The 123,388-nt window shown below is 32.1% G+C and overlaps 8 protein-coding genes across 15 annotated transcripts; 5 read left to right on the top strand and 3 right to left on the bottom strand.

The window, feature by feature from the left end:
• Positions 1 to 13,808: 13,808 nt before the first annotated feature.
• Positions 13,809 to 30,793, bottom strand: LOC105201371 (peroxisome biogenesis factor 1). The gene is made up of 17 exons (XM_039456445.1): positions 30,660 to 30,793; positions 29,295 to 29,510; positions 29,105 to 29,219; positions 26,562 to 26,816; positions 26,404 to 26,529; positions 25,296 to 25,887; positions 24,980 to 25,194; positions 24,411 to 24,567; positions 23,711 to 23,873; positions 22,878 to 23,064; positions 20,300 to 20,622; positions 19,649 to 19,713; positions 19,473 to 19,532; positions 18,638 to 18,824; positions 18,382 to 18,555; positions 14,369 to 14,481; positions 13,809 to 14,276 (listed from the first exon to the last, which is right to left on the bottom strand). The coding sequence occupies exons 1-17, from the start codon at positions 30,750 to 30,752 to the stop codon at positions 14,204 to 14,206; spliced, it is 3,114 nt and encodes a 1,037-aa protein (XP_039312379.1). The 5' UTR covers positions 30,753 to 30,793; the 3' UTR covers positions 13,809 to 14,203.
• LOC105201372 (G2/mitotic-specific cyclin-B3) lies at positions 30,625 to 40,747 on the top strand. 4 transcript variants are annotated; one of them, XM_026138002.2, is made up of 7 exons: positions 30,625 to 30,836; positions 34,643 to 34,899; positions 35,492 to 35,797; positions 36,547 to 37,002; positions 37,114 to 37,269; positions 37,803 to 38,083; positions 38,343 to 38,767. In XM_026138002.2, the coding sequence occupies exons 2-7, from the start codon at positions 34,687 to 34,689 to the stop codon at positions 38,392 to 38,394; spliced, it is 1,464 nt and encodes a 487-aa protein (XP_025993787.1). In that variant the 5' UTR covers positions 30,625 to 30,836; positions 34,643 to 34,686; the 3' UTR covers positions 38,395 to 38,767. The 4 variants fall into 4 exon arrangements, with proteins under 4 accessions (XP_025993787.1, XP_011167666.1, XP_011167664.1 ...); XM_011169364.3 differs by lacking the exon at positions 30,625 to 30,836 and adding an exon at positions 32,006 to 32,232; XM_011169362.3 differs by lacking the exon at positions 30,625 to 30,836 and adding an exon at positions 32,010 to 32,228 and having other exon boundaries at positions 38,343 to 40,747.
• Positions 40,748 to 43,023: 2,276 nt separating this feature from the next.
• On the bottom strand, positions 43,024 to 52,000 carry LOC105201373 (run domain Beclin-1-interacting and cysteine-rich domain-containing protein). 3 transcript variants are annotated; one of them, XM_011169367.3, is made up of 10 exons: positions 51,797 to 52,000; positions 51,489 to 51,645; positions 50,641 to 50,822; positions 49,855 to 50,006; positions 49,552 to 49,735; positions 47,324 to 48,897; positions 46,276 to 46,458; positions 46,012 to 46,194; positions 45,231 to 45,384; positions 44,731 to 44,931 (listed from the first exon to the last, which is right to left on the bottom strand). In XM_011169367.3, exons 3-10 carry the CDS (start codon positions 50,818 to 50,820, stop codon positions 44,731 to 44,733), a joined length of 2,811 nt encoding a protein of 936 aa, XP_011167669.2. In that variant the 5' UTR covers positions 50,821 to 50,822; positions 51,489 to 51,645; positions 51,797 to 52,000. The 3 variants fall into 3 exon arrangements, with proteins under 3 accessions (XP_039312294.1, XP_011167669.2, XP_011167668.2); XM_011169366.3 differs by having other exon boundaries at positions 51,801 to 52,000; XM_039456360.1 differs by lacking the exons at positions 51,489 to 51,645; positions 51,797 to 52,000 and having other exon boundaries at positions 43,024 to 44,931; positions 50,641 to 50,820.
• Positions 52,001 to 52,198: 198 nt separating this feature from the next.
• Positions 52,199 to 61,719, top strand: LOC105192831 (cytochrome P450 9e2). 2 transcript variants are annotated; one of them, XM_039456363.1, is made up of 2 exons: positions 52,199 to 52,364; positions 59,516 to 61,719. In XM_039456363.1, the coding sequence occupies exon 2, from the start codon at positions 59,676 to 59,678 to the stop codon at positions 61,230 to 61,232; it is 1,557 nt and encodes a 518-aa protein (XP_039312297.1). In that variant the 5' UTR covers positions 52,199 to 52,364; positions 59,516 to 59,675; the 3' UTR covers positions 61,233 to 61,719. The 2 variants fall into 2 exon arrangements, with proteins under 2 accessions (XP_039312297.1, XP_039312296.1); XM_039456362.1 differs by having other exon boundaries at positions 59,157 to 61,719.
• LOC105192830 (cytochrome P450 9e2) lies at positions 54,696 to 56,857 on the top strand. Its single transcript, XM_011157083.3, has one exon. The coding sequence runs from the start codon at positions 54,764 to 54,766 to the stop codon at positions 56,315 to 56,317; it is 1,554 nt and encodes a 517-aa protein (XP_011155385.2). The 5' UTR covers positions 54,696 to 54,763; the 3' UTR covers positions 56,318 to 56,857.
• A 1,886-nt stretch (positions 61,720 to 63,605) lies between the features above and the next one.
• Positions 63,606 to 72,143, top strand: LOC105201374 (trifunctional enzyme subunit alpha, mitochondrial). Of its 2 annotated transcripts, none has more exons than XM_011169368.3 (11): positions 63,606 to 63,681; positions 65,157 to 65,266; positions 65,394 to 65,666; positions 65,774 to 66,024; positions 66,580 to 66,963; positions 67,192 to 67,362; positions 67,430 to 67,652; positions 69,406 to 69,615; positions 69,804 to 69,999; positions 70,394 to 70,596; positions 70,912 to 72,143. In XM_011169368.3, the coding sequence occupies exons 1-11, from the start codon at positions 63,606 to 63,608 to the stop codon at positions 71,113 to 71,115; spliced, it is 2,301 nt and encodes a 766-aa protein (XP_011167670.1). In that variant the 3' UTR covers positions 71,116 to 72,143. The 2 variants fall into 2 exon arrangements, with proteins under 2 accessions (XP_011167670.1, XP_039312295.1); XM_039456361.1 differs by lacking the exon at positions 63,606 to 63,681 and adding an exon at positions 63,715 to 64,106 and having other exon boundaries at positions 70,912 to 71,115.
• Positions 72,144 to 81,666: 9,523 nt separating this feature from the next.
• Positions 81,667 to 87,146, bottom strand: LOC105201375 (myc-associated zinc finger protein). The gene is made up of 3 exons (XM_011169370.3): positions 86,873 to 87,146; positions 84,896 to 85,090; positions 81,667 to 83,987 (listed from the first exon to the last, which is right to left on the bottom strand). Exons 1-3 carry the CDS (start codon positions 86,924 to 86,926, stop codon positions 83,064 to 83,066), a joined length of 1,173 nt encoding a protein of 390 aa, XP_011167672.1. The 5' UTR covers positions 86,927 to 87,146; the 3' UTR covers positions 81,667 to 83,063.
• Positions 87,147 to 104,579: 17,433 nt separating this feature from the next.
• Positions 104,580 to 109,870, top strand: LOC120359404. The gene is made up of 6 exons (XM_039456783.1): positions 104,580 to 105,195; positions 106,618 to 106,775; positions 108,134 to 108,368; positions 108,596 to 108,952; positions 109,036 to 109,166; positions 109,389 to 109,870. The coding sequence occupies exons 3-6, from the start codon at positions 108,281 to 108,283 to the stop codon at positions 109,743 to 109,745; spliced, it is 933 nt and encodes a 310-aa protein (XP_039312717.1). The 5' UTR covers positions 104,580 to 105,195; positions 106,618 to 106,775; positions 108,134 to 108,280; the 3' UTR covers positions 109,746 to 109,870.
• The last annotated feature ends 13,518 nt before the right edge of the window (positions 109,871 to 123,388 follow it).

The raw sequence follows: 123,388 nt of genomic DNA, 5'->3' as shown, positions 1-123,388 counted from the left end.
TAAATTCTAAAACTTTTACAAGAAATTCAGTCAATTGTTGTATACGTATAATGAGTTTTATATCTTTTCTATTTTTTAATCTTGATTTTTATTTGCATATTAATTCCAATCCAAAGAGAAACATTTTTGTCAGATTAAATTATTTCAAAAACTTTTATTTTTAAGAAATAAAGATATTAGAATATTATTCTTACACTCTAAACTGTTTTTCTTAATAGTGATGTTATTTAAAAATTATTTGAATAAAAACGTATAATTTTATCTTTCATCTAGATAAATTAAAATGAAATTATCGAAGATATATTACATGTAATTTATTTTATCTTTAACTAGATAACTTAAAGTTCTAAGCGCGACACTAGATATATCAAGCATTTCAGACAAAGAGAATAAAAGAACAAATTTCATGAAAATGTAAATGTTTACAGTGCTCTGCATTTTAATTTTATTGTGAATATCTTAGCGCATGAAAAGAATTTCTTCTTTTTTAGAATTTGCCCTTAAAATCATGATAATCGTGAGACTTCAAAAAATTTTACTAAACTTTTGGTAAAATTTAGTAAAATTTTTGTAAAGAGTAGATTGTTTATATTATAGAATAGCTTTGTTAAATTTGTACTAAAATTTAATTAAATTTCAGTACAAATTTATCTAAATTATTTTGTAATATATATAATAAAATAATACAATATGTAATATAATATATAACATATAAACGTAACGTAATATATAATAAATATATGTATACACTATAAAATAATGTATGTAATAAGATTAAATCAAATTTTAGTACGAATTTAACTAAACCATTCTGTAATATAAAAGTTTGATAAAAATTCGATAAAATTTTAATGAATCAGTAATTCTTTGCAACCAATGTTGTCCCACGCTATGAAATGAGAGTAAATCGTAAGAAAAAGTTCTCTATCTTTAATATTATTAAACGTTGGATGGAATTGAACCATGAGTACTACGACATCGTTGTCTGTCTGAATCTGAACTCGCGAACGATTAGCGTCTTTGGATAATAGATACTTTAAACACGCGATGGCTGATGCCATCGTCCCGTCGCGGGAACGGCCATGAGCGACGCGTAATTATGCATTAGGGGAAGGGGATCGTCAAGTCCGACCAAAGTTGGCGAACTTGGTTAATTAGGAACGGTAGTCAGACGCTGCCTGCCATTGTCCGGCGCTGTTGACTTCCGGCCTTCACGCCCGTCTGTCTCACCTCTCCGGCCCCTACCGTTCCTCCCCCAACGCCCCTTTCCCGCCCCCATTCCCCTGTTCCCGTTACAGAGGGGCCGAGGGCTGATTGTTTCATTGTTTCCGACCCCACTGTCAAATGCCACCGGCCTGAATGGGGTTATTGTTGTTTCAGGCCGCGCCGCAGACAATTCTCGGGGTTTTCAGGGTGCACGCCTAAGGCCGACATCCGAAGAGCGCAACTTTCACCACCACCGCCCTTTCGCCTTCCCTCTCCGCCGTCTACGCGCGATATTTTCATTAGGGACGATACGTATAGTTATTATTTTTTCGTGGTTTTCTTAGGACGGGATTGAATGGCAGTCGAGAGCCTGGAAATGTATCTCTGTGGCATCCACTGGCAAATGGAACTTTTTGCCTTACTAATTTCTATTATTCGTACAAAAAACTGTGAATAACAACATAACTGTGCATCGACAGATTTAATCAGTGAGTAATTTTTGTCGAAACGATCACATCGAGAAGAATACTTAATTAATTTGAAATTTATAAAACGTGTCTTTTTTTTAGAAAGTCAAGTGATGGATATATAATATATCGACGTGACTTCTTCACGTTCTTCATTTTGAACTTTTAATAAACTTTCCATAAGAATTTTAACGTAAACTCTGAATGTAAACGGTTATTCGGGCAAACTCACTCACCTCTGCATCATTGCTGAACCTAATAACGGGAATAGTTTCGAGACGTAAGCGAAAGTTCCGGCCAGCATTTTAAAATGCGAGTCCGCTGCACTCTGCGCGAGAATAAACATACGACGAATGCATCGGGACGGCTGTTCGTCTTCGGCCGGCATTCCCGTGCGTCGTTTCGCCCCGTTGCCGCACTTTTACCCCCGAAAGGAGAGCGGGACCGGTAAAATACTGACCGGGGCAACATTTCACGGACGGATCGCGTCCGTGACCGGCGCGCGATACGATCGTCGCATTTCCCGTGGACGCTCATATATAAGGCGAACTTATGCCGAGCGTAAATTCCCGGGGCCACGAAGGCGCTATCTTATCGCGGCCGCGGTTTGCAAGGCGCCGATAGAGACCATGCCCCAGACATTATGCGAGATTGAAAAACCTGAGAGGCTTCTTTCGACCGTTCGTCGGACTTCCGGTCAACCGGCGGACCGGTGAACGGCGAACGGCGCTCCTCGATCTCTCGAGGGTCGTCTCCACGAGATCGAATTCGCGGATAAGTCATCTCGCGGAGGGCAAGTCAGGGGAGATCGGTGAGATCACTACTTTTGCGTAGAGGAATCTTTCCTCTTCACGCTTTCCCAGTTCTGTCGAAAAATATAAATTTCTTTATGTTAAGTCAGATCGCGTATTGGTAGAAAGGTTCACATCGAAGTTTTAAATGGAAAAGGGGTTTAAAGTTAGCTAATGTTTGGAAAATGTGTTACACGATAAAATTATGTAGATGATAATAAATAATATAATGTTTATGGAATATGGCTTATAAAATTACCATCTCTATATTTAGAGTACAATTCAAAATTATAAAAAACTATGTATCGGTCATTTCGACCGTGAGAATTTTAAAGGAGCCCCACTCAAAAATTTCAAATAGACGCCTTTCTTCCATGTTGTTGTATATCATTTGAAAGGACGTAAAAACAGAAAATCTTTAGCTCATAACGGAGGTTGATACGTTGACCCATTAGAGTTTAGGATCAAAGTTTAAAAAAAGCCAGTTTTCAAAAAATTGTTACTCCCATTCGGAAAATCTTAAAAAAAAAACATTTGAGGTGTGCAGATGTTTTTTGTTTTAAATTCCTTCCTCTGCGTATAAAATAGTACGGTTTTTTATAAGTTTGAGCTGTTTTCAAAATTAGGAATAGAAGCAATTTTTATAAACACTCTATATAGGAATAATACGGATACAATATACGTATGATATTGTACATGATACACAAAATAATATATAGAAATAAATATAGAAATTAATATGATTTAATAAAGATGAAAATAGTGTATCATTGAAATACAAAAACGATATACATATGAAAGTGAATATGTTGATTCATATTGATCTTAATCATTAGAAAATAGAAGAATTTTTCTATTTTTTAAATCTTATAGCTTCTTCTTGAATAAGATTTATTATAATTTATTGTATTTCTTGGCTCAAAACATGGCACTTTCAGTATCATTATAGTGACTTCTTATTTTGTAAAAATTAATGAAGATTTTGAAATAAAAGTAAAAAAAGAGAACCAGTTGCCAAGAATTGTATGTATCAAACACCAAGAATCATCTCGGTTGTCTTCGAGACAAATCCTTCAACATCTTCGTCACAAAGTAGGATCACAAGTTAGGATCAAGAGTAGCTACGATCGCAAGTAAAAAAGAAAGACAGCGAAAGAGAGAGAGAGGAGGAAGAGAGATAAGAAAAAGAAAGCGAAGAGCGGTCCATTCTCAAGACACTTCATCACGATTTAACGCTATAAAAGTCGAATAAGGTCCGAGATGCCGGCGTGATGCCCCGACGCCTCTTCCCCGCGGATAGGAAACAAAATGTCGTAAAATATCGAGAAAACGCGACGTCGCGTCGCTGCCGCCTCCTTTCTACCACGTTCCGGGTGACCGGGGGAAGGCAGAGAACGTCCCGGTAAATACAAATAAAAATGGAAAGCCGGCCGTAATGGCCGGTGGAAAGCATGACGCATACCTACAGCCGCGGCTGTTTCAAATTGATATTTCGAAAGTGCTTCTCCATACACATCTCCTACCCCTCGTATCGCAAGCACTCGCAGAGACACCCACACACGTACATACTTTATCGCGATTGTCCGCCTTCTCGCGCTTTCGTATCGTTCAACGATTCTAGAACACCATCTCCTTCTCTTCTTCGTAGTGTTTCCCAGACTCGGATACTTTTTTCTTCTTATTCTTCGCTCTCTTTTCTTCTTATCCATTTTCTACGGCTTCTTCTTCTATCGCTTCTTCTCATACTCTTTTCCTTCACTTTTTCTACTTTTTCCTCATATTTTTTCTTTTTCTAGTCTTTGTTAAATATTTCTTTTCTCTTTAACTTCAATCTTTCGAGTATTATTTTCGTTTTCATGTATCTTCTCTTTATCGTTTTCTTCAGTGCATTTCTTCTTTTCGTTTTTCCACACATCATTTTTCTTTAATTCTTCTGTCTTTTACGTTTCATTTCCTTGTTACCTTATTATATCTTCTTTTTCTTTTAATTTTCCTCAACATGCTTTCTTCATTTTTCTATCTTCTTTCTTCCCTCATATTTTTTTCTTCTCCTTTTTTCTCTTAATTTTTTTCTCTTTGACTTTTTGATAATGTTTGTATATTGTTTTCTCATTTTTCATATTCCTTGTCTTTCCGTTCCCTTTTTCTTCTTTCTAAAGCATCTATCGAGATCTACGGCTTGACCGAGCCTAATATGGAAACGATTTTATTTCCTTTCGCCTCCCCACTTTTCCGAGTTTATCGCGTCGGCTCGGAACCGGATGGGCAATTTCTTCGACCGTCCAGAAATATTGGACTACTGTTCTTTAAAATTTTACACAAGCGTCAATGACGATTTCACGCGGCGACTACTCAAGAATCTAAAAATTTCGAACCTTCGCGACGCGTGTCTCCTCACAAGCCACACCTTTCACGCACGTGTCGTTTCACGCATACGACACGCAGTGCACAATTATGCACGTGTATGTGTATGTATTTTCCTATATTATATGGCATGTGGGCGCATTGATACCCGCGCGCGTGTAAATTATTTTTCACGTAACAGCGAACCCCGATACAGGCTTAGGAATCCATGCGCCACCGGATATGCATCCGAAGTAAATATAATGCACTTCTTCTACCCCACCCATTCCTATTTTCCCCTCATTCTCCTCCCTTTTCCCCGTTCCTTTTTTTTCTCTGTTCTCGCCATTTTCGAGCGCGACAAAGGGAGGATTTGTCGCGAGGCGAAGCTCGACAAAACCTTACACCCCCACCCTCCTCGCCACCGGGCGACGCCTCGGCGAGCTTTCAGAATGTTATAAACGCGTGCGTGCACGTGCGATTCGTCAACGGTGTAACGCCGCGCCGCGCCGTGCTGTTCCGCGAGCGCCATTGTCGTCGTGGCGGATTTCGTGTTTCGTCGATTTTGTGTCATCGATCCGCCCGAGGCGCGAAAGAAAATTCAAGAGGGACGTATCCGCAATTAATGCCCTGACGTGCGGTCCGTTTATTTCCATTTTTGTCGAAATAAAATTTATCGAAACGAAAATTTGCAATGTTCCTTACGTGTCGATATATAAATAGAACACAATATAGCGGTTTTATTATGCCGCTTGAAGCACAGTGCTGCATTATGATCGGTCGAGAGTCGAGCGTTTCAGCATCGTCGCCGCCGTCGTTGTCGTCATCGTCGAGAAGAAGCGTCGTCTACTAAGCTGATTCGCGGCAATTAATCTGCCTGCAAACGAGAGCATTTTCATTTTCGCTGATGCCCGCCCTCGCAGACCAGCAGAATAATAATCCATCTTAAATAACCCGCGGGCTGAAGAAGAGACGCTCGAGAGGCAGCGCCGCCTCGTCTCTAAACGCCAGGCGGACGCCTGGAGTAATCTCGACGAAGGATTCAATTACCGGGTGCGAGAGCGGACGAGATTTAAAAACAGAAATTATGCTCGCCGTGACTCGTATTAGCGCGCGATCTCGCGTTCTTTCGCGAAAGGAGGCTGTTTCACCAGCTCCAGCGGGGTCTTCTGCGAATCTTTCCCGAAATCGTTCCTGAAGAACGTCGTTAAGTACCTTCGCGAGAATCAAGCAAGTCTTATCTAGGTATTTCGTGATTTCTATTGGACACTTCATAATCTCGATCTACTTTTTAAGATTTTCTTCAGCTCGAGTTTTTATCTGTAACGTAACCCCTTCTCGACCAACAAATTTACTTGGTTCTTAATTGTCTAAGATTGTTAATTCATCATATCTTATCCGGGCCTAGATCACATGCAATTAACGACTCACCGCCACCCAAACTATGTCAGATAGTTTGCAAAGTTAAAGCAACGTGATTCACGTGTATATATATATATATATATGTATTGTGTGTGTGTTTGTGTGTGTGTGTCGGAAGATAATAATGCACGTGATCTCATGAAGTCTGCTGGATTCATTTATTAAATTCCTTAAACATTCAGTCTTATTAACATTTAAGACTGAACACATTTACTGATCAGTTTCATTATTTAACATAGATAAATTTTTTACGTTACATTAAAGATTTACTCGAATACCATTTTGTAGGTCATATGTATTTTTTATCACACTTCTACTAAATTGAGATTGTTTTAATGAGAAACTCTTAAACAACTTTGTGAATAATTTTTCTTCGACGGAAATATTTATTGCACATTACTTTTACTCTAAGATTCAAAAACTTCAGACCTCAACTCTATTACATTTAACTTTATCTTCGTCCACGCCAACTCATTAACCTATTTTCCTGTGCTCCTTTCTCTCGTCTTATTCTTATCCGCCGAGGGACAGGAAACTAAGAGCCGATAGTTGTTTTCTGACACAATAGCCATGTCTAATTATTTCGGGATACTCGCCAACAATTGGCGGCGCGTTACACAATTATTTCTATCATTCCCAACGCTGGGAATGTAAAAGGGGCGCTTATCAGCGTAGAGAAGCACGCGCAATCGGGACGTGCAAAATGCGAGGACGAGGTCCGGAGTGGTTTGAATACAAATAAAGCGGCGGGGTGGAAGTGTTTCTCCCGATATGGGTGCAGGCGGCGGTAGCGGTGGTGGTGGTGGTGGTGGTAGAACGCGAAGTATAACCGGGGAGAAGTTGATATACCTTTGAAGAAGGGGACACGGGACCTTTGAGGGGCTTATCCGCACGTCTGCCTCCGAATAGCACTCGCGGATCCGAATCACATCGCCCGTGCCCGCGTCCTCTTAGACCCGGTCGGACGTGCGAGCTGGGCAGGCAAATCATTTTCCGTGCGGGGGAAAAAAAGGGACGCGCTTAATCCGAATGGAAATCCCCTCCCCCCCTTCTCCCACCCATATCCGTGTCCTTTCGATGCTTTCTCGAACTAATAATTCTATCGTTTCATCGCGCTCTGTCTTTATCGGACGCGAAATTTTCGAATCCTCTTGTTCGCCAGTCGCTTACGAAAAAAAATCTTGGGAAGAGTTTGAAAATTGGGTCAACACCTTGATCCTCATACGTTGAGTTGTAAATTCAAAAAGACAGTGCCACTGTCGTCGGGTCTTTATGTTTTGAAGATTTTAATACTTGGACAATCTTGGAAGATGGTCTCGCGTTTTCGTTACAACCGGTCTCCTGCCGAACTACTGATGTAGAATTTTATTACGGCTGAATGCAGAGCGAAGTAAGAGGGTGTTAATGAAAATGATGTACGTGTCGTACAAAATTAAACTCAACGATTGTAATTCTTTTGAATGCATAGATCGGATCTGCTCCTCTAGAGCCAAGCTCGGGGCTTCTATCGTTAAGTCCCCCGGAGCTCCGCTATATTGGACTCCCGCGCCATCGAGATCGGTAGACAGAGGCGTGGGGATTCCCAGCCTCGGCTTGGGAATGAGATAGGACTGAAGCGTAAAGAGGCCGTTATTGTGGGCGCTGGCGCGCGTCATTTGATCTGACACAGTAAGAGGAAGAGCCGCGGTTATGCATGCACCATTTCCCGGTGGAGCGGTGGTGACGGCGAACGTCACCGTCCCTCTCTCCCTGACCTCACCTAGAGCACCACGAGACGCCACGCCGCGTCGACGGGAAGGGGTGGGAGGGAGCGTCGAAGTTGCGCAATCCTCCACCGCCAGGCAGGCTGGAATTTACCCCGCAGGCCGGCCAACCTAATGGAAACAAGAAATTGCGGCAAACTGCGTTACCCACGCCTCGACGCTTTGGAAATATCGCACCAACGACGCCGGCTTTGGGATGAGGGGTTCGCCGCCAACGGCACGGGGCGCCTTGCCTCGTCTCTTCTCGGAGTTTTCAGAGACGCCTCGATGGGTACCTCAGCGGGTCACGCCGAGGGTCGCCAAGGGTCGTCGAGGGTCGCCCTAAGTGACGCAAATTGTTTGTGCAGCAATTGCCCGCGCGTTACGCCCTTAGTCTTGAAACTGCAGTATTTCGGGGTGTCCCGGGTACACATCCAATAGAGATACTAACAGTGAAAAATGTTTAGAGTTGATATCAGATAAGTTAGATATAATGGGAAACTAAAACTCATGTATCTCGGAGTTTACACTAAACATTATCGAGCGGAATATCGTCGAATTATCGTGAGGAAATAGAGGGAAAGAGCAACGTTGGGACGCTTTGTGAAACGTCGCAAGATATCTAAACGTAGAAACGGGTCAGCCCCAGGAATAGGAAGAGCATAGCAATCGCGCGTGTTTATTTAGCATCTCTGATAATCGAGTTATCGTTCACTCGGCGCTGCTTTCTTTCCATTCGATTCGACGATTGTGGAGAAACGCGCGGCGATACTTTCGAGAGACCGAGCACTCCTGGTGCAATTTATCGCAGCGGCACTCGGAGGAATTCCGCGTGTTTGCGAACGTCGTTTCGCTCGGTAACTAACGAGTTTAACTCCCAGTCGACGTGTCGATGTATCCGAGAATGTAATCACGAGCGTAATTGATATATTATTTTCTCTGGATACAATGAACGAACAGAGAGAAGCAACTGTCACAGGAAGTTGTTCAAATTTATTCGTAATAGTCTATCGAAATAGAATAATTTTTGCAGATTAAAATTTAGACGCACAAATACATAAACAAATTCTAACTTTGCTTTAAGAGTAGAATTTCTTGTTTAAAAAGTTCTATCTTTTTTTTTAATAGAGCTTATTTAATAGATTTTTTATTGTTACGTTTAAGGGGTTACACCACAGTAGAAATTTCAAAAAATCGATTTTTTTTTATTGGCTTAAAAAATCCTTTAAACCCTCTAGAATAAGAGACAAACGGTTTTGTATCTGCCAGAAATCGTTTTCATTGAAATTTTGAGCTCTTTCTCGACCCCTCCCGACTGCTTCAAAACGACTACTTGCGGTAAATACGACACCTGCTTGTCGGGTACAGTATTGTCTTACCATTTGATTTTTAACTTCTCTAATACACTAATAGATGTTGTTAGAAATATTTTCAAGCATTTTAAACACAAAGTACGTTAGTACTTTGATGTTGAGAGAAGACGTAAATTTTGCGTGGAAGTTATTCGAAATCACGATTTTCTTTTGCAGTGCTAATTTTTCACACGTTATTTGTAGCCTTGCTGTATTCAGAAACATTAGAGATATTATTTTATACTTATTCTTTAAAGGATAAAATGTTTTTAAATGCAGGAAAATTCTAAACGATGGAAAATACAAAATATAAAATTTTACAACCAAATATTGTTTGTTTTTTAAACCAAATCATTTTTTTAAATTTATTTTGGGGCTAGCCATATTACTATCACTTTTCTTCTTCCATCAATTATGCAGTGCGTCACATTTTTATAAATCACGTGCTAAATAATAAATATTTCATTACTTTGAGTCTAGAATCTGTTAAACAACACTTTAACAAATATAATCGTTCAAGTTTCAATATAAAATATTGATTATTAACAAAGTTATTCAATAAAATAAAAATTGGTGCCATATTATCTCCTTCTCTTTTATTGGAAATGCGCGTTCCAGATATGTATTGAACTCAATGGGTCAACTTTCTTTTTACGACTTACTAATGGCAAGAAGTTATAACTGTTGTATATGAAGTTTTATCTCGTTTTACGCTTTCTTCATAAAATTTATACAATTTAAGTTCCAAATAAATTAAGATAAATGAATATAATGTTACATTATTCTCTACTCGACATATAAGCAATAATGGATCCAATTGTAGATGATTCTTACTCGATATCGACATACAATTTATCGTAGAACAGGCTTTAGGCCGACAATCTCATCCACAATTATGAAGTTTGTTTCGCCCGACCAAAACCCGCCGCAGGAGCGGCAAGGCCGGAGGAAAATCGGCGGGGCCGAAGCAGAACAAGGAGGCAAAATCCATCTGGTGATTTCACAGGCAATTATGCCGCGTCGTCGTGGACGGGCGCGGATGGCTTACTCTTATTTAACGCCAATGTGGGCGCGCGACGCACGCCTCGCCGACCACCGGCGCCAATCGCTCGCTCGCCCGACCGCCATCCCATTTGCGCGAAATTGTCAATGATAGAATGGCACGAGAGATCGAAAACCCCTGCATTCAGCGCTTCCCCTCTCCCTGCGGCATTCTTCTTTTTCCTCCTCTTTCTCCCTTTCTCTCTCCTCCTTTCTTCGTTCTTTTCCGTTTCAAAAACCAACCGCGCGATGAATTTCTTCTTTTATCAGTTTAACCGCTACAATAAATATTCGCATACAAATCACTCGTTTTCCGATTTCGAAGAGCCTCGTATGTGACATTTAAAGTTATAGAGTAAAATAATTGCGACGTTCTTTGGTTTCAAAAGATATTTGGAGTTGTAGGACTAAACCATCTTATAAAAAATAATGTTTACCCAATAATATGTCGAAACCATCGAAGATTTCTTTCTCTTTTCGTTTTCAATATTGTTGTGTAAGTAAAACCATGTATCTTAAATCATAAAACTTTAATTATTCGATCATCCGACTGATTTTACAACTGTTTAACGACTAGATATCTCCACACGAAGACGTCTATCTTTTCCAAGTCGATGTACATTTGGAAAAGACAGACGGACGGAACCGTGGAAATGTTCTTCATCGGAGAGACAATTTCTGTTTGTCCTATTTTGAAAATTTACAATCGGGATTCGTCGCAACAACTTGCGACAACTCTCGGATTTAATATCAACGCGCTCGGCGTTATGAGATTACGTCGTGGCGGAATCGCAATGCGTTTCTTGTCAAGTCTTCGTAATTTCGCGTACGAGTTGTCGCTGCCTGTCGTTATAACGCCGCGGAATTGCGCCTAAGGTAATCGCAGCAGCAGCAGCAGCCCCGAAGAAGCTGTCGCGCTCCTTCTTTCACCGTCGCGCAGAACTTCTTTGCGTAGTGTGTACTTCTTCGCACCCAAAGGGCCCAAAGCGAAGGACGCAGACAAACTTATCCCCTCCTCTCTTTCTTTCTCTTTCCCTTCTCCCCCCCCCTCCCCGCCCCCACGATTATTCTCGAAAGAATTGGCCCGGAAATCACGGCGGTATTGTAGCGATTTCTTTCAAACGAATTTTCTTTCGCACAAGAAGAATCTCATTTTCCTTACCGAGAACTGTCGAAGGTTGCCAATATTATCCTACTAATCGGACCTCCAAATGCTGTTATTACTCAGACCTTAAACAATGGTTTGAATAAGTTATCCCGGTTGATCTAATTTATAGAATTGTCAAAATGTCTATCCTTGCCTAAAGTTTCAAATTTTTTTGAGCAATCGCACTTTACACTTCCGTCCAGCGCTGCATTCTTGGTGAAGCTGTAATAGAAGAAGAATGCCGATTCTCAAGATCTCCATCCGTTTTTTCAATATCGGCTAGCCTATTTCGCCCGAGGTCCCCTCTTCTTGCCTAAATAACAGTCTATTTCCTTTATATCGCTGCGCCAATGTACACAAGCCCTCCCCCTTACTAGCCCCGGATTCTTCCTTCCTTCCTTCCTTCCTTCGTCCTTTTTCGAGGACGGCAATTTGTTGCCGGGCGCGAAGTCGAGTTTTCCCGAATGTCGCCAGCGCGAATGGGATTAGCGCGGCGAGAAGCGGTAATCAGGAATAAAAATGCGTCAACCGGCGGCATTTACGCTAACTAATCTCCTTCGGCGGGCGGAGAGGCGCTAACGGAGTTAGCAGGCTTCGTCGCCCAACGGCTCTCTCTCTCTCTCTCTCTCCCCTCTCTCTCTTCGCGTTGCTCGACCGTCGCTTGTTAGTCGGGTAATTGGCCATTTTTATGCTAAGCAGAGCCTCCTCTCCTCGTCGTCGTCTTCGCCGTCGTCGTCGTTGTCGTCGTTGTCGTCACTGCCGTCGTCGTCGTCGTCGTCGTCGTTGCGAGCATCTCCTCGCGCCGCTCGTCTTTCTTCCGCCATTTCACGGCTTAATCCTGCGAATGGTGCTATCCAGAGGCCCCTTTCGGCCATGTTCATCATGCAAAAGAGCACGTCCTTTGGCCGCGGATACAAAAGGCCATCGCGCGAAATTGACAAAACGTGCAGCACCCGGCGTGATTTCATGGCGATGACAATATGGCGACGTTGCACGTTCTATATTTTCGTGTTAACACTAGCAAACTCATTATCTGTCGGCGCGCGATGTGCTCATAGCCTCGGTTGACGTCCACGTTTCCTCCCTCTCCCAACCGAGCGTAAGCGCGAAGCGTAATCCGGATGCTCGCGCGGCCTCCCTCCGGCCACCCCCGCGAAACTGCGCCGCGACTCTCCTCGTGCTCGTCGACTTAGCGCCAGCAACTTTTCGTATTAATAATCGGTATAATAATTAGTATTTTCACGCGCGACTTAGCAGGAAGGACGCGCCGGCGTCGACGTCGGCGTCTCTCACGGGGCGAAGGGGTAAGGGGGCTGGGAAGTTCGTCTAAGATCTTGATTTTAAGTTCGCCGGGGCGAAGGAGGCGCATATTTCACCGCGCTAATGTCCCGCCAGATAAACTACAATATTAGCTGCCTTCGCCCGTGATTTAATTTAACTTTGCCCCGGCGCGACATCCGCCTCCTCGAGCTTGCGCCCCCGCGAGCTGCCGTCGTGGTTCGCCACCGCGGGTTTACCCGGTAAAATCTCTAACCGTGAGTTACGTTCGAACGAATGTGGATTCTCATTCGAGATCGATTTCTCGAAGCCGAAGAATGCGCGGCAAAAGGGAGACACGACTATCGAAACGCGTCTGATGTCTCGTTTAATCATCGTCCCAACTGTTTATGAATATTTTACCGCGTCGTATCTATCTCAAGCGATTTGCAATTAAAATATCTGAAAGAAAAGAAAACAATTTTTGGTGTAAATTTATTATTTTATTATATTGTTTTAATACCAAATATATTTTTGCAATTTTCTTCAATCCCTGTGAGACAAGATTTCTTTTATTTATACACGGCCCAATTACTTTATTTTACTTTGAATTATATTGATCGTTATAACGACCAATTGAAAGAATGGTTAACTCTGAAACACAGTACATAGATCTAGGAAACTCACACAATATTTCGATTGCTTGCTGTATAAAAAAGAAATGAGTAAGAAAGTTTAGGGAGGAGGTAGAAATCTTCACGGCAGTAAAATTTTTTTGTCATCACATATTTTCCTCGTTACATAATAATATTTTTAAAAGGAATAACATTGCCATAATTTTTTTCCTAAAAATATCATTTTTTAACGATATTATAAAATCCTTAAATATGTTCTTTGTTGCAAAAATGTGATTTAATTAAAGAAATGGAATTTTTTTTAATTTTTTATTTTTGCTTGGTTTTCGCCTTAATAATTTCACAATAGATCAATTTGCGGCAATGTCGTTTATTCGGTCACATTTCTGAGACTCTGAACTTGCATTTTTTTTTTTGTTTGTTTGGAAAATATTGATTAGGACCAAAGTTGTGTTCTCAAAATTGTCTGAACCTCTCAGATCCATGTGTTTAAGGGTTTTGACCTAATCAGACAGATTGTGAATTTCTAATGTTACTGAGGTTTATCAATTTTTGTTTAACATAATTATGTAACAAGATTTCTAATCTATTGCGGTTAAAACGATGATTAGAACAATGTTTAAAGTATAATGGCACACCAATGATGACCTAATAAGATCGTTTATTAAGTATTATATTATGTATTGTTGATCGTTATAAGTAATACTTGATACTTTTAATACCAACTTGGTTTTATATTTTTTTTCTTCTTCTTGAAAAATTTGAGCTTGATTTAACAATTAAAAATAAAAAGATTCCAATCAAGCCAGAGTTATCTTCTGGTTCTTTAGCACATCCTCCACGAAGTCGCCCTCCTTAGAAAACCGAGCGTAACTATAATAATACAACGGCATGAATTATAATAAGCAATGTAATAAGCTAAATTTCTTATTACTATAATTTTTTTCATGCATGTCTATACTTACATCTTGGTGTATTTCAATTTTTCGGCAGTGGACAAGGACGGTCTTGTCGACTTGACAGACTCCACGAGTAGTGTTTGCGTAACTTTAATGGCAGTTGCATTGACTTTACCGTCCTATCATCAATAAATGGAAAAGCAAAGATATTAGAGAAAAATCTCATATACGAAATATGTATTACATTTAATTTTAGGACACTCTGTATATACTATATATATAAATTAATATTGATACACTTTTATGTTGCTACTTTAGTTGTGTATTCGAAACGACTGCTTATGATCATTGTTCTAATCTCGTGAAAAAATATTGCCAAGTTTGTCTGAAAATACTGCAAGAGCTTAATGTTGTGTGTTAACAGCAGCGCGATTTGAATTAATTATTGGAGTTAAGTACAATCTGCACCGCTTCGGAAGACACCCTCCCATGTTCCTATCCGCATAATCACTTATCACAGCAAGGCGCCTCTCTCTATCTCTACATCTTTCTGTCGCTCTCTCGGGATGCGTCGCACTCTCCGGAAACTCACTCGCTAATTAGACGCACAGTTCGGATACTCGCGTTCTTCCGGGAGGTAAGTGCCGCCGTATAACTTCGTTTTCTCCGATGCGTATTAATTAATAGCTTCCCCTGAGCCGCGCCACTCGTTCCTCGTATACCTCGAAGACGCTCCCGACCTTTTAACGCAGGCCCGATTAATTCGGATTAATTCGATCGGCTGCGCACGCACGCACCAGTGAATGACCGCTGAATTTACGTTCATCTTCGTAATTGTATGAAATTATGCACTCTTAACGCTTCTTCGCCCGTTTTATCTTCTTAAATAAAAAAAGTTAGAGAATTAGAGTTGGTAAACATCAAGAAATTCAATCGATCTTTGATTGCTTTAAAAAATATTAGTTATAATAAATTAATAATTTCAAGAGAATTTGACACATGTATAAATAACGACAAATAACAAATAAATATTTTATTGTTTAATCCTTATAAGCGCTATAATACTATTTAATATTAAATAATATTTCCGAAATATTAATAAAAAATGGTAATATGTCCACTCCAGATGATATACGAATATTATATGGAAAAATAAATATTATTTGCTTTAACATTCTAAATTATCAAGAATAACTTTTGAATGTAATAATTATAAAGTTTATGCATAATAATTCACATTAATTTTTGACAATAATAATATTCATATTATGAACATTTTTATAATGTTCCATTGAATTGTATATTGAAGTAATATATGATAAATATTATGTAAAAACGAACATATAACATTAACAAAATATTCGCATAATATTAAAATAATATTAAAAACATTGAATAAGATTCTCGAAATATTATTTTAATATTATTATAATTTTTAATAATATTTGTATAATATTCTAAGAATATTGTATACATATAAAAGTACATCTGTATTAACAAAAGATGACAAACATTTTTATATCTTTTTAGTAAGAAAAATGACTAAATGGACAAATAAACAAATAAAATTGTTAAAATTAATTTAATAGATAAACTAAAAGCTTAATAAATAAACAAATAAACAAACGACTGAAGGGTTGACGATAGACACGTCGAAGACGTCTGAGAGACTAACGAGCGCCATAACTAGCGGAATGGCTGTCTGGCTTTCGATCTTGCACGACCGCTGCAGGCCCTAAACCGTGTATCATTATAACGCATAAGATAATAACCCCCTCGACGTTCAGTGAGGCGTGGGGAGAAGCGAGAGGGATGAAGCGAAGCGCCAAAGGGGGTGGCCCCGGCGCTCTCGGCACCGTGTGCTAATAAACCTGGTCTACGTTTCCTCGGTTATATCGCGGCACCTACAGCCCCCTCTCTGCCTTCGATCTCACCCCTATCCTCAGCCAGCGCCCGGGCACCCTCCCCCCTTCGATATATACGCACACCATAGAGTGCACACCTAACGATATTATCGTCATTACGCACTATCTTACTTCGGAAGCTACCCTACAAATGATTCTCGGGAGTCGTGCGAGAAGCGCTTTTCATTACGGCGCTACGCAGATACTACCACGACAACGGCAACAACAACAAAACGGTTCGGCCATTAGCGATGCGATCTGCTATTCCGCGAGAGAGTCCGAATCAACGTGGCGACTTGAAAGATCGATCACGAGAGCTGACAACTGAAATTCCAACTCTGCACGGAAAGAACGTTTTTGCTAAAGTGTCTAAAAATTTAGTTGGTTATACAGGTCTAAGAGTAATTATTGTTAGACCATCCAATAATTGTCTAGGTTATTACTAGAATGTTGAAACTTTTTACAGTATTATTCGTCATACTTAAATGTCCTTTATAATTATTTTGATGGTCTAACAAAATTATTTTCAGATCGTACTTAGAAAATTTGTACCTTCTTTAGTTTGTTCGAAAATGGGTTTACTTTATTAGCAGTGAAAATAATCCAGTTGACACAAGTGAAAATTACTGGCATTGCGTTTCGTTTCTTCTACCAATAAAACTAGTAGACGATCCTAAATAATCCGAAACGTCATAAAGATTTTTAGATTGAAAATTACGGACATTTCAACATTACTGCAAGCTTGCAGTAATATTACAGAAATCTTTTGTAACTTCCATATAATATTACAATATTTTAATGTAAGGTTTATGCAATGTTTCTTTAATTTTTCAATACTGAATTATGATTCTAACTTTCGCTCTCCTATTTTCTTTTCTTTTTATTCATTATTTTAAATTTTTTGTTGTTTTTCTTTTTTAAAATTTTTGTCTTTTATAAGCTTTAAACTATTCTTATACAAATAAATTTTTAACTTTTTTAAAAAGATAATAAATTAAAGTTTATATATTTAAAAAATAACTGGTTAAAGTTAACAATTAAATTATTAAAAATTAACTAAAGTAAGTTAAAAGTTATTAACTTTATTATTTAACTCTTAATTTTTTAATTACCTAATCCCGCAAATAAGTTACAAAGATTTGTAACGCAGTGCGATGCAAAAAGATCTCTCTAAAAGTTGTTGCGGTAGTCTCGCGTAGCGAGAGAGACTCCGTCTACCGAAAGCGCGCGCGCGCGCACGCCGATTGATGCTTCCCCACTCGGGTCGTTGACCGCACGCGGCCCCGGCAGACAGGCGCACGTGCTTGCCGTCTGGGCCGCCTCCCCACTCTGCGTCGGCCGCCGGAGAGTGGGGAGGCGGCCCAGACGGCAAGCACGTGCGCCTGTCTGCCGGGGCCGCGTGCGGTCAACGACCCGAGTGGGGAGGCATTAATCGGCGTGCACGCGCGCTTTCATTGAGCAGAGTCTCTCTCGCTGCGCGAGACTACCGCAACGACTTTTAGGGAGATCTTTTTGCATCGCACTGCGTTACATATTTTCGTAACTCATTTGCGGGATGGGTAATTAAAAAAGTAAAAGTTAAATATTAAAGTTAATAACTTTTTACTTAATTTAGTTAATTTTGAATAATATAATTTTTAATTTTAACTAGTTATTTTTGAAACGCATTAACTTTAATTTCTTGACTTTTTATCAAAGTTAAAAATTTATTTGCATAAAAAAAAGATTATAAAAAAAAATTTTTAAAGAAAAAAAACAAAGAAAAGAAAGAGTGAGTTTGAAATGAAGAATAAAAAAAAAGGAAAATAGAAGAACAAATATACACCAAAGAATAATATACGTTTTTAATAACCGCTGAATTAGATGTAATGTTTTGAAATTTTTATATAAAAATAAAAATTTATTTAATAAAATATTATTTTCTTTTCTGTCTTTCAGGAAAAATCACATGTAATAAACGGAAACAAAGAGTCCTTCAGTAAAACCGTTCTTTCTGTGCGGTTACATTCATACATGTTTGAATATCTTTCCCATTTGAGAAAAGAGTTTAGTTAATCCCAAAAGACCGTTCAGAGAGAAACTGTTATAGTGGCGTTTCATAAAAAAAAAAAAATAGGTTAGTGAGAAATCACTATAATGTGAGTAATCAAAAGATTAATATACAAACGCACTCACCGTCGCAATCGCTAAGGCGTCTTCAAACGCTGATAGTCTCGCCGAAGTAATCGCCGCGTTGATATCAGCCCCGGTAAAGCCATCAGAGAGTTCGGCTAGTACCTTCAGGTCCAGCTCGGATACGTCTACATTTTGGGAACCACATGAAACTGCGAAGATTGCCTCTCTTTCCAACTAAAACAAAAAGTAAATATTATTAGTGAATAATTAACACGAGCCGCGTCGTTGTTGGAAAAGTTATCAAAAATATGTTTACCTTATTCGGTAAAGGGCAATGCAAACACTTGTCAAGGCGCCCCGGTCTCAAAAGAGCTGGGTCCAATAAATCGGGCCTTGAGGACGCTGCCACGACTGCCACCCCCTCGCGATCTTCGACTCCGTCAAGCTGCGTTAACAATTGATTCACCACACGATCGGTGGCTCCGGTGTTGTCGTTACCGCGTCTTAAAAGAAAAAAATTAATATATATTTTTTTCCTAATATATAGTATATTTTTTGAAAATACAATGGAAGAAAAATTGAAACAAAATATAACGGGATAAGTTCAGTAACTATGTATGTATGCATTTGTAACAACTATGAATATATTTGTTTACTTAATTATCTATTTATTTTATCTCTTAACTTAAATTTATTATTTAACTTGGCATATTTTATGAAGACATGCTTTGTCCAAATTACGATTACGATTATAATAACACGAGATAACTGCAATATTTATAGAATATTTATAGAATTTATAATTTATAGAATATTTTGCCAATTATAATGTTATTATATGTTGCACTTGCGGCGCACACTCGTCCAAAAAATACTCGGAAGAACTTTGAACGAGAACTTTATTGTAAGAAAAGTAAAAATAGAGGATCTCAAAATCAGTCGCCGTTCGCTGTTCGAGATCGACAACAAATCATCGAAATAACAATCCTTCGCTGTCAAACTTTTTGCTCGACCGGACTCACTCTTCAATCGACGCAGTTTGCATCATCGAAACGCAAGAGCACAATAAAATGTTATAGGAAACATGTCAGGAAGAAAGCAGATAAAAAAATGAAATTAATAAACTATCTACAGTCATACGTATTACTCACCTCGATGCAAGACTGTCGAATTCATCAAAGAATAAAACGCACGGCTTAGCACGACGAGCTCTATAACACAAGAAATAAATATAATAATAAAAAAAACTTTTAAGAATCTATAGGTGAAGGGATGTATAAAGCCCGATATTAAGAGAAAGGAGAAAAATCTAAAGAAATCGTTATACCTTTCAAATACATCTCTCACGGACTCCTCACTGACGCCTATGTACTTTGACAGCAATTCTGGACCCTGAAATAAAGCTCCTCATTATTCAGAAAATAAAGAATCGCATTATATTGCCATTTAATTACAATTAAATTATTATTTTAATTAAGAATTGTATGAAATTGATGCGTGAAATAAGAAGTTGTGATGAAAATATTATTAAATCTGAAATGCCATATTTTTCTTACATTAACACTACTCTAAGTGAAAATTCATTTTAAATATCTTTTTATGTTAATGTCTAGCATCTTGCAACAGGTTATAAGATATTAGAATAACTATTAGAATAACTAAACTAACAATGTTAAAAAAACTTATCAAATATTATTTTAAGCTATTAATTTTCATAACAGAGAACTCCTAAATTTAAATTAGCACTTGAGTGAAAACGTACTTGCAGTAGGATTTCCATTTATGCTTGATTAAAAATTGCCAAGCTAGGTTTTTTAAAAGGTAGCTTCATTTGTCGAAAATTTGTTGCGTGATTATACATAAAATTATTTCCTACTTTCTACCAGCAGATCCGAAAATCGAAACTCAATTCTTTTACATCTAATTAAAAAATTTTGACTCAATACTTTTACATGTAATTAAAAAGTTTTGACTCCACCTTGATGCTGATCAGATTCACCCCGCACTCGCCAGCGATCGCTTTGGCCAGCATCGTTTTCCCGGTGCCCGGCATACCGTACAACAGAACGCCGCTTTGGAGCTTTATCGGAGCGTTCTTGAAGATCTCCGGGTACTTGAGCGGCCACTGCAGAATTTCCGTGAGGCAGCTCTTCGTGTCCGCTAGTCCACCGATATCGGACCAAGAATGGCTGCCACTCTTGTACAACTGTACACCCTGCAGAGACATCGGCGTGCAACCCTTCAGTGCGGTGTTAACGTCCTCCTCAGTTATGATAATTGGCGCTTTCAATTTTTCTGCCGCTTTGAGTAGAAAGAAATGCATAAACATAACGCGCTGCAAACAGCAATTCCCGTAAAAGCAATCAAGTTAAAAATAATTCAATTTCTCTAAACTTATAAGAAAATACTATAAAAGAGAATTATCTATACAAAATTTATCCTTAAAATCATGATAGTCATGGAACAACACAAATTTTGAACAATTTTATTATATTTTTAGTAAAATTTTAGCTAAAAGTATAGTAAAACTCCTCAAAATTCATGTTGTTTTACCGTCTATCATGATTTTGATTTATTTTACTAAAAATTATTTTAATTATTATACTGCTATTAAGTGCAGCATTGACAACGTTTTACTTCACAAAAGTAACATGTGGTCGTTATCGTTACTTTTTGGCAATGCTAAAAAATAGGATATTAATTTTTTAAATTATATTATTAGTAACAATGAAAGTAACGAATTTATTGTTGTTGCTAAACAAAATGTAAAAACTTTATCATTATAAACAGAAAAAAGTAGCGACCGTTATTAAAAAAATTAACAGTAACGATATTACAAGTAATTCCCAACCATGTGTGATTAAGGGGTTACACCACAGTAGAAATTTCAAAAAATCAATTTTTTTTATTGGCTTAAAAAATCCTTTGAACCCTCTAGAATAAGAAACAAACGGTTTTATATCTGCCAGAAATCGTTTTCATTGAAATTTTGAGCTCTTTCTCGACCCCTCCCGACTGCTCCGAAACAACTACCTGCGGTAAATACGACACCTGTGTGTCAGGTACAGTATTATGTCTTACCATTTGATTTTTAACTTCTCTAATACACTAATAGATGTTGTTAGAAACATTTTCAAACATTTTAAACACAAAGTACTTTAGTACTTTGATGTTGAGAGAAGACGTAAATTTTGCGTGGAAGTTATCGAAATCACGATTTTCTTATGCAGTGCTAATTTTTTACACGTTATTTGTAGCCTTGACATTTATGTGAGTTACAATGAGTGAAAAGAAAGTGTATGCAAGCCATATCCACAGCACGACAAATGCTCAGAATCTTGGTGCGAATGGAAGAAGGCGCAAGCAACGGGTTCCTTAGACTCCTTTCATCATAAGCCGGCACTAGCGAACGAAGTTTTTGAAGCCATCAGACCAATCTACGAGGATTTGAGCCGTGACGAGTTGCTGAATCGTTGCTTGGGAGGCTATACGCAGAACAGCAACAAAAGTTTTAATTCTACAGCCTGACACTTGGTTCCTAAAAATTATTCAAGCGGAAAGAAAATATTACAAATAGCAAGTGACATTGCTGTTTGTAATTTTAATGATGAACTGATAAACGTTTTAAGAATAATGAAAGTGATGGACATGAATATTGGACCACAATCCTACAACTTTTGCTTAGAGGCGGACGCTGCTCGAATACAACGCGCGGAGCGCTCTTTGACGGACGCAGCGAAAGAGGCTCGCTCCAGCATAAAAGCGTCCAGGAAAGAAAACGAGGAAGAGTTTAGCAACCTGGAAGATCAGCTTTACGGTGCTGGAATAGCAGATTAAAGGTAAAATATTTTTAATAATCAAATTTTTTATTTTATCATGTTTAAAACACGAGTCAAAACTTTAAACGCATTTTTCTCGAAACACGTTTTTTCAAATCGGCACGCAGCATAACTCAAACAATTTTCTATTTTTTCACTCCAAATTAATATTACATTTTTAAAACAACATTCCGCATAGAAATACGTAGCCGATTTTCGATGAGTTAATATTTCGATTTTTTAGGTACAAATAAGTGCCCGTTTTATTGTAGTAAAATGAACTTTTTTTTTCAAATGCTCGCCGATTTAACACAAATGAATATTTTTAAAATCCCTTACGTATTTCGATAGCTACACTAATGTAGTTTAATAAAAAAATTTTTATTTTGTTCCAGATTAATTTTTGCTGCACTTCTACTGCGTGCCGCGGAGCCCCTCCAAAAAAACCGTTCCGCAGAAACGGCTGTTGGGCAGCCATTTTGTAATATTTTTGTATATTTTTGTAATATTTTTTAATAAACAAAATTTTTTTAAAACTTCAAAACATGCTTAACAACATTCTTAAAAAGAATTACCCTTTTACTTTTCCTTCCACTTAAAAAAAAATCGCAAAGAAACGTTAAATTTTCGCTCTCTACTGCGATGTAACCCCTTAAGTATTCGTTTTTACTGATGTCCGCTACTTTTTTTCTTTCGCTCAACTTCTTTATTTAAAATTACTGCAATATTCATTGATACTTTTATAATCATTCGCTATCTTGTTGCTGTGACGCTTCCACGCGACGAATCGTGCCTTCTCCGCGAGGTCGACGAGATCCTGGGGCATCCAGCCCTCGGTCTTGTTTCCATAGTAATTCCAATTCATGTCTCCGGGCACGCACAACTTGTCCTCGAGCGTTAATCGCAAAATATCGATTCTATCCACCTGGTTAGCCACGACACGAGTTAGTGTTACGCAGAAATCAACGGGAGAACGTTCCAACTTACACAGGGATAGGGGGACCTTAATTAAGAAGGTGCGGAAACACGAAGGCGCGTTAATCGAGAAATGCATCGACAAACAAGATACCAATGGTACAAAGGAAGATAGTTGGAATACGTGCAAAATAATAAATATTACTGAAGCATTTTGTGAGAGTGTGGAAGGAAGAGAGGAAAATGCGGCGGAAACGGAGGTCCGGAGAATGAGTGTGGATGTATGGGTGGATAAGTGATCTTTCTCTCTCTCTCATGTGTTGTATAGGATGCGAGGAATAAAATGTTTAAATTTTGTAAGCGGAGCGGAGGTCCGCAGTGTACTCCGCAAGGAATAAAGTACCTTATATATACTGAAGCATTTTGTATTTTTCTCTCCGTTTCTCTTTTCGAACGAACGCTTAAATCTTACCGATCGTGTTTCGTAAAGATAACACGAATCAAAAATCAAATCTTGCGGTATTTAAATTTGACACGACATACGATATAGATATAGTTTACGATAAGCTTCTAAATTTCCTGTTAATTTACATAAAACAAAAGATCGGTCTTTCTTTTCGGAATAATTCAAAATAACTTGAAATTGATTGTACTACCTTTTCAAGATTCGGGATTTGCAAGACTGTCCTAAAGAATTGCACTCCTCTTGCCGGCCGTAATCCCAAGCCGATTTTACTCACGCTGGCACAAGTGGCGACGACAGAGATGTAATGAGAATCTTGATATTGCGTGACGGTATTGATCAACAGATCGGTAATTCTAAAATTAGTTTCAAAGCAGCTAAGTAAGGGATGCCGTCGATCAGGAAGATCATCGGGCGTTTCGCGTTAGAGAATAAATCGGACAGTGACTTTTCTGGTCTGGTAAGACCTACATAGAAAAAATAATAATATCAAATTAACAATTCGTTGTTTCATATATAAACAACGAATATAAAATTTTTCTAGTAGAATTTATAATCTTAAACAGACCTAATTTGCTTACACAAAAAAAAAGAATTTTCTTCATGTAAGCAAAATTATGTCTGTTTAAGATTATAAATTCTTCCAAGAAGATTTTATATTCTTGCTTATATATGAAACAATAAATTGTTGATTTAATAATAATTTTTTTCTGTGTATGTTTGTGAAATAATATCTATTGACTGTACCTTCTTCCTATGATTAACATTAACAATCACGAGCATCGATTTGCAAATCACGCGATTACTAAGACTATCCTGAAATTTGTGTCTCCTTTCAACTGAATTAATAATTGCTATTTGACTTAAATTAATCGACAAATGCAGCTGTTTACCTGGAATCGTTCATCGCGTCTATCGTATTTTTCTCGTCACTTAATGACGCATTGGTAATGCACTCCAAATCGTCCAAAAACAGTATGGACGGCTGATAATACACGCATTTGCCCATGGCGGACGTAATGATCTCGTGCAATGTCTCTGCCTTTTTGCCTAATTAATAATACTGGTATTTGATAAAATTGTCAAATCTGTACTGTAAGATGTAATAAAAACTTAAAATTTCTATTTAGATTCTATTCTGATTATAATGTAAATATAAAATTTAAAAAATTTTAATCAAATTTAACTTTGGGGAAGTATAGATAAAGCACAATTTCAATAAATTGTGCTAAAGCAGACTCCAATACTTATAAATTACAATAATTTTTCTTAAATCGTAATAAATTGAAATAATTTAATCAAAATAGATTATCAATTACTTGTAGTAATTTATTACAATTAAAAAAAAATAATTTACTAAGTATACCACAAGAAAAATGATAAGCGTTTAAACTTTTAATTCTCTGATAGAAAATTCGCCGCGATATATCGCAGTTAATTGCGCAAAAAGTCAGCATATTACCTTTCAACAATCTGCACTCGATCACATGCGTGTATACAAAATACGGCGCCTCGCGATAACGCTCGAGTAACTTTTTGCAAATCGTCGTTTTGCCGGAACCGACGTCACCGCAAATCAAAATGTTCTCTCGATCGTAACGGAAGTTCACCACTCTCCGTAAACTTAAGCCGAGATCGAGCGCGATCTCGCAGTCTTTGAGAATATCTTCCATACATCTGCAATTTTTTTAATCATCGAGTTTTGGCGTATAAAGTTTAACTTAAAAAGTTTCATCAATATACCAATTATAAATGCTATAATACACTCATCCCGTTACCTAGTGGAAATTTTCTCCGCCTTCGAACTTTCCTCGGGACAGTTTTCCAAAATTTTCCCATTACTCAAATCCGACGCAGACGGGACAAAGTTGAGCAAAACTTCCGTATCCTCCCCAATCGTTGCGTAATTGCAATCCTCGGGCGACATTTGTACCACGCACTGTTTACCGTCGTCAAGTAAAAGCATGGCAAACGAATTGAGCAGCAGCGGCTCGTGCCTCGAATGGAGTTTCACGTAATTGTTAAAAACCTCCGACGTTATCGATTGATCGTTGGAAAAAACTTTCATCGACGATAACTTCGGCCGCTTGTCCCCTTTGATCATTTGCACGATCACTCTGCTTCCAATTTCCAATCCCAGAGAGATCCTTAAACTCGCCGACACGTACGCGCAGGAGTGGATCGAGTTCAAGTCGAAATATTTTCTGTCTAATGACGCGGAACACTTATCCAAAATGTCTTCGAGAACGTAAACTCTTGCGACGAATTCTTTCGGAGATTCGAAGTTCGTTGTTTCTTTCGAAGGATCGTTATTTTTCACGCTGGTGACGTTACCGTGCTGCTGATATTCCGGCACTTTTCTGACTTGACCTGTGAATGAATTGATTGTTTCCCTGGTAAAAATGTTCAATAAAAAACGATTCACATTTGTGAATTCACGTACCAAAATCCATATTCAAAACGATAGGATTTTTGGTATCGGAAATTTTTACCAAGGTTTGGCTCCACACTGAGAGAAAAAATAATCAGAGTTGAGAAGTAACGCGTTACTTGTATTTTTTTTCGGGTAATATCGTTATTTTTCTCGTAACAGTAATGAGAACAAATTTAAGTTATTTCCATCACTACTTTTTGCATTGAGTCTATTTCTGACAATTTTTGTATATTCAATCTCTAGTTTTTCGACTAATATTCATAGATCGGTAGGATTAAACAGTATAGATAACATAATAAGAAATGTAATTTGAAAAGAGTTTATAACCATAATTATATAATTTACCATGCAATTATGATTATAAATATCAAACATTTTCCTCTCAGTGCAGTAAAATATAAAATTAAGCATGCGAATTTTAAACAAAATATTCTTCTATGTTAGAAATTTACACATCATCATTTCACTTGTTCGTGCGTTTTTCGGAAAATAGCTTCTCGGAATCAAAATATGATAGGGACATCGCAGAATCATGTCGTGAGAATTCATCTGGTCGTAATCATGTCGTGAGAATTCATCTGGTCGTAGGATGGAAAGTCCGGCAGAGGACACACCCGGAACACTCGAGGCACGATTCTACTGCGGAAAATCTGCAATAACGCATAATTTGCGGCATGGTCCTTCAAATTGCGATGATCTTTTTCTTTGGCAAAGTAAGGCAGTATCTTGGCTAAAGGACTGACTGTCTTCGAAGCATCCTCCTCAACAACTGCATCCTTTATCGTCGTATTCGCGATCGCATTGAGCACATGAATCTCCGTAAGTTCTTCAAGCAACCCATACTCCAATTTTGGTTCTAAATCCTCTATAAAGATTATATACAAGAATTTTTTTAATATAATTAACAATAAAATTGTCAAAATATATCTAAATATTTATACTTATAATATATTTAATTTTAAAAAAATTTAATGAAATTATTTGGTATTATTATGATACTAATTACGATATATATTATTCATATTATTACGTGTGTGCGAAGCTGGCATATCATTTGGTGGAAACTCACTAAACATTGACAGTTCTGGGCTTATTTTCAATAGTTCTACAGTTCCTGATAGACAAAAGAAATGGTTCTGGCTTTTAAAGCGAAAAAAACCAGCACCTCACCTATATATGCGGAAAATCAATTTTTTCGGAAGTTATTAATTTTTTGTTGATTAACTAATATCGGAATCGACCGCAACTCTTCGGAAGACGCTTTAATATGTTGAGAACTGTAGGAAAAATATTTTTTTGTACACAGAACTCTTCGAAAAAGACCAGCATCTCACCTATATACGGAAAATCGGTGTTTTCGGAAATTATTAATTTTTTGTTGATTAACTAATATCGGAATCGACCGCAACTCTTCGGAAGACGCTTTAATATGTTGAGAACTGTAGGAAAATCATTTTTTCGTACACAGAACTCTTCGAAAAAGACCAGCATCTCACCTACGTGAGCGCAAAATCGGCTTTTTCCAAAGTTATTAATTTTTTGTTAATTAACTAATATCGAAATCGACCGCAACTCTTCGGAAGACGCTTGAATATGTTGAGAACTGTAGGAAAATCATTTTATCGTACACAGAACTCTTCGAAAAAGACCAGCATCTCACCTATATATGTGGAAAATCGGCTTTTTCGGAAGTTATTAATTTTTTGTTGATTAACTAATATCGGAATCGACCGCAACTCTTTGCAAGACGCTTGCATATGTTGAAAACTGTAGGAAAAATATTTTTTCATACACAGAACTCTTCGAAAAAGACCAGCATCTCACCTATATACGGAAAATCGGTGTTTTCGGAAATTATTAATTTTTTGTTGTTTAACTAATATCGGAATCGACCGCAACACTTCGGAAGGCGTCTTAATATGTTGAGAACTGTAGAAAAATCATTTTTTCGTACACAGATCTCTGGAATATACACCAGCGTCTAACCCATATGCGCGAATATACGCCTTTCGCGGAAGATAATAATTTTTTTCTTATTAATAAGTAATTGAATCAACCGGAACTCTTCGGAAAGCGTTTAAATACGTTTAGAACTAGAGGAAAAAATTTTTTTGTACACGGAACTTTATTATGTAGTATTATAAAATAAATATTTTATAATAATTTTTTTTAAATTAAATAAACTATGTTAAACGCTAGAACTCTTTCTAGAACTCATCTAGAACTACAGATCTTTTAAAATCTTCTAAGAATTGTGTTTGAAAAATGACGCAGGACAAACTGAGATGCTGCGTCTCACTACTGAGGCCTGGCGTTTCACTTTGTCTTATGCGTTTTTTTTCGCTTTAAAGGCCAGAACTATTTGTTTTATCTATCAGGAACTGTAGAACTATTGAAAATAACCCCAGACCTGTCAATGTTTAGTGAGTTTCCACCAAATGATATGCCAGCTTCACCCACACTATTATTACTCATAGTATTCTGTATATCTCATATTTTAATAATGCCAAATAATTTCACAAATTCTTCGATTATCTCTTTTTCATAGATCAACAATTTTCTGATAATCATAATAATATTAAACCTATATATTAATGTTTGTTTATTTTGTTTAATAATATTAAAACTGTTATTTGTCAAAAATGCATTTCAACCTTGCTCTTACATTTACTATTATAAAAAATTGTATTGTATTATCAAATGGTTAATATAAACAAATAAATAATAACAGCGTTACTAGTAATTTCATTCTAATTCGTAGTATAATTTTATAATTTTTTAAAAAATTTCTTAGGTTTTTTATTTGAATTGAAACACTTTTCAAAATACCGAAAAAGGCATTTTATATTTTTATTAGAATCATTTATGAGAATTCTGTAAAATATTTCAAAACTTTATGATTTCCAATTCTATAATTTTCAAAGAAAAGCTATAAAATCTAAAATGATTTATTAAATTATTTTTTCAGATACCTTCATAAATGTCAAATGTGAAAACTTTTTAAATATCATAAGATATACTATATATCAAAACTGTTTTCTTTAGCATGTAATAAAAATGGAGTAATCCAGCATTTACGTGATCAAGAATAATAGTCCTATTACTTGAATAATTTTATATATTGAAATATCATAAAAAGAACAAGCGACTTGCCCACGCTGAAAGTCACGGAGGAAAACTTTGAGATCCACGCCACAATTGGCTGTCCTTTCGCGACGATTCTCACTTGGCTCAAAAGACTCGATTGTATCCTTTCCATTTGCAATTCCTACCACCGAATTCGGATAATCAGTTTGATTAATTTATCTTTAGCATAAATCGACGTTTGAAAATATTACCGTACCAGAAGCTCACGATCGTTTGCCGTACGTGGAACAACCTGAACGCTGCTTAGCGTGGAAACGCTTTTCACAGAGGACGCGAACACTTCGTCTCCGTCTTGGATGTTCAAACATCTCGCGAATGTTGCCCCGATACATAATGTTTCATCATTATTAACGCGAGCGACGCAAGAAAGATAGTACGTCTTTCCGTTGTGCGATATTTCGATCGCATTCTCCTGTAATTAAGTCATCACATAACATTAAATCAAAAGAATTGCATTTAAATTTTAAGATTATTTTATAATTTATTTTACAGTCATACGGTTACTCGTAACTATAAATAACATCATTATTTTATATATAATTATTATTAATAATTTAATAATCCTGCATTATAATTGCTTTTCAAAGTTTAGCAAAAAAACGAAAAAGACGTATAAATTTTTACACTTATCCTATTCGTGTTGTTATCTTATCTTCAAGTGGTTGTCTTAGCATTGATTTTTATTATAAAGAAGGAGGTGGTACTTTGTTACTCAATATTTTAAATTGAAGACGTAATGATTATATTCATCAAACTATTCTTCAATAAATTCTAGACTCAAATTTATGACATATTTGTTATATTGAATTCATTTAAATTTATTTTTATTTGCTGAGAAGGAAGTTTATACATATAATTAAGCGTTAAAATGTGCCTTGAAAATAGAAATTATACGAGTAGCCCTAATACCATCTCCTTTACTAATAATACTAATTTTAATTAAAACTGAAAAAAAAGTTTTTTAATCTCTTAAAATCTTATAAATTAATTAATTAATATTTATATTGATATCAGTCGCGCTTATTCAGTTATACATTTATATCCATTTTTAATGTTAATTAACTAATTTATAAGTTTCTAAAAAAATCAAGTTTTTCTTAATTTTTTTGTATAAATCTAAATTTAAACTTTTTATGCTTTATTTTTAAAATTATTTTTATAAATCATATTTATAATAATTTAAAAATTTATATATATGCAATAATTATAATGAAATATAGCAAAAAGCATAAAACAACACATTCTCTGAATTTTTAATTTAGCGCGTTTAGCGGCACAATTTATCCTCTTGAAATAGAATTGCTTTTTTATTGAAGATTGCGTTTTTATCGATCATCGAGTTGATCATTACTATCGACCGTCGGCTTTATCATATTGTCCTCAGATGGCGCTTTGCCCGTTGAGATTTCTCGCTGAAGTTTTCTGTCTATCAATTATGTCCGCAGCAAGCGCCACTGTAGCCATTATGGTAAAATGCTTGCAATCCTTGCAATCTTCACTTGTTTTGCCGATAAAGATGTTGGTGACAGAAATCGCCGTATTACATAAAACAGAATCTAACCTTAGTATCCAAACGACGCAGCCAGGTAGCCGACAGATGTGCAAAGCAATTGTTCGTTGTAATGTACTTCACGATGAAATGTTCGCGTTGCATTTCGATGTGAACGGCACAGCCACGAATAATGTACGCAGTCCGTCGTGCTCCCTCGCGAAGGAAACTCGATGAACTTTGCACTAGGTAGCTACCATAATTTTTATATAGCAACTGAGCGAATAGGAGCTTTACACTGTTTACGATTGGATCGATAATTTACATTTTTCCTTGGATATAGTGGTTAAGCAAATTGCTTGTAAAGTAAAATATTTGCATGCGATTTTAATTTAATTAAGATTAAAAAATGTAAACATATTAAAAAATTAAATTCAGTACATAATGCGTACATAAAACTTATAATGGACACTGCGATGAATATAATAAAACTTAACGTTTTGAGATAAAAAATATAATATTCCACAAAAATAGCAGAACAAAAAAAGTATCAATAGTAAATATAAAAATCCTATAAGAAGTCTTATAAAAAATGTTCCTTTTAATAAGCACGACGATATACTATTAAAGATCGTCGACTTTGGATAAATTTTTGACTTCCAAAGAACTCTTGGGACAATGATGGGAGAATTGGGAGATAGCAAGTTCCTCTCTAGAAACGGCAAGATTTATTCGCGCACGCGCATTGAGCAAACGTCACAATATACAGCCTCACCGACGTATATTTTATATTATGATATCGTGTACATACAATACATACACTGAAATATAATAATACTGGAACACACACACACACGGATGTTGGGGCCATGAGGCATAGAAAAACTTAAGGATATATGCTTGTGTCATCAGTTTTACCGATGAACTCTATTTACACATGTATGATTTACAATATATTAAATATATACGTACGATTTACGAAACATCAACAGATTAAAATGCATTATTATATAAAAAATATTATTTCTTTGCTATTTCACAAACTTGATTAACAAATAAAATATTAAATTTACTTGATGTTCTGTGTTATAATAAATTACGACTTTTTCATTTAATATAAATAATGCCTTGCTAAATTAACTATTCGTTTTATTTAATTTAATCTTAACATTTAACTTTTAAAATGTGAATCTTTTATAAACTATTGAATATTGTTTATTACATACGCATAATGTAGATTATATTATACGCATAAATGTCTTATTTGAAAAATTTGCACAGATTTGATGATTTTTAATACTATCTCGTCGATGACTACGCGTTCTATTTTTGATTTGACCGCGCGAACGGCGTTCTACACGCAGTTTCACGCATCTCCGCGAGATGGCGTCCGCGGCGACATCAGCGGCTGGATTGGTCGACTGGCACGCGACACTGACCAATCACCATGCGGAGAGTGGTCGTAACCGTGCGTTTGAACCAACGTCAACTCAGTCAATCATAGAGGAGGTGACGCGGGTGTTGAAAGCTTGAGAGCCGAAACGCGACGTTCACGGCCTTACAACGCGTGGCATGCGAGAACCTTGTAAACAAGCGACCTTTCGCCCGCTCACTCACGAGTACACGAGGATCCCGAGTCACGTAGGTAACATGAAATACCCACCCACGTTTCTGATACATGCCTGACGGAACCGCGCTCTCCAGACACCCACCGCGAAAGCGGCTCCACCATGTTTGCTTGCGTATATTTCGAATAAATATTTTGCTCGCGACCTTTCCGTGCCTTCTCGGGGCTGCTCTCGACGACCGCGACCGTTCCCAGTCGCCTCCGTGACCATTGAAGAGTATGAAATAACGATCTCTCGCAACGGATACGGTACGGAGTAGAACTCGTTCCTGCTGATTCCCGCGTTTTCTGCCCCAAGCTCATCGTTCGTGAAAACCAATAACTCGTAAAATCGTGGGATTCATCACTGAGAGTCACGCGAATTCTCATGTCGGCGAAAGGCGAGACAATTCCACCTCATTTCGACGACGAATCCGGCGATCTTTTCGGTATGGCTTGTACAAGAAACGCGTGTCGAATCGGTTACGATCAAGTTCTGTATACACTTGTGAGACGAAGATTGCACGTTATCCTTCGATTGTATTCTGCATCAAAAGCATCTCGAAAGTATCTTAGGAAATTGTTGAACGTTCCCATAACTTTGTTGTATTCCTTCCATTACATTTAATCTAGGAAAAGTCATTTAATTTTGTGTTTATAAATGATAACCTGAATTGTTTTTTGCATGCCAATTAAGTCATATTATTAATATTATATGTTATTGATCGTATCTTACAATTTGTTATTGAGGTTATATATTTTTTTCTGAAGTAGAAATAAACAAACTTGATATAAATTCTCAATTAAAAAAACTATTATAACTAAACTCAATTTCTTGCTTTCTATTGAGATGCAAAAACTACTTCAGATAATTATTCCCAGATTATTAACAATTTCTTTATTGTTTTAAAAGTCAAATTAAACTAATTTAGAATTGTTTTTACTTCAGCAAAAACATGTAAAAAATATCACTTTTAAAGCATTTATCAATTTATAAACAATTGTTTTTTTTCTAATATTTACATGTATAATGTTTATATATATATATATATGTGTGTGTGTATATATATATATATATATATAAAATCTTTTAAAAACAAATAGCAAATTTAATTACTTAATCATCTGCATGAATACTAACTAAAGGCTACTGTATAGTTTCCTTATAACTTATTGTATAATTGCTGTGTAGTTTCTTACATATGTACAATGAAACTCTTATTATAATATATAATAATAATAAAGCATATGACATAAAGTATTATGTAATGATTAAAATTGTCTTTCAATATTTACTGCCAATATTAAAAATCTGTAAAATATAATATATATATACTTTATAAAAAGTAGATTATCAATACTGATACAATGAAATATTCTCATAAATTCAAAACATATGCTTATAGTAAATTTTCTTAGCTATTTGTATTTATTAAAATTTTATGTTAATTGATATTTATTTTTTGTAAGCATTTTTAAAAATTTTCATAACACTGATCAGTGAGCCATGCAAAATTTAGCAAAGTTGATCAGAAAAGTTTAAGTGGATAAAAAAAGTACAATTTTTACTGTTTAGGATTTTATCCAATGAACTAAAGTGGCAAGAACTATAAAAATAATTAACACATTATGCTAAATTATATTCATATAACTTTGTACATAAAAAAATACTTTTGTTGTAATTAGCATATCATATGGTTTGAAGAAAAATAAAATTAAATAATAGTAACAAAACGTTATAATAATAAAGTATTTTTCAATTCAAATTAATATGTGAAATACTTATGAAACCAAAACTTTAAAGATGTAAATGTTCTTAATTTTTATTACATATTTTTATTAATATATATCTAGTTTATGTTTATTATTCAACATCTTGCAAAAAAAAGTTTATACTGATTAGCTAATATACTAGAGATTTTATTTTAAATAAAACTTAAATTAGAAAATGCTTAATTGACAACATTAACTCATTATTTTCTATTTATTTTAATAGAAAATTTTTTTTTATAGAAAATAGCAGTTATTAGTTTTATTTCTTTTTCCCCTTCTTCCTTTAATGCATTTCTTTATCATTTTTGTCTTATTTCCTAAAGTTTGTTATCTGGTATCTATTCATTCTTTATTCTTATTGCAGCTAGCGCTTTCTCTCTTTCTCTCTCTCTCTCTCTCTCTTCTCTCTCTCTCTCTCTCTCTCTCTCTCGTGTGTTTCTTCTTTTTATCCACTTATATCTTTACTTGTTATTTGCCTTTAAATTCAATATTTTCTTTTTTTCTTTTTTTTAATCTTTTGATATTAATTTATATAATCCTTTTCTATATTTACTGTGAGTAAAATATGCTCCTAAAATTTGATTATCTATTTCTGAGATACCCTGTATTATACATTATATGCTATAATATTAAATTAATATATAAATTAATTACATGTATTTGTGAATTACAACAGTTAGGTAAGGAACAGAAGCACCAAAATTTTATCATATCCTCAAAATGGCACCTCCCAAAGTATTACTTGGACAAAACAGACAAAACGGCACTGCAACTTTGAGGAAAGGAATAACAACCAGAAGTCAAAATTCCTTATTGAATAATGTATTAAAACCATCCAATGCTGGCAGAGAAACTCGTGCTAAGCGAAAAGCAGAAGTTTCCCCATCTAAAGAAAAAACACACAAAAGATATGCTTTTGCCAACATCACCAATGTACGTACTCTACAAAATTATTATATCTATTGTATCAATTAATATATCAAAATATTAAGATATACTTTAATTCAGTGATTGGATTCAAATACAACTTTCTGTTTGATTTTTTTGATCCTTGTTAACATTCATTTTTTTCTTCTTGCTACTCTTGATAATAAATTACCGAACATATAACTAAGCCACATGCGTCACTATGTCTCTAAAATGTTATCAGAAATATGATAAGAGACTCAAAAAGAATGAAAAATTTTCATTGATATGTCAGAAAGCACAAACCTATCACTTGTAGGGTAACATTCTTGAATCATTAGTCAAAGCGTCACCTTAATTACATAAATCCAAACGTTGTCAAACCGCGAGGAAAAGAAACAAGAAGAAGATAATAAGCATTGACACAAAAATTGGATAAGTGATTTAAATTCGATCACTGCTTTAATTTATTCAAATCATCATCCAAATCAGTGTTTCATATATAATGTATACATTGATTCTTTTTATGCATGTGTTATACGTGGTATTATATTTTATTTTATTTTACTATTTATATTATTATTTATTTGTTTTCTCTTATTTTATGTATTTTTAATAGGCTATTACTACATCGCTAGGAGCACAAATTCATCCATTAAAAAAGGCGAATGTACAAACCAAACCAGTTGAAAATAACAATGGTTTAGAGAAACCTGTAGATGTTACGTCAAAAGTTGCATTGGCAAAAGCAAAACCAGTGCCTCGTATTAAGCCTATTCTCAAAAAAGATGATAAAACGGAAATTGTTAATAGCAAAATTGTAAATAGCAGATTGAGTGTGGGTTCAGAGGATAATTCATTGTATGTCAGTGCTTTAGAAGATGTTAATGATAGCATGAAGAAGACTCGTAGGAGCAATAATAAGGTAAATAACATTTTCTGCAATATACAGTATTATAACATATATCTTAAAATTTCTTGTAGTTTCTTTCAATTTTAGTTATTTGTAAAAATTTATCAAAAAACTTGGGGATTAAAATTTGTTATTTTGAACAATTTTTATCTAACTCCTTTAAAAATCTAAGAAATTATAGAGAATATTGCCCAGTTTGGACCATGAGTGAACAAACAGGAGTCATATATTAATGAATTAATTAATAAGAGAGCACTCACAAAGTACGAAAAGGTTTTAATTGTTAAATTGAAGTCTATCGAACATATGGATTTTGGTGCAAATGCTCCCTTTGTTACCCTCATCCCTTGAAAGGACCAATAATTTTTCGTAATTATACCAGGAAATATTCATTTGACAAAAAAAGTTAAACAAAACATGAAACTCATGCAATTCTGTACAAATAAGGACCTAAACATATTTTACCTAATTTCAATATTTTAATTGTTATAACCGAAAAATAGTACATTCATAGCGAACATTGGACTGCTCCAACACTTAGGGAACTCATTTTACAAGTTGCGCCTATAAAACTTTTTAATCCTCTTGTGATACCCTATAAATCTAGCCATGTCTTAAGCTAATTGTTGTTCAACAATTGCTCAAAATCCATAAGAAACTAGGCAATGTATTTTATATCTTAAATCTGGGTTTCTCAAAGTTGAAAAGCTAAAATTTTAATAATTTGTTTAATTAAATATATTATTTGATTATGTATATAGATCGATGAAATAACAAACGAGAAACCAACGGAGACAGATGAAAAAGGAGAACCCACGCCCCCTGTGAGTGAAACTAAAGTTACGGCCGCCTCTTTGGTGAACGCCATTCCTGTAAAACAATTACCTGAAGGCATCCAGTGGGATTTTGATGTCGAGAATTGGCTAGATCCATATCAAGTATCACACTATGTAATGGATATTTTTGAGTATCTGAAGGAACGAGAACGCCTATTTCCTATCGGTGATTACATGGATCGGCAAGTATGTCTTTCGCAATGGATGAGAGCGTTGTTGGTTGACTGGATGGTCGAGGTTCAGGAATCATTTGAGTTGAATCACGAAACCCTGTATTTGGCTGTGAAACTGGTTGACTTATACTTGACAAAGATGACGGTCGGAAAAGAGACTTTACAACTGCTCGGCGCTGCGAGTCTTTTCATAGCAAGCAAATTTGACGTAAATTTTACAAATTATATCTTTATCATGCAAAAATTTTTATGTCATAATAAAATTGCACTTGTGTTAAACAATAAACTCCCGATAATAAAAACTCAATTTTGACTTTAGGAAAGAATACCACCAATGGTGGAAGATTTTTTATATATATGTGACGGCGCTTACACGCAAAGAGAACTGATCAAAATGGAAATGAATGTTTTAAAAGTAGTCAATTTCGACCTGGGAATACCTCTTTCTTATAGATTTCTGCGGCGTTATGCCAGGGTAAGCAATACACTCAAAAAATTACGAACTCTTATAGGTGATATCTTTGAAATAATTCAATTCCAGGATTTTTAAATGAATATATTAATTGATATATAGGAAGTTCAGCAACAAGTAAAGAAAAATTTAGAGAATGATTCTAGATGAGTAAAAAAAATTAAGAGTAATAAAATTTTGATTAAAGCTTCATTTTTTTAATCATAAATATTTAGACATTTACATGCTTTAAGTTTATTAAGTGAATGTTTAAATATTCAGAATTACGAAATAAAGAAAATCAAAATAAAATTTTAGTGGAAATTATATTAATTTTTTGTAACTTTTTATATGAGATTTATACTAGAAAGAACTCGGAATTACTTTCAATATCAAATCGTAAAACCTAACTATAGTCTTCTGTTGAAAATTAGATATTTTAATTGTCTTAATTTAGTCTATGATAGAATACTTATTTCCAAAATTTTATAGAATATCTTGTTCAAATGGAATCTATATAAATATACACTAACTCGATCATTACTATCCGTAAATAGTGCGCCAAGGTGTCTATGCCCACATTAACTCTGGCTCGGTACATATTGGAGCATTCCTTGATGGATTATTCGATGATCAGGTTTAGCGATAGCAAAATGGCAGCAGCAGCATTGCTATTAGCGTTATTAATGAAAGACTTGGGAGGATGGAATCCAACATTAGAATACTATAGCAGTTATAAACTTGACGACATAAGAGATATTTGCAATCTGTTGAATAAAAGTTTGCACAAAAAGCATAAAGAAACATTAAAGACTGTCCACAGCAAATACAGCCACAAGTAAGTATTTTCTTATATTTTATATATTTACTTACATTTATTTTTTATGTATTTCATGTTAGGTTAGAACCAAAGTTCATAGCGGCATATATGGTAACATTAAATAAATTTATGTACAAATATTTAAATATTATCTTTAAATTTCACTTATAAGCGCTAGGAATTTCTGTTCCAACCTAACATTATTTTTTTTATTTTTTATTTTATTTTTGTAAACCTTTTTAGCGAGATATCAATATTTATTTTATTTGTATTTTAGGATATTTTTTGAAGTAGCAAAGCTGCCCTTAAAAGAGACTTTAGACATATAAAAGTACAATTAAAAATAACTGAAGTAACTTGTAAGTCAAAGAAATGCCTCAATATCAGTAGAAGTACAGACAAAGATTGAATCGTCTTCATAGCACGGAATAGGTGTTAAGACTAGTCGTATCAACAATTGTTGGACAGTTGAATGTTAATTAAGTGATTGTTAGCACGTAAATAGCGATGCTGCATTCTAAATTGTATAATGCATGAAACGGGCGTAAAAAATCGCGAAGCATACCGAAAAATTTTGCCGCTAAACTTCATTGAATTTTTTACGGGTACATTGGATAGCATCTATATTGATTTATCTTTATTATTATTATTTATATACACATATATGATGCGGTAATCTCTATAGAACTTTACAGTTTTTACTATTTGTATAAGTCATTTTACTAATTCTTTGTCTTTTTTTATTAAAAATTTATTTTAGCGCCACGCTTTTATACTTTGCGAAATGAATTTTCAATCCGAGATTTGATGTCGGGTTTTTTTTCAATACACGAAAATAGAATGCTGAAAAGTAATGCACGTATGGTCGAATTGATTCAAACGAAAGGTGTATATTTTCAAAATTTAAAGAAAAGAATAAAATTTATCTTTTTTTTATACTTAATCATATAATCTAATAAATTCTTCCCAATGGAAATTTATTTTTATGTCTATTCGCTTAGCTTCACCAACTCTGGAAAAATATGAAGAAATGCAAAACGCCAAACCTGAATTGAATGTTATACGTTTGTTGCGGCAACCATTGCTGCGATATTTATACATAATTTTGGAGCAATCGAATTCACACATTTACGAAATTTTATTGTTTATCATGCTTCGAGCAACAGTGTCCTAAATAGTTTTTTAAACAATGATTGAATTTTGTTATATTCTACATACTAGATCTAATTAGCATAATATACTTGACTTATTTCAACGATTGTTCAAGAATTGTTTACTTGAACAAACTTTTGCATATTAGAAAAACAACACTATTCCCATCTCGTTTCTCAGAGTAATTGACCGTATGCGTTGCTTTTCAGCTTATCTCCTCATGATTAACTATAATCTTTTAATGACGAAAAATATTTTTTAATATACTCCCGATCACCAACTGATAATGCAAATACGATTACAAGCAGAGATAATCGTGTGACAACTCTTACCGAAGATACCATCATATAAAGGATGTGGCGCGTTGTTATGTATCATTGTTGTATTTACAGTTGGGCTTCCGTATTCTTCGTCAGGATCAAGCTGGCTTTTTTCTTGTCTTTTCCCTCCAATCTCCACATATTCCAATATTGAATAATCATTAGGTCTAATCATTAGAATATGATTGGAAACTGAAGAGTAGGAGAAAGAACATGGAGAAACTAACTCAATCCTCGTAAGGAAGTGCAACGGAAGTTCGACTGTATGTAGACTGAATGAAGCTTATTGTTGTTTGAGAAACTCGAATTTCTGTTTACAGTCATGAATAAGAAAACAAAATGTTTATCGCAGATAATGATGAGAAAATTCAACATTGAAAATAGAATATCCCATCCGTCTGATCTTAGAATATATATAGCAATTTAATGTAGCTATATTTCCATATTATGACAATTCTGTTAGGTATGATTTGAACTCTTGTTTTGTGTACATTTTTAGCGAAATAAGATTTCTCCTTCATTGAAACTCGTAATTACCCGAGTGAGTGGCAAATATTGATCATTTTTGCTGCAAATTTATGCAACATCTATAAAAAAAAAAATTAAGCTATCGTTAATTTATTATAAAAATATACCTACTTAGTTCCCTATTGTAAGGATTAAAAGAGTTGATTTGTACATTCTTGCATGCCAAGAGAGAAAATTATAAATTTCAAAGACTCGCAATTCATAAATTCGACGTTTCGAAACTTTTAGCAGTGCTGCGTAATACACTCCTCTTTCCAAAAAATTCAGGTGAGCATCAATAAAAAACGAAAAAAACCATCTGTGATATCAACATTCGCTCATGTCACAAAACCGAAACGATGAGTGCGTGTGCGTTATGCATTTTTCTCTCCCAAAATGCAGGGTGGCCACGAAATTCTTCAGTGTGAAGAATTACAGTTTTTCTCTACAAAAATGAAATAAGTTTGTATTTGGATATTTTATTTTAAATATGACTTTATATCTGAAATGGACCTATCGCATTCTTGCGTTCGACAGGAAGATGTTTATCATTTGGCACTTTTACAGTACATATTCAATTTGTATAATAGTATTTATTTTGAACGTTAAGAAGTACAAAATGTAAAAAAAATAATATAAAAATCTTTAAGTGTGTATAATAAATATGCTCAAAAATAAATACATATATATTTTTTCATATATATATTTTTGCGTTATATATATGCATATATATACATATATAATTACCTCCTAGATATCAGTACGTTCTCAATTATTTTCATAACCCAATTCTTTGTGTAACATCCTTACTTCTTATTTGAATAATAAAAAAAGCAAATACTCAGTAAAGATTTCATATTTGATACAAATAATTTATACAAAATGAAACAAAGGAATTTTATGGCTACCCGGTATAATACATGCAGTAATTACTTGAATTATGATATTTATATGACTTTTCAAACAAAAATATGATAATATGTAACGCGCACCTTACAAGCATTGATCCTCGTCAGATTTCTTAGTTACCTAAAAAAAAGCAGATATATAAATATAAATTACATAAACTGTACATATATAAATTAATCGCAGATTTTCATCTGTATATAAATCGTACCTATGATTAATTAGAATTAAATTTGGGAAAATTGATATAACAAATATATGTATGAAAGGTACGTACGCGATCGCGTAAGATTTCTAAATTAGACTAGTGTGTATATAATTAATATATTTTTCTACTCAATAAATTAATGTTTATTATATCGAGATAAAAAAATGTGTGCATATACATTATAAGCGAGATGTAATTTAATAAAATTGTGAGAATACTTATTAGTTTATCGTTCATTATTTTACCTGAAAATATTTATCGAGAAAAAATCTTTCATTATTAATCATAAAACGCTATCAAATTTGATATGTGCAGCCCACAGATTGAATTTCATAGTATGCTTTTATTCTTTTTTTCTTAAGTTAATTTTTAGTTAATTTCATAAACTAAGGTAGACGGAGCTTATATTGTAGATAGGGTAGGAGGGGCGCTGAGATTAGCGGTAAGGGGGGACTACCAGCACATCGGTTTAATTCGGGATTGTTCGGAAATCATTCGACTCTTAGCTGTCACTTCAATTCAAACTGCGGACAGTTTTGTTGCATTTTATTTTTCAATTATACAATTATACATTTTCGTACTTTTTTGAATATTTTACAATGAGTTATTGCATTGTATCTCTGGGTACAGTGATCGAAATAACTGCAAAAGAAAAAATTGGGAGCAGCGAGAAAAAGAAAAAGAAACAGGAAACTTTTCATTTTATTTGTAAGTAGAATATATCTATTTGTTAGTTTTTTAAGTTTGCAAGAAATTTATTATTTAATAAAAAAATTATGTTTATACGTATTTAAATAATTCGTATTTAAAATAATTATGTATTTATTTATTTATATTTTATTCGTATTTAAATAATTCGTATTCAAAATTCGAGAAACGAGGCCACGGAGAAGATGCGAAACACGATTGAACGCGACCTCGCATCATTCATCGTATCTGACGACGTTGGTACAAACGCCCGACATTTCACTTCACGGCATTCTCGAAACGCAGCAAAAAAACACGCTCGGGACGACGAGGATGCGAGTTGAAATGCACCACAACATGTCGCCGTCCCGCATTGCGTACTGCGTGCTAGCGGCGTAGGTGGCGCAGGCGCGGCACGCACCGCTACGCAGTACAGCGACGGTGGTCGGTCTCAGTCGGTCAGAAAGGACGGCGCGATGTCTCAACGCATTCAACTCGCATCCTCGTCGTCCCGTACGAGTTTTTGATGCGAGCGAGTATTTCGAGACTGCCGTGGAGTGTCGAAAGTGAAGTGAAATATCGGGCGTTCGTGTCGACGTCCGTCGTCAGTCAGATACGATGCATGATGCGAAGTCGTGTCGCGTTTAATCGTGTTTTGCATCTTCTCCGTTGTCTTGTATCTCGAGTTTCACACGCGTGTATCAGAAGTGTTTCGAGAGTGCCGAAAACAAAGAGCCAAGTACGAATCAAAATGAATCGTTGCGAGGAAGGTCTTGGATCTCGAATGTTCGGCAGCTGTGACCGAGACGGAGCTGGACGGTGCGACCAGCGGCGATCGGTGAGTCAATTTGTACTTGTATTCGGTATTCGCACCTCGTCCCCATTGCGTTTACGTAAATGATCATCGGTACAGTGCGACGAGACGAACGAATCGGTCGCATGAAAACGATTAAGAACGATTTGAAGTTGACATCCGTGTACGCCCACTCGGTTTTTTTTTGTGTTTATAGAGATTTAAGATTTTGTTATAAATACTTTATAAATATTTCTCAGTGGCAATAGCATTCTACAGTTAATCAAATAGAGCAATTATTGAAACAGCCATGCATATCACAGAGATCAATATTGACGAATCAATCTGTTTTAAAAGTAAATTGTAATTTTTCATACATTAATCGTAATCATTTGAATCTCAATTTTATTTACATGTTTTACATAGTTTTTTTTATAAATGTTTCGTTATAATTGTTATATCAAGAGTCGTAATAGAGTTACATCGCAAGAGAGAATATAACAGAAATGTCAAAATCTCTTTCTGAAAATTTACTATAATTTTGCACGCTTTTTAACGCTCTCCATAAATAAACAATAAATATACATATTTTGAGTTTAATAAAAATCAGGTACGTACTTACTATTACTAGATTCGATTTTTACATAATAATTTTATGTTATTTGTATTGATCGATAACATTGACTTAAGAATCTTATTACAAAATAATTGCAGAGAATTAATACTTTTTGTTCGTGCTCGCTATGCTCGAATAGATATGCATAAATATTGTTAAAATCTCTATATCCAAGTCTATCAAAAAGGATAATTATATATACGAATGTATAATATTGTAGATTATTTGAACAATATTTATTATGTGTGTATGGATTCGCGCGCGTATATATAAATTATACATTACATTTTTAAGAAATTTACTATAACAATTTATTGTGAAATACAATATCTTAACTTGTTTGATAAATTGTATTGTGTGTTTGTGCTTTTTTAATATAAATTTAATTTGCATATTTTCTAAAATCTTTCATAGATGATACATATTTATTAATCCAAAGATTGTCTAAAAGACATCCTGTGGACGTTAGTATTAAGAAAGCTCCAAAGAAAATTGAAATTCAACGTGTATATATCACAATGCTTCAGTCTTCATATAATACGGCTATAATACGTCTCGTTCGTTCAATATTCTTTCTTCGAGACTGAGGCACAAGTATTTTTCAGTGTGAAGCAGAGAACAGAGAAAAAAATCTGAACTTCTATGGGTTCTTGTTCTTAGGTCATACGTTTTTACCCAATTTAATTTACAGTCTAATGTCCACCTTTAATTAATCTTGCAGCTGTCTACGTCGAATATGTCAGAAGTTATAATTAAGCTCGAATAAATTGACTTTCATTTTATAATATCTAACAAATTGTCTATCTAACAAATCATGTATTCAAGAATCTTATTATTTTCTTGAATACAGTGTTGTTCAATATACAGAAGATCCCAAATTTAAATCAAAATTTTGGAAATGTGTGGAGGATCAACAAACTAAAAACAGTCTTTTAATAATTTGTTTTTGTTTCGTTTTGGAAAAAAATGGTAAAAACCATTTTCATTTTTTCATTAATTTATCTATACTTTAATTGTGGAAAAAAATTTATAATTTTATGTAATCAATAAAAAAATTTCGTATCTAAAAATAATAATTTAACCTGTAAAACGAATTTATCGTCAACATCCCCTTAACTAAAGAAATTATCATGTAAATAATAAATAAATGAAAAAAATAATTGTGATTTTCTCTAAAATGAAACAAAAACGAGCAATTCACTAAAGGACTTTTTTTCTTAATTTGTCCATCTCCTAAACACTCCCAAGAATTTTTTACATTTAAGTTGGAAAATTCTATATTTTACATAAATTAGTAATAATATCTCAGACAACATTAAAGTCCAAAAGACATCTATAAAACCTAAATCTGTGTTGGAATTTTTGACTGTCTGAGATAAGTCTGATAAGACATCTTCTAGACTTGAATGGTTTATCGCATGCTTAATGTACATATTTCATTTTGAATAGCGCAATAAAAAACGCTCTCTTCATTCGTCAGGGCTTCTCATCCCTTGAGATTCGTCTTGCGTTTAACCTCGTGCATCGAGGACATTCGAGTTTGTTGGAACTATGCTTACAATCGATGTGGAAGCACGCACCACATTTTTCACATCGTATTACTTTTGACAGATCCCATGGAAATATCACATCCTTGGAATAGCATAGCTCGCAGACAAATCCTCTGGCTTGGCACAACTGAAAATAAATAGTATAAAATTCTACGCGTAACAATTAAAGATTATTCAGTATTTAAAGATGAATAATTTCAATGTAAAATAAAGAAAATAAGAAATTCGAAACTTTATTGCCTTATTAAATGTTGCGAGTTCTTCCACGTTAAGAAATTTTATTTAAAACTTAAATTTTATTAATTTAACATCTAAAATTTGTTCATTTTATTAGTCTTCTATACTCTATTTGTTACTTTTTATATTTTACATATATTTTAAAATAAAAATTAAATTTTGAATCATGCAATTAATTAGTCACTATACCTCGCAATCTACTATATGCGCACAACAAATTTGAACTAGCTCTTGCAACTTGACGTACAGCACTCCGAGCTTAACGTTTATTAGATCTTGAATTGAGTACACATGCGGCTCATTTATTATGTAATTTGGTTCTTTCTTCAACCCATCTTGAAGACTGTAATAGAAATGGATGTCATCGAATTATTTGTAATCACTTATTTTTCCAGGATTAAATCAGTAACTAATTAAAAAGTTAAATAATAAAGTTAAGAGATTAATTACTTAATTTAATTAAGTTTAAATAAATTAGTTTGTAACTTTAATCATTTAATTACTTTTTAAATTTTAACTTATTGACTTTATTCCAACATTAAAAGTTTCTTTTACAGTAAAAGAAAAAAATGATAAAAGGAAAAATGTATAAAAAACATCTCTTTGATATTTTATAGATGAAACTTAATTTTCAAATAAAATATATAAATATATTATATTTTATTATTAAGAATTAGAGTAATTGTCTAAATTAACAAAAAAAGAATAATTTCTTATTAAATTTCCAATTTAATATAAACAATTCAAATTTCTAATTTAATATAAATATTTTTTTAATTAACTTTTAATTTTACCTTAAGTAAAATCTTAACACAACTGAGTTGTTTGTAATTTTATGCAATTTCAATGTAATTAAGTTAATTTTACAGACCATTGACTTCAACTTTATTTAATTAAAAAAATATATTGACTTCTCCAATTCTACTTATCTTTTATATTATGACAATGTAGAAAATATTCTGAGATTTACCTGGTCGCAAATCGACACGCGTATAAGAAATCCTTGAGAAAAAATAATTTTGTACGCAGGAGTCTTGTTTTGTCCAATTGCTTTATTCGCCTGTATAGTAGCGGATTCAAATCGTTCACTTGGAATAGCGGATCTGACATCATCTGATCCAGTAATCGATATGAGAAATTCGATACAGGATATCTGTAGAGTGTCAAAAATCATTAAAGAAATGTCGAAAATCCTTTAACATTTAGTTCTGACAATTTTTTAAAGGGACCTTACCGATTGAAATCCCATTTCGATAGAATTTTCCCTGGTATAAATGCCACTTGGTTCGTGTGACACCCCGTGCAGAAGTATCGACCTAGATATTCGCAGTAACGAAATCGGTTGGCATACTTCACAGCAACCTTCATACCGCAACCCGCACACCTATAATTCTGCTTCGCTATTAGCATCCGTCTTCTAAAAGAAAAATTAATGAAGTGTAAAAATTGTCAAATTGAGATGCCGCGAAGAGGACAAATACAAATGTTCAAAGTAAAGAAAAAATAAACAAATAAGTCACTGTAGTAGAGTCACTGTATCAATCAATGAACAAATAAAATTTAATATAGGCTGCTTTCCAACAAGGTACACAGATAACATTGTGTACAATGCAAAATGTTCCAACTATGACAGTGTCACACTGCTCGACACTGTAAAAAGCTAAATACGAGTGTATAAAATGTCAACTTTCCAAAATATGTTATGTTTAACATACAGTAATTATGTTCATTTATAATATAAACGTAACCTAAGTTGTATAGAGGAAAAAGATTATTGTTCAGTCACTAGTGTACTAAAAATGAAGTCTAGAACTCTAATTATGTTTCAACAAAAACTTTATGCGGTGAAAACAGTATGCGGAAACAACATGCAGTATAACATCAATGTGTTTTAGCAGAAAAACAGCCATAATTACATTTTAAAGTAAAAATAATATTTTGATCAAACCTGTATGAAAATTAGATCTAAAAAATATGAATTAATTCGCAATTTATTATTTTGAAGTCTTACTAATATTTTTCTTAAACAATCATCTACTAATGATTGTTCAACAACTAGTGCAAATGAGCTCTACTTTGATTAATATATTTGATTTACATTGTTACTTATAGAATTTATATATATTTTAAATATATTATTTGTGCAAGCCTTATGTACTGATCAGTGTAACATAAAAATAGCGATACAACAATATTCTCTATATTATCCAAAAATAATAATAATAAGTAACATTAAGAGATTTACAAAAATTACCGTATCATTATTTTTTCGTTGCACTTACACTGGTGGTGGATGAGGTGTGAAGATGATCTGCGGACGCGGCGGAGCCCATTCGACTGTCCCTCTCAGCGGAATAGTCCGCGCGTCTTCAATTTCAACCTCGTCAGGACTGACTGGCCAACTCTTTGGCATCGGTAGCAAGCGTTGCGGCGCATCCTTTTCCGAGACTAGCCATTGCAATTCACTCGCCCTCGGCAGCTGTTTCTCACTGAAACGACTGATGAGGGACAGAGCTACCCCCTCAGCGGACACGCTGCTCTCGCTCACATTGGAGTCCGTGGCAAACCTCGCCACACGCGATTCCACATCCGAGAACGACGCAGTCGACGCGGACATGCCACCGTTTCTCAACCTCCGCTCGTCATCCAGCTCAGAGTCCTCTGTGGACACGTTGTCCGAGGAACTACCCGAGGACGTGGACAAGGGGCTGACGCTCTGATCGGTGGTCGTGGTCGTGTCAGTCCTGCCGTCGCTCAACAGATCACCGCGACTCCAACCTTTACCTCTACACTTCTCCTCCTGGCGTTGCCGACGACGCAGCCGGATTCGTTGCTTCAGCCGGTTTATCTCCTCGTCACTCTCGTCGTCAACCGCGTCGTCCAACAGATGTTGCTGCAACCGGTTGCACTTGACTTGCTCAATGGCAGCAATCATCGCCTCGCAGACGCTGAAGTGCGCGTTTTCGCGATCCAGCTCAGCATCATGAGCGCGCGAGAATCGCGCTGAAGATAGAAAGCTGGTCAAACTCTGGCCTTCGGCTGGACGTGGGAAGTAACCGGTCGCCATTGGCTGCACGCTACTACCGCCGTCTTCCATGAAACTCTTTCGCGGCGTACGAATGTCTTTTTGACCCTCCACTTCCGAGCTCCAGGAACCCGTAAACTCGGGTGCCGAGCCCACCAAAAAAGACGTCTTTTTGCGCGTCGTCCATTGATTCAACGTATTCATCTCCGTCGATTCTGCGATTGTGATTGGCTGTGTTTCCTCAACTACATTCCTGTCTCTCTCGTGAACGTTCGAGAAAACTTCCGGATTTTCAGAGACTTTTTTATTTCGATTATGTCTAGATTTCGTCCGATTTCTCGTCTTCCTAATGGGTGTTTTTGGCTTTGCTATGAGCTTATCCATATTGGAATCAACGGGTTGTTTCGAATCCGAGTAATTGATATTGATGATCTCCGCCAATTCAATGGTACGAGATCGGTTACTGCTATTGTTGCTTTCTTGAATTGTCGACGACATCGTGGCTGAATTCTCTACGACTGCGCCGTTGTGATTTTTGGCCAAAGCGGGCAAACTATTCCACGTTTTAAGTGGTACGTCATCAATCTTGGAATCCCTTTGTGCATTATCAGCGATAATTTGTATGGACTTTGATATCTGATTCTCAGTACTATCAATGTCATGCGACACAGACTGTGTCGAAGCCTTCAGTTTTTCCAATTGACATCTGCTAAGGACACTCGTGCTCTTGTCTCGTAAGATGTGACTAACACCAGAAAAATTTACCGGATACGAGGACGAGCGACGATGTCGCTTGGGGCTCGCTTTAGGAGATATCCACGTTGGCAAAAACTGCAAATTAAAATATAATTAAAAATAAAAAAAAAGATTTAATTCATTAAAACCCGCCAACAGTATTATTATTACATATTTAAACAAAATTTCTGAATTCTAAAATCGTAAGATGATAAATTTTCAAATTCAAAATTAAAATTTTTATTATAATATAAAAAGATTAAGAAGAAATTAATGAAATAGAAAAATATGATTTAATTCATTAAAATTCATTATTAGTATCGTCATATATTTAAACAAATTTCTAAATTCCAATATCCTGAAGTTTTAAATTTTAAAAATGTTTTATTGTAATACGAAGATTAATTAAGAAAAAAATAGATAAAATAGAAAAATTAAAAAATTAAAATAAATAAAAAAATAATTAAATCCTTTTTTATTAAAGTCTTTGAAATCCACAAATATGTATATCGTATTATATAAATATTTAATTAAACAAATTTATATACAGATTTCAAAATTATCCTGAGATCTTAAATTTTGGAATTCAAAATTCAAAATTTTGTATTATTATGCAAAAAGATTAATTAAGAAAAAATTGATACAGAATTTATAACTATATGTATATGTACTTACATTACAGAATTTACAACTATATATGTATTTAAATTTTATATAAAACGAGAAGATAACATTTAAGACGCTACTTACCAAGCAGGGATCAATTTCCGCGAGTAGCACAGGCTGATTCCTCTCGACCGCTCTTAGGTATAAAAGCGTCGCTTCCGCCAAGTTTTCTTGACAGAGAAAGGCCCATGATTCCAGACAAGAAAGCAAATGTTCCTTATCTGATAGAAGCCACGATAATTTGTGTGATAGGGAGTGACCCTCTAAACTATAAATTAGTGTTTTTAGTGTTCGTCCATCGCAATAATAAAGCTTCTTGAGATTAGACACAAGACATATTTATTTATTTTACTGCATATATTATATATTTATTAAAGGAAAAATTACCTTTTGTACAGCCACAACATATCTTTCTTAGATGTTATCCTAACTGGCAAATTGCATAAATAATCTTCATTTTCCGACAATATTGGCGACGTCGCCAGAGATGGTTGAAGCCAATTCAGTCCTTGAATAAATATCCAGCAATCTGGCTCACCCTTATAAAAATTTGTTACAACATGAGCTTTATGTGGCAAGATTTCTTTTAAGTGAAAAGCAATTTGTAATAACTCTCTTTTATCATATATAAAAACTTTTTGATACTAGAACATGATTATTTAACAAGAAATATTAAATTCAAATTGACAATACTGAAATGCGATAGGAATAATTTATAAAAAAATAACTATAATTAAATCATAATAATAATTATAACAATGGACTGGCCATAACTTCAAAACTGATCGTGTTATTAAACATAAAAATAGAGACATATTCTTTCATATTGACCTAATTTAAGATTTAAAATGTATAACAAGTCCTCAAAGATAACACTTATATTTGATTTCAATCAATTATCAGCAAAACGGCACATGTGAGACTCATAGAAAAATGTTGTAGAACTTTTATGATTTTTTTTTAATGTAACAGATTTATCAAAACATTCTTATCACCTACAGTTTTAAGACATTTCAGTCCATAAATTTCAAATTGAGCCAATATGAAAAAATATCTCTCAGATTTAACATATTTCAAAGAGAATCGAATTGGTTTCTGTAACCCATTGTAACTAGTGCCTTGTAAAATAATATTTTCAATAAGGAAGTTTTGACAGTGACAAACTCAACTAACATTGGGATCAAATATACGACAGCCATGCTTGAATATCAGTTCCATTATACTGTGCAGTCGATTTAGGCCACCATAAACATTCCATACATTGGAAACCCCATCGATCAGCAGACCCTCCACAGTTGATCGAAGACTATGGAGAAGCTGCCACCGCTCCTTACTGTGAGTATTCTCAGACATCTCTGCCAATAGCAAAATTATTAATATTTTTCGTCTACAAAGGCAATTTCTTTTTAGGGCCACTCTGACCAACTCTAACTTTAATAAACAAGTAACTGTCGCCCAGTTAACAAACTAATGTTACTTACAACTATTTTGGTTTATCAAAATATCAAAAATATTAATGTGACATTAGTTTGTTATCTGGCTTCAATTCATCATTGATTAAAATTAATTGATAAGGTGAAAACTTTGCTTTGAATTTTTTATATAATTCTCTTTTTAGAATTTCTATGTAAATTTCAGAATTTTTCAAAATTTCTATATAATTTTATAATTTGATAGAAAATTTTTTAGATTTTCTTCATACAAATTGAAAGACGTTTCAGAAATGTTGAACAAATCTACATCTTTTCTAAAAATCTTCATATATATGAAGTTTGATATATTCTAAAAGTTTTCATTTTGTAATTTGATGATTCCTGGTGAAATCTTAAAATCTGAAAAAGCAAATATTTTTTTAAAAATTATAAATTGAGAAAGAGACGTAAAAAAAGAAATAGACTTTCTCAGTAATTCTGAAATTCTGTGAAAAAGTTTCATCATGATTTGGTCAAAGTGATCTTTAAATTTTGTTTGCCTTGAATCACCTGACAATGATAGATTTAAGAGATAAAGAGAAGTCTTACTGTAAGGGCGATAGCCTGCTGTAAGCTTGCGATGTAAGATGATCCTTGCTTATGATTCTTGCATCCTCTTGAAAGACACGACGACGCTCTTTATAAATCAATTAACACATCCTAATTGTGCGAGTATAAATTAACGAAGGGCAGAATTGAGATTTAGCTGAAACGGGTAGGTGTTCAATCACATTAGAATAATGAGCGAAAGTTGCTGTCACGGTAACTTATTCTGTTAACAGAGCGTTCACTGTCATTCTCTCATCATGTCGGAGTCCGACATCGTATACTTCACAATAGTATAGTGGATTACGCACTTACACGCGTCAGCTGCACACCATAATCGAGAACACGCGATAAGTCGGCAACGAGTGGGCAACTCCCGCCGTACTCGATCATAAATAATCACAACAAGCTATTCCATGTCATATGTGATTCGGAATTGCTATTTATGCCAGTTTATACAGGTAACTATAGATGTAGGTAGAGTGTACCAGCGTAGAGCCCTACATAATCAAAGAATCGTAATGCAGAATTTACACTGTACATACCTAACCTCAATTTCTGTGGATTGGTCAAATTGCCTACAGTTTTTCATTACTACCAACATTTTCCAGTCTAGTTTTATAGAAATCGTCGAGTAATCGACAAAAGTACTATATATTCCCCTAACTCTCTGTGATTGTTGTTGCGCAGCATTTAATATAATTTTTGGTAATGCTTGATTTTAAGTAGTTATCCGGAATTACACTGTATTTCTTATGTGCTATTAGATATATAACTAAAGGAATTCAGACTGAACTCATGAAATAATCTAATGGAGATTATAGATATACTTTTTATCAGTATCCAGTATTCAGAAACGGAGGGTTCAAAGAATTAAAGGTATAATGTTTCTTTTTTACTATTGTATATTTTTTAATTTGTTACATTATTTTTATATTTAATTTTACTGGAAAGACATTTCGAATTATTTTTACGTTTTATATTAGATTTTAGATTTACGAGATACACATGCCAAAGATAGTGATGTCATTATTTTATGTTTTATAACATGCGAAACATTAAAGCATGGATCGCAGGTTAAACAATTCGTTAAAACCGTTTTTTTACTAACCAAATGTTATTATAAATTTTTCATGTCACCAATTTTTGAATTGCATATACATATTTAAAAATCTTTACAATTGAAGAATAAACAAGAACGCACATGTAGAGAATTACAACAATTTTAAAAGGAAAATGAAAAAATATTGAAAAATTTGTTGGGTGTTTAATTTTGCCCAGAAAGTGTCTCGATATACAAAGTATACTTAATGTAGAAAATATATTTTCTTTCTTTGTTCACCTTTATAATTATTTTTTTTGTAAATTAACAATTTATTATTGTTAAAAAATTGATGTCAATAGTATTTTCTAAAAATTATATTTTTATGAACAAAAAATATTTATTCTTACATAGTTATAATTTTTTAAATAGAACGCTCACGCACAATGTAGGGAGGTTCAAATCCTGAAATGTTATTTTTTTCCAAGAAATTTTGTTGTTTTTCAGAGAGGTGGGATATATGTAGAATGTTCCTTAATATTAACATTACATATTCCAATTTTATACAATAACTATGTTTCAAGTCTGAATGCAATGCACAGATCGAATAAGCTGAGGATTGTAAAAATTATTGTCAGTTCATTAATTAAGATACTATTACAACTAACATAAATCTGTAAACTTAATATTTTTCACATTTTTGTCAGTCTAAACTGACCTATTGTTCATAACTTTTTAATTAAAAAAATTTACACAAATATAAATAAAATGGATGATACAATTTATCACTACAGCCCTGAATTTCATGGTTTAAGAGTGAAGAGGAAATGAATAAACACGTCACTTAGAACCTTGAATCTCACTCTATTGCAAAATACGAAGTTCCAGTGTATATGTCAGCTGGAAGCTTTATTTCAGTCTATGAGTAATGCACAGATGAAGATCAAATTTTCGTTAGCAGATAACTATATATATTCATTCAATTAGTATATTATGAGTTTTTTTAGTTAATCAAGTAATGTTTCTTATTTTGTAGCGAATTTGATTAAAATTTATTACCAAAACGTTACTTTGATAAGATATTTTAATTTAACTGATATTTATTATAAGTACTTTGTGTGTATGAATATATATGTTATATCAACAAAGGTTTCTAATGAATAAGCAAAAGTAAATATATGTAATAAAATATTATATATAATATATATTTATATATGTATATTATACATAATTATATAAAAACATAAAAAATTATATACAATCATGTATGATTATCTACAATTATATACAATATACATTATGTACATTACATATATATATATATATATATATATATATATATATATATAATGAATATACTTGATAATTAAGTATATGTATATGAAAATTTTTTTCCGAGTTTAGACAGACTTACATATTTCGTTTTCACTTTACGTTTTCTTTTTCTCCAAAACTATTCAACGTAGAGATTGAAGCAAGACAATAAAATTTTTTATACTTATTTGACGTTTTTATATTATGCACTTGTTATTTCTATCTCGTAATAGCTTGTGATATTAAATCCACTATACAAAGTGCAAAGGCACATGATGAATCTAATGATATAATTATATAATTATCAGAAACTATTTTCCTGTCGACAACAACGCCAATTTTTATTGAAATGTGAAATTACTTTCTAAAATTAAATTATTATAATGTAATGATTGACTGTTGATACAAGTCAAGATATTCAAAAAATTGTCGAACACAAAGCGATTTAAATCGATTAACATATCTCGCGCAATACTGACATGATCCCAAACAAAATACAATATTTATAATAAATATTTATAAATATTACTATTTTTTAACATTATATAAATATTTTTTTTATATTTTATATATCTGAAGAGAAAAAAATCACAAGAACTTTATTCAAAATATTTTTAAAATGCAGACTACATATTTTATACATATCTTACAAATCTTTTTATGTGATCAGTTTAATCTAAAATCGAAAATGTTTATGAAGTATTATTATAAATATTTATAAAATATTAAAATAATCATTATAAATGTTTTACAAATCTCTTATAAACATTGTGTGCTGCCTGGAACATGTACTGATATCAAGAAACGTTCTCCCCTCCCATCTTCAACTTCTTCGTGACGCATACTACATTCTACATATCAATTTATAACGTTCTACGCCGCGTACGACGAAGCATCTCGTTTGTTATTCTGTCAGATCGCGATGGAATCATTGATTTCGTTGCCCTTTGTGCTATTATTAATTACTCTGGTCGCCATTGGCGTTTTGAAAATTGTCACTGTGCTACATGATGCATATTTTCATTGGAAGAATAAGGGCATACCTTACATGCCAAATTCGTTATCATCTTTTATAGCGAGTTGGAAATTGTTTTTCGGTTACACCACTTTGCCCGAACATTGCCAATATGTGTACAATTACTTCCCAGACGCTAAATATTTTGGAACAGTGGATTTTTTCACGCCTTTTCCGATCGTGATCGTGCGAGATCCAGAGCTGATTAAAAACATCGCAGTGAAAGATTTTGAACATTTCACGGATCATCGCTCTTTCATTGACGAAACTGTGGAACCGTTATTTGGCAAGAACATCTTCTCCTTACGCGGAGATCGTTGGAAAGAAATGAGGAATATACTGAGCCCCTCTTTCACCGCCAGCAAAATGAAGTTTATGTTCGAACTGATATCGAAATGTTCTCACAATTTTGTCAATTATTTGGTCGACCATCCGGAACTCTGTCGTGAAATGGAAACGAAGGGAGCCTTTCGACGATACACGAACGATGTAATTGCTACGGCAGCCTTTGGTATAAGCGTGAATTCTATGAAAGATCGAGATAATGAGTTTTATACAAGAGGAGTGGAGGCTACCACATTTGCTACTGGAATACTAGCGATTGCCAAGATTACATTTTTACGCGCGTGTCCAAGGCTTGCGAAATTAATGGGTGTGTCTTTTTTCCCGCCGAATACGTTAAAGTTTTTCAGGAGGATCGTAGGAGAAACCGTTAAAGCGCGAGAAGAGCAAGATATTATCCGACCGGATATGATCCACTTGCTAATGCAGGCTCGGGACAAGGAAAGTGCTAGTGCACCAAAAATGACATTGGACGATATTGTTTCGCAAGCTTTCATTTTTTTCTTCGCTGGTTTCGAAACTACTTCAATCATGATGTGTTTCGCTGCTCATGAACTGGCAGTTAATCAAGATGTTCAGGATCGTTTACGCGAAGAGGTACAACAGTATCTTATCGAAGGAAACGGTGAGATATCTTACGAGTCGTTATCGAAGATGACTTACATGGACATGGTGATTTCGGAGACTCTCAGAAAATATCCACCAGTCGTCATGACCGATAGACTTTGCACTAAGAAATACGAACTGCCTCCGTCACTACCTGGCTTCAAGAATGTAATCATCGAACGTGAAGATCAAGTGCTATTTCCTGTTTATGCTTTACATCATGATCCGAAGTATTTTCCAAATCCTAATAAATTCGATCCTGAAAGATTCAACGATGAAAATAAAGACAGCATTGTACCATACACTTATCTACCATTCGGTCTTGGACCCAGAATGTGTGTCGGCAATCGATTTGCTCTTATGGAGACTAAAATTCTAATAGCTCAACTTTTACAAAAGTTTACTTTAAAAACTACAGAGAAAACCGTCGAACCAGTTGTATTCAGTAGAAAGGACTTTAATATACAACCTGTTGGCGGATTCTGGATTCATTTGGAAAAGAGAGAAACATGAAAATTTTGTACAAAGAAACTTTATTTTCTAAGAAAAAACAATATTACATTTTTAATTTTTAAAATATTTAACGCTTTTAAAAGTAAAAAAAGTATACAAAAGATTTATTTGCGATGAATAATAAATAATTATTCAAGACAAATAATAAAAATTTTAAGTCAAATAATACAATTGTATTTAATGAGAAATAGAAAATATGAAATGTTAAACATTGTGAGTAGCTTAAACTCTTGACTCTATCTAATTATGCTTGGTAATGCTTGATTATATTTTAATGACTTACGTTTTTCCATTTAGTTGTTTAATAGCTTAGTAGAGATGAAATAATATCTTCATCTTACTTTTTTAAAAGCGAATATTTTTATTGCGCAAACGTTTATTATATAATATTTTTCTACTTGTAAGATAATTTAAATTTGAATTACTCTTATTAGTTCAGATTTCCTTGCTGTAATTTGTTATAAAATTAAACATTCTACGTTACCACCTTTTGAAAAAATGTAATAACGTTATTGACAATACACAGTTAATGCAATATATTATGCTATTACGTACTTTTTATATCATATGTCTTTTCATAGTTTAATTATAACATCTATAATATCTTTAAAATTACAATTTCAATTTAATATAACAATATAAAATTACAATTTAATATAACACTTTTATAAAAGTAATAATAAACTAAAAAATTATTATTTTGATAATATTGCTATATTATATAAAATCTCATTCTTCTAAAGAAAACTTCATAAAATGCAGCCACATACATAGACAATATTTAAAAGTGGATTTATAATTTAATTAAAAAACTAACTATTTAAAAATAGATGTGAAATTAATCTAATCAACCAAGTATTTTTAAGACAAATCTAAATAAAAAAGAACATATTTTAAGATACTTATGTTTAAATAATAAAATTTTATTTTATTCTTTTATATTTTTCTGTGATTTATACGCAATTTATGTGTACTATCCAGCAAACAAAAATAAGTCGAAATGGATAGAAGTGAATTCATTTTGACATTTTTGAATTTGCACTTTTGATTTGTCGAATCTATTTGAATTAAAAAATAATATAATACGGATATGAATACATCCGAATTCAACATGATAAATAGTAATTTTGTATTTCAATTCTTTAAATCCAAAAATAATATAATGGAACATGAATTTATCCGAATTCAAAATAATGAATAGCGCATTTAGTATTTCAATCTATTTGAGTCCATTTAAATACAAAAATACTTACCCCCCCCCCAAATGCGAATTTGAATAAATTAAAATAAATTGCAATTTTTAATTTATTTAATTTTATTTTTATCTGCTGCAAGTACAATTTATCATTTTTAAAAAATTCGGTAAATTAATATATATTTAACTAAATTTAATTAATAATTGAATAGAATTTCAATACAATTCCTATTAAGATTAATTTCGTGAAATTGCAAAATAATAATTTATTTTAGCTGCTCATTATTGGCCAAACGTATTAATTCTGACAAGTACTGTCAGGAATTTAACAATTTAAAGATAAAAATCCAAAAGAAACATATATCATACATAATTATGTATAATTATATATAATGGTTACATAAAATTATGTGCAATTATTATATATAATTATAAATAATTTTATATAAAAATTATGCATATTTATATATAATTATACATAATTATATATATTTTAATATACATGGACATATTTAATACACAATTATGTATCATTATATAATAATATATAACTATATAATAATTATATATGAAAAAATTTTGACTAAGTACTCACTATCCATCATATAAGTATAAAGTAGAAAATAATACAATTTCAAAAATTAGTTTTGTGTAAGTATATCTCGAAAACTATACAAAATCGCCGATTAATTTATAAGGAAAAGTTGGTCACTATAACCTTCACCTATATAACATATGTCAAGATCAAGATCATCATCAATTGGTGTTCCTTAATGTAAATATTTATTTGCTTGTTATTAGCACTCATTAGCAAGATTATAAAACAAATATTGTGTTTATTCGATATTTATTCATTGATGTACAATCTGTCACGAGAATGACATCGACAAATTATAAGTCGGGCTCAAAGTCCTCGAAATCCGATACCCACGCACGTGCGCGCTAAATACATTTGAGAGTGTCGATATTCAATTGGTATATTATCGATGAAAAGTATAATTTAAAAATTTTTTCTTTTTTAATTACAAATAATATAATTTGCCCTATAATAAATATAAGAAATAAAGCATCTTTCATCGTCAGAAGCAAAAGTAAAAGTTATTTATTTAATGAATTTAATGAATAAATTTAACAAAATTGTTAGCATTCTACGAATCCTCCTGCTATCTCTCAAACGTATTTCTTTTTCCCTCTTCAGTAAACCGTAAATTACGTTTATTCTATATACTTGATGAAATTACTATCTATAGGATAGATAGTATACAGCTCTATACAGCTAACAAACTGGTGCTGATAAAAATGGTGTCGCGTTAATATACTTACATAAAACCTTTGATGCAAAAAATAAAAATAAAAGCCAAGTTACACGTTAATTCTTATTACAATTTAAGTGAAGACAGCTTCAATTTTTTTCAAAATATGTCACAAAATTGAATTAACTTATTCAACCTAAGTGATATAAAGAATTAAAAAGATAATTGTATAAACTTAAATTTAAAAAATCATATTAAAACGCTTGAAATTGCTGCAAAATTTGATTGTAATAAACTATTATTATAAATCTTAATTAGATTAAATTCGTAATTACACTTAAATTTTTATTATTTTTTTTATTCTGTCTAACAGAACTATTTTTATCGGCAGTGTCGTAAAATGGATGTGCTAAGTAGTACCAATGTCAAAAATGTATCTATTGGCGGTAGTGTACGGAAGGATTCATCGGTTGCACCTAAAACACTGGAATACGATGAAATTCCAGATTCAGAACCTTACGTCGCAATATTTCAACTGATAAAGCATACAAAGGAAAAATAACATCATTATTATGTAATTCGCACAAAGCTATCGATTAAGCCAACTCAGAACCTGATAAAAGTTCAGCCGTTATCAAGATCCGATAATCTCGAGTGCTCCCAAGTCGCTGGCTTGCGTAAAGGGATTTGGCTGTCCCGATCTACACTGGCAGTGCTAAAAATTTATAGTTCACGCTACGTATACTATAGATTTTCAGGTGACTGGAAGGGAAGACTGACGGCGAATTTCGACACGCAACCACGGTCCGTCTCGCGACGCTTTACATCTCGCAAGATACTATACTGTGTCCCATAATACGTTCTACGCCGCAAGCGAAGCATCGATCATCTGTTATTCTATCAAATTGTGATGGATTCATCAATCCTTTTATCGACCTTTGTGCTATTATTAACTACTCTGGTCGTCATTGGTATCTTGAAAATTGCCACTGTGCTGTACTATGCATATTTTCACTGGAAGAATAAGGGCATACCTTACGTGCCAAATTCGCTATCGTCTCTTATAATGAGTTGGAAAATGCTTTTGGGTCAAGCCACTTTTCCCGATTATTGCCAATATTTGTATTATTACTTCCCAGACGTTAAATATTTTGGAACAGTGGATTTTTTCATGCCTTGGCCGATCATGATTGTGCGAGATCCTGAACTGATTAAAAACATAACAGTGAAGGATTTTGAACATTTCACGGATCATCGCACTTACATTGACGAAAACGTGGAACCGTTGTTCGGCAAGAACGTCCTCTCCTTGCGCGGAGAACGTTGGAAGGAAATGAGAAATATACTGAGCCCCTCTTTCACCGCCAACAAAATGAAGTTTATGTTCGAACTGATATTGAAGTGTTCTCACGATTTTGTCGATTACTTGGCCGACCATCCGGAACTCTGTCATGAAATCGAAGCAAAGGAAGCCTTCCGACGATACACGAACGATGTAATTGCTACGGCAGCCTTTGGCATAAGCATGAATTCTATGAAAGATCGAGACAATGAGTTCTATACAAGAGGAGTGGAGGCTACCAAATTTGCTACTGGACTGTTAGCGATGGCCAAGCTCATATTTATAAGTTCGTGTCCAGGGCTTGCTAAATTAATGGGCGTGAGTATATTTTCGTCAGACACGTTAAAATTTTTCGAGAAGATCGTAGAAGAAAATATTAAAGCGCGAGAAAAGCAAGATGTCATCCGACCGGACATGATCCATTTGCTAATGCAGGCTCGGGACAAGGAAAATGCTAGTGGACACAAAATGACATTGGGCGACATTGTTTCGCAAGCTTTCATTTTTTTCTTCGCTGGTTTCGACACTTCTTCGATGTTGATGTGTTACGTTGCTCATGAACTGGCAGTTAATCAAGATATTCAGGATCGTTTGCGCGAAGAGATACAGCAGTATCTTCTCGAAGGAAACGGTGAGATATCTTACGAGTCGTTATCGAAGATGCCTTACATGGACATGGTGATTTCGGAGACTCTCAGAAAGCATCCACCAGCCGTCATTTCTGATAGAGTTTGCACTAAAAAATACGAACTGCCTCCATCACAACCAGGTTGCAAGAATGTAATCATCGAAGCTGGTAGTCATGTGATATTGCCTGTTTTTGCGTTACATCGTGACCCGAAATATTTTCCAAATCCGAACAAATTCGATCCTGAAAGATTCAACAATGAGAATAAAGACAACATTTTACCATGCACTTATTTACCATTCGGTTTTGGACCGAGGATGTGTATCGGCAATCGATTTGCTCTTATGGAGACTAAAATTCTAATAGTTCAGCTTTTACAAAAGTTTATTTTGAAGACTACAGATAAAACCGTCGAACCAGTTGTATTCAGTAAAAAGGAGTTTGCGCTACAACCTGTTGACGGATTTTGGATTGCTTTGGAGAAGAGAGAGACATGAAAATTTTATACGAAATTATTTTATGATATATATACTTGTGTTCGGAACAATATTACTGCATTTTTAACTTTTAAAATATTTAATATTTTTATAAATAAAAATATACAAAAAATTTATTTGCAATGTATTACGTGATGATAAATAACAATTCAAGACGAATAATCAAATCTTATGTCAGATATACAATCAAATTATTTCTAATATGAAATGGAAAATATTAAATATTAAACATTGTGACTTGCTTAGACTTTTGATCTAATTATATTCGAACATTTTTACATTTTTCCATTTGATTACTTAACAGCTCATCAGTATAGATGATTGAGATAACGTCTTCGTCGTATTTTTTTTAAAGCGAATATTTATCATCTTAAAGACTCTTAGAATTAGATAAGTTAATATATTTTTTTTAACTAAATTAATGGAATTAATAATTGAATAATTGTTACATTTCTATTAAGAATATACTACTTTCTGTTTAATGGAATTACAAAGCAATAATTTATTTTTGCTGCTCCTCATTGTTGGCCAAATGAATTAATTTTGATAAGTACTGTCAAAAAAATTTCTTAAATAAAAATAATACACTATGAAACACGAAAATACGCATACTCCCAATAAAAAAATCTTTCGATGCATTTAATGCTTTTTCATATTAATTACAATACATTTCACACACATATATATATATATATATATATATATATATATGTCTCAAAAAATATACAGACATAAATGGGACGTTTAAATATTTACAGACAAAATACGTATTTAAACGTAAATACAGACGAAAATACGTATTTTCATGTTCCGTAGTTTGTTATCTTTATTCAAGGAATTCTTCCTTATCGATTCTTTGTTTGCGTTGTTCTATCAGCAAAGTTTTTTAACAAAACTACGAAATGTTAAAACGCGCATAATCGAAAAGAAATATTAATATTTTTTTATTTCTTTTGCGATATACATATACCATATATCTATAAAATGTAATTAATATGAAAATATTTTTGAAAGCATCTCGGAAGATACTTTTTAACTAAGAGAATCAATAACGTATTCTTCATGTCAAATATACATATACATATATATATATAATACATATACATATATATATATATATATATATATATATATAATTATTATTGTTATCCCTTTAGAAATGCGTGAGCACGCTTTTATCGTTATCAATTTAGCATCGGTAAGTCAAACCATTTACTATGATCTCGCGAATTATTGCACGACACTGTACAATAGAGGAATATTAGGTATTAGGAATTGGAATTAAATATTAAATATTAGGAATAGAAATTTTAGAATCAGTTTTCTCAATAAAGACGTAGATGTAGATAAATAATATAAGTTATGTTATATCTTGTATGATACATTTATATCTTACATTTTATTTTTGTATCCATTGTGCATTACGTTTTTAATATTCATTGAGAGAAATAATTCTAAAATTTTAATTCCTATTTTTAAATAATATCTAATATTGCTCTATTGTGCGCAGGGCCTTAATTAAAAAAAAAAAAGATACCCTACCACCCCCTTTCTTCCTCTAGCTACTCTAATAGTAAAGCATGTAAAGGAAGGGCCCTATAAGCATATAATATTTCTAAATGTACGAATATTATAAAAAATAAAAATAATATTAAAATAATATTCCAAGAATATTATTCCGAGAATATATTTTTTAATTACAGAAATATTATAATAATCTTATATGTCCGCTTTATAATATTCGTGATATATTATTTTAATATCCGTGAAATATGAAAATGTTATACAAATATTATTTTTGTTCAAAAATTAACGTGAATTATTATGCATAAAATATTCCTAAACTTTATAATTATTATATTTAAGATATAATATTCCCGATAATTTAAAATATTGAAATAAATAATATTATTCACTTCTAATATAATATTCATATAATATTCAAATAATATTGTAAAAAGTGGACATATAATTACTTTTTATTAATACTAAATAACATTTCAGGATATTATTTAATATTTAAATATTATGCGTTTGTAGGGGAAAAATTTGCCCCAGGCATCATCTTTTCTCACTACGCCCCTGTTTAAACTCGCGAGAATCGCGATTCCTTGTTTACCAATCGAGTCTGATCGAATCTCTATCATGAATGCGCGTTCTCTCCGTTGTGCGCTCCGACCTGTTCCTCTCTTGTCCCCCCTCCGCGGGAGCTACACGCAAGCGATACCCACCGTTTCATCCCATTTCATCCGCAGCAAAACGACGAGACACGACCGAGTGTCGCTCGCACGCGGTGTCGCGCGTAACTCGTGAATTTTTCGTTCCTTTTTATGAGAGTGAGTGCCCGTCCGTCATTTCTAATTGACTGAGATTATGGCGAGCTGCAGGCTGTTTGGCACCCTTGCGCGCTACACCCGCGCCAACGCGAATTTCACTTCGAAATGCACAGGTGATTACGTGTTTGCTATGAAGGAATGCACTTGTAGATCGCACGTCTCGAAGAAATTTTCATTATGTCGCGAGATAATCGCGCTTTTCTGCGTTTGACGTCTGATTCGCGCCGAGTACCGTCTGGGGCAAGCGAGAGGTCGAGCACCGAAAGTAAAGAGGTTGAACAACCTCTGATCGGCAACAATCTGGTGCAAAACTGATTCGTAATCGCGAACGGCAATGGCGAACGATTTACGCCGGCTCCAAGACGCGAATTACTTGTTAGGGATCGTCGTTGAACCAAGAAAAGTCGACGTCGCCAGCTGATTATCTTCCTGATACCGGATATATGTCGATACGTCAGACCAGTGCTGCATCGGGCAAGATGCCGATAGGTGCGCCGGGCGGCATGCGTTCGACCTTTGCTCTCCCACAATCGGAGAGGTAAGGTCGATTGACGCTAACTTCGTGTCGTCGAGATCGACTGGCACCGGTGACTGAAAGTTACGTTATTTTGAGGAATAACCTGGCTATATTTGCACAAGGGCAGATCCGAGCAAATGTTACGTGATCGCGCTGTACTTTGGTACTTTGGACTTGCAAGTCCAAAGTACAGACGTTCGAGCTTCGAGCGATGAAAAGATTCGAACGAACTGCTCGAAACGAGGACTCGATCGTTTAAATCGAAAAAGAATTCCCATAGATGGCATTTATTACAGAAATAACTGACTTTTGTTTGTTATGATACATTGCCCGACTTCACTTCGCTATTTTACTTGAATTAAGGTTCGAATTAATCGTAATTGTTGATTCGAATGATTGAAATTTACGTTCAGGCCTAAAACTTTTTTAATGCTCGAATCGATTTTGATCATTAAAAAATTTCGAAAGTTTATTCAAGAGTATCTTGACTTCAAATAAAATAAATACACTCAGATACAAATGAAGAGATAAAATGTATAAAAGTATATTGCGATGTAAGATGTAAATATTGAAAAAATTAATTTGTTTTTGTTTTTCTTTAGTAGTATCTTGCATTATGAAATAACGTGAATATAGTTTTAAAGAACAAATAGAAGAAACTATTTAAAAATATGTGAAATGCAAAAAATATAGTAATAATAAAATTAAATAGAAAATATAGATCTGTCTTGAAAAGTTTGGGTCACTGCACTAGTCTTTAAATCATTAATATATAACTAAGGAGAATATTGGAATAATAAGGCTTTGAAATAATAAAATGCAATATAATTGAGTCTAATTTTTATAGAGATTTGATTAAAATATTTTTTATTTGAAGCTGTAATTATATTAAATAAAAATAATAATAAATAATGATTAAGAAAAGGGAATAACACAATAAATACATTTAGTAATACAATTAGGGGACAAATACTGTTGTATTTTTGTGTATTTTTATGTGTATATACTGTGTATTCTTGTATGTATAGTTGCTATTTTATTTTATTACTCATTTTTTAATTGTATGTCTAGGTGTGCAACAATCAATGAGAGCACTAACATCCGAAGCAAATAGGAAATACTTTAAATACAAAACTGTTGGCGATGTAGCAGTAATCACCATAGATTCTCCAAATGCCAAAGTAGGTATAGTGATATAAAAGTATAAATACAATTATGTGTGCATATGTGTTTGTGCACGTATAATGAAATTATTTTAAAATAAAAAATAGACTCAAAGTTTGTTAACACACATCTCTATTGAAATAGGTAAACACCTTAAACAAGGAACTAATGGCGGAGATAGAAGGATTACTCAAGGAAATTCAAACAAATTCTCTTGTAAACTCAGCAGTTATTATTAGTGGAAAACCAGACAACTTTATAGTTGGTGCGGACATCACTATGTTACAATCTCTTCCGGATGCAGAAGCTGGTTATCAACTAGCGAAGGATGGTCACAGAATTATGGATCTAATAGCAAACAGTACAAAGCCAATTATTGCTGCTATTAATGGGTCATGTCTTGGTGGAGGATTAGAGGTAACGTATTAACAATTAAAATAAAGTAAAAGATGTACGTGTAGCTAAAACAGGAAAACAGAAAGGTATCAAAAAGGTAAAATTATTAATTACATTGATTGTTGCAGGTCGCGTTAGCGTGCCATTACAGACTCGCTGTTAACAACAAGCAAACCAATTTAGGATTGCCGGAAGTAAGGCTTGGACTCCTTCCTGGCGGCGGTGGTACTCAGCGCCTGCCTCAGTTGGTTCCCCTTGCCACCGCTCTGGATATGGTTCTCACTGGTAAAAATCTTAAGCCTGACAAAGCGAAGAAAGTTGGACTAGTGGATATCGTTGTCAATCGCCTTGGACCAGGAGTTGCATTACCTGAAGAAAAGTAAAAATATAAATAGTACATTTCCTAAATAGATACGCTCAAATTTTTCACACTAATTTCTTTTTAAGAAATTTTGATACTTAACGCACACCTTGAGACATTTATGTTCCTGCGCATTTCTTTCTTTGAAATACTTTGTCAACTATAATTACTTATAACATTTACAATTTTTTTAATACATGATCATACAAATACTTTCTAAAAATGTTAAAATATATATAAAAGTCACTGAATAATTTATATGTCTCGTAAAAATGAAAAAAACTGATGACGAATGATTCATGGCGTATTGAATAAAAATTAACGGGTTAAAAATGTTAATTTTGGTTATTTATGTAATATTTAAATAATTATATTTTGTAAATATTTAAATAACAATAATTTGTTCGCTTGTAACTTGTACAATTTATCTCTCATACATCTATTTACTGAGAAAATATTTGTTCTACCTTTCATTAATTGTACACACAACGTCTCTTTTTTTAAAGTGAAGCTTTAATATTACTATACATTGAAACTGTATTGCATACCTAAAAATCAAATCATATTTTTTAGCACAATAAGATATCTGGAGGAAACTGCAATAAAAACAGCACAGGACATTGCCAACGGAAGACTGAAGATAGCGCGCGGTCCAAAATCTCTCATGGATAAGATAACGCAACAGGTTTTATCCATCAACTACGTCAAGGATCAGGTGTTCAAGAAAGCAAAAGCCCAAGTGATGAAAATGACGAATGGTTTGTATCCAGCTCCGCTTAAAATTCTAGAGGTGGTGAGAGTCGGTCTGGACAAAGGTCCCGTTGCTGGATTTGATGCCGAGGCCAAGGGATTCGGTCAGTTGGCAGCTACACCAGAGTGTAAAGGTCTTACCAATTTATTTTTCGGCCAGACAGCTTGCAAGAAGAATCGTTTTGGTGCGCCCAAGAGTACAGTCAAGTACGTCTTTTAGTAACTTTTCAAATAACTGAATTTATGTACTATAAAAATGTTATATTTTCATTATAGACAGAAAAAGTAACGATATTATCGAAAAAAAATAATGATAATGGTAATAACTTTGCCAAGTAGCGCGTTATCTCTCACAATCCTGAAAACATCTATTAACAGTTACTCTGTCCAAATTTTTTGTTGATTAGTATTAACAATATTATTCAATGTGCACAGAAAAATTGCTGTACTTGGCGCCGGTCTGATGGGCGCGGGCATCGTTCAAGTCAGTATTGACAAAGGTTTTGACGTCATTATGAAGGACACCAACGAAGCTGGACTATATCGCGGTGTAAACCAGATACAAAAGGGTCTGGACACCGCTGTGAAACGTAAACGAATCTCCAGGTTTGTATTTTTTATTTTTAAAAAATGTATAAAAAGATAGATTTTTTAATGAAAATTTTTTATACAGTATCGTAAAAGATAAATATTTGTCCCATCTCGACGCGACATTGAAATACGACTCCTTCAAAGACGTAGACATAGTAATCGAAGCCGTCTTCGAAGACATCGGCATCAAACACAAGGTCTTGAAGGAGATTGAAGCCGTAGTACCAAATCACTGCATCATCGCGACCAATACGTCCGCTATTCCTATCACAAAAATTGCTGCTGGTAGCAGCCGTCCTGACAAAGTAAAGTATATGTATTAATTAAATTTTAATCTCAAACTATAATATTTGATAATAATTATTTTAACGTAAAATAATTATGATTATTATCATAAAATTTACATTTTTTTTTAATTAAATTATAATTAAAAAAAATATGTCATTAAATATTATTTAATTTATCAATTATTTAATTAATTATTAGGAGTATAAATAAGTTTCCGCCGTTTTTTTTATCAAAAATTGGGCATTTATTGTGAAAGAACGGTACCTAATGTTTTATTCGAAATATTGTCCATCGCTAGCCACTACTTTTTCCCATCTTTCTGGCAGCATACGGATACCGCGTCGGAAGAATGCTTCATCTTTTGAAGCTATCCACAAATCGACCCAATTTTTTGTATCTTCATATGATGTGAAGTGTTGCTCAGACAGGTCATGTGTCATCGATCGAAACAGGTAGTAATCAGAAGGAGCAATGTCTGGTGAATACGGCGGGTGGGGTAAAACTTCCCAATTAAGTGTTTCCAGATAGGTTTTGACCGGCGCCGCAACATGTGGACGAGCATTATCATGCAGAAGAATAACTTTGTCATGTCTAGAGTAGTAGTGGGCACGTTTTTCCCTGAGTACTCGGCTCAATCTCATCAATTGTGTTCGGTAGAGAGCCCCAGTAATGGTTTCATTCGGTTTGAGCAACTCATAATACACGACACCAAACTGATCCCACCAAATACACAACATGAGCTTTTTTCCATGAATGTTCGGCTTGGCTGTCGATGTTGAAGCATGGCCAGGTGATCCCCATGATTTCTTCTTTGGGTTATCGTAGTGGATCCATTTTTCATCACCAGTGACTATACGATGCAAAAAACCCTTTCGTTTATGCCTGGCAAGCAGCATTTCACATGTGAAAAATCGGCGTTCAACGTTTCTCGGCTTCAGTTCATATGGAACCCAATTTCCTTGTTTTTGAATCATTCCCAATGATTTTAAGCGATGTGAAATTGCTGGTTGAGTCACTCCTAATATAAGTGCAAGTGCTTCTTGCGTTTGGTACGAATCTTCATCTAATAATGTTTCCAATTCCGCGTCTTCGTACACTTTCGGCCTTCCGCTACGTTCTTTGTCTTCGACGTCAAATTCACCGTTCTTAAACTTGTGAAACCACTCACGGCAACTTCTCTCACTTAAGGCAGCCTCACCATATGCTTCTACAAGCAATCGATGCGCCTCGGCTGCAGATTTCTTCAAATTAAAGAAGTAAATCAAAAGCTCCCGCAAATGACGCTTATTCGGCTCAAAACTCGACATTTTCGCACGAAAAAAGATATATGATGCTGATACAAAATCGCTAATATTTTAAGGTTATGTTGTTGTCAGATGTTCAACCGGTTCAACCTTACGATATAACGTTTTACAACAGACAATTTCAACAATAACATACTAGTGGCGCCATTTTTTGTAAAACGGCGGAAACTTATTTATACTCCTAATACATATATATTTTCTTTAATTATAATTTTATTTAAAAATTAAATACAATTATATTTAATCACAGTTAAAAAATTAAATTGTATTTATATTTGTTATTATTTAATAATAATTATTAATTATTAATTTATTATTGGTATATAAATAAAAATTATTTATGTTTAATTTTTCTATTAAATATATTTTTAATTATAATTAAATATACTATTTAATTTTTAATTATAATATATTTAGTTATAAATATATAAATATATGTTGAGCTTTTCATGACATTTTTTTACAGTTGATTGGTATGCACTACTTTTCTCCCGTCGATAAAATGGAGCTACTAGAAATTATAACTCACAAAGGAACATCTGAAGAAACAATCAAGTCTGCTATAGACGTTGGCTTGAAACAGGGCAAGACTGTTATCACAGTTGGTGATTGTCCTGGATTTTATACCACAAGAATACTTTCTACCATGTTGTCGGAAGCGATTAGGCTATTACAGGTAAACTATTGGAATCATCTTTTACAGAAGCTACGAAAAAAGTAAACATCTCTCTTAAGTATCTAAATATTCAGGAACAGAGTTGATTATCATAGTTATTAAAGTGACCGATTTTATTTTACAATAATGTCACAACAATGTTTAGCATTGATTGCTTTGATTTCAAATGCGATATTATCTGTTTACAGGAAGGCGTGGATCCAATGCATCTGGATAAACTAACAAAGACATTTGGCTTTCCTGTCGGCGCAGCCACTTTATCTGACGAAGTCGGCATTGATGTAGGTGCTCACATTAGCGTCGACCTCGCAAAAGCTTACGGTGAACGCTTTAAGGGAGGAGACGTAAATATTCTCTCCGATATGGTCAAGGCTGGTTTTCTCGGTAAGGTTTTGTTATAACGTAAAGAAAGCTTTTTTCGAGGAATGTATTAGATAAACTATTTTGCAGATATTCTTTAAAAAAAATTCATATAATTGATGATCGTTGATAGGATAACACTTATTAAATTATACAACGAAATCTTGCATTAAAATTGTAATTTTTTTATAGTTTTTGCAAATATAAGATTATTCGTTACATCATTAAAATTTTGCTGAAATATTGTTTCGAAATTAATTGCGTAAACTGCTATCAATATTTTATAAAAAGTCAATTTTTATACAAGCTTATATGTCATATAATTTTATAAACGTTGTCCTATCGCAGGAGATATTTACCGACAAACCATAAAAGTCAAGTCACTCTAAAATTAGATTTTGCACTTTGCGAATTTTAGGACGTAAATCCGGCAAAGGTATATTCGTGTATGAAACTAGCTCCAAGAACAGAGATGTAAATATGGGCGCGTTGGACATTATGAAAAAGTATAAACTCGAGCCTAAGGGTAGCACGTCCGACGAGGACCGTCAGATGAGATTGGTCTCGCGGTTCGTCAACGAAGCGGTGCTGTGCTTAGAAGAAAATATTCTAGCTAATCCTGTAAGTTAACGCTTTACGGTATTTTTAACAAATTATTGAACAATATATAATAAGGATGACAAAATGTGTGATATATATCAAATTACTATCTGTAAATTAGATACAATTCAAGATTATTTAATTTTATACCAAAATTCTATCTCAAGAAACAATATAATGATTGTTTGAGACGACAATCTAAGTAGCAATATATGTATAATAATATTCACTCAATTCGTACAAACAACGGAGGTTTAGATAAACAATTTTCGAACTTAATTGTTATTCTTAGATCTTTACCTTACATTATTTGATAAATATATTATTTAATTTTAGTTGGAGGGAGATGTAGGAGCTGTATTTGGTTTGGGCTTCCCGCCGTTCTCGGGTGGTCCATTCCGTTGGGTCGATGCGTATGGAGCTCATCGACTTATTAAAAAGATGGAAGAGTTCCAGAATCATTACGGCGAAACTTTCACGCCATGCCAATTACTGCGCGAACACGCAGCCGATTCTACACGCAAATTCTACCCGAAATAAGAGTTTCATAGCAATCCATTATCGGCATATCTTCACGTTGATTAATGTTCATCCGAGAGCTGTATTATATTTGTTTACTTCAGGCTCAGAGAAACAAAGGAAGCATCTCGAAAGGTACGAAAATTAACCCTTTACTGTCCTGCAACTCAATTTGGAGTTTGCTATTATTATATCTCGTGTGTGCTCATTCGTTAAAAGGCTCCAAAAATTGGAAGAATGTTTATCATGTTCTTCTAATCATGAACACTTTTTTTCATTGTGACAAAATAAATATAAATTTGTTGAATTTTAACCATAGGACTACACGCTATATTTTTGTAAACGCAATACTGAATCTAAATCTTTCAAACTTAGCTATTGTCAATTTCGGTAAGAAATACATATATTTCAACAAATTCTTTTCTAGTAGAATGCCAAATAACACATTATCAGAATACGATTATAAAATCGATTCCAATTTATTAGTAAAATTGTAACATATAAAGATTTTAGCTAGAAGAAATTTTTAAGAACATTAATACCATGAACTTTTCATTGGATTTCACATCCATGTGCCTAGTCCTAAGGTTAATAGATTTAATTCTTTTATAATCTTATTTCTGATCAATATATCAATGTAGAAAAGATACATTATCAGAAAAAAAACGTTAAAAGAAATACAGCTTGGACTATATTTAAAACAACTTTATTCACGCGAGATATACATTACGACGCGATTCCACGTGTGCAGGTCAAATGGGAGGGGCTATAATGCGTGCCACGCATAACGCACCGCGAGGCTGTCGCAACTTCTAGAGTACTATATATTTTTGGATTTAGTCTTTACACATCCCACGCCCATCCGCGAACGCATTGTAGATATATTCGTGCATTTATTAATTTCGAGAATTTTATATGCCACAAATATTTGATACCTTTACAAATATCTTTAGAACACCTTTACAACATTGTAAATTAAGTGAAACCATAACAGTTGTAAATCTATTTTTGCAAAATTTATTAGAAATAAAGAATTTATATATTGAGTATGCCTCTGCTTCCGAACTATATAATCAGTAAATATTTTTTTTAATACTTAAAAAATATTTTTAAAAATGTGTTAAAAATAATAGGTTAAGATTTGATTTTTATTTAAAAGTTTATTTTAATGTTTAAAAAACATTTTTTAATAATATATAGACGAAATAAGACTCTAGATATTATATTGTTATTAAATTAATATAGAAAATGTACATGTGTTGAGAATTATGAAATAACATATTTAATTTTGCTTGTTCTTGGCTCGTAAGATATTTATTGCATTTTTAATGTTTAAAAAATGTTTTGAAAAAGTTTTATTTGAAAAATATGACAAAAACATTTTTAAAAACATTAATATTGGATTAGGTTCCCTTTTTTTATTAAAAAAATGTTTATTTTAACATTTAAATGAAAGAAATGTTTTTCTGACATTTGATAAATGTTTGAAAAACATTTAAGATTAATCTGCAATGTGCTCTTTACTTTTTTTTTGGTCTTTTGCCTTTTGGTACACTTTTATCGAAATTGGCGAGATAAAAGTTAATACGAATTGTAAAAAAAGACAAAGACAATTGGTGATAAAATAGTATGCAAAGGAATAAAAAGTAAGAAATAGAAAGTAAAAAGTACATTATAGATTAGCTTTTATATAAGATTTAAAAAAAATAATTGTTTCATATTTGATACGTTTTTTTTTTTTAATGTTTAAAAACAAACATTATTACATTTTCCATGTTTATATACATTTTTCAATTCTATGAACTGCGCATTAACAATTTTGTCGATCGTGAAACGCAATTCTAAACTAAAATTAAAAACAGAATTGTATAATGTCATGAATTAAATTGATAAATAATTTAACAAAATGTATATAAATTCACAGAAAATATTAACCACTAAATTTAATTGATTGAGAAAAGGCTTATTTCCTACTTATTTACATATTAGTCTAATTTCACTTTTATTATTACTCATAATTATGATTCATATTTGAAATCCCATCTATTAATTCGCAATTTTAATTGCGTTGAAATGTTTTTTTTATTTCGTTATGACTATATGACATGCAAAAGAAGCTGCGTGATGATCGTTCAATTGCCCCGATTTCAATAAAAAAAAATCTAATAAATCAGTCCAATAATTAATATTATCCTGCGAAATTACGCATGCAGGCGCAATATAGAAATGGAAATATTTAGCTTGATGCAACAGTCAAGAGATGTTGCACTCTTGTTTACGTCGATATCATTTCTTCCAGTCGATTCTGGAGCAACATAAATTAGATATACGAGTTTTACATCTGTATCAATTTTCTTGTTATTTCCTCTGATGGATTTCCACAATTCTTTACGCTATACAAGGAACTCATAACACCACTATATATAGATAGCATTTTCAAATATTAACACTGTAATTTTCGTAAATCATCTAGAATTTAATTCATGAAACAAATTAAACTCCATTAGATAGATTTGTTATTATAATTACATAAAACGGGGCACTTAGCTTGCACATCTTAATAACTTCTAAAATTATGTGTTTAAAAAATTTTTATACGCAAGAGATTTCCTATAACTCGATTATTTTGAATATTTCTGTTGTTTTTAATTATATGAAGAAATACCAAAGGGACAAATTATTCGATTCAAATGTTATGATAGGCAGCATTTTTATCACATGTTATTAACCATTAAAAACATATCTTTTCGTTATTGTTAAATCTTATTCTTGCTTTACTTGCTGTAATAATTATCTACAAACTGATTTATAACTTTCAGTTTAGAATTAATTGAACAACCTAGCATTGACGAATGTAAACGTTAAATTTTCAATTAAAATTATTGATTATTAATACAGTTATTGTACAAAATAAGAGACTATAGTACTGCCTTCTTCTCTGTGTAGTAAAAAAGTAATTAGTAATTGTTAATTACTTAAAATGTTCAATTTTTTGTCATTTTTTTATGCAAAATATTCTCAGAGATTTACATAAAAGTTGATTTATACAAACGAATTCTTATTTTTAAAACTATTACGTTTTTTAGTTTTCTCAACAAAGAAAAGTTCTCTCGAGAAAATAATATTTACGGAATCATTCTAATTTCTTCTGTACTATTATTTTTATTCATAAATATAATTATTAATTTATTTACAATTATAAATAAATTATTAATATTATATGTAACTAAAAGATATATATTATTTAGTTTTATATAATTATATATAACTAAGAAATATAGTAAAGTAAATATGAAAATTTGTTGAAAAATAATATACTTTTAAATACGTACATGTATACATATATTTAAAAGAATGCAATACTTAATATATAATGATATATTTTAAATATGTTTTTAAAAGTATATTACTTTTTAATAATTTATCTGGCGTCTATAATAACGCAATGTAATACGTGTCGGTTACACGAGGTTCACGTTGGACGGCAACTTTGTTCAAAAAGTTGCTTCGCAAAAATTCGCGATTCCGTGTGTTTGCGTTCCGTCTCGCGGGAATTGGAATTGTCGCGTGTACGCGCCAACTTCTCATCGCCAGACGAATTTCAATAAAATCGAACGCAAAGGGTAATCACGAGGATATTTTGCGTCATCTACCGGTCCCAACACACCTGTTTGTAACATTAAAGTCGCTCAATGAGACTGAGTCCTTGGCTGATGCAAGAAAATCGGACATTTCGCGAGAGCTGTTACGCGAGATGACGGCGTTGTTTTTGCTCGTCCTGTTTCTGGCACACCTGGCCCGGAAAAGTGTACGAGATAGACGGCTAGAGAACGCCTTCCAAATGGAATGCTAAATACAGCAATATTTTCTATGACAGTTCTACTTATAGCCCGTATTTTCCTCACGCCCCGACGTCTGCAGTTATCATACGTTTCAACAATTATCTGCGATAAGAAACGTCTCGACGGTACGTGTGCGAAATATGCGTTTTAGATGACACATGTGATAAAAAAAGTCTCAACGCCAATAACGTTCGTCTGGCAGAAATTCGGTGAATGTAGCTAAACATACGTTAATCGTAACACGAGTTCGAAAAGCAGCTTGTTGAAATGTATGAAAATTGGGCCAGATACATATATTTGAAGTTTTATTTTTTTTATGTTATACATCAAAATAATTATGTAAGACGTCTAAACATGATATAAATAGTTTTAGTAATTAGCTTGAGCATTTAATATACTACTTTTAGATTATCTCTGCTGAACAAATTCTTATAACATCTCATAACATTTCTAAGAATTCTTTATACCTTAAATTTATGAAGATTTCTAAAAAAAAATTGAACTGCAAATGTTATAACTTTTCTTCGGAAATTTATAAAATGAGAAATCTTAAAATATTTCAAAATTCAAGAATTATATATTAAGAATTTTAGAAAAAAATTAAACTTTCCTAGAATTTCCAAAAAATGATCCAATATAACAAACTAAAAAAAATTTTTTAATTTATATATAAATTTTGAAAAAAATGTAAAATATTTTAAAGAAATTTTTGACTCTAATAAAAACATTTTCATAATATTTGATAAAATATTTAAAAATTTATAATTTCTAAAAAGATACTTTAAATTTCTTCAATTTTATAAGGTTTCTTCTGAAATTGTAGAACGAGAAATAGAATATTTCAGAATTCACATACATTATTTTAGAAAAGTGTAAACTCTAAAGGATTCTGAAATTTATATGAAAGTCTCAAAAAATTATATGAAAAATACTAAAAAAATTTTCAACAATAGTGTCTGGTTCAATATGATTCAACAAAAACATTTTTTTTATAAGAAAATGTCCTTGACTTTATTTTTACATTTCCAGGGTGTGTCTTCGCTATCCCGTAATTCTATTTAAACGCAGAGAATTTCAGAATAGAACATGTGAGAGAATAAGAAAATGTGACAAGAACGGGAATGTTACGTTTTAAACTCTAGAAAAGTTTTAAAATAGTATCGCTTCATTTCTGAGGAATGTTAAAATGTATAATTAGATAAACTATTTTTTTTCTTTATAGAGTTCTTGTGTGCAACTACATAATTATATACTTTTGCCATTGATTATTGAAAGCATACTTGGAGGCCATTTTGTGAAAGCCATTTCAGTTCTAGCTACTATTATAGAGCCTAGCGTCGTGTTCTGAATAAAGTTAGTCATTCCAGTTTTGAAAAATTTATTCAAGATGTTTTAAGAAGTTATTCGAAGTCCAAAATTTCCACTTTTTTTACTTTTTCAATTCAAATAAAGTATGTTTTATAGTATTTTTAGATTATTAATATATTCCACTATAAGAATTATTTATTTGGAAAGACAAAAATATTATTTTGAGACAAATATTTTTGTAAATATTTGTTTCTGCGTTTCCTTAAAATAAATTATTTCTTCTTTTTTTTTAATCTTTTTCAAAGTGACATTTGAAAGTATGTTATACTTCCATCAATAATTTAATTTAATTTTTGTAGACCTTTTGATAAGTAACGTCAAATTATTTAAAAGATTTTGAAGAACAAAATTCATGTTTATTAATTTAATTCGATAAAAAATATACTAATCACTTCATTATTGTTTATCATCTTGAAATCAATATTTTAATTTTATTTTGAATACACTTATCAGATCTCATCTAATATAAACAAAGTAATTATTTATCGAATGATAACTAATATAGTCATTAATATATTAATGCGAAAACATTGCTTCGGCCTAAGGCTCTACGCACAATGGAGGAATATTATAGCGAATTTGATTGAATATACAAGTACGCACTAATGCACATTATAAAGTCATCGTATATAAATCGGCATGTATTTAGTATATAAATATATGTATATATGAACCTCTCAAAATTCATAATATGCTTTATTGTACAGTATGGTAAAATGTGTACTTTATCATTCGAGATATGTATATTTCATTTTTATACTTACGTTAGATCGGTGTAAAACAGATTTAATGCACAACTAATATAGTCGCTATTAGATATTAGGAATAAAAATTAGAATTTTAGAATCACTTCTCAGTGAACATTAAACGCACAATTAGATATATATATAAATATGCAGAAGACACAACATAATTCATTATTTATCTCTAATATTCATTAAAGAAACTGATTCTAATATAATTTTATTATTTAACATTCTTTCATTGTGCAAAAGGCTTAAATCATTAAATTCAAAATACAGGAAAGCTCCGTGCTTTATAAGATAAAACGCTTTTATTTTTTATTTTTCAAGTATCATTGGATGATTCGGTTTGCTATTTTTAGAACTACACAAGTATTTGTTTGCATCAATGCGAAAAACCAATCCTCCTTCGTCAATAACATTTTTCACCTGCGACAGTTGGATTCTTATCGATGTCGGCGAACTCGTGAAATACGTCTGGCAAACTGCGATAATACACGTGGGATTATGCAAATAAGATTTTGCGATCTTTACGTCAACTTCTAACACATGCCCTCGTGACTCCTATTTCATAGCTTTATTACATAATAACGTCAACAGCAAGATTTTACGAAATATATTTCTAGATTCTAATATTAATCAAATATCAAATGCTCCCGTTAAATTTAGACAGATATTGTGAAATATAATATTAAAAATATGTAATTTATATATATATATATATATATATATTTATATAATTAATAAAATATTAATTAATCAGTTTTAAAAAATACGTAAATCTCGTATATATAAAATAAAAATTGCAAGAGAGTCATTTAAAAAATCAGTATTTAATGTCAATATTTTTGCAGATTTAATATAATAAATCTGTCTTTGAAAAATATATTTATATAATTAGCTCATGTATTAATAAATATAAATTATATATTAAATTATATTTTCCATCATTTCCATATAATCTCTATAGTTCTTCTTATCATATTGCCAACGACAATATGATAAGAAGAACTATAGAGATTATAAAATTAAAATGAAACTATTATATCAATGTGTCTTACGAGAATTTCCTAATATGAATCAGCATATTGGCAACGTATATGATAACGCGATTAATTGATTCTTATCACTAAAAGAAACGATATCTCAAATGTCTAAGGCGCAAATGTCTAAAGCAGCCACGCGCGTTCACGTGATGGAAATTTTCTGTGGGGAAATAAACCCAATTATCCAACGGAAATTACACCACGTAAAATGTAGAATATCACATTATTATTATGATGCAACTTTATATCAAAGAGCAATTTACATTTTACACTTTATTCAAATTCAGCAAGTCATGTCTCTTGCCAATAAAAAAAGATCCGCATAAATTAACATAAGATGCAGGAATTAATTAATTTATTTATTTCTCTGTAATTTCCTCTTTTACGTCATGACTGATGCAAATTTTAGAATCTTTCTTAACGTAGAAAACTATAGTAGCAAAGCTACGTTTTGTTAATTCTCATTACTGCTATTTTGTAATAATAATATTAGAATTCAAATTATCAAAAAAATGTAAAATAATTTTCCATGCATTTAATGGCGTACTTACGAATCTACTCATTGCTATTATTGTATATTATTAACTCGTTAAGCATCGGCTATTTTTATTCACATTTTATCTTTAATGCCAGCTCAGAGCGTCGTCCAGTATTCCAATTTACTGCATCAATAACTAAAAATCATATGTGTAAAACAATTATTTATTTCATTACTCCTACATTAATATATTCAGTTTATTTCAAATATTTTCAATAATAATCATTTAATGTGCATTTTAAAATATCCACATGTTTGAATTAATCTTTGAAATTGTCGGAGGAGCAAAACTGTTGAGCTATCCGTTGTTTCACGGGAGTGAAACTACAGCTGCACGCCTTATCAGCTCAGCAAACCTGTATCGAGCATCGCGCGTTCACGTGGACTTGCTGTGTGTCCCTGTGTGTCCCTGAGAGCTGCACGCGCCTCTCGAGACTCTAGAGAGCGACGTAACAAGCCCCTCAAGAGAGCGGCGCGACGCGCCTCTCGCGATCGGCACGATGCAACGCGACACGACGTCATAGAATCTCTCGTATCACACGCGGCTTATTTCCTCCCCATCGTTATCACTTAGCCATCTCGAGCCGCGACCTTCCTCATGCGGCTTCCGTATGCCCACCACCATAAAAACAAAAAAAAAAGGTAATAAACCGTTCTCTCATTGAGAAACAATCACGCAGCCTTTCTCTTAAAATTCTCGAAGTTCCCAAATTATAAGTCTACAATTAATATTGTAAGCCTTAAGCCGTAAGAAATTGACCGACCATGGTCGATTATTCTCCTCATATTCAACTATGATCAATTTCTTACGCCTTAAGGCTTACTACATCTATTGTCCCAGCAAACACCACGTTACATGTAACGTAAATGTTAGTTGTAATTTCCCACTCAACAATGTAACTGTTATATAACACACTCGTTATATCTTTAAGATATAATAGACAAAATTTAAGCAAAAGTTATAATTTGCTATTTTGAAATATTTTCTTTATAATATTGATAAATATTAATTGCAAAAAATTGAAAAAAAATTCTACTTATAAAAAAGAATTATAACAATGATTTAAATCTAGTAAATGCGGAGATGCCATATTTTTGCTAGTTTAAGTTAACGTTGAGTTTAAAATAATTTTTTTATTTATAAACATTTTATATTTTTACACAAATGGTAACATTATTTTTTTAACACAAAACAAAGTTGATCGTTTTTTAGTTTCTCAAACTATGCATATTCATCGGTCTTAAAACACAGCTCTTAAATTTTCGGATTTTATAGATTCTTGTTAGCGTCACTATTATTAAATTGATGATTATTAATGCAGTTATTTAATATTGTGACATTACTTTTCTGGTTCACTTTAAAAGCTGCATTTCAAGACCGACATTTTTTCGCCAAAGTAAACTACTTAAAAATGTGTAGAATGTTGTAATTCGTTGTAGTTTGACATAATTTGACCGAGAAATTCATAAAAATCACAGAAACGACGCACTACAAAAATTTAAAACGTGTTTGAATTCTAGTATTTTCATATAAATTTTTATAGCATTTTTTAAATTTGTAGAATTTTATGAATTTTTTTATATTGATAAAACAACTCATCACGGCCTGTTCCAAGTCAGGAAAAATCACGATACAAAGATTTGACAAATAAGGATTTTATTGAGACAGAGGCACATTAAATGACATACGTACAATAGAATAGACATAGAATTATTCCGAAGCATTATTTTCTCCCATCAAACCGGATGACGGATCTTTGCGTTAACTAGGGCCCTCTTGACATCCTTCTTGACCGTCATAACTGCATCTGCGAATCAGAAAGAGCTCTCCAATTTTCTTTACTGGCGAGAATGATGCTAATAATATTATTCAATTCGAAATTCACCCAATTATGTATGAAAGATTATTTTTTACCCAAATCCAAGCATAACATTATTGAATCGTATGACCGGCTTGTCAATCGTCACTCTACAGTGAGAACACTAAGGATAAAGCATCTTCCCTATTCTATACAAAAATTTCTTTGAAACAGTCATGTCCACTGAAAAATTGAATAGTATGGAAGAAAAGACACCCATATCTCCTCCTAAACCAGTCATTAACACGATGGTTTAATACCGCCCTCACCCTAATACCTGCGAGCATTGGTTTCTGTATCCTTGCCTCCCATTTCATGATAATAATATAACTCTGTCCAATTTCATATCAAGAAATCTCTAGCACAAAGGATTAAGACTGACTCTCTGACCCTTTTTTGATCGTTCAATATAAATTTGAGAGCCTATTCGTTCTGGTGTCAAAAGCATTAAGCCTGCCAAAAGAATGAACGCATTATACGAAATTATACGGTAACCGCACACCATCTTGTTGGCGAGCATTCTGAGTACTCTTCTCATGTTCCGAGTTATATATAAATTATCTACCATCATATAAAATCACCTAAGAAGTTATTATTTGAGCACTAAGATTTGCTTTAATTGTTGGCTATTACTTAATTTAAATTTTGTCATACACTTCACGATTTTATAAGTATATTAATGACTATTTATTTTTTAATTACAAAATGTTTTTTAAACTTTATTCTTTCGTATAATATACGTTATTTATAATTAAATTACTTAAAATTCTTCTTATAAAACTCAAAGTTATTTTGGAAAGTTATTATTTTAAGTTATTTTAAATTTAACAAATTATTAACAATCAAAAAACTTGAAAAAATTCAGGAATGCCTGTACATTAATAATGAACTTATTTTCAACATTTAATTAAGTTTTTATATTATATGAAAAGGTTGCGGAATCTTTTTAAGCATTTGTATAAATAGGGAGGGGAAAGTAACTTCTAAACGAAATAATAGTATAAACTTTGAAAATTTAAGAAAAATGTTTAATTTTAGCCCCATCTCATTAAGTTATTGATATTAACTAATACATTAATTAATTTATACTGTATAATTAATTAAATAATGCAATTTAGATATCGGTTTGAAGGAATTGCGGGAAGAAAGGATAGTTGAATAATATACTCATAATGATTTACGAAAGTACATAATTTATTTTATTGTAGAAAAACTTTTATACAGTTTAACGATACAATGAAGTCTTATGCCGCCAAGTGAAGTTTCTTCACCTGACTATTAACAAATACATATATCTACATATATACATGCTGCGGTCGCAGGAGCGAATGCAATATTTTAAGTTACAACAATGATGACCATAAAACATAAATAAACTCTAGAAAAAGAAAATAATATTTCAATATTAGCTAGAGAAAATGTAAAATAAAAACGGCAATAATAATTTTTAAAAATCAACAGACTCGATAACATTTTTATTGCATCCTGAGGCATTATTATTGCATCCGCTCCTACATTATCCATATTCAATATGTACAACTAGTCTTGTTAATGCGTTCATAAATCTTAGAATCCTGCATATAACCGTTATATACATAAATCAATAATGTCTCGTCTCATAAATAAATATTTTTTTTTTCTTTCTGTCTCTCGGTCAACGCGCTCAACCTCGATGCTGGAAAACTCCATTTACCGAGAGCGGCTATATCCATAGTAAGCTAAACAATAGATAAACCGAAAATGAATTGAAAAAATATTGGAGAAAATATCGGATATAATGTCTCAAATATTTTTTATATTTTTGTATTGCCTGCGAAGAATCTCCGACCAGCGAAGAATCAAACGATTTTTTTATCGTACCCTTACAAATTTTTAATTTGTTCTCATGTTCCATTCATATGCAGCGTTAAATGCAACTGTTCGATATGTTTAACGCGAACTGAAAAGGCGTGCTGCCGTATTGAGGGCTGAATTCGCTGCCAATGCGAATCTGACTCTTCGCAAGTGATTCGTGAGATAGCAGAACTCTCAAGTGAACGACACACTAATCTTCACAGATCACAGACACATTTAGGTACTTAGTTTGTGGACGATGATGAAATCCCCGATGAACCAATCATCGCCTCTTGTCTTCGCTCCACTCCTTTAACAGCTCGCTAGAGTCTTCCTCCTCGCTCAATTTGTTCTATTTTCTTCCTAGTAATCCCATCTTAAAATATCCAAGTTTTCTTCATCACATATGCTTCCAATTGATCAGATTAATGTCAATAGATCGATGTCCACTGTCATGTTTTTGTTTCCATTGATATTCTATCGGGATGGATCAAACTTTTCATTTTTCATATCTTAGATACAAGTTTTATTGTAAAAATGTTAGGTACTTCACTTTTTGTATTTAACATTTTTCCAAATTATTGAATCAACCCAGTTTTCTTTTTACACTAGCATTCCTTATGTCCATATGTTAGAAACAAAATCCAATCCAATTCGATCTTGTTTCCTGATTAAGGCACACGTGTTCGAAGCGCAAAATACAACTCGCAACGCGATTTTAACAATTGCGAGTGCATCCTTTAAGCAGCCAATTGAGGCGGTATCAGATGTTGAACGGGTCGCGTCAGTCGCGGTGCCAGCACCGGCAGCACCACCCTCAGGGGCGTCGGGGCCATCTGAGAGGCGGCGATCTGACCATTCGAGGAAGTTGACGTGGAAGACTTGTCCCTAGTGTGTCGTTTCACGTGCTTCGCCAAATGGTCGCTCCTCATGAACCGCCTCTGACAGACGGCACATGCAAACTTCTTCTCGCCAGTGTGGGTGCGCTTGTGCCGCGACAGTTCGTCACTGCGCGAGAAGCGGCGGCTACAATCCTTGTACGGGCACGGAAACGGTCGCTCACCGGTATGGGTGCGAGTATGAGCCTTTAAGTGCGACGACTTGAAATAGTTCTTGCCACAGCCTGGGTGCTCACATTCGTAAACGCGTCGCCTCGTCTCTGCCACGCTCGTGCTCGTTGTGGTGGTCGTTGCAGTGGTCATTGTCGGTGTCGCGCTGGCGACCAACAAAAGAGGCGTACGTGGTAAGACCAGTGGCGAGCCCAATAAGCTTGCTACCACAATCGATGTGGGTTTAGGCGCTAGGGGTTGCAATCTTGGTAATTGTTGCTGTTGCTGTTGATATTGCTGCTGTTGTTGATATTGCTGCTGTTGGCAGATTTCACGATCGGTATTCTTGCTATTCACAATGATCTCCTCCTTACGCAAGCTCATCTTGAACTTCAGGCTACGTAGCACGTTCTCCACCGGTCCCGTTACGTTCGCTTGCACGTTCGCTCGTGGACTGGACGACTGTCGCGCGAATGAATCACGTGGTACCAGTTGGCCGGTTGCGGGGCACCCAGCGAGATTGGCCGGACTACAGGTACCATCTCGATTGGCGCGCATTATTACTGAAACCCGAGTTGGCTCTGGGCTCGGCGGCGGCGTACCGTCTAGCAGCAACTGAAACGATAAGAAGCTGCTCTGTATTCGAAAAGTTTATTTAAATTTCTCTTAGTATTTAAGTTTTCCTCGTATAGATAAGAATTCTGTATAGACGCTGTCAAAAGAACTTTTAATGATCTTCAATAGTGTTTATTTGAAGCTATACTACGTCTGTTTCGTTTACATATTTAGCTTAATTCTTATAGTAAGTGATGGTAGTCAAAGGCACACGTTTATGTTATTTATTAATTTTACATAATTTGCGAGCTATAAAACACTTTGTAGCTAGATTACGTTGTAATTACAGTTAGTTTTACTTGCAAATTATGCAAAATTAATAAATAAATAAAATAATAAAACATAAACCTATTGCCTTTTGTTACCAGAGGCCAAGACGTACCCCTGTATTTTCTTTTGTACTCGTTAACAATACTCGAGAAATTTGAAGAAAATTATGAACATTATTTTATTCTGAACTATATGAGGACTATTTCTTCACGCTGATAAAGGAATAAAAAATCATGCTTTAATCGCAAGAATATATAAATATTGTGTATCTTACGAACTAATTTAGAAATAGTATATGTGAGATATCCCATAATGCATTAAACAATAAACAATAAGAAATAACTTGAAGCTATTGAAGAATACTATATATTCGCAACAATATCGTAAGCCATTTATCAATTGAAGATATAGCAGTCAGCATTTTAGAAAGTATCGCCAGAAGGTACGTCTACTCGAAGGATAAAAAGGTAAAAATATGAAACTGTGCGCACTTAAACAGAGTCATATCGCAACAGCTCTTCATTCCAGTCAATTAAAACAAAATGATAAATTAAAGAGAAAAGAAAAGGCAAAAGAAAGAGGAAGAAAGATATCGCAAAATGCAACTGTCTGCTGATAAGGCTATCAGTTTTATTTACCTTGGCTAGCTCGCATTGCTCGACACACCGCCGCTTTCGGGGTGGCTCATCCTCCTCCGAGTCGGAGGGCTGAGGGGTAGGCGGTAGAACAGGACCTGCGTCCTCTTCGTCTTTCCGCCTGGATCTTGCCGATTGGTTTGTAAGCTTCTCACCCAGCAGAGCCGCAACACTGAACGATAATTGCAGCGGTTCTATCTGCAAAACAAAAGGAGTGGATAAACACACAATTTCGCCGAAGGAATTTACCACATAAATGTCTAACGAATAAAATTATCTAGTCCAAGACATAATGAGATTTTCAAATAAATTATACAAAATAAAAAATAAAAAATGTATTTCTCAATAACAGTTACAAAGTAAATACGAAAAATAGAATAAATAGCCAATTCTTTTTTGTTCTATTTTTTCTTTTTTTTTTAAATAATTGAATTATAAAAAATTGTGTATAAGCATGTATTTATTTGCTTCTTATATTTTTACATCATTTATTAATGATCATATTCTTGTATTTTACTTGTTCTTTGTATTTTAAATCTTATAGAATTATATCATTCTTTCGTTTCTAAGGAAGAATATTGACAATCTTGTCACCAACCAAATCCAAAAATAAAGTTTATTCTTCAGACTTTAAATAGATTTTCACAAAATTTTAATTTAAAAATTAATAAATAGACTAAATTAAAAATGCCGCTATCCAGTGAGAAATGATAATGAAACATAATAAAATCGATGTCGATTTCGATCAAATCAATATCGAATCGATTCAATGTATCGTTTCTCACTTGGCTAAGAGCCAACACAAGATAATCGTATGTACATAAATTTTTAAAAAATAAATGTTTTAACCCTTAATTCATTCGCGTTCCCATTATATTATTTTTTAATTCAAATAAATTGAAATGAGCTATTCATGTTGAAAAAAGATGTATTCATATTATTTTTGATTTCAAATGAATTCGAAAAATCTGAAGCACGAATTCAAAAGTGTCGAAATAAATTTATTTCTATTTATTTCTATTTATTTTTGTTTCTGAGTGGTTTTTGTATAATCTATTTAAACTTATTTAATGTTAATTGATATCTTCCCTGATACTGAAGAGGGCTCAAAACTAAAGTTGGAACATTTATCTTTGTCATGTGTTTTGCTATGATAAATTTGTTATGATATAATTTGTTATGCTATGATAAGACTATCATATGTTAACTTTTAGCATTTTTAATTTCATGACTTTAAGCTTCATGTCTTTACAGCTTTGTTTCTATAAACACAATATTCCTAGAATATTATACGAATTTAAAATTTAAAATAATATTACTATTAATATTCCGAGAATACTACATAATATTTTAATATTATTGAAATATTCTGTTAATGTTACATGTTCGTTTTATATATTTTTTGAATTACTTTAATATTTGTGGAATATTATAAAGATTTGTATAACTTTATATAATTCTGAGATTTAAAGGAATAAAAATTTCTTGAAATATATTATAAAATCATTAATAATAAATGGCACGTTTAAACTCTATTTCTTACGTGAACTTTAATAAAAAAAACATTAATATTTCAAAAATCTTATTTAATATTTTATTATATTAGAATATTACATTAATATTCAAAAAATATACCTAAAATATCACTTAATATTAAATGTTACACGCTTATAGGGTTTGTAGTTAATCAATAAATATAAATAATTAGAAATTAATAAAAGTAAAAATTTAAAATCAAATTTATATAACTGAAAAGTAGGGAATATGAAATATGAAAATATAAAATTTTTAATTTTATAAGTAATTGTCTTTGATATTGTAAATGAAAAATTATAATGAAAAATTATTTGCTACAAGTATGATAAGTCACTATCATCAAAAAGACAACAAAACTAACACTTCGTAGAAGCGAGGGCATTCGAGTTTCGCGGGCGACAGTAGACGATGTTATGGCGGTATATTTAATTCACTGCCACTTACATGTTTCAACTGGGGCGAGGCTGGCGGAGAAAGAGGCGCCTGATTTGTATCCATATTCACGCAGAACGATGAACACGGGCGACTCAAAATAAAAAAGAGAACTTGGAGAGTGAGACACTGTTCTCCAAGATCAAAACAAAATAAGAATAAAAACAAGAAAAGAATGTGCGCGCGCGTTTACGCGCGTCGAGTCCTCGAGACAAAACTGGAGTAATGAACGGTGCGCGTGTAAACGTGCGGGAGTCTCGCGGCGCAATGAAGCTCTTTCAGGTCGGCGCGCCTGGCTATGGGGACGCGCCGACCCGCGTCCTTGCATGTGTGCGTGCGTGATCACGCAGCGCGCGCGGGTGCGACCAATCGCGGCGAGGGGCTCGCCGACAGCCGGCCAATCGGCGCTGTCCGGTCAGCTCGTGGCCGCGTGATCGCGGGCGTGCTGTTCACGTGCTCCCGGTCTGACTCGGACCGTGATCGTGACGTCAGCGCGCGTGGCGAACACGGTCGATACGTCATGGCGTCATGGCGCGCCCCGCAAGCGTCATGCCTCTTTGCCCCTCCACCCAACCCACCATTCTAATGTTGTGTACGTCGATTTCGCTCTGTCGGGAGTGTCGGGTCGTCTCCGCGAGAGACTCGTCTCTTTCTCTCTTCGTTCGCGTACCGTGAACGACCTCGTCTCCTCGCTTCTGTGAATCTCTTCGTCCTTCGTTGCAAACTCATGTCTCTTTCTCTCCTGCAGTCTTGCTTTATCCCTTCTTCTATCTCTTCGTTTCTCTCGTTATTTCTTATTTTATGTGAACGCAACGACCTGCGTCCTAAACAACAAAGATCTGCGTATTTTTTCACGAATCTTCTCATTATAGCTTTTTTATCTTTTTTTTTTTGTAAAATTACATAATTTTATCAAATTTATTTGGCATGATTGATGTTTGTTTCTTAATTATAGAAGACACTTTCAAAGCTCAGCAAACCAAAATAGATTCAAATAAATCAAAAATTGCAATTTATTTTCGAGTTCGCGCTTTAGAGTACCAGAGTAATTTGAATTTATTTGAACTCAAATGAATTGAAATACGAAATGAGTCATGTTGGATATGAATTCGGATGGATTCATATCCATATTATATTATATTATTTTTGGATTCAAATAGATCCGAAAAATTTAAGGCGAGAATTCGAAAATGTCTAAATATATTTATTTCTATCCATTTCGATTCATTGTTGTTTGCTGGGATAATAATAGAGGCAAATTTAAAACAAAGTCACTATAAGCAGCATAAGTTAAGCCGTATGCAAGTGTTAAATATTATTTATAATAATTAACAATACATATTCTCAAACACGAATAACTTTGTTATTGGATTATCATCAATGTGCTGTGGTATTTTAACAATTAAACTGTAATAAATTATAAATCCACGTGTTTTAGATATTAAATTAAATAAAAATAAAAATTACAAACCTTAGTATACATAATACAATTCGCACATATAATTTTGTTCGATTACTTCGGCAATACTGAACATTAAGACTTGATTGGAACGACAGTACGACGAACACTGACCAATTGGAAGAATGATCCGTCTGACTAGACGGATTGTGAATTTTGTACTGAGGCTTATAATTTTAATTTTTATTTAACTTGACATCTGAAAAAATGCAGATTATAATTGTATAATTTATAATTTATTGCAGTTTGAATATACGTACTGTTGATTATTATGTATAACATTTAGCATGCACACTCTGTTTGCATGTTAAATGTATAAATATTATATGCTTCTTATACATTGACTATTTTAAAAATATAATATAGTTTTTATTTAATAAATGAAATTAAAAATACCATTAAAAATTAATTATAACATTAATTATGTATTTATTTTTATGTTGTATAATTTTTTTTTATTCTTAATCAGCAGATTTTTAAATATTTTTTAAAATATTTATTTATCGTTAATTATATATTGTACAATTCATTTGCAAAAATTATACTTATTAAATTTTTATTAAATATTTATTTTGCATCAATTATTCATTTAAAATAATTTAGAAAAAATATTTATTTAACATTTATGTATTAATATTGATTTAATATTTATGTTACATCAGTATTTAATTACAATAATCACTTGAAAAAAACATTTTTATTTAACATTTATTCAATATTATTTTAATATTTATTTTATATTAATTATTTATTTAAAATAACGATTAGAAATAATTTTATAAAATATTTTTTACATATAATTTAATTATCATATTATATTATATAAGCTTTTATATCTTTCCAGTCATGCTTTTCTTTTTCAAACGAGTAACAGAAAAGTTATTGCAGATATTATTCCGCGTATATGAAAATCAGTAAAAATTATATTTATTTAAATAAAAAAAATATATTTTACTTTTTATCTTTTTGACAACATCTATTAAATTGATTTGTCACTGTCATATTCATTAATTTAAGGTATTTATGGATCATCATATATGTTTAGTTTCCATGCCATCGCAGAAGATAAGCAACCGTTGTTGACGGTCTTGGTTTGCATGAGTGATCGTTTCGGAATTTAAAAAAAAAATTCTTGAGAAAGATATATGAAAACAATTTCTCTGACTACTTTTTTTATTATAATGTTTTTCAGGTGTATTTTGAAATACGATACTAAAAATAAAATTTATTTTAGCAACATATTTATTCTTTAAAATATTAAAAAACATATATTTAATATTAAAAAATACATTTCTTCAAATGTCAAACCAAATACTTTTTTAACATTAAAAAATGTTTTTCAATCATTAAAATAAACAGATTTTTTTTTTAAAGAAAAGGAAAATTTTATCTATTATTTTTAACGTTTTTAAAAATATGTTTAAAAATATTTTTCAAAATATTAAAAATTATTTTACTGTTGATTGGATCGTTTAATTAAATTTTCTTTTTCCCCGCATGGCAAATTATTTCAAAGCCTCTTACATCACTAAGATACTTATACCGTGACCTGATCATCGCGACAAACCCGCATCCGGAGTTGTAATCAGTTGCAACAAGCGCCGGAAGAAACCCGCACCAAGCCTCTTCAGATTGTCGATTTATAGATGCAGCCGATAACTTAAAACAAACACTTTGTTCTGTACCAGTCGCATATAACGATTCAAACAATGACGCACCGGGAAATCGTATGCAGAAATATATGCCTCGCATTCGAAATGCTGTTGCGAAAATCTTACGAGCGACCTTTTGAACATTATCCAAATAGATAACAAATTTGACAAATAATAAATATTCGAAAGAAAAAATCTATAATGTATTGTTATTTCCACACATCTTTCGATATCGTGAGGATTACTAGCCAATTTATTCTTGGCAAAGCAAAAATGGAAATCCGCGAGAGATAGCGAGACCAGTAGGCAAACGATGAAATACGTAACAACCATGAGATAAATCGCTTCGCCGGTTGATGTTATCTTCGTCCTTCCTTTAGCGATAACAATTTCGATGAACACGTCGTTGATTACACTGGATGTGCTCAACAATTGGCAGTGTAATTTTTCATTGTCGAGTAAGTTGGAAAAACAGGTACATTTCTTTTTGAAAATTGCAATTTCTCTTGAAATTATTTATACCCATATTTCATTGATTCTTCGCTAAAGTCGACGTGTATAAATATAAGTAAGTTTTATAATTGTATACAAATTCGCTTTATTACACACATTTATAATAAAGCGAATTTGTGTTTTTTTTTGCAATTTTCTTTTTTCTTATTACTCATAAAATACAAAATAAGATCGGGATTCTCAGTTACGAGGAAGTAACGAGGAATGCTCGTTGACTACGACTGTGTTAAATATATCGGCCGCCCACTTTGCAGAACAGTTAATTCCATTCTCTTGCCCTGTCAGGCTTGTTTTCAATCCGTACGCCGAACGCAAATGAATCCGAATGTGATTTACTAAGACAGAATAGATTAGATAGCGTTCAAAAAACATTGCTAAATTAGACAAATATCCATCATCATTGTGGCCACGTTAGTTATATGGACGTTACTAATATAATTTTTCATCATTTATAGAATTCCACAGAAATTGTCCAGGTGTTTCGGTAGAAACCTTGTTCGTCTGTTATTTCGAACGAGTTTTAAACTGCGCAGGCAATTGCCACAAATTACGAGGTATATCGAGTGCACTTCGGACGCAACGCAAACGGTTGATTGGTGTTTTCGCCAGAAGGGTGATAGCTTCTGATGGGAAAAAATTACCGATTGATAAAGAGAATTTTCTCTTAGAATTTACCCTCATAATCATGATAATCGTGAGATATAACATAAACTTTGAAGAATTTTACTATAGTTTTAGTAACCCTTACTAAAATTTAATTAAGCTATTTTATAATCCTATTTAAAAATTGGCATGTTATCTAATTTGAAGCTTATTTTCCACAGTTGCAATTGGTTGTAAATTTATTAATTTAATAATTGTTTAATATAAATGTAATAATCGCATACTTAGTTAATTATTATAATTATTAAATAAAATAATTGTATAATTGATTAATTATTATAAATATTTATTAAAGTAGAAAAATTGCTTTTGAAAAATAAGCGTAGCGCGCGCTGTTATGTACTAGTATAATTAAAATTTGCATTTAAAATTTTATATTATAGAATAATTTAAATAAAATTTATCAAATCTTAATAAATATTATAGTAAAATTTTTCGTCTACATTTAGTTCGTCGATGATTATGATTTTTAGGCTAAATTTTAAGAAAAAATTCTCTCATCCTTTTATAGACTCGTGTCCTACTCCAAATTGAGCCGTTCATTTATTTCTGATCCAGAAACCTATATATCTCGTTAATGTTTATCGTTACTTCTCTCAACGCGTGACAGTCGCAAATCAGCCATCGTGCTCGTGATCGACGATCGCGTGGCGGAGACCTCGGCTATCTACGAATTAAAATCGTCGGCGGCGCGCAAAAGTGTCGTTGATCTTGTTTTGAAGGCGCATAAGGGTATCGGGTAGCGTGAGGAATCACACGATCGATCCTCACGATATGCCGAAATTATTGTGAAATCTTAGTGGACGATCACTTATTGATACTCATGCGAGGGCAAAGATCAAACGTCAGAAAAATTGGTACGCAAAAAAATTCCACGCCGATCGTTATGTCGGTTGTCACAATAATACAATATTTATCGCTGTAAGTAGATGAAACGATCGTAAAAAAATTTGCCCCTTTCGCGCGAATGCGAAATTAAAATTTAAACCAGTAAACAAGTTACGAAGATGTTATAACAAGTTATAAAGATGTTAGTAATAATTTCCCACACAACAATATAACGGTTATACAATGTGCATTATGTAAGTTACATTATTGAGTGGAAAATTATAATTGTTATATAACAAATTTGTTATATAACAGTTACATTGTTAAATGGAAAATTATAACAATTATATAACTGTAATTTAGTGTTTGCTGAAAAAACTCGAGAAAAACAAAGTAGCGAGATCGACGTCCTTTTTTCTAATTATTGATGATTATTCACAGCAAAGAGAATCCAAAAAAATGCTTTTTTTCTTAAGAAAAAATAGTCTAATAAATTGCTTACTGTATCAATAACTAATGCATCAGTTTATACTGATGCAATATTACTAGTATGTATTGATACAGCTAATCACTTTATTGAAACACTTTTTCTTAAGGATTGAATTTTCGAATTCTGAAATAAATTCTTTTTCCTACCTCTATTTCTATTTCTTAAAAATACGAGTGTAAAAAAAATTTATTTTATAGCATCAATTCTGAATGTATTTTTTTTAAATACAAAAAAAAATACTTTTATAATGTATATAAATTTATAATGAAAAGAATTTTTTTAAATTTATTTTTAACAGATTACGTTAATTCGTAAAAAAATTTTATTAAATAATATCTTTTTAAGTTTGAAATCACCTGCATTATTTAAGAACGGACGGGAATTCGGCTTTGAACGCTAAAAATCCGGTACATTCTATTGAGAAGCGTCCGTGCAGCCACGCGCGTTTCCGTTGACATGGTGTCGCAATAAATAATTCACGAGATGATTAACGCTCTTTAGATGCAATGTCTGTTTGCGACCTGCAAGTCGAGACGCAATCGACGGCTTCGCCCGACGCCGGGGCGAAGGTGGATTGCGTGCGTCAGGATGATTTTTAGGATGGCTTTGATGAGGCCAAGAGGAAAGGAGGGGAATCAATGGCTGGTCCATAGATAAACATATATGTTAGTAGATTAGTATAACGAAACTTACATGTACATAATACATGAAACTTAAAATCGCGTTGTGAAGAAATATTCAAAAATAAAATGAATTATTACTTAGCAAACGAAAATAAATTCAAATAAATCGAAAATTGTAATTTATTTTAATTTATCCAAATTCATGCTTTAAAGTCTTCGAATTTTTTTTGGATTCAAATGGACTCAAATGAATTGAAGTACGAAATGCGCTATTTGTCATTTTAATTCGAATGGATTCGTGTCCTCATTGCCTCACTTTTGGATTTAAATGAATTGAAATACAATACGAGTTATTCATCATGTTGAATTTATATTATTTTTGAATTCAAATTGATTCGAAAAATCTGGAGCGCGAAAATGTCAAAATAAATTCATTTTCATCCACTTTAATTTATTTTTTATTACTGGGTAGTATTGGCAACTTTCTTCTAATAAAAGAATATAATATTAAGTTTTCTTTAGACTAAAATCTTCACAATTTCTATGCTTAAAAGTTCTACGAGCCATATTGTTTATAACATATCTATTATAATGTTACGGAATGAGTGTGATGATATATGAGTGTGGGTGTCATGGTGAAGAAAAGATTATTTAATCTACTTTCTCGATTGTGTGGTTGTTGGTTTGAGAAGAAATTACAAGAAAATTGACAGGAGTTAAGAATTAAGGGAAAATAAGGATGGTTACATAGAGAGATAGATTGGCGTCTTATCATGAGTGCGGTAATTACTAATAAGTGTATTTCGGGATCAACTCCGTCAAGTAAGGTATAATAATAATTAAAAACGAATATTTTTTGGAAACTGAACAATAAGAGATTCAAGGAACTCAAGGAACATGACTGTTGACCATGATAATAATAATAATAATAATAATAATAATAATAATAATAATAATGGAAGTAAAGAGGAAGGACGAGAGCTTCCTTCCAGAATTGAAGGCAGAGCTTGCGAGAAGAGGAAAAGAGGTTTAATTTCTTCCAGAAAAATAGACAGAGGAATAAGACCGGTTAGTAATGCGGGAGAAAGAGAGGACGAATCGAAATGTCTCTGTGTTAAATAGAAAATTATTGAATGCGTAGATGAGATGCCCTAAGTGGATCCCATTTAACTTATTTCAAAAAGAGATTCTCCACTAGCTCAATTAACTTTGTCCAAACTTTTCAATTTTATTACTTTTAAACTTTGGTTCGGAAATCCCGAGTTATGATTAAATGACGTTTATGATTTTAAAACGCGAAAAAGGTAGGACTGCTTCGTAGATTTCAATGCATTTGTTTTGTCTGTAAGTCTCGAGCGAGGGGATAATCACTTAACGTAATCGTAGAACAGAGTCGTTGAAATCATTACGAAATCTTCATGTAATCATTTTGCAATCAGATGTAATCATGAAACGTAATCAGCAGAAATCATTTTGGATTTTTGTGTAATCATTGGAAATCTTGTGTAATCATTATGAAATCAGTACGAACTTTTAGCTCTTGTAATCAATTTTCAATGAAAAACAGATCACACTATGTTGTTTTTAAACAAAGGTCATTAAAAGTTTTTGATGTTCTTTTTAGAAAATTTTTGTATCAGCCGTAATGAATTCCAATAAAATCTTAAAGTCAGTAGTCAAGTGTATCTCTATTTTCTGAGTGGTTATCCCTTATTTGATTTTATTTGAAAGAAATTAGCAATCAGTAATGGTATTTCTAATCAAATAAAATCACAAAAAATCTGATAATTATATATGCAACCATGAAAAATCATTATGTAATCAGATAGAATCTTTTGCAATCAGATGTAATCTTGAAATCAGATAAAATCACCAGAAATCATATGAAATCATGTAATCTGTGAGACAACATTTTAGCTGGTGCTTACCCCTTCGGTCTCAAGTATGGTTCCCATCTGGTTCTCAGTGTTCAAATCTCAAGAGCCTGTGAGGATATACAGATCTCCATGAAAGCAAAGATGCGAGTCATGGAATCTATAAGACGCAACATAATCATATTATCATTATATATATGATCAACTAAAAAAAATGTAATAGAAATGAAGTACATAACTTATCATAGATCGAAATCTAAATGAATTACGTGAAGTTGTTTTGTTAATAATACTTAATTTTTTAACAAATTTCACCTGGAAAATCTAAATTTACAATTGAAAATATAGATAATCAGTTCAATTTCAGAAAAATTTCAACCAGTTGCTCAGAAAGTTTTTTAAACATCTTACTTCACCTTCTATAATTTAAATAGTCACATATAGAAACGATTTTCACTATTTACTTCACAAAGATCACTTAAATCTTAACGTAACTTTCAACTAGTTTTTGTTCATGTAACTTTTAACGTAACTAAATTAATGTTATCTTAATTAGTTTAATTAAAAAATATATTAACTTATCTAATGTACAAAAGAATCGCATTAAAGTGAAACTAGTAAGTAATTTTACATAAATAAATTTTTCTACTCACAAAAAAATTCTTAATTCAATAACAGTGTTAATGAAACATTGTGTATTGTTTCAATAAAATATTCGTTCAAAAAATATTGTTATTGATGAGATATTAATAAGATTATGTTCAATTAGATTAACATTAGTTAAGATTGCTGTTAGGATCATATTTTCCGTGTAGAGTCATTAAAGGCATTTATATGCACTATGCATGAAGTTACGTGCTTATCAAAACGCGTATGCATTTTTTCGATAAACGCCTAATTTACGTATAAAAATATTAATAGCCTCGCGTGTATATACGTCGTCGCTTTGCGATATGCAATTTGTTTTCCCGCGGCAATGCAAGACACGTGCATGTCTCAACAAAGAATTCCATATCGCTGTACCGCCCGCTCACAATGTGGAGCAAGGGGCATGCATGGGCAATGGGCACTCGCGTTACACCATTCACCGTTTCGCGAACGCCTCGAACGCCAATGACGAAATGAACCGCCGGATCCCTTCATATGAACGATGTCGGATAATGAAACGACAGTGTCTCTAATCGACCGATTTTCAAACGTGAATATTTAGAATGATCATACTAATCTTTTCGGATTAAATAGAGGAGAGACGGAGATTGTAAGATGTGTGGATGGTAAAACCATATGATATCTTGTGTAATTTGCATTGAATTCTAAGTATTACTTTGTTACACACTATAAACATTGTAGGATGCAATGATTACTGGCCATTAGTGTTTAATGCGTTTTCATAAAAATTGAATTTCAATTTTATGTGTATTAATAGCGATTTTTATAGTTGTATACTTTCTATCAGGATTAGCAACCAGTTAAAATGTTAAAAATTAAGTAATAAAATTAGTAATAATAACTTTTAACTTAATTAGTTAAAAGTAGTTAATTTTAAATAATTTAATTTCAACTATTTATGGAACACATAAACTTTAATTTATTCTTTTTTCCTAAATTTAAAAATTTATCTTTGTAAAAGAAAAATTTATAAAAGAAATAATACATTCCCACAACAAAAACAATATTTCTTTGTTATTTACATAAACCTAATTTGCAAATAAAATATTGAATTTGTTTGATGATTCAAGCATGTTATAACTGTTTTGAGAACTCTGTCAAATATTTATTCTTAATTTTAGCCTAGCCTTAATTAAAGGCCTTAAATGTAACTTTCAAATAATGTAATTGAATTTAATGTGTGCCGTAATGTGTTTATGAATTCGGTGTATAAAGTTATAAAGTTATTAAAATAAGAGAAGTCGTGAGAGTTATGAGCATTTGAATTACAAGCATAACACCGTTCTTGCAACTTTTCAATCTCATAGCGGATGTTGCATAATGCTTTCTAGCAACAAAAAATTATTTTAAAAAGTTATTCTTTAAATCAAAGAAATTATTTAAAAAAAATTGTTTTTCAAATAAAATATATTTTATAAAATGTTTATAAAACCTTGTTTGTGACACTTATTAGTATGTAAAGTCTACAAAGGATCATTAATTTTTGATCTTTTATAATTAAAACTGTCTTTTTTGTTATTTATAGTCCCCCTCTCCCTCCTTGCTATTTCACAAATGCATCTTTTTTTCCATCTTCAGTAAATCATAAATTACGTTCGTTTTGCATATCCTATGAGCTTCTACCTTATACATATAATTAAGATAGTAGAAAAACCTCTATAGTTAACAAATTAATGTTGATAAGAATTGTGTCATATTAATATTTATTGGGTTATTTTAAAAAACCAAATGGTATTCTACCATCCCCTTTTTTCCTCTACCTTCATTATATATAGCTTCTTCGCTCGAAGTCTCTTCTATAAACGAATTTGTAAGTACATATTTTTGGATACAAAAATATACGTATTTTTAAAAAAGAAAGGAGAAGAATATTGAATTTTACTTTCAATTTACAATTTTTAACTACAAAACACTGAAATCTACGAAATAAAACAAAATCATATATATTTAGTATTTATATTTAGCGTTTGAGCTAATTACAACAATGTGATTTCTTCGTACCGATACTTAAATACTTGTTAAATTATATGTGTTTGCGAATTGATAGACCACGAAGCGCCATCTCGTAGAGACTCGAGGATCCTATATTAAATTGCTTTATTAAAGACTGCTGATAAAGTCCTGTAGTTAGCATTTCATTACGGACTGTTGGTGAGTCTAGAGATAATTTAGAAAAGGTGAGTTTTATTTTATTTAAAAGCAAACTTTTATTTTATTTTATTTAAATTTGCATGTTTTTATTCAAACGATTTGTGGCATATTTGTATATAATTAAAATTCTGAGCGCCCTTTTAATAAATTTTCTCAACAAATACATTAAGTTATATGTAATACAAATGTTAGTTATAATTTCTCATTCAACAATGTAACTTACAACGAACATTTGTATTACATATAACTTGGTGTTTGTTGGGTTATTATATAAAGATTTAGAAACAAAGTTTTAAAATTCAATGATAACGCATTAACTTTCTGAAACAAGTTTCTTTTTCTACTTTCTCAAAAATTCATTACAAGTATATTTATCTCCTTTTATACCACACAAATTTTATCTGAAATATTTTTCCAAAAAATGCTTTTTTCAAAATAATTGACTGTCTCACTTAAAATGAAACACCCTATATATTAATTTTTTTTTCTTTGTATAGATTATTTTGTAACATGATTCTGCATATTTCATAAATATAATAAAACATTTCTAGACTTTGGACCTTTCAAAGCTCAATGCTGAAATCAACTTGGCAGTCATCATGTACATATTTTGCTATATATTACACTGATTGGGAAATACGCTTTATAAATTTATATGTGTACATATATGTATAAAAAAATATATATCTTTTTAATATTAACCTTTTGAATCAAGATTTTATGATTTCTTTCTTTTGGGTATATGAAATACCTACAATTAAAATATTTATATGTATATATAATATATTGAAAAGTAAACAGTAATAAATATTTATAAATATTATAGTGCTGTCTGGACAATTCCAATAAAAAAATCAGCCGATTTTAAGTTAATTCGGAAGTTGTGAAATTAGTTCTTACAATATTATAGCAAGAAATAAGCTCTAAAAAAAAATTAGGTAAAAAATTTATATGTATGAAAATTTTCACTCCAAACAGTAATTTTAGTATATGTTCCAAAATTCGTGATTCAAAAGCAAAAAAGTTCACAAAAAATGAAGTAAAATAATTATATTATTTTTAATAATATAATAAATTATATTATTTTTAGATTCAAATTTTCGAGAGAAAAATCTGAAGCGTAATTAATTCGAAAATGTCGACATGAATTCATTTCTATCCATTTCAATTCGTTTTTGTTTGCTCGAGTTAACCGGAGGGTTGTAAAACTAGCTCTGATCAGTGTTGTTAGACGGGCCCGGTTTTTCGCGCATGCGCGTCAAATAAGGCTTCAGTAAAGTATATCTTAGTGACAGAAAGGAGAGCTTTGGTAGCCCATACAAATTTTGAAATTCTCCAAACTGACGTTTTTTGATTGCTTTTTTTGTCTCTGAATTTTATAAATCTGTATTAAAAAAAATAGGTTTGTTTGCATTAAAATCTTTAAAAATTCTTGTACTTAAAATAAAATGAATATATATTTAAGCAAATAAAAGAGATATATAGAAGAGATATATAGGAGAGGGAGACAATAAAGATATTGAGTGCGAAAAAAAAGATATTGAGTGCAAGCAACGTGAACAAACCGATGTATATTTACCTTAACTTGTCCTAATCATATGACGAGCCCATTTCTCGGTACAGCGGTTACAGCGCTGACTGTAGCCACGCATGCGCGAAAAACCGGGCCCGTCTAACAACACTGGCTCTGATTAGAGTCCTATATAAAGAGAGAAGCGACATTGATGTCCGAAGCTCTGATTGGTAATCTGATTGATACTTGATTGGCTAAGCGAGCAGCCATATTGTGAACACAGCTGTTGCAGAATAATACGAATGGTGTTTGATGACGTTAGAGCGGTCCCAAAATGGCGGTGGAGGACTCAATTGGATACTGAAGGTTGTGGTGGGGGTTCGATGTCGCTTCTCTCTTTATATAGGACTCTAGCTCTGATAAGTCTCAACTTTCAGGACATCCTGCATGTATAAGCAGAGAGGAACCTGAGAGCGGCCACGGCGGCCTTTTTTCTATAACGCTTCGAAACTCCCGTACACTAGTGACGCACATCTATTCTGGCCAGAATGGGAACTACGTGTCACATCCATTTTGCAACCCGCCGTTAAAAACAGTGTGGATGTTAGCACGGACAACAACCTACATCCATTTCTCGAGAGATGGATGTGGGTTGTTGTCCGTGCTAACATCCATTTTGCTGTAAATAAAATCTGACGCGTATCGCGTGTGTTGCATCCAGAACAGGGGTCGAGAATGTGCACAAATGATTAATTACGTCTACTTTCGCGTAATTTTTTATTTATTATAGTCTGAATTATTTACATTAACATTGATATTAATACATATCCCCTAGTAGCACAGTACATTGGCTTTACATTGGTTAACATTGGTGAAACATTGGTTATATTGGAAGTACATTGGCCAATATTTCCCAATAAAGAGCCAATATTGGTCATAGAATCAATTGCACATGTACTTGTAATATTGCTCGCCAATTAATAAACAATATTGCATTTACATTGGAGATGCATTGGCCAAGATTTGCCAATGTAAAGCGAATATTGTTTATTAAAGAAATGACAATGTTTTGCCAATATTACGAGTCAACAATTTTACAATATTGCTCTTACATTGGAGGTGCATTGGCCAAGATTTGCCAATGTAAAGCGAATATTGTTTATTAAAGAAATAGTAATGTACTGCCAATATTACAAGTCAACAATTTTATAATATTGCTCTTACATTGGAGGTGCATTGGCCAAGATTTGCCAATGTAAAGAGAATATTGTTTATTGAAGAAACGGTAATGTACTGCCAATATTACGAGTCAACAATTGTATAATATTGCACTTACATTGGAGGTGCATTGGCCAAGATTTGCCAATGTAAAGCGAATATTGTTTATTGAAGAAACGGTAATGTACTGCCAATATTACGAGTCAATAATTGTACAATATTGCACTTACATTAGAAGTGCATTGGCCAATATTTGCCAATCAAAAGCGAATATTGTTTTTTAAAGAAACGGTAATGTGCTGCCAATGTTACGAGTTAACAATAGTACAATATTGCACTTATATTGGAAGCGCATTATTGGTCAAGATTTCCAAATCTAAAGCGAATATTGGTTATAAAAGAAATATTAATGTGCTGCCAATGTTACGAGTCAATAATTGTATTATAAATATTATCAATAAACGAAATAGGTCCATAAATGAAGAAACCTCAATCTACATTCCAATAAGCAAACAATATTTTTCAATTGTTTAAAAATTTTTTTTTTAATTTTTTATAAAAATTTTTTATATTTAATTTGTATTATATTGACATATATTTTCTAATTACATTCTTACTCAAACAAATAACAGAAAAGTTATTCCAGATACTATTCCGCATTTGTGAAATTAGTAAGAAAACTATAATTTTATATTTGTTTATGTAAATAATGTGCTTTAATTATATATATTCCATTTTTTTGATAACGTATATTGATCTGATCTACCAGTTATATACAAGTATCAGCACAAAGCTTTCACAGGTCATCACGAAGGATGTTCGCAGCGATCACACAGGTCAAACAACGTTCACCGGAGTCGCGACTTGGATGGGTGACCGCTTGGGTTAAAAAAAAAATTAGACTAATATTGGTTAAAGTGTCAACCTTCTAATATTGGACCAATGTTGAAAACCCAATGCACAACCAATACAATATATAATATTGTATTTATTTTTTTTTTAATATTGGTTAAATAAGGGTCGATATCATACTTTGCAATATTGGACCAATACTGAAAATCAATTCACACCCAATATAGAATATTGGGTTTACATTATTTCCCAATATTGAACCAATATTTTGTGCTACTAGGGTCAATACGTTTATGCCCATATTTTGCACAATCATATTTTTACTTAAAAAAGATGTTTAATAGTAACAGAGAGAATTTGGTTCTTTAATAAAGAAACATTCATTTTACGCAGTACTTAAAAAATAATTGTAATTAACATCGCATCATATGATGAAGAAGAAATAAATGTCTTTCCACGAATAAATATACCATCTTTTTATTTTTACATAATTCTTTATTATTTAAATGTCTTCAAATTATGCTTTTGAAAAAATTAGCTTCTTTAATTTTTTTAAATCTTGACGCAACTCTCTCTCTCTCTCACTCTTTCTCTCTTTCTCTTTTAACGTGATTGTCCTTTAATTGTTTAGGCCTTCAGTTAGAGAGAGAAAGCATCGCGGTGATAGACATGGAGCAAGCGGCGATGTTATCTCTATGGATACCCTCCTCTTCATTCTCCTCTCGACCCATCACGTTTTCCGTGCTATGTTTAGGCCGTAAAATTCAGAAAGAGGATTTCGGATGATTTCTGCGCAGGGACGTAGAGAGACTAGAAAGCGCCCACTCTTTTTTTATTATGTTACAAATATTATTTACAAATGACAATACGCGCGATTAATATGGCACAATAAATAATAATAATAATAATCATAATAATAATAATGTAATAAAAATCAATGAAATATATGGATACTTGAGTATTATTTTTATTCTCTAACTTACAAACGTGAAGATTATTGATCTGATTTTAATACAACCTTTCAACAGTTTTTATGAAATATCACGTAAAGATTAATCAAAACTTTACAAAAAAAAATTAATAAAGAATTATATAATAATATACGATATAAGGTATTAAAGTGTTAATCAGTAAAGTAACGGATTGTAATCAAATTCTTCTCGATATTAATCGATGGCAATTGTGGAAATGATGAAAATGGGATGACAATGATGGCAACGATGGCAATAATGACAATGATGGAAAAGATGAAAAGTAGGCCATCCCATTGGATGGCAATGATGGAAAGAATGCAATTATGGAATGCAATTATCGATTCCTGAATGACATGAGCTTGCTGCTGTATTTGGTCTGTAGCCATATAATATTTCCATTTCATCATAGAATGGACAACGTTTAGTTGCAGCTTCACTAACATTATTATCTCTTTAGCATTTAAAGTATGCAAGTTTTAAATTTTTTAATTTTAGCTTTATCTGCTCTGCAGTTTTATTGTAACCTCGTTGTTCCATTTCTGAAACAAGTAGCCGGAAAATTTCAACATGTTTATGTCTTTTTCCATCCATTATTGATAATATTTGTTTTTCTGTGCATAATTCTAAAAAAACACGCGTCTTCTCTTCTTCCCAATTTTGTCTTTTTTTACACATTATATTAATTATCGCAGATTTATTCTCACAAGACGAAAACATTATTAACTATTAACTGAAGAAAACTTGAGAAAACCTAAATCGCCTATTACATAATACGGAAATGTTTACACCGTTACATGTGTGCTGAAAATGCGTACTATTTTGATACGATACGTCTGTTTGATTTGTATCGTACCAGACTATACGTCATCGTTTACACCATCGAATTAAATTAATTTAGTACGTATATTGTACTTAGTACGCGTATCAAACAACCGGTGTAAACTAAGCCATTGCCATCAATGCCATCATTGCCACGATTGCCGTCATTATCACAATTGCCATCATTGCTATCATTGTCACAAATGCCACCATTTCTGCTACTGCTATCATTGCCATCTTTTTGATAACGTTACCAAGCATTTATTCCATAATGTGTCATTCCATTTCCATATTGCCATTTCATTGCCATCATTAAAATTATCGAGAACATTGCCCTAAGATTGTCAGGCTATAGGCTGACTAATGGCACTGATGTCATGTGCATTGTTGAAATGTTGAAATGAATGCAATGATGGCAATGGGATGGTAATGTTGAAATGAATGCAATGATGGCAATGGGATGGCGACGATGGCAAAGATGTCAATGATGGCAATAATGGGAATGATGGCAATTGTAGAAATGATGGAAATGGGATGAAAATAATGGAATGAATGTTATGATGGCAATGATGAAAATGATGGCAATAATGGGAATGATGGCAATAGTGGTAATGATGGCAATAATGGGAATGCTGTGAATGAGAGACTATCTCACATATTCCAAGCAGAACAGGGAGTCACCACTACATCAAAATAATATCAAAATGATCATTAAAAGTCACTTTTCGATCAATTAAGATTTGATGTCATTTTCACTTACTGTTCTGCTTGGGATTAATCTTTAGCGGACAAATGGTGAGAAAATCGACCAGAGACCTTTAGTCGATTTTTTGACAAAAACTTGACGAAAAATGATGAATTTTTTCAAAATAAAAAAAAAACTTGGAAAAAATTAACTTCTGACATTTCGTATACGACAGGCGAAAGGGCTATTAAAACGCGGAATGGTCCATAAAATTTCGGTAACAATTTTGCCGTAATGCTTTGAGCCACGGACGATAGGACGTGGTATCTCTTCAAAACGAGCTCCCACTACAAAAACTGTACCACGCCGACGCTGATTATAATACATAACTTGTTTTTGGTAGGCTTGCTCGAGATTTTCCGATACCCATTCAACGCTCGTAAGTCTTGCATACGTCGTGACCGATATTTTGCCACTATAATGACATGAATAATCTTTAGCGGAAAAACGGTGAGAGATAGTCCAACTTTGGTCAATTTTTTGACAAGAATAGATGTCAGAAGTGAATCCTTTTTCAAATTCTTTTTAATTTTGCAGAAATTCAGTGGACTATCACTAACGCCACAATTGCCATCATTCCCACTATTGTTATCATTTCTATCATTGCCATTTCCATTGCCGTCATAATAGTGACAATACGATTGCCCGATCATCATCGCCATCATCGCCTTCATCGTCATCATCGCCATCGTCGCCATCATCATTGCCATCATCGCCATCATCGCCATTATCGCCATCATCATCGCCATCATCGCCATCATCGCCCAATAAAAAACCGTCAATTGAAATTCATTGAACAAAAATCCATTGCAGTAAATATTTCGTTGAATCAAGAAAATCAGATCTCGTATCAAAATATTTATTTGTTACATTTAATAAATAATATCTCTAAAAAATTAAGTATTTACTTGGTTCAAGTGATTGCCTTACATGTTATATTGATTGAATCGATTAAATTTTTTGTCCAGTGTAAGCTACATCTCCGTCGCAAATTAAATTTGCACAATTGTCGAATATTACGTATTCGCCAGTGATATAAAAACGCCAAGCGAACGAGTGATGAGCGATTTGGGTACCTACATTTCGGCGTATGTCTCCACACATGTATAATCTTCAGACGCTTTTGTATATAGGAATATTCACCACTTTATGTAAAATATTTAACAGTACGACCAGTAATTCTTGCTGTGCAGGCATTTGCCTGCAAACTGAAATTTTCGTCATGGCTGACGAACAAATAAAAAATATATTGCAAGAACTGAATCTGGCTCATCTGGTGGAAACTTTTGAAAGTAAGTTTTATTTGTTACTTTGTATTTGACTAAAGTTGGTGGTCGATTAGATAAAATAGAATTTAAGTGAAAAAATATGAAGAATTAAGATGTACAATGTTTTTTGATTTAGTTTTCATTAAATAAACATTAATACGAATCGACCACTAACTTGCATTATTACAATTGATTGAAAAATATGTTTTATTCTATTGAACCTTTATTACACGGAAAAAATAATGTAATAATATCAACAAAAATGTACTTAATTGAAATTAATTATTTTAATCAATAGTCTCAATGAAAGTATTTGAATCAAGATATGTAGCTTCTTTTAAATAAATATTTATCTAAACCAAGGAAATATTTAGTTCAGTTAAAATATTTATTTTGTTTAGATTAGTGTATAAACTAAACGAAATATTGTATTTCCTCAAAAATATACATTAAAAATAAAAAAATATTTACTAAAAATAGATAAATATTTCTTCGGAAATAAAAACCACGAATTGAAATTTATTTAATAATGAATCCATTACAGTTAATATTTGGTTGAAACAGGAAAATCTCGTTTCAAAATATTCATTTTTTACATCTAATAAATAATAACACTAAAAAATTAAATATTTACTTAAATCAAATGATTAGATTTCATGTTATATTTGATTAAATCGAATAAATTTTTTGTCAGTGTAAGCTGCATCTCCAGCGCAAATTAAATTCGCATTAGATCGAAAATTTGATAAACCAAGACAGTTTGAATTTTTTAGTATCGCGCACTTATTGTTTATTTAAAAATTATTAATAATTAGTAGTCAGATTGTCTACAAGTTACACGAATGGTGATAGAGTTTTAGAAAAAATTCTAAAATAAAATGTGCGGCATAAGGAAAGCAAAAAACTTTTCACTTTTAGTATTGCGCACTCATTGTTTATTTAAAAATTATTAGCAATTAACGGCTAAATCGTATACGAGTCACACGCATGGTGGTAGAGTTTCAGAAATAATTATGAAGTAATGTGGGACATAAGGAAACTAAAAATTTAAATTTTTCAGTATCGCGCACTCATTGTTTAAATTTTTTTTAATTAAACAATGAATACGCGATACTAAAAAGTGCAAAGTTTTTCGGTTTCTTACGCCCCACACTACATTTTTGAATTTTTTCTAAAATTCTACCACCATGCGTGTGACTTGTGCACGATCTGGCTGCTAATTGTTAATAATATAAATTATGAAATCCAATCACTTGAATCAAGTAAAAATTTATGTTTTTGAATTAATATTTATTTCATCTAACAAATGACTCTCAAACCGAGATCTGACTTTTTTGCTACAACGAAATTTTACTGCAATGGATTCATTATTCTGGCTTTGCAAATATGGACACTAGAAGTGACCGCTAGCTTCAGCATCATCAAAAATATTTAATTTTTTTTTAGGAAATAATATTACCATGGATATTTTAAAAATAATGACAGAAGCATTAATAGGTGATCTTATACCTATTATTGGTGATAGAGCCATTTTCCTTAGTTATTGGCATAAACATTTGTGCATAGATGAATCAAATAATAATCATCATGCAAATAATAAAAGAGTAAGTTGCAGTTTAAAAAAATACAATGTTTAAACCAAAATTACGGGTTAAAGTAAATAATTTTTAATTTCTGTACAAAATTTTTATAATCCTATGTGATAGTATACAACTACTGCTTTAAATAAAGAAACAAGTTTTATAAAAACAAAAAGAAATTTGAATTTAACAAGTAAAATTTTGTACGATAAAATATGACTCCAACGATCTATTCGTGTTTAAATCATAAAATTCATATTTTTTTGGCACAATTTTTTATTTCAATTTTTGCCCAATTCGCTTAAAATATTATACATGAACTCCATTATAATAAATAAGAAATAGTTACAATTCTGTTCTTCCAAAAGCTATGCAATAAATGCAATGTTTTATTTGAAATGTGTATAACGCAATATTAGAACAATATTAACTTCAATTATTACATACTATTTTTATTTTAACCTGCTCACTCTAATATGTAAAAATCGGCGGGTCCCGATAGCGCACATCCCGATAGCAACAAACCACTCACAATGGCAGATGCCTAGAGATTTTCCGTAGGTTGGGTTAGATAAGTCAAGATGATTGGTTGGTGGACTATTGGGATGTGCGCTATCGGAACCCTCCCTGTAAAAATCATTGTCATTGAAATACTAAATTTTTTTCGAAAAATTTGTGTGTATAGAATAGAGATGATAATTCTGTAATACCCAAAAGTCAGATGAATAAAGCTAAAAAAGCAAAAGAAAAAGAAAATTCATCCAGTTCTGCGAATGTTTCATATATTAATGATAAACAATCACTGAAACCTCTAAAGGATCTACTCATGGAATCTATGTTAGGAAAAGAGATTTTAACCTCGTTTGAAGAGAATGAGGTTATTCCAGACAAATATAGGAATAAATTATATAACATTATCATAACAGATTTGGAAAATAGATCTATAAGGAAAATACTTGAAAAAAGTGTGTACTAAATTTAAGATGATGTTAGGCAAAAATGAATTATTTGTAAACTTTTTTTAATATTTAGAATTTAAAACATATTTTAAGAGCTATAAAAATTCTAAAAATTAATAAAGTTACAGTTGATCAAATAAAAAAAATTTTTTTTTGAACAATTTTAGTTTTTTAACAAAATTTTTTTTATATTTCTCGAAAACAAAATAATGACTGAATGAGAATTACAAATGTAGCAAATCTTTTTGACATGTAAAATATTAAAAGACTTTATACTGACATTTAAAAGATGTATAGATTTAAAACAATTAATAGATAAAATTGTTTTAAAATATTGATTTTATATTGTTTAATAGTTTTATCTGAAAATTTTTAGATTAATTCCATAGATTTTTATTTTTACTTGTATTTTTTATTTCATAGATTAGATAACGCGCTAGCAAACACGATTGTTAAAATGATCGTCGATATATTCCCATCTGAAGCAGCAAATACGTATTTTATGTCATCAATAAAAAAAAAAATTCTCTCTGTAATAAATCCATTCTTGCTCGTGGAAAGTTAATTAGTATGTGGCGAAACTGTCAGTGTCAATATAAAAAATTGCATAGAAGGATAATAGATGAGGAAAAAACAAACGATCGAAGTATAGAGCCCGGTAAGGTAACTTTTTTGTGAACAAGATAAAAAATAAACTTTGAATTAAAATTAAAAATATATTTTATTTTTAACAAATAATATTTGAGAAGCACAAAGGTGCATCATATTCTCATAAAAATTGATTTATATCTTTCTATATTATATAATTTGTTACCTTGCACATTAAAAACTTTCATTATCATTTTTTTATAATAACATAATTCGTATACATATTACATCTTATAGAAACAATACAAGATGATATTCAAGAGGCGTTAGACTGGCTAGACAAAAATCAAGCTCCTTGGGACATGGTTTTAGACCATTGGAGAAAAACTTCTGCTCATCGAACCAAAGCTTTAAAAGAATCAAGTAACACTAATTTGGTGGATATATTTGAAAAATGGAAACTCTATAAGCACCCTAGTGGACATGAATTAATTGATACTGATTTTCAATGCCTAAATTTATCCAAAGTAAATTTGGATAAAGATGTTTGGTTTAATTTTTTTGATACTTTGCTAAAGCACGCCTCTCTTAGCTCCAAAGACGAAACAGCAAAGATGCTTCTGGAATCTATGAAATCTAAAGATGTTTCAGACAGTAAATACATGCAGTTTATTTCTAAAAATGTATGGAAGTTTCTAATTTTTTATTAAGTTTCAAGTCATTAATTTATATTACAGATGCATTAGTCGCCATGAGTGTAAGTTTACTCCCTCACTTGTATCCGCCAAAACATATGAAAAGAATACGGAATAAGAGTTTCAAGCCTTCTATTGGACTTGCAAAAGAGACTATATTAAAATTTGCAAATGTTAGTATGTATCTATTTATAACAAATTATTTACTATTGGATTTATTTTAATTTAATAATGTTGAGAATTTAGATTTAAAAATATTTTAAAGTATTATAAATTTATGTAAAGTATGTAAGCAATTAACTGTATTAATAACCGTGTATTTCAATGCATATTTTTCAATATAATTATTTTTTTATGTATTATGTATTTACACGTATTTATAAATTATGTAATAGATTCTTGGTGACATGGTAAGACTAAGGCAAGAAGCAAAATCGAGGGCGACAGATCTTAAACTTCCAATCCAACCCTTTTTAATCATCGTGGGATCTATTGAAGACCTACAAGATGTTTATGTCTGTGTTGACAACGAGCTATACAAAGTTCAAGGACTTCTACAAGGTCTAAATATTTGTTTCAAGACATTTCATGTATTCAATCTGCAATATCCTTTGGCCAGTGAACACATATGGATATTAATTCAAAAGGGAATCTATAAAATCAATTTGCCCTGTGATAAGCATATCATATCTATTGAACATGCAGTAAAACAGCTAACTAAGGGAAATACCGAAGAGGAACAAATGGAATGAGTACAAAGAATTATTTTAATATAAAATGCACGAAAGAAAATATTTTCTTGTTTTTTTATTACAATATTTAGTCTTGCGATAAGTCACAAAATATATAATAATATACTGTAAACTGAAAGCGCCCGATATAATATCGATATAATATCATTTATTATGTTTATTTTATCTTGTATTTATGTAGATTTTAAGTTTATGTTAAATTGCGTTTCATAGAAAATGTTTTCTTGCTTTTTCTGCTCCCATTTATTCTTTAAAACATAAAGCATTTATGAATTATGAGGTGCAATGTAATATTACAGATTGCTTTTACAAATTTGCTTGTGTTTATTCATTAATGAAACATATAAAAAATGAACATTCTGTACAAAAATGGTCTTGTGAAATAACTGAAATATCAAATAACGCGAATAAAGATGTTGTACATTTAATTAAAGAAACAAATACAATAGAACAACATAAAACTATTCTGACTGAACCATTGAAAGATCTATCGGAAACGTTATACAATAACGAAGAATTCAGTATTGATTATTTTAAAAGTAAGGTTTTCAATTTTGCTCTTTGCTTGGTAACGCAACTGTATGCCTATGGAAGTTTAAACAGAAAAGTAATCCATAAAATTATTATTGATATATGTACAACGTATATTAATAATTGTTTAGATTTTTTGAAATGTAAATTTCAAAATAGTGAATTACATGATATGTTAGATGTAATGAAAAATGGTTTTAACATATTTAGAACAGAACATTTGACATTAAAATTTTTGAGTAAAATAAATTGTTTTTTCCCGCCAAAGAAAGTCATTATTAGATCTTTTCTAAAATATGGTAAATTAAAAAGTAAAACATATTTCGTAATCCGTAAAAGAACATTGAGCATAATACCTATAAAATTAGTATTAAAAAAATTTTTAGAGATGCCAATGGTTTTTTCTGCAATAATGAAGTTTGTAGACAAATGTAACAGAAGTTTGGTCATTAATTCGGTAATTAAAGGTGATTTTTGGAAAAAAATCGTAGCTAGTCAAACTGATAAAATTATTTTTCCTTTAGTTTTGTATTTTGATGACATAGAAATTAATAATTCTTTAGGGACGCATAGAACCGTCAACAAGATTGGCGCAGTGTACTGTTCTATTCCAATTTTACCCACGGAATACGTTAATAAATTGGAAAATATTTTTTTATATCAATTACATAATTCTCAGGATCACAACGTTTTAGGGAATAAAAACATTTTTCATCTCATCATAAAGCAAATCATTGATCTTCAAAATAATGGAATTATTATCAACATCGATGGAGAGGAAAAGAAAATTTTTTTTGTTTTAACTTATATAGTAGGTGACAACTTAGGACTGAATACAATTCTTGGTTTTTCGAAAAGTTAATTCCTCATACTGTTGTCGAGTTTGTACGCTTTCTAAAGATGAAATGGTAAAACAAAAAAAAGAAAAACCAGAAAAGTTAAGAACAAGAGAAAATTATTTTACACATTGCGGTGAAAAAACTTTTGGAATTAAAAAAAATTGTGTATTTCATGTAATATGAAATTATCATGTAACTCAAAATTTTTCAGTGGACCCAATGCACGATTTATTCGAAGGGATATGCAGATACGATTTGGCTATAATTTTGAATAATTTTATTAATAAAGAAAACTTTTTTACCTTGGATGTTTTGAACGAACAAATTAACTGTTTCAATCATACTGCCGACTCTAATGTTCTACCACCTATACAATCAGATTCCATTAAAAAAGAACTAATTATATTATCAGCATCTGAAATGCATTATCTAATAAAAAATCTCGGTCTGTTCGTTGGTGATTTAATTAAAAGTAATAATAAATATTGGCAATTATATTTAATAATGCGTAAAATTGTGTGCATAGCAATAGCAGATGCTATTAACGAAGAAATTATTGAAATTTTTGAAAAATTAGTTTTCTAATATTTAACATCCTATAAATAATTATTTAAATGCAACTTTAAATTTAAGCATCATATTCTCCTGCATTATCCTCGAATTATGCGTTTATTTGGTCCACTCAAAAATATGTCCAGTATACGTTACGAAGCCAAGCACAAGCAAATAAAAGAAACTAGTAAAATTATCACCAGTCGTAAAAACCCTTCATATAGTTTAGCAATAAAACATCAATTACAATTTTCTCATAGAATAGTTCGTAATATTGGATTTTCTGATGATCTTTCTTATGGTCTTTCTTTTGGAAAACTGAGATTAACAAGTCAATTTGAAAAATTTAAAGAATATTTACCTTCAAATGATTTTATAAATTTTAATTGCTACTCTTGGATAAGGATAAATGGGACGCGTTATGAAGTAAATAATGTTATTAATTATAATACAAACAACTTTGACGTTTCTCTCGGTAAAATAAAATTTATAATAGTCAGTTTTGTAAAAGAAATTTTTTTTTTGTATTGCACAATTCAAATTGTAGAAAACTGTTTTCATTTAAACGCTTTTGAAATCACAGAGACAGAAGAGTGGGGATTTGTGAACTATAAAAATCTTTCTGATAATAGAGTACAAAATATACATACAATGTTCGATCTTAAACTTTATGTACCTTCTAATTGTTTATGGTGAAATTGTTTAAATGATTGAAGACAAATAAAAAAACATTTATAATATTTTAAGCTGTTTTCATTTATAAACCTTTTATTGCGACACATATATACTTAATTATAGTCAATCATTTGTTTACTTTAGAAAATTACATTTTGTTTTAAGATGTGTTTTTAATAGATGTAAATAATTTTTTGTTTGATAAGATAAAAATTTGTTTGAAAATATAAAATTATTTTATTACTAAATTTAAATTTAGTAATTTATTATTTGTTTTAAGTTTACATCTTTTCATTGATCAAATAAATTTTTACGTAAACAAAATAATTAAATTGATAATACATACACATACTTAATTATAGTAAATTCGTTATATACATATAATATCAATTTAATTATTTTGTTTACATAAAAATTAATATGATCAATGAAATTTATATATTGGAGCAAAATGTTTTTCTTCAATAAAAAGATGTAAACTTAAAACAAGTAATTATTTACTGAATTTAAATTTACTAATGAAATGATTTTATATTTTCAAACAAATTTTTATCTTATCAAACAAAATATTATTTACATCTAAGACAAACACATCTTAAAACAAGATCTGATTATCTAAAATAAACAAATAATTGACTATAATCAAGTATACATTAATTTAATTTAATTTATTAATCGTAATAAGTGAGCATTCTCAAGTAAATATACATTGTTTAAACGTATTTTGTATTAAATCTAAGAAATACATTCCTTGAAGTAAGATCTAATTTCCAAAATGAAGTAATGAAGCATTACAATTAAGTGCACATGTATTTAATTTTATTCATCATTTGTTATAATTGCACATTTTTAAGTAAATATCTACTATTTTTAAGTTATTACTTAGTACATTTAAGAAATTCATTCTTTAAAGCAAGATCTGATTTTTAGAAATGAACGAATAATTCACCATAATTAAGTATATATTCGTTACATTTTACTTCATCAATTGAAATAAGTGTGCATTCTTAAGTAAATACGTTTTTTTTCAAGTTATTATTTATTAAATCTAAGAAATTCATTCTTTAAGACAAAATCTGATTTTTTGAAAATAAAGAATGATTCACTATAATTAAGTATATATTTATTACATTTTAATTCATCAATCGGAATGATTGTTTACGCTCAAGAATATATTGCTTTTTTTTAAGTTATTATTTATTTGATCTTAGAAATGCATATCTTGAAACAAGATCCGAGTTTCTTGCATGAACGAAATATTCACTGTCATTAAATACATATTCATTAAATTTTAATTAATCACTCGGAACGATTGTGCATTCTCAAGTAAATATTTATTATTTTTAAGTTTTTATTTATTTGACCTTAAAAATGTATATCTTGAAACAAGACCTGATTTTCTTGATCAAACAAAATGTTTACTGCAGTGAATTCAGTATTCAGTGAACTTCAATACACGATCTTTTATTTCGTTACAAATATTTATCTATTCTAAGTAAATATTTATTCAATTTAAATATACATTTTTTTGAGGCAAAGCAATATTTATTTCATTTGGAATAATATATATTTTCCTTGAAATATATATTTCCTTGGTTTAAGTAAATATTCCATTGCTCCACAGAAGCTGCATATCTTCATTCTAATAAATTCTTTCGTTGCGACTGTTCAACGAAATCATTTACTTTGATCAAGTAATTTTTTGTTGATATTAATAAATTTTTTTTTCAGTGTAGAAAAAGGAAAGAAGGAAGGAGAAAGTATCGAAGGAGTGTAGAATGGAAATAAAATTGAAAGAAGAAAGTAATTGTTCTTGTTTTTTAAGTAATTGTTCTTGTTTTTTCAAAAGAGCTAAAATGACATTGCCGAGATTTGCTAACGATTTATTGATGTATTTTGTTTCTGGTGTGGCAGCATCTTAATAATTTTCTCGTTATAAATTTCTATGTAGCTTGCTTCTATTTCGCACTTATAATTCATAGCTTCCAAATCCTTTTTTGCTTGAAATATGACGTATCGTTCTAGGTATCATGCCTTCGGTCTCACATCCACATTCTTCTTCCGTAGTGTACGTTTTTCCAGAACCAGTTTGGCCATAAGAAAACACGCAAATGTTATATCCATTAAATGCTGATTGCACTAAAAGAGATAATTCTTCAAATACATTCGCTTGTGACGCGTTGGGTGTAAACACTTTATCAAATGAAAATTCTTGCTTTATCCCTCGCGGCGTATCACTGCAGCTAATTGCATCTGATCTATCCGATTTACTCACTTAAATAGTTATCTATAAAACTTATAGAACACAGGCTGTAACAAAAAATATAAATAGTAACAATTAGGTTTTGTATAGAAATTATTCAATTTTTCTCATTGTTTTTCCTATCTAGCAGCGCCATGTTTTTGTGCATTAACAATTTTTTGAAAATACAAATACTACCACTTGGGTTTTGTAGAAAAAGTATATTCTCTTTATAACAGGCGCACTTTAAAGATTTCATACATTTTTTCGAACAAACGCATATTATTTTTAATAGATTACACAATTTCAAGATATTTATTTTAAGTAAATACCACTTAGGTTTGAATAAAAGATTTTGTAAAAAATATTAATACATACCATTTTGATTAAAAAAATTAAGACTTTTAGACGCGTGCACACAAAAACAGGCGCCTTTTTTTACCTTTTTTTTGAAAAGGTAAATTTTGTACTGATATCACGCCTTTTTGTAATGTTCAGCAATATATTTATTTTTTGTGATAAGTCATGATTTCAACTTACAAGTAAGATTATAATGTGTGTGTGTGTGTGTGTGTGTGTGTGTGTGTGTGTGTGTGTGTGTGTGTGCGCGCGCGCGCGCGCGTGTGTGTATATATACCAAACAAATTTCAAAAACTGCTTACGTGAATATAATTAACCTCAGCTCCCATCCACAATAAATAATATGTCTCTTGTATAGACAAGATTATATATTATGCACTTTTTTTCAGCCGAATTTGTTTGTCTTGTACAAAAGCGTGTTGAATAAGTGTATTATTAATAAATATGTACGGTTAAAAATATATATTTTGCATTAACTAGAGTCAATATTATATTATACTCCTACGAGTGCTACGTATTAAATTTTTTACAGGAGAATTTCTGAGGCCGACGACCAAGGAGACGTATCTTACAGAAAAATGTAGAGAGATTAGAATTTGCATCGCGATATCTCCTAGCGATTTAATCCATTATGATAAAAGTTAGAACTCTTCGGGGGGGGTTATCAGAACACAGAGATTTTGGAGAAATTAGCAAAAAAAGTTTTACTCAAAAATTTCGAACTTCGACTGATATAAATCTTTCGTTTTTCAATTTAGCGATTCGATCCATTATGATAAAAGTTAGAACTCTTCGGGGGGCTATCAGAACACAGAGATTTTGAAGAAATTCGCAAAAAAAGTTTTACTCAAAAATTTCGAACTTTGACTGATATAACTCTTTCGTTTTTCACTTTAGCGTTTCGATCCATTATGACAAGAGTTAGAACTCTTATGGGGCTATCAGAACTCGCGAAATATAGGCGAAATTCGCGAAAAAAATTTTACTTAAATAATCGAATTTTGAATGATATTTGATGATTTTGAATTCTTTCGTTTTTGACTTTAGCGATTCGATCCATTGTGATAAAAGTTAGAACTCTTCGGGGGGCAATCAGAACACAGAAATATTGGAGAAATTCGCAAAAAAAATTTTACTCAAAAATTTCGAACTTTGACTGATATAACTCTTTCGTTTTTTACTTTAGCGATTCGTTCCATTATAATAAAAGTTAGAACTCTTCGGTGGGCTATCAGAACACAGAGATACTAGAGAAATTCGCAAAAATAGTTTAACTCAAAAATTTCGTACTTTGACTGATATAACTCTTTCGTCTTTTACTTTAGCGATTCGATCCATTATGATAAAAGTTAGAACTCTTCTCGGGGGTATCAGAACACAGAGATATTGGAGAAATTCACAATAAAAGTTTTACTCAAAAATTTCGAAATTTGCCTGATACAAGTCTTTCCTTTTTCAGTTCAGCCATTCGATACATCATGATAAAAGTTATAACTTTTCTGTGGGCTATCAGAACACATAGATATTGGAGAAATTCGGAAAAAAACCAGTTTTACTCAAAAATTTCGAACTTTGACTGATATAACTCTTTCGTCTTTTACTTTAGCGATTCGATCCATTACGATAAAAGTTAGAACTCTTCTCGGGGCTGTCAGAACACAGAGATATTGGAGAAATTCGCAAAAAAACCCATTTTACTAAAAAATTTCAGACTTTGACTGATATAACTCTTTCGTCTTTTACTTTAGCGATTCGATCCATTATGATAAAAGTTAGAACTTTTCTCGGGAATAACAGAACACAGAGATATTGGAGAAATTCGCAAAAAAAATTTTACTCAAAGATTTCGAATTTTGCCTGATATAAGTCTTTCCTTTTTCAGTTCAGCGATTCGATACATCATGATAAAAGTTATATCTCTTCTGTGGGCTATCAGAACACAGATATTGGAGAAATTAGCAAAAAAACCAATTTTACTAAAACATTTCGAACTTTTATTTATATAACACTTTCGTCTTTTACTTTAGCGATTCGATCCATTATGATAAAAGTCAGAACTCTTCTCGGGGCTATCAGAAAACAGAGACATTGGAGAAATTCGCACAAAAAATTTTACTCAAAAATTTCGAACTTTGACTGATATAACTCTTACGTCTTTCGCTTTAGCGATTCGATCCATTATGATAAAAGTTAGACCTCTTCTCGGGGCTATCAGAACACAGAGATATTGGAAAAATTTGCAAAAAAAATTTTACTCAAAATTTCGAAATTTGCCTGATATAAGTCTATCCTTTTTCAGTTCAGCAATTCGATACATCATGATAAAAGGTATATCTCTTCTTAGGGCTATCAGGACACAGAGATATTGAAGAAATTCGGAAAAAAACCAATTTTACTAAAACATTTCGAACTTTGACTGATATAACTCTTTCGTCTTTTACTTTAGCGATTCGATCCATTATGATAAAAGTTAGAACTCTTCTCGGGGCTATCAGAACACAGAGATATTGGAGAAATTCGCAAAAAAAATTTTCCTCAAAATTTTCGAACTTTGACTGATATAACTCTTTCGTCTTTCATTTTAGCGATTCTATCCATTATGATAAAAGTTGGAACTCATCTCGGGGCTATCAGAACACAGAGATATTAGAGAAATTCGCAAAAAAAATTTTACTCAAAAATTTCGAAATTTGACTGATATAAGTCTTCCTTTTTTCACTTCAAAAATTCGATACATCGTGATAAAAGTTACAACTCGTCTGTGGGCTATCAGAACACAGAGATATTGGAGAAATTCGGAAAAAAACCAATTTTACTCAAAAATTTCGAACTTTGACAGATATTACTCTTTCGTGTTGCACTTTAGCGATTCGATCTATTATGATAAAAGTTAGAACTCTTCTGGGGGCTATAAAAACACAGAGATATTTGAGAAATTCGCAAAAAAGTTTTACTCAAAAATTTCGTACTTTGATTGATATAACTCTTTCGTTTTTCACTTTAACGATTTGATCCATAATGATAAAAGTTAGAACTCTTCTCAGGGCTATCAGAACACAGAGATATTAAAGAAATTCACAAAAAAAATTTTACTCAAAGATTTTGAAATTTGACTGATAAGTCTTCCTTTTTTCACTTCAAAAATTCGATACATCGTGATAAAAGTTACAACTCTTCTGTGGGCTATCAGAACACAGAAATATTGGAGAAATTCGGAAAAAAACCAATTTTACTCAAAAATTTCGAACTTTGACTGATATTACTCTTTCGTCTTGCACTTTAGCGATTCGATCTATTATGATAAAAGTTAGAACTCTTCTGGGGGCTATAAAAACACAGAGATGTATGAGAAATTCGCAAAAAAGTTTTACTCAAAAATTTCGTACTTTGATTGATATAACTCTTCCATTTTTCACTTTAACGATTTGATCCATAATGATAAAAGTTAGAACTCTTCTCGGGGCTATCAGAACACAGAGATATTAAAGAAATTCACAAAAAAAATTTTACTCAAAGATTTTGAAATTTGACTGATAAAAGTCTTCGTTTTTTCACTTCAAAAATTCGATACATCGTGATAAAAGTTACAACTCTTCTGTGGGCTATCAGAACACAGAGATATTGGAGAAATTCGGAAAAAAACCAATTTTACTCAAAAATTTCGAACTTTGACTCATATTACTCTTTCGTCTTGCACTTTAGCGATTCGATCTATTTCGATAAAAGTTAGAACTCTTCCGGGGGTTATAAAAACACAGAGATATTTGAGAAATTCGCAAAAAAGTTTTACACAAAAATTTCGTACTTTGATTGATATAACTCTTTCGTTTTTCACTTTAACGATTTGGTCCATAATGATAAAAGTTAGAACTCTTCTCGGAGCTATCAGAACACACAAATATTAAAGAAATTCACAAAAAAAATTTTACTCAAAAATTTTGAAATTTGACTGATATAAGTCTTACTTTTTTCACTTCAAAAATTCGATACATCGTGATAAAAGTTACAACTCTTCTGTGGGCTATCAGAACACAGAGATATTGGAGAAATTCGGAAAAAAACCAATTTTACTCAAATATTTCGAACTTTGACTGATATAAATCTTTCGTCTTGCACTTTAGCGATTCGATCTATTATGATAAAAGTTAGAACTCTTCTGGGGGCTATAAAAACACAGAGATATTTGAGAAATTCGCAAAAAAGTTTTACTCAAAAATTTCGTACTTTGATTGATATAACCCTTTCGTTTTTCACTTTAACGATTTGATCCATAATGATAAAAGTTAGGACTCTTCTCGGGGCTATCAGAACACACAGATATTAAAGAAATTCACAAAAAAAATTTTACTCAAAAATTTTGAAATTTGATTGATATAAGTCTTACTTTTTTCACTTCAAAAATTCGATACATCGTGATAAAAGTTACAACTCTTCTGTGGGCTATCAGAACACAGAGATATTGGAGAAATTCGGAAAAAAACCAATTTTACTCAAATATTTCGAACTTTGACTGATATAACTCTTTCGTCTTGCACTTTAGCGATTCGATCTATTATGATAAAAGTTAGAACTCTTCTGGGGGCTATAAAAACACAGAGATATTTGAGAAATTCGCAAAAAAGTTTTACTCAAAAATTTCGTACTTTGATTGATATAACTCTTTCGTTTTTCACTTTAACGATTTGATCCATCATGATAAAAGTTAGAACTCTTCTCGGGGCTATCAGAACACAGAGATATTAAAGAAATTCACAAAAAAAATTTTACTCAAAAATTTTGAAATTTGACTGATATAAGTCTTCCTTTTTTCACTTCAAAAATTCGATACATCGTGATAAAAGTTACAACTCTTCTGTGGGCTATCAGAACACAGAGATATTGGAGAAATTCGGAAAAAAACCAATTTTACTCAAAAATTTCGAACTTTGACTGATATTACTCTTTCGTCTTGCACTTTAGCGATTCGATCTATTATGATAAAAGTTAGAACACTTCTGGGGGCTATAAAAACACAGAGATATTTGAGAAATTCGCAAAAAAGTTTTACTCAAAAATTTCGTACTTTGATTGATATAACTCTTTCGTTTATCACTATAACGTATTTATACATAATGATAAAAGTTAGAACTCTTCTGGGGGCTATAAAAACACAGAGATATTTGAGAAATTCGCAAAAAAGTTTTACTCAAAAATTTCGTACTTTGATATAAATCTTTCGTTTTTCACTTTAACGATTTGATCCATAATGATAAAAGTTAGAACTCTTCTCGGGGCTATCAGAACACAGAGATATTAAAGAAATTCACAAAAAAAATTTTACTCAAAAATTTTGAAATTTGACTGATATAAGTCTTACTTTTTTCACTTCAAAAATTCGATACATCGTGATAAAAGTTACAACTCTTCTGTGGGCTATCAGAACACAGAGATATTGGAGAAATTCGGAAAAAAACAATTTTACTCAAAAATTTCGAACTTTGACTGATATTACTCTTTCGTCTTGCACTTTAGCGATTCGATCTATTATGATAAAAGTTAGAACTCTTCTGGGGGCTATAAAAACACAGAGATATTTGAGAAATTCGCAAAAAAGTTTTACTCAAAAATTTCGTACTTTGATTGATATAACCCTTTCGTTTTTCACTTTAACGATTTGATCCATCATGATAAAAGTTAGAACTCTTCTCGGGGCTATCAGAACACACAGATATTAAAGAAATTCACAAAAAAAATTTTACTCAAAAATTTTGAAATTTGACTGATATAAGTCTTACTTTTTTCACTTCAAAAATTCGATACATCGTGATAAAAGTTACAACTCTTCTGTGGGCTATCAGAACACAGAGATATTGGAGAAATTCGGAAAAAAACCAATTTTACTCAAAAATTTCGAACTTTGACTGATATAACGCTTTCGTCTTGCACTTTAGCGATTCGATCTATTATGATAAAAGTTAGAACTCTTCTGGGGGCTATAAAAACACAGAGATATTTGAGAAATTCGCAAAAAGTTTTACTCAAAAATTTCGTACTTTGATTGATATAACTCTTTCGTTTTTCACTTTAACGATTTGATCCATAATGATAAAAGTTAGAACTCTTCTCGGGGCTATCAGAACACAGAGATATTAAAGAAATTCACAAAAAAAATTTTACTCAAAAATTTTGAAATTTGACTGATATAAGTCTTCCTTTTTTCACTTCAAAAATTCGATACATCGTGATAAAAGTTACAACTCTTCTGTGGGCTATCAGAAAACAGAGATATTGGAGAAATTCGGAAAAAAACCAATTTTACTCAAAAATTTCGAACTTTGACTGATATTACTCTTTCGTCTTGCACTTTAGCGATTCGATCTATTATGATAAAAGTTAGAACTCTTCTGGGGGCTATAAAAACACAGAGATATTTGAGAAATTCGCAAAAAAGTTTTACTCAAAAATTTCGTACTTTGATTGATATAACTCTTTCGTTTTTCACTTTAACGATTTGATCCATAATGATAAAAGTTAGAACTCTTCTCGGGGCTATCAGGACACAGAGATATTAAAGAAATTCACAAAAAAAATTTTACTCAAAAATTTTGAAATTTGACTGATATAAGTCTTCCTTTTTTCACTTCAAAAATTCGATACATCGTGATAAAAGTTACAACTCTTCTGTGGGCTATCAGAACACAGAGATATTGGAGAAATTCGGAAAAAAACCAATTTTACTCAAAAATTTCGAACTTTGACTGATATTACTCTTTCGTCTTGCACTTTAGCGATTCGATCTATTATGATAAAAGTTAGAACACTTCTGGGGGCTATAAAAAAACAGAGATATTTGAGAAATTCGCAAAAAAATTTTACTCAAAAATTTCGTACTTTGATTGATATAACTCTTTCGTTTATCACTATAACGTATTTATACATAATGATAAAAGTTAGAACTCTTCTGGGGGCTATAAAAACACAGAGATATTTGAGAAATTCGCAAAAAAGTTTTACTCAAAAATTTCGTACTTTGATTGATATAACTCTTTCGTTTTTCACTTTAACGATTTGATCCATAATGATAAAAGTTAGAACTCTTCTCGGGGCTATCAGAACACAGAGATATTAAAGAAATTCACAAAAAAAGTTTTACTCAAAAATTTTGAAATTTGACTGATATAAGTCTTCCTTTTTTCACTTCAAAAATTCGATACATCGTGATAAAAGTTACAACTCTTCTGTGGGCTATCAGAACACAGAGATATTAGAGAAATTCGGAAAAAAACCAATTTTACTCAAAAATTTCGAACTTTGACTGATATAACTCTTTCGTCTTGCACTTTAGCGATTCGATCTATTATGATAAAAGTTAGAACTCTTCTGGGGGCTATAAAAACACAGAGATATTTGAGAAATTCGCAAAAAAGTTTTACTCAAAAATTTCGTACTTTGATTGATATAACTCTTTCGTTTTTCACTTTAACGATTTGATCCATAATGATAAAAGTTAGAACTCTTCTCGGGGCTATCAGAACACACAAATATTAAAGAAATTCACAAAAAAAATTTTACTCAAAAATTTTGAAATTTGACTGATATAAGTCTTACTTTTTTCACTTCAAAAATTCGATACATCGTGATAAAAGTTACAACTCTTCTGTGGGCTATCAGAACACAGAGATATTGGAGAAATTCGGAAAAAAACAATTTTACTCAAAAATTTCGAACTTTGACTGATATTACTCTTTCGTCTTGCACTTTAGCGATTCGATCTATTATGATAAAAGTTAGAACACTTCTGGGGGCTATAAAAAAACAGAGATATTTGAGAAATTCGCAAAAAAATTTTACTCAAAAATTTCGTACTTTGATTGATATAACTCTTTCGTTTATCACTTTAACGTATTGATACATAATGATAAAAGTTAGAACTCTTCTGGGGGCTATAAAAACACAGAGATATTTGAGAAATTCGCAAAAAAGTTTTACTCAAAAATTTCGTACTTTGATTGATATAACTCTTTCGTTTTTCACTTTAACGATTTGATCCATAATGATAAAAGTTAGAACTCTTCTCGGGGCTATCAGAACACACAAATATTAAAGAAATTCACAAAAAAAATTTTACTCAAAAATTTTGAAATTTGACTGATATAAGTCTTACTTTTTTCACTTCAAAAATTCGATACATCGTGATAAAAGTTACAACTCTTCTGTGGGCTATCAGAACACAGAGATATTGGAGAAATTCGGAAAAAAACCAATTTTACTCAAAAATTTCGAACTTTGACTGATATAAACTCTTTCGTGTTGCACTTTAGCGATTCGATCTATTATGATAAAAGTTAGAACTCTTCTGGGGGCTATAAAAACACAGAGATATTTGAGAAATTCGCAAAAAAGTTTTACTCAAAAATTTCGTACTTTGATTGATATAACCCTTTCGTTTTTCACTTTAACGATTT

This window comes from Solenopsis invicta, chromosome 13, assembly GCF_016802725.1.
Source record: "Solenopsis invicta isolate M01_SB chromosome 13, UNIL_Sinv_3.0, whole genome shotgun sequence".
Lineage (NCBI taxonomy): Eukaryota > Metazoa > Arthropoda > Insecta > Hymenoptera > Formicidae > Solenopsis > Solenopsis invicta.
This window is presented reverse-complemented; position numbering and strand designations above follow the sequence as displayed.

Coding starts and splice junctions, on each gene's coding strand:
- LOC105192830 (XM_011157083.3), top strand. CDS start 54,764: ATGGAATCATTGATTTCGTTGCCCTTTGTGCTATTATTAATTACTCTG.
- LOC105201373 (XM_011169367.3), bottom strand. CDS start 50,820: ATGTCTGAGAATACTCACAGTAAGGAGCGGTGGCAGCTTCTCCATAGT. Junction 49,736..49,854: donor ATGTTGTGGCTGTACAAAAG/GTAATTTTTCCT, acceptor ACTAATTTATAG/TTTAGAGGGTCACTCCCTAT. Junction 44,932..45,230: donor CGCATATAGTAGATTGCGAG/GTATAGTGACTA, acceptor ATTTATTTTCAG/TTGTGCCAAGCCAGAGGATT.
- LOC105201372 (XM_011169362.3), top strand. CDS start 34,687: ATGGCACCTCCCAAAGTATTACTTGGACAAAACAGACAAAACGGCACT. Junction 34,900..35,491: donor CTTTTGCCAACATCACCAAT/GTACGTACTCTA, acceptor TATTTTTAATAG/GCTATTACTACATCGCTAGG. Junction 37,003..37,113: donor TCATAGCAAGCAAATTTGAC/GTAAATTTTACA, acceptor TTTTGACTTTAG/GAAAGAATACCACCAATGGT.
- LOC105192831 (XM_039456363.1), top strand. CDS start 59,676: ATGGATTCATCAATCCTTTTATCGACCTTTGTGCTATTATTAACTACT.
- LOC120359404 (XM_039456783.1), top strand. CDS start 108,281: ATGTGGCGAAACTGTCAGTGTCAATATAAAAAATTGCATAGAAGGATA. Junction 108,369..108,595: donor CGATCGAAGTATAGAGCCCG/GTAAGGTAACTT, acceptor TACATCTTATAG/AAACAATACAAGATGATATT. Junction 108,953..109,035: donor ATCTAAAGATGTTTCAGACA/GTAAATACATGC, acceptor TTTATATTACAG/ATGCATTAGTCGCCATGAGT.
- LOC105201371 (XM_039456445.1), bottom strand. CDS start 30,752: ATGCAACGCGAACATTTCATCGTGAAGTACATTACAACGAACAATTGC. Junction 25,195..25,295: donor GCGGAGAAAATTTCCACTAG/GTAACGGGATGA, acceptor AAAAAATTGCAG/ATGTATGGAAGATATTCTCA. Junction 24,568..24,979: donor CGAGTGCAGATTGTTGAAAG/GTAATATGCTGA, acceptor ATTATTAATTAG/GCAAAAAGGCAGAGACATTG.
- LOC105201374 (XM_011169368.3), top strand. CDS start 63,606: ATGGCGAGCTGCAGGCTGTTTGGCACCCTTGCGCGCTACACCCGCGCC. Junction 63,682..65,156: donor TTTCACTTCGAAATGCACAG/GTGATTACGTGT, acceptor TTGTATGTCTAG/GTGTGCAACAATCAATGAGA. Junction 70,000..70,393: donor GGTCAAGGCTGGTTTTCTCG/GTAAGGTTTTGT, acceptor TGCGAATTTTAG/GACGTAAATCCGGCAAAGGT.
- LOC105201375 (XM_011169370.3), bottom strand. CDS start 86,926: ATGGATACAAATCAGGCGCCTCTTTCTCCGCCAGCCTCGCCCCAGTTG. Junction 85,091..86,872: donor CCTCGCCCCAGTTGAAACAT/GTAAGTGGCAGT, acceptor TTTGTTTTGCAG/ATAGAACCGCTGCAATTATC. Junction 83,988..84,895: donor AGCAATGCGAGCTAGCCAAG/GTAAATAAAACT, acceptor TTATCGTTTCAG/TTGCTGCTAGACGGTACGCC.